General features: G+C 41.5%; 4 protein-coding genes and 1 long non-coding RNA gene across 7 annotated transcripts; 4 read left to right on the forward strand and 1 right to left on the reverse strand.

The window, feature by feature from the left end:
- Positions 1-21,817: 21,817 nt before the first annotated feature.
- On the reverse strand, positions 21,818-76,510 carry orc1 (origin recognition complex, subunit 1). Its single transcript, XM_085775255.1, has 18 exons — positions 76,371-76,510; positions 73,892-74,019; positions 70,205-70,377; positions 67,839-68,322; positions 65,106-65,346; positions 64,077-64,169; positions 62,926-62,988; positions 61,285-61,398; positions 60,276-60,543; positions 52,384-52,490; positions 51,828-51,929; positions 42,909-43,080; positions 37,172-37,279; positions 34,800-34,949; positions 32,819-32,938; positions 30,162-30,337; positions 29,632-29,719; positions 21,818-22,066 (listed from the first exon to the last, which is right to left on the reverse strand). The coding sequence occupies exons 1-18, from the start codon at positions 76,463-76,465 to the stop codon at positions 21,872-21,874; spliced, it is 2,877 nt and encodes a 958-aa protein (XP_085631381.1). The 5' UTR covers positions 76,466-76,510; the 3' UTR covers positions 21,818-21,871.
- A 1,494-nt stretch (positions 76,511-78,004) lies between these two features.
- On the forward strand, positions 78,005-90,247 carry prpf38a (pre-mRNA processing factor 38A). 2 transcript variants are annotated; one of them, XM_085775257.1, is made up of 10 exons: positions 78,005-78,225; positions 80,657-80,816; positions 82,195-82,316; positions 84,128-84,213; positions 86,397-86,507; positions 87,314-87,420; positions 87,523-87,549; positions 87,636-87,727; positions 89,719-89,767; positions 89,926-90,247. In XM_085775257.1, the coding sequence occupies exons 1-10, from the start codon at positions 78,096-78,098 to the stop codon at positions 89,969-89,971; spliced, it is 930 nt and encodes a 309-aa protein (XP_085631383.1). In that variant the 5' UTR covers positions 78,005-78,095; the 3' UTR covers positions 89,972-90,247. The 2 variants fall into 2 exon arrangements, with proteins under 2 accessions (XP_085631383.1, XP_085631384.1); XM_085775258.1 differs by lacking the exon at positions 87,523-87,549 and having other exon boundaries at positions 87,314-87,447; positions 89,926-90,069.
- A 1,476-nt stretch (positions 90,248-91,723) lies between these two features.
- Positions 91,724-95,999, forward strand: pdzk1ip1 (PDZK1 interacting protein 1). 2 transcript variants are annotated; one of them, XM_085775491.1, is made up of 4 exons: positions 91,724-91,932; positions 94,296-94,426; positions 95,093-95,175; positions 95,394-95,999. In XM_085775491.1, the coding sequence occupies exons 1-4, from the start codon at positions 91,854-91,856 to the stop codon at positions 95,470-95,472; spliced, it is 372 nt and encodes a 123-aa protein (XP_085631617.1). In that variant the 5' UTR covers positions 91,724-91,853; the 3' UTR covers positions 95,473-95,999. The 2 variants fall into 2 exon arrangements, with proteins under 2 accessions (XP_085631617.1, XP_085631616.1); XM_085775490.1 differs by having other exon boundaries at positions 91,734-91,932; positions 94,296-94,422; positions 95,089-95,175.
- Positions 96,000-97,696: 1,697 nt separating this feature from the next.
- LOC146989336 (uncharacterized) lies at positions 97,697-125,893 on the forward strand. The gene is made up of 3 exons (XR_015035750.1): positions 97,697-97,807; positions 125,030-125,175; positions 125,651-125,893. It is a non-coding gene; the product is annotated as an uncharacterized LOC146989336 (long non-coding RNA).
- On the forward strand, positions 99,226-109,277 carry LOC146989337 (NACHT, LRR and PYD domains-containing protein 12-like). The gene is made up of 15 exons (XM_085775260.1): positions 99,226-99,324; positions 99,867-100,150; positions 100,708-102,502; positions 102,599-102,772; positions 103,584-103,757; positions 103,974-104,147; positions 104,289-104,332; positions 104,963-105,040; positions 105,199-105,278; positions 105,433-105,488; positions 105,750-105,964; positions 106,383-106,654; positions 107,044-107,157; positions 107,566-107,707; positions 108,060-109,277. The coding sequence occupies exons 2-15, from the start codon at positions 99,874-99,876 to the stop codon at positions 108,707-108,709; spliced, it is 4,245 nt and encodes a 1,414-aa protein (XP_085631386.1). The 5' UTR covers positions 99,226-99,324; positions 99,867-99,873; the 3' UTR covers positions 108,710-109,277.
- Positions 125,894-144,179: the final 18,286 nt, after the last annotated feature.

Genomic DNA, 144,179 nt, shown 5'->3' on the forward strand with positions numbered 1-144,179 from the left:
ACCAATTGGAAAAATGCTGACCATCTGGTAATGGGTAGATGGTTGCAAACATTCCTCGAGACAATTTCTTTGGAGGGAGCTGCTTCTAATCTTCTGGAAAAGTGTAATGAGGAACAGCTCTTATGGAGAGAGATAATTAATATGATACGCAGGATACCCTCTTTCAAGAGAACTTAAGTGTTTTAAGGGTGAGTCTGAGCTCATACGGACTGTATACGCCTGGTCCTCAACTGCCTACAAACTGTTTCCCCCCTTCCCGCCCTCTGGACTACTGAGATTTACGACATCTGTACACCACCACTTTGTTTTTGTTTTTTTGTTTTTTTTTCTTCCTTTTTTCTCCCTTCTAAATTAATTTATGTGATTTAGTATCTATATTTTTTGTGTTAGTTTTATGCTTGTTTAGTCTGATGTTTTTCATTGTGTGGTGTTTTGTTTCTGTTTGTTTTTGTTTGTTTGTTTTTCTTTTTCTCACACTTTTTAATCTATATAAATTGAAAAAATGTATTGGTAAATTATGATTAATTTGATTGTGATTCATTATTTTTGACTTCCTGGTTGCCAATAAAAAAATTTAAAGCAAAAAAAAAATAATTTGTGGCCGTGCTGACAGTTTAGCCAGAAAAACTCTAGAATGTTTTTTTGCCTCTCTACACTCTAGCTCTGCTCGTTAGACGCAATACACACACATTATAAAGCTGAAAAAAATCAGAAAAAGTTAAATATTTGAAAAAGTATAAATAGTTAAAAAGAGAAAAGTAATGCCGATAAAGTTCAAAAGAAGCTGCACGTTTTGATATATGAATTGTTGAAATAGCACAAAGTATGAAGGACTAGAAGAAGACCGTAAAAAGGCGGAAGAAAATGGCCAAACAGAAGAACAATAGTGTGACTGCTTCAGCAGTCACACTAACTAGAAAAAGCATTTCCAAGAATGGAAATGGTGTGACTGCTGACAGCAACTGAACGCTGTTGCAGAATTAGCAAATGCAAGCAGTGATCACCATACAAATGTTTGACCAAGGTCGGAATCGAACCCACAACCTCATGGTCATTAGACTTCCACTCTGCCTCTAGGCCACGGTGCACACACAGTTGCAGAGACTGTTGTCTGTTAATGATCTGCACACTGTCAACATCAAGAAAGCTTGAGAGTCAAGCTTGAATGACTTAGAATGAAAATTTCTGTGAATTTCAGGCTGAGAGCAGCAGTTTCAACATGAAGCAAGTTATCAGAAGTCAACAGAGGACAACTGGGAAAATAATTCACTATAATTGTTGTTGAGGCAAGATTTAAACCATCAACCTTCAGGTCTCCAGACCAGCAAGCTAACCACTAGGCTACAGACAGAGACAGTATGTGAGGGGTAAAGAAAACCTTTGATAAGAGGATCACTGGCTTCTGCTTAAAAAAAAAAGTAAGGAATCGAACTCATGACCTCATGATCAATAAACCTTTACTCTGCCACTTCGCCACAGAGAGCACAGACATAAGCATGTTGCCATTGTAATGTGATGATGTGCTGCAAACGGTGGCAGAAGCAATTAATGCGTCTCTTAACAAACACCTGTAACCAACTGGACTACAGACAGAGTTGTGGAGAACTCTCAGCATTGGGCTGAATGAGAGCAGAGAGCTCCCTGGCTGCATTTAAAAAATATTTTAAATTATTATCTAAGTCTCTTTGCATTTTTGACCAGAATTTTAGCCAGAAGACAAGTGTGGCTACAAAACTGGAGAAAATAATTTGTCTAGAGTTTAATTTGCAGAAAAAGTTAAATATTTTAAAAAGTATAAATAGTTAAAAAGAGAAAAGTAATGCCGATAAAGTTCAAAAAAAGCTGCACGTTTTGATATATGAATTGTTGAAATAGCACAACACCTAACACACTAACCATATGGCCACAGAGAACCTGAGTTACAATGAGCTTTATACTATGAGGAATCAAAGACTGTCCAATGACAGCTGAATAATTGGAATCAAAAGTCAAGCAATGATGTGAAATGACTGAGGCAGGAATCGAACCCATGACCATATGATCACTAAACCTTTACTCTGCCACTCGGCTACAGAGAGCACACTGCTTTCAAGACTGTTGTCATTCATTGTAATGTGATGATGTGCTGCAAACTGGTATGAGTAATCAAGGAGATAACAAACACCTGTAACCAATTGAAGGCGGGGGAGGAGAGCAGAATTCAACATAACATAACAAGAGTTCTTCCCCTGGATTCAAACCAGTGACCTTAGGGTTGGCAAGCAGTTACCCTACCCCCTACACTACAGTGGAGTTGTGAAGAAGAGAGGTTGAGACTTTGATGAATGTGAGATTTTTCAATGATGTTTAAAATAAAGAGTAATTGGTATAAATTAGCCACACCAAGTAAGAAGAGGACTTTTTTGTGACCTGTGACTATTTTTTGGTGAATTAAAATGAATTAAAAAGCACTTAACGGCAAGTTACAAAGTTGAGCTCCTTCTCCTGCTGATGTGAAAAAAATGCATTGAGCTGAATGGGAGCAGAGAGCTCCCTGGCTGCATTTAAAAAATATTTTAAATTATTATCTAAGTCTCTTTGCATTTTTGACCAGAATTTTAGCCAGAAGACAAGTGTGGCTACAAAACTGGAGAAAATAATTTGTCTAGAGTTTAATTTGTGGCCGTGCTGACAGTTTAGCCAGAAAAACTCTAGAATGTTTTTTTGCCTCTATCCACTCTGACACCACTCTGGCTCTGCTCGTTAGACGCAACACACACACATTATAAAGCTGAAAAAAATCAGAAAAAGTTAAATATTTGAAAAAGTATAAATAGTTAAAAAGAGAAAAGTAATGCCGATAAAGTTCAAAAAAAGCTGCACGTTTTGATATATGAATTGTTGAAATAGCACAAAGTATGAAGGACTAGAAGAAGACCGTAAAAAGGCGGAAGAAAATGGCCAAACAGAAGAACAATAGTGTGACTGCTTCAGCAGTCACACTAATAACTAGAAAAAACATTTCCAAGAATGGAAATGGTGTGAATGCTGGAAGCAATGCTGAATGAGCTGAAGAAATTGTTGAAAGAAAGAAAGAAAGAAAGAAAGAAAGAAAGATTGAAACAAGAGAGAAAAAAGAAAAGGACAGAAAGAAAGAAAGAAAGAAAGAAAGAAAGAAAGAAAGAAAGAATCAAACAAACAAAGAAGTAAAAAGACAGAAATGGAGTGAAAGAAAGAAAGAAAGAAAGAAAGAAATGGAGTAAAAACAAAGGAAGAGAAAAGGAGTAGAAAGAAAGAAAGAATCAAACAAACAAAGAAGTAAACAAACAGAAATGGAGTAAAAACAAAGGAAGAGAAAAGGAATAGAAAGAAAGAAAGAAACAATCAAACAAACAAAGAAGTAAAAAGACAGAAATGGAGTGAGTGAAAGAAAGAAAGAAAGAAAGAAAGAAAGAAAGAAAGAAAGAAAGAAAGAAAGAAAAAGAGAGAGGGGGATGATAGATAGAAAGAGGTAGATGGATGGATGGATGGATGGATAGAGAGGGAAGGATAGAAAAAGTTACGTAAAATACAAATGAAGGAGTAGAAGAAAGAAAGAAAGAAAAAAAGGAGACAGAGGGGTTAAAAATAGGGAGGGGGATAGATAGATAGATAGATAGATAGATAGATAGATAGATAGATAGATAGATAGATAGATAGATAGATAGATAGATAGATAGATAGATAGATAGATAGATAGATAGATAGATAGATAGGACACATGTTAAAAGCTGCATCCTATGTCCCAGGCTCCACCTGTAATTGTACTACTATTAATAGAGTTGGAAAGACTAAACGTCTGAACTTCAATTCATGAGAAAAAAATTAATTGTTGGAGATGTTTACATCAAAAGTATAAAATAATTGAGAGCCTGATGAATTTGAGCTGAAAACCTGTGTGTGTGTCTGGGTGTGTGAGTCTGACGGTCTCTCTGTCTGTGTGTACATGTGCAGAAAGTAAAACTGTTGATAAGCGCCACAGAACTCCTCTCTCCCTAATGATCTGATTGATTGGCAGCCTGCCCTCAGAAGTTACCATGGCGACTACCATGCTTACATTTTACTGTGTGGAACAGTGTTGTGTTTGTGTGTTTGTCTGTTTGTGTATGTGTGTGTGTGTGACTGTGTGTGAGTGTCTGTGTGTGTCTGTCTGTGTGAGTGTGATGCCTGTGTTTGTGCGTGGACATCCTCTGTCAGTCTGGTTGATCATGTGTGTGTGTGGGGCTGTGTTTAAAAACATCTTAACGAGCGGCCAGGCTGCACCTGCACTGTTCTAGACTTTGATAACGAGCTGGCCCCTACAGCTGGACCAACTGCACACAGAGCAGAGCAGAGCAGAGAGATTTGTGCTCTGAGCAGCTTCCCAAAACAGCCCAGAAAAAGAGAACCGTAACTCTTATCAGAATGTGGCCATCTGACCATCTGGGCAAGCAGACCTTCCTGAGCGAGGCAATGTGCATTAAATGTTTGTAGGGCAAAAACTTTTCTCAGGGTCGCAAGGTAGAAAAGGGGGGCATTTCTGCTTTTCTAAAAAAATCAGCTCCTACTTTTCTATTGAAGTGGATGAGCCACTGGAGCGGGTCTAGCTGGACAATTAGGCTCACAGAGACAATTCTGTAAGTCTGTCTGCTGTTTTGAACACATTAAATGAGACACAACAAGTGTGGCTACAAACCGGTGAGGAAATCATGTGTCTAGAGTTTAATTTGTGGCCGTGCTGGCAATTTATCCAGAAAAAATCCTGAATGTTTTTTCGATCCCTCTCACTCTAACGATGATGTCACTCACTCTGACCCAACCCCATACACACTCATTTAAAAGTGTGAAATTTGTCAGAAATCCTCATGTGCTTTTAAAGGATTTATCTCAAAAACGGTACAAGCTATGAAAAAGTTGTACATACAGGATGAATACATTAGAAGTTTGTCTACAGCTCAGGATTTGAATGAAGTCTCTAGCTGAAAGTATGTGGACGCTTTAAAGGCTGAAAGAAGTAAGAAGATTTGAAGAGTTTCAAGACTGTTCCAATGCATTCTCTATGGGGAAAAAAAAATCAGAAATAGTTGAATATTGCAAAAAGTATGAATAGTTGAAAAGAGAAAAGACATAGCACACCTGTCCCGAAAAGGCTGAACATTTGGATATTTGAATTGTTGAAATAGCACAAAGTATGAAGGACTAGTTACATGACGAAGAAAGGCAGAAAATGGCCGAACCGAATAACAATAGTGTGAATGCTTCCAGCATTCACACTAACTAGGAAAAAATCCACACAATAACAGTAGTGCCCGGGCTTTGCCCGGGCACTGGTCCCTGCAGCTATTTCATAGCTGTTGGGACCAGTGCCCGGTGCGATTGCCCGCGGCCCTAATAATGTCGGCACAAATCAAAGCAAATGAGAAAACATGATCGATATTTTTTGTGTAAATAATATTTATTGTATTTAACAAAAATGGGTGCTGCCCAACATCATTTTAGGAAAAGTCACAGACTGGTGGACTTTTTTTTTTTTTTAAATATATAGCTACGCACAAATGAAAATCAAAGTCTTCCAGTGAACGGAAGTTGGGGGTTAGTGGAAAGGGGTGCAAAGTAGTAGGCTACTGACTGGCAGTGGAAACCCTGCTTTAAATTATTATGACATAATCTAAAATAAGGGGCAGAATAAATATGATTCTTCTTCTTTCTGTTCTGTTTCATTTAGATTTGGGAGTTTTTTGTTTTTATTGTAGCCTATTTCAATGCAAGATGATGTTTCTGACTGATATTGCCGTGTTACCGTGTATCTCGCTTTCAGAGAAATTCCGCTTCTTTCTCCGCTCTCCGTCCGTCTGTTGTCTTCACCGTCTTCCACTGACGTCATTCCACATGTTTCCAGAGTGCACATGGCTACTTAATATGCACGTAACTGATTTGCATTGACCACATATGGTTGCGTGGGGCCGTTTAGGGGGCTGGGTATGAGGCGTGTTCTCATCCACGCTTTTCTCAGGTCCGGTGTGATCTATCAAGGGAAATACCGTGCAGCCGTGTGTACGCGGAGTTTGATAGATCTGAAAAGAGCGTATATTTTTTGGTCGTACGCACATTTTGCCTTTCCGTCGTACTGAAAATTTAAGAGGACTTTTACACGCTCTTTGTGGATACACCTTTTTTTACGCCATCCCTTTTGTTGAGATTTGGGAGGTTTTTGTTTTTATTGTAGCTTATTAAAATGCAAGATCATTTTTCTGACTGATTTATTGCCTGTGTATCTGCTTTCGGAGAAGCGGAGAAGTTCCGCTTCTTTCCCCCGTCCTCCGCCCGTTGTCTCCGTTGTCACTTTGTTGTCACTTGTTGCTGCACCACAGAGAGCACATGGCTAATTAAATATGCACGTGCTGACCATATATAGTACCAGGGGCCTCAGGGTGTAGCTGCAGTCATAAACCTTCCAACAGAGCTGCATCCCTGGTTTCAGGTTTCATGTTCCTTGCCTCACGCGGCACTGTGGGTGAGAGGGGAGTTTCAGTCATATCAATTAGGAGAAATGGTAAAAGCTGCATCACAAATTACTGATTGGGAGTCAACGGGAAAGGAAAATGTATATATTTCCCCTGACAAAACATATCAGAAAATAATAATAGATGTTAATGACAATGGGATCACACAGAGAGTAATAGTGCATGAGGGTGCATGTAAACAATTAACACTCTCTTTAGAACATGAGCACATGTTGAGTCAAGTTCCACAAACATTATGGTCAAAACACAAGACTGATGTGGGATTAGTAAAGTCAGCTGAACCAGTACGAGTACCACTTAGGAAAAATGTTATGTTGCCATATAAAAGACAATATCCACTCAAGCAACAGGCAATTGAAGGCATCAGGCCCATTATAGCAGGTCTGGTGGAAGCAGGAGTGTTGATTAAAACTAAAAGTCCCTGCAACACGCCGATCTTCCCCATAAAGAAACCACATTCAAACGATTATCGATTAGTACATGATCTTAGAGCTATTAATGCCATAGTGGAGGCTGAGGCGCCTGTCGTTCCTGATCCACACACCCTGCTCTCCAACGTGCCTGCGGACTCCAAGTACTACACAGTCATTGATTTATGTTCTGCTTTTTTCAGTGTGCCTGTGCATCCAGACTCTCAGTATCTTTTTGCCTTTACATTTGAGAATAATCAGTACACATATCAAAGGTTACCACAGGGCTATAAACATAGCCCAACAAAATTTAATTTAGTCTTAAGGGATGATTTGAATCATCTTGATATCACCAGTACTTTGATACAATATGTGGATGACATTCTGATATGCAGCCCAACGAAGGAGCAGTGTGAGAGGGATTCCCTGGCTGTTCTGACTGCGCTTGCAAAACAGGGTCATAAGGTCAGCAAAGAGAAACTCCAGTTCTGCTGTCAGGAGGTGGAGTATCTTAGCAGGAGATTGTATGGAGATAAGAGGCTCATAGCCCCCTCACAACTCCAAGTGATAATTAAATCACCAAAACCATGGACAGTTTCACAGATGTTAACGTTTTTGGGAATGTGTGGTTACAGCAGACCATGGATCTGTGAATATGCTCTTAAAGCAGCTCCACTGCGTGCAATTATTCATACTGCAGGACAAAAAGACAGTGGTGCTCAGTTACAATGGACTGATGAGGCCGAAGCGGCATTTGAAGCTTTAAAGAGAGATTTACAGACTGCTCCAGCACTGGGACATCCAGATTATTCTAAACCTTTTCATTTGTATGTTGCTGAGAGAAATGGATACGCTTGTGCAGTATTGATGCAGGATGCAGGTTCGGTGAAACAACCCTTGGCTTATTATAGTACAAAGATGGATACTGTTGAAGCAGGACTGCCCCCATGTTATCAGGGATTGGCAGCAGCTGCATTTGCTTTTCAAAAAGCTTCAACTTTGACTATGGGACACCCGGTGATATTATATACAACGCATCAGTTGCATGCCCTGCTCACGAGTCCCAGATTTGTCTTAACGCAGGCCAGGAAGACTGGTTATGAAGTTATCTTGTCAGCACCAGAATTAACGATCCAGCGCTGCAAGACAGCCAACCCTGCAGCTCGCATAACTTTACCTGAGGAGGGCTCTCCTCATGATTGTGTAGAGATAACTGACACATTTTTGAAACCTAGGAATGATCTGTATAATGAACCAATTGAGGCTGAACTAACTTTATTTGTGGATGGATCATGTTTCAGAGATGTCAGGGGTAACCACGCAGGTTATGCTGTTGTGGAACTCAAACATGATGGTACGTTCGAAAAACAACAAGCAATTAAAGTACCACAACCTTGTTCAGCACAGTTGGCAGAACTTAAAGCGCTGACTGCTGCGTGTAAGTTCAGTAAAAACAAACGTGTCAACATATATACAGACTCACAATATGCTTATGGAGTGTGTCATGTGCATGGTAGTATTTGGAAGCAAAGAGGTTTTGTCCGAGCAGATGGATCACCTGTTATGCATGCTGAGGCTATTGCTGATCTTCTGATGGCGATGCAGCTCCCTTTAGCGGTTGCTATTATAAAATGTGCTGCCCACCAGAAGGCAAACTCATTGATTGCTAAGGGTAACAACTTAGCAGATGAAATGGCTAAACAAGCAGCAGCTAGTGAAACTATAGGTCCCATGCTGATGGTTGAAGATGATCCACCTCTAGCTGATGTGGCGTCTTTAATACTTGCTCAAGACAGGGCTGGTCCATATGAGCAGTCTGTCTGGAAGAATCGAGGTGCAGTTAAAACCGCCTCTGGTCCTGAAGAGGGACTATGGAGAAGTATTCATGGACATTTTGTAATACCAAGTGCATTGTTAAAGGTAGCTATTCGTGATGCGCATGGCCCTGACCATTGCGCAAGGGGGGAGGTGATAAAAAGAATACAAAATGTCTGGTGGTCACCTTTCTTAGCGAGTACTGTGGAAAGAGTGTTGCATGAATGTGATGTGTGTGCGCGTCATAATATTAGAAAAAGTTTTTCAGCGCCAATTTCACACATGCCACCGCCGGATGGTCCTTTTCGGCATTTAGTAATGGACCATATTGATATGACAGAACGGATAAGAGGATATAGATACATCCTAGTGGTGATAGACAGATTCAGCCGATGGGTAGAAGCTGTCCCCACTAAAGGACCAGATCAAAAATCGACTGCGAAATTTTTATGTCGCGACATCTTCCCGCGGTTCGGCGTGCCAGATTTTCTTTCATCGGATAACGGTCCAGCGTTTGTGGCTAATACCATTAGAACAGCGTGTAAAATGTTGGGAATAAATCAAAAGTTTGGCTGTGTCTATCATCCCCAATCACAGGGAATTGTGGAAAAAGCTAACGGAGTGTTAAAATCTAAGTTAGCAAAGATCATTGCTAACAGCCAGTATAGGTTGAACTGGGTAGATGCTTTACCTTTGGCACTAATGGGAATGCGAATGCAAACTAACCGAATGACACATCTAACACCGCATGAAATGCTTACTGGAAGACCAATGCTGGTCCCCTTCTTCAGGGGCCCGTATAAAGGTCCACCACTTGAACAATGTGAAAGAGAATTGACATGTTATTTACAGCAGCTGACTCAAATATACAAGGTTATATCTCAACAGGTCAAAGGAGCAGTGGAGAACAGAGAAGCTGTCATTCCAGAACCGCTCAAGAGTATTGAACCAGGAGACTGGGTCTACCTGAGGGTGTTTAAACGCAAGTGGAATCAACCAAGAAGGGAAGGCCCTTACAAAGTCATTATAGTAACACCTACTGCTTTGAAAGTAGAAGGTAAGACTCTCTGGTATCATTTGAACCACTGCTGCAAAGCAGAGAGACCACCTGGAGCCACAAGTGATCCACAGGAACCAGAAGGGGACGGCCACGCCTCCCCGCAGGGACAGATCCAATCGCAGGGGAATCTAAGGGACGGCCACGCCTCCCTGCAGGACCAGACGCAGCCCGAAGAAATAGTGAAAGAAAGACGTTCTAAGAGACTGGCACTGAAGCAAAATGCAGGAGGAACAAAGACCCTCTGACAATAATGTTAAACTAGAACAAATTAAAGCAGAAAGCCGAGAAAGACCAAAACAGGCTACTATAACTACATTAAAACAGACACAAAGCGTGATTATATGGAGGAAAAGAACAGCTGGAAGAAAGCCAAAACATAAATACATTTTATGTAGAGGAGGTGCAGTAGTAGCACTTCTCATATTGATTTACTATATAATAATCTCTAGTCATGTTGAAATTAAAACTGGACAACTAACAGCTGATTGTGCACTGGCAGCAGGATTGTTGGCTATTAAACATGAACAAATACCAGCAAATGAAGAAGTTAACCTTACTTATGTGAGAAGCTGTATGTATAATTTAACAGTGGTAAGGATATTTGGACGCTCGATTGTTGAAACCCTGCCAGTTGCAAAAAGATGCCAAATTGACGCAGTAATAAACATGAGGATGAGCTGTGACAATGATCAATGCACTGATCAATTAATGCAAAAATCAATAATGAAACAAGAAACAGCCAAATTAATGACGCTTAAATATGGCCTACGTGACGTGTTGATGGGCTCGCTTTAACATACAGATATGATGTGATTAATCTGGAGAAGAAATATTGTATGCCATTGTTCACTAAAGGTAGAATAGAAATTGTGTCAGTGCATTATCAGAACTCACTGTTATTCAGCACTCATGAAATCGTGTCAAGATATGGAACAGAAGCTTTTGAGATGTTAATAAAGCCATATAAGATTAGATCTACACTTTATGAGGGATCTTTTATAGTAGCAATAGGAATGAAGGCATTAGAAGAACAGAAGAACTATCAGAATGATTCTGAAAGCTGGAAAGATGAACTAATCAATCTTTATTTGTTGTCCATATAGATTAACATGGCTGACCAAAGTGGAAGTGCCAGGCAGGGAAGTAACGAGGGTGGACAGAACCAGCCCTCCCTGCCTAGCCACTGGCCAAATACTTCACCTTATTTCAATCCAAACCAGAGAATTCAGAGCCAACCAACTAACCAACCAGGTGGCCAAGATCGACACCTCCCACCAAATGCGATGATCACGAGTCCATTCCCGGTGTCAGGATATGCAGAGAATTGGAGTCAACTAGGATACCCGTTTTACAACATCAATGGAGGAGGACCTACGCTGATGCAACGAGTGAAATGGGGTTTAGGGAAAGAAGAGGTTGAGGGTAGACATCGTGTCGACAAGATTCTTGAATGCTACTACTGTGGCATACTTCATTTTGTCTGAATCATGTAGACAGTTCAAGGTTTGAAGGATGAATAAGTGAAGGAAACATTGCATGCTTTTATATATCTATCTTTTACACGAGAGCACAATTTCATTTTCTTGTCACTTGAGCACTCTTTTTATTATATTTTGTGTTAAAGGGATTATAATCTTGTAACTAAGTTTTGAGAGCCTTGAGGAGAAACATGTAATTGTCATCATTTATCATGTTTTGAAGATTCTCGTATTGTGTGTATTTTATTTTTGGTTTGGTTTTGATGTCTGATGTATTACTTTTATGGACTCTGTCATTATTTTGATTTATGTTGGACTTCCTTCTGTCCCGATTTAGTTAAGGGTGGAATCCATGACTACATGTAGGTTGACATGTTGAATTCATCAATTGGGATTGTTTGTGACTTGGCCAGTCACACAGGGGGGAATGTTGTGGTATTTTTCATCATAAATGACATGAAAGTTTGTAATAGGTTAATGCTGAAAGACAATATTATGCTACTATTAAAAAAGACATATACTCATTATGTATCTATTAGTTTAAGATTTAATGTTGATCATCTTAAATGATCACAAATGATTATATAATGTTTTGTTCTGTATATCTAATTGAAAGGAGTATGTTTTGTGACTTAAAGATCAGCCAACTGTTTATGTGCAGCCAGAGAGAGAGAGGGGTAGATCAGAGGTCAACTAGCAAGCAGGTTCACATTATTATGCAGGGTCTGTGAAGGCGGTTGCCATCGCCTTTTCCACGTCTCCCATCTGATAGAGTTATGGCAGTGGGGATGGGGACGAGGGGAATTGGGACCCTCAGAGAACAGTCTGGTGAATCGACTTGGGAATAGACCTAGGCCTATATAAGCCTTCAACTTTTGGTAAGGAGTCAGTCACTTAACTACTCCTAGATGTATGTCTTGGGGTGTGCTTTGCATGCAGCCTGATACTTTGTTACTTTTCTTTTCAAACTTTGTATCTGTAAGTGGCTCGGGTTGAACTTTGTTTGCTTTCTGGTTAAAGGAAATAAAAGACAACTCTATGTCGGATCCATCCTTTCCAGCGAGTTATTTTGAGTCCAGAATTTATTTTTGGGGTGAGATGTAAGATTAGTTATTTAGCCCATTTTTCTGATCTTCGTCAACTCCAAAATTCCTCACTTTTAATGCTAACCAACTACAACTACCACTAAACAATACTTAGGCCGATTTACCATGGCAATAAATAAAAAGTAGAAGAAAGCAACATTTTAATGTACATGTACCCAATAGTGAGAAGTGTGTGTGTAGGCTATGTGTATGTTTCCGTTTTTACTGGTATGTGACATCTGGTGTGCACCTGATGTTTTTCCTTCTCTCTCGCTCCCGATCCGCATAAAACTTAATGTTGTATGAAAACAATAACTAGTAATAAAAACACATGCAAAAAAAAGTAATGGAAACACTGTGGTCACAGCTGACCACAGCTAGCCACAGTGGTCTATGATAGCGAATTTGCAGAAAAGTTGCAGTGGCAAGGCCAAATAATTCATGATTGAATTTGCATTAATAGTTGCAATCGTGACACCACAAAATCCTGGAGGGTGTGTATGTCCTATAGAAAAAAGGCTATAGAATATAAGTTATATTATATTGAGTATTTAGTAGTGACACAACCTCTGCAATGCTAAGGAATGGCTTCTCTGCAATACATTCTATTGGTGGTGGTGATGGGGGTTCCGATGAACAAGAAAAGTGGGTGTGGTTGTTTTTTTCTCCACCAAGGAGTGTTTTGGGTGTAAAACTAATGTTTGCGATCAACTCAGAATCATGAAAAACCCCTAGTTTGACCCCTCACAAGTTACTTAAGGCCAAATTTAACATTTCGGAATGTTCAAAAATCCAGTTACGGGTACCCCAACTTTGAGTAGTTTTTTAGGGGGTTTCCCACGGGAGTTGAATTTCAACATTTTAAGACATGATATTACGCACGTTCCTAAAGACAATTGTGAAGAAATTTCTTGGTAAGGATTTAGTTCCCAGATTTTCATATGTTGCCCTTACTACATGCTGGAAATAAGCAGACACATACTCGCCCTCGTTAATATTGATTATTGAATTACGTAACGTCATAAATCTCTCGCCGCTCCGGTTCATCACCTGTCTCTGTGGGTGTGTAGGCTACGTCATCTCCAGGTGAAACAACTGTAACAACTGTAAAACACCTGGAATTGATAATAACTAAAGGCATATCACCAAAGCTGAACTAGGCTATTAACACATCCTAATCAGGTTAATTCATTTTTTCCTCGCATTTTTTCAAAGTAAACTTCCCTTGCTCACCGGCAGAGCAGAAGTTGCACTTTCTGAGATGGTGCACTAGGTCCACAGTGTATGTGGATGCAGGATGAGAAGGTGACGAAGGTGAAGGTGACACTGCTCGGACAATAATAAGCGGAGGGAGGACGACGGAAGCTGGAGAAGCTCCGCTCAGCTGTGCATTCACGTGGGCACCATATGGCCGGAGAGACTTGAATTGGGACTATTTACTGAGCGGTATTACAGGCAGAGTAGGATTTGATTTAAAATGAAAGATTCTTCTACGTTTTACTGGTTTATTTCATTTGATGTGGGTCCGGGACCGGGGGAATTATTGAAACCGGGATAGCGGCCTATGGTGATCAGCGACCGGTAGAGCAGGGCAGGGGCGGAAAGTGGGGGGGCCAATGGCCCCTTGGCCCCCCCCATTCCGGCACCATTGCTGCAGGTGCGTTGTTGCCACCTATTGGTCTGGACATGGAACAACAGTAGATGATAAGCAAGAGAAAAAAAACAAAACTGTGAGGGCTGCGCAGCGGCCAGCGGCCGTCCTGCAGCACCGGCCGTTCTGGTATTCTCCAGAACGTCCAGATGGCCAGTCCGCCCCTGTCCAGAGGATGTGTACTTTACTTGAGTATTAGATTTCTTTGGTACTTATTACTCTTACTTGAATACATTTCCAAGACAAATATTTTTACTTTTACTCGACTTTTCTAGGAAGGCTGAAAGTACTCGTTACTTAAATTTTTTTTTATTTTTAAACAGCCTCAAATATTCTTTGACATTTCACTCACAAATTTGATTCTTTTTTCTTGCAAATTTACAAGAAAATATTTCACAAAGTCACAAATTTGTGAGAAATAAACCCCAAAATTTGAGGAATAAAAAACAACCCCTCTTTGTTTTACTTTTTGAATTGTGCATCTCAGTTTTACACAGGTCTGATAATTATTCCCCATTTGACGTCAAGAAAAAGAGAAACTGTTGTTCCATGTTTATCGGTACACAGCTTCTGTCACTTAAACCATGAAACATAAAGCAATGGAGGCTACTGTACAGGGCAAACGTGACAAATGTTCTCCTGTTATGGCCAAAAAAAATCCCCCTAGACTTGTGTTACTCCCACTGCAGCAGACAATTAGCATTTAAATGATGACAGTCCAGGGAAGAATAATAAAATAAAGTTTAACAGTTTTATAACAGCGGCTCAGCTTGACGGCTTATCGGCCCACTTTCCTTCCTTCCTCGGTATTTCCACATCGGCCTGAAGTCTCCAAATGTGTGTTAATGTTTACTGGATGTGTCCAAGTTCGATCCGTCATAAAGAGACAGGATTGTGCGTATAGTCTATTATTTTATCAGAGGGGCACATTCAACCCGGGGCAAGAAAGACAAAGATTCAAAATCTTATTTATATAATTTTGGACTGAGAAACTGAACCAAGGCTGCAACTAACAGTTATTTCCATTATTTATATGTCTATAAAATGTTATCTTTTTTTTTTATACTTCAGTCTCAAATGTGATATTTTGAACCACTCACTTTGGTTAAAATGATTAATCACTAGTTTTCTTTTCTAAATAAAAATAAATAAATCAAATAAGATCAACCCTTAAAAAGCTGAAGGTGCAGCTGAACTCATCGCTGACGCTTTGGATTCGTCACGGACAAAAGTCAAATGGCAAATGTCGACCTAATGAATCAATAGTTCTCTCATTCTCATGCATCTCAGATGTTAAAAGTGAGTGGATGAGTCATTTTGGACTCAAATTCATTCTGTAACATGATGGCGGTGGAGGTGTGAAATTTAATAAAACCAAAAGGAGCAGCATCATATTGAAGATGGAGTTTTTATTGAATAATTCAAGTACTGAAACATAAAAATAAGAAGCGCTAGACAACATTAAAAATGATACAAAAGAGCAAAACCTCACATTTTAAATAAAGTTTAAAGCGGGGACGTCACAAACTCTCCCATCTAAAAAAAGAACTCGAGGCAAAAAGCCAGATTCACACACATCCACATCTCTGCTTCTGGTAATTCAGTGTCATAATATTAGTGTGATTCCTCACCACAGCAGTGATTTAAAGTTAAAAAAAACACAAAAACAATCATTTCACACTGCAAAAACTCAAATATCTTACCAAGAATATTTGTCTTATTTCCAGTCAAAACAAATCTAATTCTACTTAAAATAAGACTCATCACATTAAAAAGCAGCTTGTTTTTAGACACTTTTTACTTCTTTCAAGCAGATTTTCACTTGAAATAAGTAGAAAAATCTGATAGTGGAGCAAGTTTTTCTTCCTTATTACAAGCACAAAAAACTTCCTTTCACTGGCAGATTTTTCTACTTATTTCAAGTGAAAATTGTGGAATTGATCTAAAAACAAGTTCATTTTTTAGGTGATGAGTCTTATTTTAAGTGGAAAGAGATTAGTTTTGACTAGAAATGAGACTCCTCACCTAAAACTTTACTTGTTTTTAGATCATTTTCACTTGTTTCAAACTAATTTTCACTTGAAATAAGTAGAAAAATCTGCCAGTGAAAGCAAGTTTTTTGTGCTTGTAAAAAGGAAGAAAAACTTGCTCCACTATCAGATGATTTTAAGTGAAAATCTGCTTGAAAGAAGTAAAAAGTGTCTATAAAAACTAGCTGCTTTTTAATGTGATGAGTCTTATTTTTAAGTAGAATTAGATTTGTTTTGACTAGAAATGACATTTTGACTAAAAATAAAACAAATATTCTTGGTAAGATATTTGGTGTAGAGGCCCAGCCTTCGGTCGGCCTTCCATCGGGCCTTCCTTCGGGCCTTCAGTCGGCCTTCAGTCGGGCCTTCCATCGGGCCTTCAGTCGGCCTTCCATCGGCCTTCAGTCGGGCCTTCCTTTGGGCCTTCCGTCGGCCTTTAGTCGGCCTTCCATCGGGCCTTCCGTCGGCCTTCAGTCGGGCCTTCCTTCGGGCCTTCAGTCGGGCCTTCCTTCGGGCCTTCAGTCGGGCCTTCCTTCGGGCCTTCAGTCGGCCTTGAGCGCGTACAGCACGTCGTCCTGGCTGACGTTGAGGCGGACGCGCTGCAGAACCCCGAGGCGACTGGGCTCCAGCAGCAGCAGCCGGACCGAGCCGAGGCGCTGGCACACGGCCAGACCCTCGGACACGCTGCAGGCCTTCCACCCGGCACAGGGCCTGGTGCTGCACAAACACCTGGGGGGGGGGGGGGGGGGCAGCAGCTCAGTTACACATGTCATTCTACATATTTAATATGATCCGGTTCCCACAGGACGCAATTCTTTGTATTATGCCTGCATTTTTAACTGTACAGCACTTTGGTCAGCTTGGGTTGTTTTTAAATGTGCTTTAGAAATAAACTTTTTTTATTATTATTATTATTCAGGGATGCTTTCCCGGGGGGGGGGGGGGTTCACCATTAACAAATAAGTACATTACAATATCACGGAAAAGTCAATTTCCAGTAGTTCAACCCCAACCAAGTATTGAGTGCATATAGATGGACAGACCGGGAGCGTTGGAGAAACCCGGGAACAACTACATAACATAACAGTTATTGTTGTTGCAGAAGCTTCAACACTTTAAATCATTCAGACAAGTTTAAAATGACTTTGCATCGTAAACCGGAGATTTATAGCTACAACAATCTCCGGCTGAGACACTTCTTCCTTCCTTTTCTACGTTACCACTTGTTAATGGCTCCATTTTAGATAAATCTATGGTTTTGTCTCTATGGTTATTTTGTTATTATTAGTGGTGGTGGAAATGCTGGGCGAGCCGACCAGCGTTTCTTTACTTTCGGTTTTGTGGCGAGTCATGGTGGGAACTACGACGGTATGTGATCGTCTTCCGACCCCCCCCCCAACTCCCCTCGTGTGCCTGTTCGCATTGTCCTCATCTCTTTCTGCTATTATATTACAGTCTGACTAATTCAATAATTTTCTCCCCCCTTTGTCATCCTTCAGCTCCCCCCTTCTCTCCTCTGTCTGCCCTTCAAATCTTCTGGGTCTGGCTGAGTCTCTGTTGTCTTCCTCATTACTGACTGCTCAGCCATTTGTATGATGTATGATGCATGCTGCGTCAGCGAGTATGTGGAATTTCTGTGTTAAAGTGAGTGTTTGAGTCATTTTGGACTCAAAGTCGATCTAACCCTAACCCTAAAAAAAAGCAAAAGGAGTAGCATTATATTGAAGATGGAGTTTTTATTGAATAATTCAAGTACTGAAACGTAAAAATAAGAGGCGCTAGACAACATTAAAAATGATACAAAAGAGCAAAACCTCACATTTTAAATAAAGTTTAAAGCGGGGACGTCACAAACTCTCCCATCTAAAAAAAAAAAAAAAAAAAAACTCGAGGCAAAAAGCCAGATTCACACACATCCACATCTCTGCTTCTGGTGATTCAGTGTCATAATATTAGTGTGATTCCTCACCACAGCAGTGATTTAAAGTAAAAAAAACACAAAAACAATCATTTCACACTGCAAAAACTCAAATATCTTACCAAGAATATTTGTCTTATTTCTAGTCAAAACAAATCTCATTCTACTTAAAATAAGACTCATCACATTAAAAGCAGCTTGTTTTTAGACACTTTTTACTTCTTTCAAGCAGATTTTCACTTGAAATAAGTAGAAAAATCTGATAGTGGAGCAAGTTTTTCTTCCTTATTACAAGCACAAAAAAAACTTGCTTTCACTGGCAGATTTTTCTACTTATTTCAAGTGAAAATTGTGGAATTGATCTAAAAACAAGTTAATTTTTAGGTGATGAGTCTTATTTTAAGTGGAAAGAGATTAGTTTTGACTAGAAATGAGACTCATCACCTAAAAATTAACTTGTTTTTAGATCATTTTCACTTGTTTCAAACTAATTTTCACTTGAAATAAGTAGAAAAATCTGCCAGTGAAAGGAAGTTTTTTGTGCTTGTAAAAAGGAAGAAAAACTTGCTCCACTATCAGATGATTTTAAGTGAAAATCTGCTTGAAAGAAGTAAAAAGTGTCTATAAAAACTAGCTGCTTTTTAATGTGATGAGTCTTATTTTTAAGTAGAATTAGATTTGTTTTGACTAGAAATGACATTTTGACTAAAAATAAGACAAATATTCTTGGTAAGATATTTGGTGTAGAGACCCAGCCTTCGGTCGGCCTTCAGTCGGCCTTCCATCGGGCCTTCCATCGGCCTTCAGTCGGGCCTTCCATCGGGCCTTCAGTCGGCCTTCCATCGGCCTTCAGTCGGCCTTCCGTCGGCCTTCAGTCGGCCTTTAGTCGGCCTTCCATCGGGCCTTCCGTCGGCCTTCAGTCGGGCCTTCCTTCGGGCCTTCAGTCGGCCTTCAGTCGGGCCTTCCTTCGGGCCTTCAGTCGGCCTTCCGTCGGCCTTCAGTCGGGCCTTCCTTCGGGCCTTCAGTCGGGCCTTCCATCGGGCCTTCAGTCGGCCTTCCATCGGCCTTCAGTCGGGCCTTCCTTTGGGCCTTCCGTCGGCCTTTAGTCGGCCTTCCATCGGGCCTTCAGTCGGGCCTTCCTTCGGGCCTTCAGTCGGCCTTCAGTCGGGCCTTCCTTTGGGCCTTCCGTCGGCCTTTAGTCGGCCTTCCATCGGGCCTTCCGTCGGGCCTTTAGTCGGCCTTCCATCGGGCCTTCCGTCGGGCCTTCCGTCGGCCTTCAGTCGGGCCTTCCATCGGGCCTTCAGTCGGCCTTCCATCGGCCTTCAGTCGGGCCTTCCTTTGGGCCTTCCGTCGGCCTTTAGTCGGCCTTCCATCGGGCCTTCCGTCGGCCTTCAGTCGGGCCTTCCTTCGGGCCTTCAGTCGGCCTTCAGTCGGGCCTTCCTTCGGGCCTTCAGTCGGCCTTCAGTCGGGCCTTCCTTCGGGCCTTCAGTCGGCCTTCCGTCGGCCTTCAGTCGGGCCTTCCTTCGGGCCTTCAGTCGGCCTTCCGTCGGGCCTTCAGTCGGCCTTCAGTCGGGCCTTCCTTCGGGCCTTCAGTCGGGCCTTCCATCGGGCCTTCAGTCGGCCTTGAGCGCGTACAGCACGTCGTCCTGGCTGACGTTGAGGCGGACGCGCTGCAGAACCCCGAGGCGACTGGGCTCCAGCAGCAGCAGCCGGACCGAGCCGAGGCGCTGGCACACGGCCAGACCCTCGGACGCGCTGATGGGCTGCAGGCCTTCCACCCGGCACAGGGCCTGGTGCTGCACAAACACCTGGGGGGGGGGGGGCAGCAGCTCAGTTACACATGTCATTCTACATATTTAATATGATCCGGTTCCCACAGGACGCAATTCTTTGTATTATGCCTGCATTTTTAACTGTACAGCACTTTGGTCAGCTTGGGTTGTTTTTAAATGTGCTTTAGAAATAAACTTTTTTTTTTAATTATTATCATTCAGGGATGCTTTCCCGGGGGGGGGGGGTGGGGAGGGGGGTTCACCATTAACAAATAAGTACATTACAATATCACGGAAAAGTCAATTTCCAGTAGTTCAACCCCAACCAAGTATTGAGTGCATATAGATGGACAGACCGGGAGCGTTGGAGAAACCCGGGAACAACTACATAACATAACAGTTATTGTTGTTGCAGAAGCTTCAACACTTTAAGTCATTCAGACAAGTTTAAAATGACTTTGCATCGTAAACCGGAGATTTATAGCTACAACAATCTCCGGCTGAGACACTTCTTCCTTCCTTTTCTACGTTACCACTTGTTAATGGCTCCATTTTAGATAAATATATGGTTTTGTCTCTATGGTTATTTTGTTATTATTAGTGGTGGTGGAAATGCTGGGCGAGCCGACCAGCGTTTCTTTACTTTCGGTTTTGTGGCGAGTCATGGTGGGAACTACGACGGTATGTGATCGTCTTCCGACCCCCCCCCCCCCAACTCCCCTCGTGTGTGTGTTCGCATTGTCCTCATCTCTTTCTGCTATTATATTACAGTCTGACTAATTCAATAATTTTCTCCCCCCTTTGTCATCCTTCAGCTCCCCCCTTCTCTCCTCTGTCTGCCCTTCAAATCTTCTGGGTCTGGCTGAGTCTCTGTTGTCTTCCTCATTACTGACTGCTCAGCCATTTGTATGATGTATGATGCATGCTGCGTCAGCGAGTATGTGGAATTTCTGTGTTAAAGTGAGTGTTTGAGTCATTTTGGACTCAAAGTCGATCTAACCCTAACCCTAAAAAAAGGCAAAAGGAGTAGCATCATATTGAAGATGGAGTTTTTATTGAATAATTCAAGTACTGAAACGTAAAAATAAGAAGCGCTAGACAACATTAAAAATGATACAAAAGAGCAAAACCTCACATTTTAAATAAAGTTTAAAGCGGGGACGTCACAAACTCTCCCATCTAAAAAAAAAAAAAAAAAAAAAACTCGAGGCAAAAAGCCAGATTCACACACATCCACATCTCTGCTTCTGGTAATTCAGTGTCATAATATTATTGTGATTCCTCACCACAGCAGTGATTTAAAGTTAAAAAAACACAAAAACAATCATTTCACACTGCAAAAACTCAAATATCTTACCAAGAATATTTGTCTTATTTCTAGTCAAAACAAATCTCATTCTACTTAAAATAAGACTCATCACATTAAAAAGCAGCTTGTTTTTAGACACTTTTTACTTCTTTCAAGCAGATTTTCACTTGAAATAAGTAGAAAAATCTGATAGTGGAGCAAGTTTTTCTTCCTTATTACAAGCACAAAAAAAACTTGCTTTCACTGGCAGATTTTTCTACTTATTTCAAGTGAAAATTGTGGAATTGATCTAAAAACAAGTTTTTTTAGGTGATGAGTCGTATTTTAAGTGGAAAGAGATTAGTTTTGACTAGAAATGAGACTCCTCACCTAAAACTTTACTTGTTTTTAGATCATTTTCACTTGTTTCAAACTAATTTTTACTTGAAATAAGTAGAAAAATCTGCCAGTGAAAGGAAGTTTTTTGTGCTTGTAATAAGGAAGAAAAACTTGATCCACTATCAGATTATTTCAAGTGAAAATCTGCTTGAAAGAAGTAAAAAGTGTCTATAAAAACAAGCTGCTTTTTATTGCGATGAGTCTTATTTTAAGTAGAATGAGATTTGTTTTGAGTAGAAATGACATTTTGACTAAAAATAAGACAAATATTCTTGGTAAGATATTTGGTGTAGAGGCCCGGCCTTCCGTCGGCCTTCAGTCGGCCTTCAGTCGGGCCTTCAGTCGGGCCTTCCTTCGGGCCTTCAGTCGGCCTTCAGTCGGGCCTTCCTTCAGGCCTTCAGTCGGGCCTTCAGTCGGGCCTTCAGTCGGGCCTTCAGTCGGCCTTCAGTCGGCCTTGAGCGCATACAGCACGTCGTCCTGGCTGACGTTGAGGCGGACGCGCTGCAGAACCCCGAGGCGACTGGGCTCCAGCAGCAGCAGCCGGACCGAGCCGAGGCGCTGGCACACGGCCAGACCCTCGGACACGCTGACGGGCTGCAGGCCTTCCACCCGGCACAGGGCCTGGTGCTGCACAAACACCTGGGGAGGGAGGAACAGCAGCTGAAATAAACATGTCATGTTCATTTTACATATTTAAAGGGATAGTTCACCCAAAATTGAAAATCCTCTTTTATTGGCAGTTCCAGAACCAGAGTGAAAACCAACGGGGGAATACTGCAGACTGGGATGCACATTTTTTTGGAGGGGCACTACCCATGCGTTTATCCCTGTTGATCATTCCATGAATGCTCGATCCTTACAAGCTGTGCCTCGTTGTAAATGTGACTCATCGGGCTTTCCAACAATATACAATACGCCAGCTGCTTTTGTGGTGGCCCATTATCCAGATTTGTTTGAAACATATTCACCAACACATCTACCAAATTTCATGCTTTTATCACAGAATGAACGATTACTGTGATATATCGAGCTAAGCCGCACTATTAAAGGGATAGCTCACCCAAAATTTAAATTTCCCTCATTATCTACTCCCCCTCATGTGGACTAAGGGCTGGGAGAAGTTTCAGAGTCCTCCGTGGCTTCTCTGAGTTACAGGGGGTCTCGGCGTAGCAGTGCATGTCCATATGACGGTTCAAGCTTGTTTGTAGCGGAAGCTTCTCTTCCTGGTCCGTTGGACCGTTGGACCAGGAAGAGAAGCTTCCGCTACAAACACAGTTTTCTTACCGTAGTGCCTTTTTTGAATGAGAAAAACTTTGATTTTGGATTACTCCTGTAATAAGATACCTTTGGAAGACAAGGAATAAATACATTCTTTCTAATCTTTTTACACCAGAGTCCTATGGACATTTTTTCCATGCAGTAAAGGTGCACGAGTCAAGTTAACCTGGGCTAAAAGCTTCAACTCCCACAACAACCACTCTCCTATATTTTGGTCATGTACCAATATATGGACATGTTGGGATGGGGTTCGGGGAGAGAGAGCCACGGGGGAAATGTTGGGATATAAATCTAGGACTGACACCAGAGAGTGTAATGGGTAAGGAAGGCGTTTAAGATTCCATCGGGGAAAGCTGTCGGAACAAGTTGGCTGAAAATGGAGACGTTGATGGAGGACGAGGTTCAGAACAGAGTGTACTAATATCACCTGGGGCACGGGATAGGGACATAATGACATCCTGCTGAGAGCTGGATATGAGGACCATTATTATAACAAAGAGAAAGTTGAGATTAACGTATTAAAAGAAATTATTTTTCAACAAAGTAAAGATAAGATGGGCATTAGATACTTGGGGTAAACCAAAACTGCGTACTTAATGTGAAATAAAACAGGTATTTATTTGGCCCAGAAAACTATGTTTTGTATAATTTGTCTAAAAAGAAAAGATCCCTGTGTGCTTCATATTGAGAGCTGGTATTCTTGGTCTTCATATGGAGACAGGCTGATATGTCGGCACAGCAGAAGACGATAGAGTTTGTAATTTATGTGACGTCCAAGAGGTGGAGAATGAAATGCATTTTGTGTTCTACTGTCCTTTTTATGACTCTATAAGACTAAAACTGTTTAGTAAAGTAGATCCAAATAACGAATTTGTGTGGTTGGACGATGCTGAGAAGATAAAACTTCTTTTTCATTTGAATATTTTTTTTCTTTATTTCTTGAAAAGGCTTGGGCAACGAGACGAAGAGCGATGTATAGTTGAGTACTGAAAGTAATCTGAAATAGTTTATTTATGTCACACTGGCAGGTAACACCAACAGGAAGGACTGTCTAGTCTTTGTTTTTTGTATTTGTTATTGTGTCTTGTAATCTCGTATGGGATGGGCCACAGTGGTGGCATGACACCAAAATAAAACATTCATTCATTCATCACCATAGTCAATGGTTCTCCTGCTGCTGCTGGTGATTAATGGGAGGTTTGATTTGTTTGGCTGCAGGAAGCAAAGTGATGCATAGGCCCTGTCCCAATTATCCCCCTTAAATCTTCCACTTGGTTTTGAGTGCCCTCAACCGTAAACGTAGCGAACGTGATAACATACGTCACATGTTTACAATTATACCGGTGGAGCGTGCTACTAGTTTCATTCAGGAGAACTGCCAGTGGTTCCAGCTGTTGTGTTGCCTGTTGCGTTGGCTGTGTTTGTTTATCTCAGTCTAAACAATTTTTGTAATTAGTCATGGTTATCATAGATTAGCCGGGCTAACGGTTAGCTACCTGTTTAACTTTAATAACTCAGTGACTCAATAAACGCTCCATGAAAAAATATTTTCTCCAGCGGATATCTGAGTTCCAACATGACTGAGCTAACTGGAGTAGTTTCATGTGGTGTCCCACAACGGGAGGGTTTTAACAGCTGACGTCCTGCTGTTAGCTTAGCTACCGCCGTTAGCTTAGCTACCGTTAGCTTAGCTACCGCTGTTAGCTTAGCTACCGCCGTTAGCTTTGCTGCTGCCGTTAGCTTAGCTACCGTTAGCTGTCCCTGTCAGCTGCAGCCACTGATGCGACACCGTGATTCCCCCAATAAATACCACACATAGCGACACAAAACACACTAGGGCTGCCACAAACGATTATTTTGATAGTCGACTAGTCACCGACTATTTTTTTCGATTAGTCGACTAATCGGATCATACGTAAATTGAATGTAAAACATACAGATTATCGCACCAGCATGCAGCTGCTCTTATATACCATCATTAGCTTTCAGCTTGAAGTGTTTAAGGTATATGCTAACTAAAAATAAAGACAATTAAGATGATGGTTCATTAAACTTTTAATGAAATATGCAGCTTTAACTGTAGCATTAAGTGCAAACAGCTGAGTAAAATAAGGATAAGGCACTGGCCTAAACAACACCAAAATAAATACTTAAAGGTTTTTTAGGTTTTTCTTTCCTTCATTTGTCTCTGGCATTAAACATAGCTACATTTAAATAAAATGAGGTGGACACCTGAAACTAAGGAATTATTGACAATAATAAAGTTTTGGTAGGCTTATCATTCAAATATAACTTGCTCAGTGTAAATAATAGTCGTTCTGTTAAAAAAAATCGAATAGTTTATAAGACAATCGTCTTGTCTGAAAAAATGTAAATGTTCCCTTTTTACTGTCACAGAGGGAGAAACATAGAAAGACTCCACCAGAAAGTTCTGTGTGAAACTGTCAAATGAAAACAAGTGAAACTGAGGTGCAGCTCAAACTCTGCAAGGTGTGGACTGTGATGAGAAGCTACCGGAAAATATTGACGTAGTTTTACGCCGGGAGAGAAGACTTCCTCGTTACAGTAAGACGAGCGCTCATTACGTGACGAGGACGCTGTGACCAGACGCGGTAACGTTCCAATATAAGTCCGCGGTTTTATTTTTAAATGACGAACGGCTGTTTTTCAGTCCGTGACCTAAAACGATGGAGCGGCGGTACCGCTCCTAGTAGCGCTTCTCATTTAAAACGACAGACGAGAGAGAGAGAGGAGAGAGAGAGAGAGAGAGAGAGAGAGAGGGTGAGGAGCGGCGGTGGCGGCGGCGGCGGGGGGGGGGGGGGCGGGGGGTTACACCGGTGCCGCTTGATGAGGGACAAGACAGGTAGAGAGAGAAAAGAGAGAGAACACCTATGTGTAGGAGTGAGTGAGTGCACGTGTGTGTGTGGTGGGCGGCTGCGGCGGCGGGTGCGTGTGTGGAAGGTGCGGCAGCAGTTTTGAGAGAAAAACAAAATAAAAATAAAAAACAACAACGACGCATTGACTATTAAATTAGTTGTCGACGATTTTAATAGTCGACGTAGTCGTGACTAGTCGACTAATCGTGGCAGCCCTAAAACACACACAGAAATAGTAATGTTTCTTCAGGCATTTCAGATTTGTCTAAACGGCGATCGAGCGTGACAACGGGTAATTTCATCTTCCACCCGTTTTAAGCATCGGGCCTCACTACATTTTGAGGGCTGATTTTAAGGGCAAAATCGCACTTCCCCTTGCTCCCTAGAGTAATGGGACACCCTACCCCTACACGTGAACGCGCAAAATATAGGATTAGGGCAAATATTTAGGGCTAGGGGGAGAAGTGGGACAGGCCCATAATCTTATCCTCCAATCAAAGTGGTTGAGAAAGAAAAACTAAACAAGAGGAACAACGTCGTCATCCCGTATGTGGCTGAGGTGTCAGAGAAACTAACACCATCATTATTCACTAACAACGATACTGCCAAAAAACAAGAAAAATAGTGCAGAGAGAAAAAAATGGATAGTCCTCGCAATAACAACAACTTGGGATGAAGATTCAATATAGTTAATGTAGTTTTGTATGTTTTTTGTTTTGGGGATTGTTGCTGTTTCTTTTTTATGGTGGCTGTAGAGTGAATTATTCAATCTTTTATTTATTGAGTTATGATATGAATTTATGATGCGTGTAAAAATATGTAGTATGCACTTACTGATTATATGTTTTGATTATTTTATGCTGTTAATATGCTGTTGTTCTCCCTTATGTTTTATGGTGTTGATGGGTTTTTATGTTACTGCCACCTGATTATTGTGTCTTTCTTTTGTCTTTTCTTAGAATGGAAAAAAAAGAGAAAAAAAAAAGAAATTAATGAGAAAGAAAGAAAGAAAGACAGAAAGAAAGACAGAAAGAAAGAAAGAAAGAAAGAAAGAAAGAAAGAAAGAAAGAAAGAAAGAAAGAAAGAAAGAAAGAAAAAAAACACTCAGGTAGGAAGGGGAAAAAGAAAGGAAGAAAAGTGAGAGAGAGAAAGAAGGAAAGGAAGGAAGGGGAGAAAGAAAGGAAGAAAAGTGAGAGAAAAGAAAGAAAGAAAGAAAGGAAGGAAGAAAAGTGAGAGAAAAGAAAGGAAGGAAGAAAAGTGAGAGAAAAGAAAGGAAGGAAGGAAGAAAAGTGAGAGAAAAGAAAGGAAGGAAGGAAGAAAAGTGAGAGAAAGAAAGGAAAGAAAGAAAAGTGAGAGAAAAGAAAGGAAGGAAGGAAGAAAAGTGAGAGAAAGAAAGGAAAGAAAGAAAAGTGAGAGAAAAGAAAGGAAGGAAGGAAGAAAAGTGAGAGAAAAGAAAGGAAGGAAGAAAAGTGAGAGAAAGAAAGGAAAGAAAGAAAAGTGAGAGAAAAGAAAGGAAGGAAGGAAGAAAAGTGAGAGAAAAAATGGGAAGGAAAGAAAGAAAAGTGAGAGAAAAGAAAGAAAGCGAAAGAAAGGAAGGAGGGAAGAAAAGTGAGAGAAAAGAAAGAAAGAAAAGTGAGAGAAAAGAAAGAAAGAAAGAAAAATGAGACAAAAGAAAGAAAGAAAGAAAGAAAGAAAGAAAGAAAGAAAGAAAGAAAGAAAAGTGAGAGAAAAGAAAGAAAGGAAGGAGGCCGGTGTGTGTCTCAGCCCAAGGACAGAACACCACACACCCACAAAGCAACCTGCTGTAGCAGTCCAGTGCAACGAGGAATGCAAAGACCTCGACATCGGAGAAACAAAACAACCACTGCACAACTTCCTTCGTCCATCTTTACTCTACGGCGCTCCTTTGAGAGCGGTTCTGGTTTTTTTTGCCACACAGTTTAGTTGCTTCCCAAATATTTTCATAGAAAAAGGAGTTTAGTGTCTCTGCCTTCGCCCAGAGGTTCTCAACTTTTTGCATTAAAGGGACAACGAGGAGTTTCTCCATATTAACATATCCAAAAGTCTCACGTTAATGTGGATGAGTCTACGTTACCACTTGTTAATGGTCCATTTTAGATAAATCTATGGTTTTGTCTCTATGGTTATTTTGTTATTATTAGTGGTGGTGGAAATGCTGGGCGAGCCGACCAGCGTTTCTTTACTTTCGGTTTCGTGGCGAGTCATGAGAATAACGCCGCCGAATCTCCGTTTATGGTGGGAACTACGACGGTATGTGATCGTCTTCCAACCCCCCCCAACTCCCCTCGTGTGTATGTTCGCATTATCCTCATCTCTTTCTGCTATTATATTACAGTCTGACTAATTCAATAATTTTCTCCCCCCTTTGTCATCCTTCAGCTCCCCCCTTCTCTCCTCCGTCTGCCCTTCAAATCTTCTGGGTCTGGCTGAGTCTCTGTTGTCTTCCTCATTACTGACTGCTCAGCCATTTGTATGATGCATGCTGCGTCAGCGAGTATGTGGAATTTCTGTGAATTTCTGAGTGCATATAACATGCGAGACTGACGCAGAATGTCCTCGTCATCAGTCAGTGTGTCTGTGATCACATGACCAAGATATTTCACCTGACTACAGGTTTTTAAAACTTGACCTGACAGCTTAAAGTCAGGGAAAATCATATGTTTATCCTCATTTGTCCTCATTTGACAGGCAGTCGCTCTAAGATACACTTCTTTATGGAGGCACTTTTTTACATTCTGGGACAGCTAAGATTGAGCTGTTAATTTTCCAGGGCTACTCGGCAGAATGTAAAAAAGTGCCTCCATAAAGAAGTGTATCTTAGAGCGACTGCCTGTCAAATGAGGACAAATGAGTCTCGCATGTTATATGTGCAAGCAAATGTGCTAAGACGGAAATTTGGCTGTTGCTCTGATGATGTGAAGCTGACTCTGTTTAAAGCTTATTGCACACCGCTGTACACTGCACATCTGTGGTCAAATTACAAAAAAAACGAGTTTTCGGAGACTACAAGTGGCATATAATGACTCTTTGAGAATCTTGTTAAAACAGCCCAGATGGACCAGCGCCACTGAAATGTTTGTGAATGCTCGAGTCAACACTCTCCAGTCTGTCTTAAGAAATATCATGTATAAGTTCATTTGTCGTCTGGACAACTCAGAAAATCAGATTGTGATGGAACTGACAAATGCTGCATTTAGTGCCACACGTTACACGTCACTGTTCTGGAAACACTGGTATAAGTGTCTTTTAATAAGGGGCTGCTAGGCTACCCCGTATGTTGTGGTTGTCTGTTGTTGTGTTGTTGTATTTTTAACTGGACCCAGAGTCTGTAATAAAATTATCTATTTATCTATCTATCATTCCACACCACAGTTGTTGTTGTTGTTTTTTTTCAGCAATGGATACAGAAGATGTGCGTGTGTAGTTGCAGTGCAGTGCAGTGCAGTGTGGTGATGGTAATAGTGCAAAGATAAGGAAAGAAATTAAAGAATCACGACGGTGACAGAGGTCGCAGGGACGACAGCTCTGACTTTAATTCTTGATGAATGAAAACATGAGTCTGTCTTGTACCGGTCAAAGAATTTCACGGTGCGGAGGCTCATAAATGTAGTGTGGAAACACTTCGCTATTACAAAACTCCTGGTTGTCCCTTTAACCCATAAATGAAGCATTCTGGTGAACTCTGAGAAGAACGTGAAGGGAACATTTGTTTCAGATAAAAAGCACATTGAGCAGCTACTGACTGAAGGCAACAAGGCCAGAACGGCTGGAGTGAATGAAACTTAAACTTGAACTCAGAACTGGTCTAGCGGAGCAAAAACAAGTCTCATATTTTAAATCTGGGGGTCTGGACCAGCCATTCAAGGGCCCAGGGTTGCCAGATAATGCGGAAAATATCCCCCACAATCTTACTTTTTTTCCTTCACCGTGGTATTTAAGACCTGATTCTGTACCAATGCATTATCTATTATCTATCTATCAGCTGAAGTGTGTGTGACGCTGTGACTCGAAGCATCTGGGGAGTTTTACCTGTTGGAACGTGGCCTCCTCCAATCCCAGCCGGCGAAACTCAGCGATGACGGCGCGGAGGAAGAGCTGCTCCTGCACCGACGCACACCTAGAGAAAAAAAAACGACAAAAACACACACACACACACACACACAACGGTCACTTACTGTTGCTAAAGGTGCAACCTGAGTGGCAATGGTTTCTGCAGGTTTCACCAGCTCAAATTTAAGACTTTTTAAGACTTTTTAAGACCTTTTATGGATTAAATTTAAGACTTTTATCATGACAAATAAAAACGTACAAAAGAATTGCAAAGTAAATTGGCTGCTATATATAAGTTGGGCTCGTCTGTAAATACATTCAATAAAACACAATGAAGCGTCGCGGGAGCATTTTATTAAGCATTTGAGGTTAGAAAATGAAGACCTTTCTAAAATTATTTAAGACTTAAACACAATACTTCAACGAATTGAAGACTTTTTAAGGCCTAAACTTTAGATTTTAGACTTTTTAAGACCCAGCGGTAAAAACGTGTTGAGTGAGGCTCGTACTTGATGGCGGTGACGTAGGCGGAGGAAAACATCTCGTTCAGCGCCTCCATCACGTGACTCATCCCCACCAACCCAGCGGGGCCGGTGGCGGCAGCAGCAGCAGAGAGCTCACAGATCTCCGTGGAGCGGCGGCAGATGTCCAGACAGCGGCGAGCGTCGCCCGACAGAGCGGCCACCTGCAGCACGGAGGAGAGGAGAGGAGAGACGCTCTGATTGGTGGAGAGGAAACCAACACCGAGGCTCTGATTGGTCCACATCAACCACATCGACCAACACCGAGGCTTCTAGAGGCTTCTAGCTCGGTTCATTAACAACAGCTGCATTAAACACGTCAGTTTCATTTCACATGTTTAATATGATCTACTACTCTACTTCTACTGGGTCAAGGAAGGAAGGAAGGAAGGAAGGATAAAGGGATAGAAGGAAGGACAAAGGGATGGAAGGAAGGAAGGAAGGAAGGATAAAGGGAAAGAAGGAAGGAAGGCAGGAAGGACGAAGGAAGGAAGGATAAAGGGATAGAAGGAAGGAAGGACAAAGGGATGGAAGGAAAGAAGGAATGAAGGATAAAGGGAAAGAAGGAAGGAAGGATAAAGGGAAAGAAGGAAGGATAAAGGGATGGAAGGAAGGAAGGATAAAGGGATAGAAGGAAGGACAAAGGGATGGAAGGAAGGAAGGAAGGATAAAGGGAAAGAAGGAAGGAAGGCAGGAAGGACGAAGGAAGGAAGGATAAAGGGATAGAAGGAAGGAAGGATAAAGGGATAGAAGGAACGACAAAGGGATGGAAGGAAGGAAGGAAGGAAGGATAAAGGGAAAGAAGGAAGGAAGGATAAAGGGATAGAAGGAAGGATAAAGGGGTAGAAGGAAGGAAGGATAAAGGGATAGAAGGAAGGACAAAGGGATGGAAGGAAGGAAGGAAGGAAGGATAAAGGGAAAGAAGGAAGGAAGGATAAAGGGATAGAAGGAAGGAAGGCAGGAAGGACGAAGGAAGGAAGGATAAAGGGAAAGAAGGAAGGAAGGCAGGAAGGACGAAGGAAGGAAGGATAAAGGGATAGAAGGAAGGACAAAGGGATGGAAGGAAGGAAGGAAGGAAGGAAGGATAAAGGGAAAGAAGGAAGGAAGGATAAAGGGAAAGAAGGAAGGAAGGCAGGAAGGATGAAGGAAGGAAGGAAGGATAAAGGGAAAGAAGGAAGGAAGGATAAAGGGAAAGAAGGAAGGAAGGCAGGAAGGACGAAGGAAGGAAGGAAGGGAAAGAAGGACAAAGGGAAGGAAGGAAGGAAGGACAAAGGGAAAGAAGGAAGGAAGGCAGGAAGGACGAAGGAAGGAAGGATAAAGGGATAGAAGGAAGGAAGGATAAAGGGATAGAAGGAACGACAAAGGGATGGAAGGAAGGAAGGAAGGAAGGATAAAGGGAAAGAAGGAAGGAAGGATAAAGGGATAGAAGGAAGGATAAAGGGGTAGAAGGAAGGAAGGATAAAGGGATAGAAGGAAGGACAAAGGGATGGAAGGAAGGAAGGAAGGAAGGATAAAGGGAAAGAAGGAAGGAAGGATAAAGGGATAGAAGGAAGGAAGGCAGGAAGGACGAAGGAAGGAAGGATAAAGGGAAAGAAGGAAGGAAGGCAGGAAGGACGAAGGAAGGAAGGATAAAGGGATAGAAGGAAGGACAAAGGGATGGAAGGAAGGAAGGAAGGAAGGAAGGATAAAGGGAAAGAAGGAAGGAAGGATAAAGGGAAAGAAGGAAGGAAGGCAGGAAGGATGAAGGAAGGAAGGAAGGATAAAGGGAAAGAAGGAAGGAAGGATAAAGGGAAAGAAGGAAGGAAGGCAGGAAGGATGAAGGAAGGAAGGAAGGATAAAGGGAAAGAAGGAAGGAAGGATAAAGGGAAAGAAGGAAGGAAGGCAGGAAGGACGAAGGAAGGAAGGAAGGGAAAGAAGGACAAAGGGAAGGAAGGAAGGAAGGACAAAGGGAAAGAAGGAAGGAAGGACATAGGAAAAGAAAGAAGGAAGGAAGGAAGGACGATTGGGAAAGAAGGAAGGAAGGAAGGACGAAGGTAAGGAAGGAAGGACAAAGGGAAAGAAAGAAGGAATGAAGGAAGGACAAAGGGAACAATGGGAGGAAAGAAGGAAGGGAAAAAGGAAGGAAAGATAGATAAAAAGAAGGAAGGAGGAAGGAAGGAAAAAGTTTATGACTTTTTTTAAAAAAAAGCCTCAAATATTCTTTGACATGACACTTGCAAATTAGATTGTTTTTTCTTCCCCTCACAAATTAGTGAGAAATTAAAAAAAAAAAAAAATGAACTGAATTCAATCATTTGACAGTAAAATAAAGTGTTTTGTTTTATTTATTAATCTGCATGTCCGTATGTTGAACTAAATACGGCCAAAATGTCGTTGACAATCAGCTCATTTATGTGTTTTCTTGTTTTTTTGAGGGAATATTCAAACATCATCTTTATGGAAAGCCGTTTTAGTCATAATGAAATAAATTAATAAATGCATAAACAAATAAATATATATAGCCATGAAATGAGTCCCGAATTAAATAAATAGGATGATAAATAGATATAAATGAAATATAAATACATCTATTTTTATATTAAAAACAACATTTTTATTTATTCCCAGATACTTTTATTTCCTAATGTCACATTTACTGTTTTTACCTTCCGGGACACGAGCTGCAGAGCGTCCTCCTCGAAGGCCTTGACCTTGTTGAGACGCGACGTGATGATCTGCTGCAGCTGCTTGAAGCTGTACGGCTGGAACGACATCCTGGTCAGACCCTGAGGACAACACACACACACACACACACACACACACACACACACACAACAACAACGTCCGTCAGGTTGGTGATTAGCATCGTCCTGTGATACTAGGTGTGAGCGCCCCAAGACCGCTCTCAAATGGAAACTATAGACCGAATCTCCTTGTTGTTTACATTCTACTTCCGGGTAGAAAACCAGCTGTAATGTGAATGAGATCAGTAGTAACGAACCAGAGTTTAGCTATATATCATATTTTTCACGCCCTGTCACCGTTTAGACAAATCTGAAATGATTGAAGAAACATTACTATTTCTGTGTGTGTGTTTTGTGTTGCTATGTGTTGTATTTATTCAGTTTGGGGGAATCACAGTGTCTAGAAAGCATCAGTGGCTCAGCTGACAGGGACAGCTAACGGTAGCTAAGCTAACGGTAGCTAAGCTAACGGTAGCTAAGCTAACAGCGGTAGCTAGGCTAACAGCAGGACGTCAGCTGTTAAAACCCTCCCGTTGTGGGACACCACATGAAACTACTCCAGTTAGCTCAGTCATGTTGGAACTCAGATATCCGCTGGAGAAAATATTTTTTCATGGAGCGTTTATTGAGTCACTGAGTTATTAAAGTTAAACAGGTAGCTAACCGTTAGCCCGGCTAATCTCTGATAACCATGACTAATTACAAAAATGTGCACACGTAAATAGTAATGTTTGTCCAATCATTGGTTTTATAAACTTTACAAACATCAGATTAGTCTAAACGGTGATATAGTGACGTGAAAAAGTAGATAAATATAGTGAAACTCTCGTCCGTCACTATTGTTCTCATGCTGGTTTTCTACCAGGAAGTAGTTGTAAACAACAAGGAGATTCGTCCTATAGATGTGGGAATTGCGCACAATGCAACAACACCGTTAAATCTGTCTGCTTCTGTCATCCTCTCACTGGAAAAAAGTTTCCTATCAAGACCATCATCACTTCCTGAATGAACCTTGAATACATTGAATAAACCTTGAATATATTGAATGAACCTTGAATATATTGAATGAACCTTGAATATATTGAATGAACCTTGAATATATTGAATGAACTCTGAATATATTGAATGAACCTTGAATATATTGAATGAACCTTGAATATATTGAATGAACTCTGAATATATTGAATGAACCTTGATATTGAATGAACTGTGAATATATTGAATGAACCTTGAATATATTGAATGAACCTTGAATATATTGAATGAACCTTGAATATATTGAATGAACTCTGAATATATTGGATGAACCTTGAATGTATTGAATGAACCTTGAATGAATAATTGATGCTAACTGTCACATCATACCTGAGCAGATACGAGTCTGCTGCCTGACACACAAACAGCCCACGTTGAAACCTTCGCTTTAGCAATTTCACAAATAAAATAAAAGTTTAAATTCAATAGTGGTGTAGTAGTTTATGTAGCCCCATAACGCCTCGATGCCGTCAGTCAAGTTTCATTCATAAACGCTGAAGCAGCAGCCGACACTCATATTCAGAGTTTCGTTCCATATATTCAAAGGTTCACTCAACACGGTGTTTCCCCTAGAAATGTTTTTAGGGTTTTGGGTGAAGCCTAATTTAGAAGGCTCTCTGTCTGACTCATTAGGCTGTTTCTCTTTGTCGTTAGCACTTCTTGTCTCTGTTTCCATCTGATATGCACAGATACACCTGTCACATCACCATTATTACATAGCTTTTTCCTTTAAATGATTAATGTAATTGCACACTGTCCCTTATTAAACTAATAAACTAAACTAAGAGCATGTGTTGGTTTGTTTTAATTGAATAAGCATCATGTCCATGTGCTGGTATCTGTAGTGGACAGCTGTGACGGTACTGACCAGTCTGCTGGCCACCCTGTTGATCATGATCCTCTCTGGAAGGTCCATGGTGTTGGCGATGGTCAGCACCACCAGGCGGGCGTGGCGCCGCGTCGGCCAGTCGAACAGGTTGTACATCACGTTCTGCTTCCTGGTCCACAGCAGGTCCAGCTGCAGGGGGGGGGGGACAAACACACACAACTAACCTTTTAAAAACTTAGCCCATAATGCTGCTGCTGCTGCAAAAAAAACCAACAAATCTATAGAATTACTCTAAGAGCTTTTGTAATAGGAACTTGGGCATTAGGGCCTGAAATAGGGCTGTTCGATTTTGCCCAAAAGTAAAATCTCGATTTTCTTCTCTCAAAAATCGATTTCCGATTACGATTTTTTTTGTTAAATGACAAACTATTTTGTGTGCTGGTTGTGTCTTTTTAAATGGACCTAGAGTCTAATTTAAAAAAAAATCTATCTATCTATCTATCTATCTATCTATCTATCTATCTATCTATCTATCTATCTATCTATCTATCTATCTATCTATCTATCTATTTTTTTTATTCAAAACTTTGTTTCACAATACAAAACAGTTTTTCAAAATAATATGCAATATATAAAGCACATCTGTCTGTCTGTCTGTCTGTCTAAAAACGTGACGTCAACTGACTGCCTTCCACTGATTGGCCAGAGCGTTGTCACCGGAAGAGTCGCAAGCGCGACGTCCGACCATAGGTCCGTCACGAGAATCAATACCGCTCATTTTACAGTAAAAACACACCGACAAACTGTTGTTATTCTGTCACCTGAGTTAAATGTCTGCTGTGTGGAAAACCACGCGGTCCGTAGTCGAGACGACACGGCTGTAGCCGCTGTTGTATGACGACCCCGCCCCCGCTGAAGAACTCAGCTGTAACTTAGAAAATCCTTGTCATATCACAGTACCGCTGTGATATGACGGGCAAGCCGAGCCGAACCGAGCAGACCTGTAACTGTGTAGTGGAAAAGGGCTGTTGGTCTTTTCGGCAATGAAATCCACGCTGGTCATAGCAGAATGCCGACATGCTTGTTTCCAGTGTGTGGGGAGAGCAGTGGGAGAGCGTGATGGGAGGAAGGAGGCAGCAGTCATTATGGATATTCAGCGCAGCGCAGATTCATGAACGGGGGCAATACCGTAATTACCCTAGTTAGAGTAAAAAATACATTTTTAGGATTTCACGTTTTTAACATCGTCCTAGGCAAATATTCGCGATTACGATTTGAAATCGATTAATCGAACAGCCCTAGCCTGAAATTCGCTGCGGGACTGCGAGTATCGTGCATAATTTAACCGATTCCCGCAAATCTAACACTCATAATGCAGGAAATTCTCGCGCACATTTCAAACCAGCCAAATACTGGTACACACCACAGGAGCACTGCGTCAGGCGGTCAGACTTATAAATGCAACACACACATCTTTGTTTACGTAGTATAGGGAGCCTACTGAATAATGTTAGATGTTTTTTTTCTTCTTGCCGATGTTATAAAACATCTGGCTTGACAGGGAAAACCCTGTTAACACTGAGTTTGCTAACTGAGTATTATACCTCAGCATGTGATAAATAAAACTTTGAACTGCTGTGTAGTTGCAGCATCATTTATATCTGAAGCTTAACATATAATATAGGGTTAGAGAAGAGGGAGCCACTAAAACAAAGACTGTAGATGCAGCTCCAGAAGCCCTGTAACATATTTTGTATCATGATGACTCAGCTTTTATAGATTAGTGTACATCTTTGTCAAATGCACTTGACTTGGTCTTTTTAACTGTGGGGACTGTGTCTGTGTCTATGTGGGTCAGTTTATGTGTCAGGTTTTCTCTTGTACTTTAGTTTGTGTCTGTGTCTTCTGTGTTTTCCATGTTGGGAGACGCAGATGGAAATCAGCTGTCCCTTAAAGGGATAGTTCAACATTTAGTCAACATTTAGTTGACAGACAGAGTTGTTTTAGAGGGAAATTCATGCAAAACCACTGATGCACGTTGCCTTCAGGGACAGTTTTTCATCAAGCAGTCTCTGTATTTACCTCTAAAACAACTCTGTGTGGTAACGTTGTGTTATTATCTCATAGTGTGGTGAATGTGCAGCTCACAACTTGTCCACCAGAGCGTTGTGGAGTTGTTGGATTGTGTATTTGATGAGTTTGATGAGGGAAACCAAGAAATCCCATAATGAGCCTCCTCTGTAGCGTAGCTCTGAGCAGCTCACGGCTCTGCTCCGCCGTTCTAAAAACATCTTACACCGACAATTAAAGGTAACAAACCTACTGCTATGACTATAGGGGTTATGGCAATGGGACAATCTGACTAAATGTTGAACTATCCCTTTAATAAAGCAGCTTAGTGCCTCTCTGACCTCGTCCACCAGCAGCACCGTGGTCTCCTTCCTCGGCGCCGCGTTGCTGAAGCGTTTCTCCAGCAGAGCGGCGGCGTGGTCCGGCGTCGCCTTCTGACCCGTCAGCTTCTGCACACGGAAAAAAAACACGTCCAGTTAAAACATTTAACATTTAACTAGAGCTGTCAGTCGACTCAGATGTTTAATCGCCATTAATCTCATCAATGTCACTGTAACTGGGTTTCCATCCAAATGTATCGTATTTAAAGCCAGGAACACACCGCCACGACGCTTCCCGACGCGTCCCGACGCCGACGGCTTTGGCCGACGAGTCTGTCGCCTCTCGTCGGGAGAAAGGAAACAGTGAAACACACTGTGACCGCCCCGACTGCCGACCAGAGAGACTGAGTGGAGAGGACTCCCCCATAGAAATACAGACCAGTACAGACCAGGGGCAGCCCTGCTCACTGTTCATTCAAACTAACTAATGCCACTGCCACAGTTAATTTCATCAATGAGACCAACATTAATCTCCCAAAAACAATGTAACCAGCCACGTGTTAACAGCGCTAAAGCCGAAATTAAAACAGTTTTTAGCAGCTTACTGCTGTGGCTCGGTTGCCGCGAATTGGCGATAGCCGATGCTAATTTCTGTTAGCCCGTCTATTAGGGCTGAACGATTTTAGGAAAAGATCTAATTGCGATTTTTCTGGCAGATTTTTCGATTTCGATTTGTTTCACGATTTTCTTCAAATCATGTTTCAGTGCAATATACATAATGTACAGTAACATTTAGGGATGTCCCGATACCACTTTTTCACTTCCGATACGATACCGATATTGCAGCCTTCAATATCGGCCCGATACCGATATTGATCCGATATTAGGGGTGGTGGAAAAAAAACGATTTATATTTTTCAAATTCTAATACAAAGGAGATCCTCCTGTTGCTGACTGACAGGCTGCTGCTGTCATGTTCTTCTATGGGACAGACAGTAGTGAGCTTACTTTTGAACTGTAAAATATTAAAAATTAAACCTTATTTACAACTGTTATTGAATTACTGTATGTACATCAATGTCAAACAAAAGGCAAAAATCTTCTTGCTTCAAGGTTTTATTTGTCACTCCAAATTGAAGATTATAGCCTGCCTTACAGTAAAAATGGCACATAAAATAAAAAGAGGAGTAAAGCAATATATTAAGCAGCAATATTTAAGCATCAAAGATGTTTAATCAAACCCACATAGTTTGAAACAACGTTCAAAACACACACAGCCAGTGTCACAACTAAGCATAAAGCCCGCTAGCTTAATGCTAACGTATAATGTAAAACGCCATAGACAGGCTAACATAAATTAGCATCGTTAATTTAATGCTGGCTTTAGCACTGTTACTCGAGCCCGGTGTGAACGCACCGTAACCTGACCGTAACACGGCACAACATGTGGACCACCTGGTCTTCCTCCAGAAGAATCTGACCACCGACCTTTAGAGCAATATAGCGTATTAGCGGGCAAGCGCGACCTGTCCATGCACCCGTGTCTGTGTTGTTGTTGTGATCATGTGATCTCTGCATGCTGCAGCCGGCCGCTCTTCTTCTCTGGCGGCCGGCGCACCAACATTAAGGTGCAGTACCGCCACCTACTGTGTTGGAGTGTGAACGACAGTCACCATCATATGGGACAGAAGTGGCAGGATGGCACGGAGACGGCATGCATGTGTGAAATAGTCGAAAACAGATCCTAGGTCAGTCAGGAGCACTAAAAAAAATCGCAGCTTTGACGATCACGTGATCGCGCTGTTTGAAATCGCGATTTCGATCAGAAAACGATAAATCGTTCAGCCCTACCGTCTATGGTGTTTTACATTACACGTTAGCATTAAGCTAGCGGGCTTTATATGCTTAGTTGTGAGCTGTGTGTGTTTTGAACGTTGTTTCAAACTATGTGGGTTTGATTGAACATCTTTGAAGTTTAAATATATATATATATATATATTGCCGCTTAAAGCAGAAGTAAGTGATATATTTGTGTTAATCTAAGTCTTAAATAGTTGTATCTTCCGACAGCAATCACTTCTATAGAGTGTTTGGTCTGAAACACGGGTCTGTCAGTCCCTCTGCTCTGCTCTGAGCCCAGGAGAAAACTTTCCTTGTATCCTACAACCTTTATCCAATGAGGAGAGAGAACGGCATAAAGGGGCAGTCCTCTCTGTGTGTGCAGCCAAGGGATGCGCCTGAATGTGGTGACGTAGGGACGAGGACTGTTATGGTGCGTTCAAGGCAACTCGTAACTCGTGTTTTTCCGACCTGTGAAGTCGTACCAGTTCGATCTGGTACGAGTTCACGGGTCAGAAGTTACGAGTGGCCGTTATAGTGACTTTCACCGGTAAAACAGGTCGGAGAAACACGAGTGTGTTGCCTGGAACGCTACAAAGTCGTAAGTTGTGACTTGAAGCTGTAATTTACGATTTCAAAAGCCTGCCTGGAACGCAGCATTAGCCAAAACCACCGGATCACTTACTTCTGCTTTAATATATTGCTTTACTCCTCTTTTTATTTTGTATACCATTCTTACTGTAGGACAGGCTAGGACACCGTTTGTTTACTGTGGTCACTTCCGTCCCTCCCACACACCGCGCTGATTCGCTTAGGGCACCGCCAATCAGAATCTCCATAGCTAGCACACAGCCAATCAGAATCACCATAGCTAGCACACAGCCAATCAGAGTCCCAGACGAGTCTACTCTCCCGACGGCCGACGAGTCCCGACTGAGCATGTTCAATCGGCCCCGACAAGAGCCGAGGCTCCCCGACGGAGAGGAACACACCAAACAGACGAGCTGCCGACGCCGTCCGACGAGGCCCGACGCCCGACGGTCGGCTCGGTGTGTCCCTGGCATAAGAGCGGATTTTGTGAAAATGTGCAAAAAGCAAATGCGAATTTATGCCCGTTTCCATTCGTTATTGTTTTGCGATTATTGGGAGAGGAGGAGGAGTGGCGCGCCGTGATTACGTCATAACATCATGGACAATTTACTACTTTCCGGACTAGACGCACCTGTATATAATCTGCACCAGCTAAATTTAAAAGAAAATACTGTACATATAGGCCGCACTTTAATATAAGCTGCAGGTTTTCATGTTGTAACATGAGATATTTACACAGAAAGAAAGAAACATTGGATAAAAGCACAACATACAATAAAATTAAGACCGCAAAAGCTCGATCGCCTCTTGTTTTTAGTCTTGACTTGGGTATGCTGAGGAGGAATTGGTCAGCTGACAAATCCACCCGCCCCCCCCCCCAAGCATAAAAACGTTTATGCGCATTTACTGCCTTTTTTCAAATTTCCGGCGTTTCCATCCAAGTATTTATTCGCAATTTTTGAAAATGCGAATAAAAAAAAGGTGGATGGAAACGCAACTATAGTTAACTCACACATTTTTATCTATTCTAAATGTCCCATGAATTATCTTTTAATACTCTTATCCACGTGGAGAAGTGGAGAGGCTTCAGTTTAGTTTAGTTTCAGTTTATTCTGGACATGTTAGAAGAAATAAGAAACAATACAGTAATGGACAGATATAACAAATAAATACTTTACAAAGACAACACATGAAAAATGAAAAATAACTGAAGATGGACCTTTTTTTTCATATCTGAAAAGGAGCAGCGGAAACAAGACTAACTCATTTACTCCCACCCCCCCCGTTATGCAAATGACAAAAAATACTGAGTCACTAAAACAGCCCCTGCACCGTTAGAGAGCGTGAGAAGAGGAGGATGACGGTGCAGAGTTCAAAAGGTTGAAAATTAAGTCAAACTGTAGGATGTGTAATCTGGCATATTTACTATTGTACATTAATATGCACTGTCCCTATTCAAATAAAGGTATTATTATTATAATTAATAATAGTTTAGTTCAAAAGGTTGAAAAGTTTAGGAGAGAGCGTGAGAAGAGGAGGATGACGGTGCGTCGTTCAATAGGTTGAAAGTTTTGACTCATCTATGAAAAAAAAACCCTGAGCTGCTTCTATACTGAACTCTGACGAGTCAAACTGCACGATGCGTTTCATTTCCTTTCATTTAATTTATTTATTGAGTTGGGACAATGCACATTCATTTACACTGATGCGCCAAGCATGAGTGTAAATGTGCCGGATTTAGCACAATTTAGTCATTTTTTGTTATTCGGATGTAAATTAACTACACTGTTATAATCTGGCATATTTACTATTGTACATTAATATGCACTGTGCCTATTCAAATAAAGGTATTATTATTATAAATATAATTATTATTAGGTAAGAAATGGTCTAATATGATAAAAACTTGACAGGTTAAATTGAATGATATTTGTGTTTTTTTTAACATGTGCGTTAAATGATAGTGTTGACGTATCTTTAAACCCAGACTGGGTTGAGATTAAGTTTGATCTTTTGCCTCTTTAACAGTATTTTAATACACAATATAAAATAAACTGGAGTTTTTCAATCAAGCACAGTTTTATTCACTTAACAGTAGGACTGGGTCTCGCTTAAAAATGTTCCATACCAGTACCGATACCAACTGAGTACTTCATTCGATACTTTTTTTCAACTTCATTAGATACTAATCATGTGAAAAGAAAGCAATCGGTTACATGAATGTCACCACTCCTCCCCATTCAAAAGATTTTTTACTAGGGATGGGACATGAATAGTCCTTCAATAAAAAATAGTTTATGAGACAACCGTCTTGTATGAAAAAATGTAAATGTTTCCTTTTCACTGGTGCAGAAAGAGCAACACGGAAAGACTCCACCAGAAAGTTCTGTGTGAAACTCTGTCAAATAAAAAACAAATGAAACTGAGGTGCAGCACAAACTCTGCAAGGTGCCGATTCTGATTCAGACATTTTCAAATTTGGGAAAGGGGCCAAATTGTCGTGTCGTAAGAATAATAAACAGCGCAATTTCAATAGAGGGCTTCCCCGCTGCTCGGGCCCTAATAATTAACAATAATTACAGCTGAGGTTTAGTCTGTGGAGGAAATCTCCACGCCTGCAGGAAACCGCTGCTGTTCGTCTGAAATATGACTCATATTAAAACATGTTGAATTAAGTGGCAGGTTAACATGTCAGCCCTGCCAAGAACAGGAAGATTTATGACTCACAAAGGGTTAACTCGCTCCCATCTACGTGCAGCACTCTGTCTTTACCTCTCTCTCTGTCTCTCTCTGTGTCTTTAATTCAACTGGCTTCATTGACAGGACATACTGTACATTGTACATATTGCCAAAGCAGGCGTCTGGAATAAAAATAAATAATAATAATCATAACAATTGAGGAAAACGGCGCCTGTAGTGTTGTTAAAACCGTCTGTTTGTCTCAGTCTGCTGCTGATTCATTACTCTGACTCTTCCTCTAGCAGGACGGGCTGCTTCTCCTCCTTTCGTTATTGATTCAAATGTTGTGAAATATGTTTCTCCAATATGTTCAGGGTTTCCTCTAGGATTTTTTTTAAGGAGTGGCGGTGAGCGTTTTTACTGAGGAGGAACTATAAAGAACTCAGCTGTGATTGAAAAAGAAATCTAAACCGAGTCGAGAGTTGCAACTGTGTAGTGGAAAGGTGCAAAGTCATGGAAACTGGTAGTGGAAAGGTGCAAAGTCATGGAAACTGGTAGTGGAAAGGTGCAAAGTCATGGAAACTGGTAGTGGAGAGGGGCAAAGTTATGGTAACTGGTTGCTGCTCTCCTCTGATTGGCCGCGGCTCACCTGCAGTATCTGCACGTAGGCCTGGTGAGGGTCGGTCATCTTCATCCCGTTGATCTCGATGAAGTGGAACGGCGGGACCTCGTCCGCGTCGGCCGCGTGCTGCAGGCAGCGCATCACCTCGTGCACCGTGGCCGTCTTCCCCGTGCCGGGAACGCCCGAGATGTACATGCACCTGAGGGGAAGACGACACCACAACACGACAACAACAACAACAACACAGCAGCTGGTCAGTGTCGGTGTGTGAGGCCAGGGCTCGACACTGCGAGCTCCTCGTCGCAAATGCGAGTAAAAAACAGATCAGTGCAAATTGTGAAATGCAATTAGTAGCACGTGTGTGACTGTAACAGGGTTGTAAATACGATATGAAGTTCGTCAAAATTTGTTTGTTTGTTTGGTCAAGCAAGTTATTGCGCTGCTGGCTTTTATTTTATTTCCATGCGAGGCTTTTTATGTTATTTATTTTGACAGCTGGTGGTTGCTTAGCAACGCTAAAGCGTTCGCTCATCCCCTTCTGTGTTTGTCCGCTGTGTGACCGGTACGTACTGTAAACAGCTCCGTGTGTTTTTATTGATTATCATTTTTTAAATCAAAATTGGAGGAAAAACTTCACATAATACGTTTTGGGTTTGATTTTGTCACATTTTGTAATGGTTTTTAAGTGTTGTCATCTTTTATTTTGTGTGTTATATCAATGTTTATCATTTCAGCCGTTACAGTCAGTCCTACTGTAACGGTCAGCTGTTCACCGTTCATTTCATATGGTTTCAGTTTATTTATTGTATTTTATGTAATGTTTAGGGGGCAGGAGCTGTGTGTTGGCGAAGGATCAAAGTAACCATCAGCTTTTCTGTTTGTCAGGTATGTTTACATTTTGTGTACACTACAAAGTATCGTTTTGTTTGGCCTCGGCATGTTAACGCATGTAAACGTGTATGTGTGTGTATTTTCTTTTCTCTGTTTAGAATAGGTTCATGGTTGTTGTTGTTGTCGTTGTTAGAAAATAATTAATGGATTATTGTTTTTAAATATATTTATTGTAGAAAACCCACTATACGATCAAATGTGTCCGCTCGCGCCCCTTCTGTGTTTGTCCGCTGTGTGACCGGGGGCAGGAGCTGTGTGTTGGCGAAGGATCAAAGTAACCATCAGCTTTTCTGTTTGTCAGTAAACGCCATGAACCTGACTGGACCGGGGGGCGACCCCCATTCCGAAGGACCGCCATTCCGACGGTCTGCCAGTCCGAAAATTCCTTCCGAGGGGCCGCTGTTCCGAATGTGTTTTATTTTGAAAATTGACCGGATTCTCTCGTGGTCTGACTTCCTGCCCGGCTTGACACGGTCGCGCCTCGGGGACAGCCCCCCCCCCCCTCCAAAGTTTCATCCAGGTGTGAGTCTGATGCAGCCGTGGCGCTCCTGCTGAAAGATACATGTCCTTGCTCTGTGCTTTGGTTGGGTTTAGGCAATGTAGAAAGGAGTTGGTTAAGTTTAGTAAAAAGATAAGGTAGAGGCCAAGAAAGTCTCTGCTATTATGCAGCTACTCCGGGAGTCGAACCCTGGTCTCCCGCGTCGGAGGTGGATTCCCTAACCACTGTGCTACGAAAGCATTCGCTGCAATGCGTGTACCCAGTGCCTTAAACCTTTTAATGGCGTACTTTTTTCAGGTTCGGAAAGGCACCCCTTTTCCATAAATAATTAAGGGCCGGCATTCCGACAAATTAAAGTAAACGTTCGGAAAGGCGGCCCTTCAGAATGGCACCCTGGAACCGACTGTACCTGTGTGGTGTCGATTCTTCTACCCATGATACCGAACAAGAGGGGTTACACGACTACCGAATTTTACCGTTCAATAAATGTTTTATGATGTGTTGCGAACGTTTGGAGGTTGTGGCCGGTTGTGCACTTGAATGCTGCCTCAGCTGAAAAAAAAGAGACTGCACGCGGAACCAAACCGAAGTGCAGCGCCCTGAGCGGAGACAGTTTCAGATCGGCCACATGTCAACCGGTCTGCCCGGCTGCACATCTGGCGCTGTCCGCTCCCTGTGTGACCAGCCAAGCCCCCGCGAGCTCGGCCCCGTTTGAAAGGAAGCCCGTACTGTAGGTGAAAAGACGGCACGTCCGCGATGTAGAATGTGTAGAAGAGAAACACACATTTCAGGGCCACTGACTTGAATAATCGGGTCAGAGAAATGTAAACACACAAGGCTGAACATCACTGGACATGTCTGTTGGGATTATACAAAAAAGTAAAGTAAGGTAGAGCTGTCAAGATGTAGGCTATGCAGTATACTGTAGGCTATCACTCATTTCCAATGTACAGGTGCATTAGAATATCATGGAAGAGTTTATTAAGGCCTATGTCACTAATTCAATTCAAAAAGTGAAACTAACTAACACATTATATACTGTAAAATGTAAATACTAAAGGACCTTTTTTTTCTCTTTTCTTTAAAGCATTTTTAATATAGAAATGTTGTCCATCTATATGCACTCAATACTTGGTTGGGGCTGTTTGATTTGAACTACTGGAAGTTGCGGTAAAAAAAAAAAAAAAAGAAGGATCGTTGATTCGGTGGAAACCCGGCTTCACAGGCGGGGTTAGGGCACAGAGTAACTTGTGGTGCAACAGATCACAGCTGATCCGTGATCAGCACACAAGTGGTCCACGGATCGATCAATTAAAAAAAAAAAAAAGGTGTGTGTGTAGAGTGGGGACGCATACGCGCACCGTGGCGGCCGAATGAACGGGCAATTTAAAAAAAACTCTGCTTGTATATTTGAAGCTGCAGCTTTACTTTGTACACAACAATAACTGCATGTTGTTTTATCAACGTGTACTACTCTGAACGTCGCGACGCACCACGTTAATTTGCCTCATTAAAAACATTGGAACGTCAGTTTCCACCATCGAATGTTCTCATTTTGACTAACATTCGAATTGTATTCGAATAGCGAAGTTCGTTCTGACAGCCCTAATAGTGAGTGCTGAAAGATCTACAAGTACATTCCAAAAAAACCCAAGTGTCTTTTAAAATAGTGGTTCCTAACCTTTGTTGGTCAGTTTTTTTTTTTTTAATTTTTCAATTAGACATTTCAGGTGTATTTAATTTTTATTTTTTTTATATTCGGCCTTGCTTTTCACTCATTCCACCAAATACCGTATGTTGCTTTTTTTTTTTGCAGTATCAGACCTGCTGATGGTTATTAGATAGTTATTAATTATGTGTAGTCGTCATGCTGGTCCCATCATACACAACGATGTGTGTTGTCAATGAACAAGCAGCTCTACAGAACCAGGATGTAAGAAGCTGCTGCATGTTTAAACATCAAACAGCATCTCCTTCATTCTCCTGGTAGTAATAGATTACATTTATATAGTGCTTTTCACCCAACACCCAAAGTGCTTTACAGCAACCATTATTCATTCATACCACATTCACACCAGTGATGGTAAACTAGGTGTAGCCACAGCTGCCAATGTGCACCAAACCACCACCATCATTCATACACATCCACATGAGGAAAGGTGGGTAAGGTGTCTTGCCCAAGGACACTACGACAGAGACTGGGACAGAGCGGGATTCGAACCGCCAACCCTCTGGTTACTGGACGACCCGCTCTACCGCCTAGCAGGCTGTTTAAAGCTGTACAGAAACGGCCGTTTGTCCTGTTTGTCGCGCCGAGTTGTCACGAGCTGCAACACGAGTTTACCTGAGTAAGGAAAACGAATTTGATTGGTCGTTATCGAGCGGGCGGGATATTCAAAGCTTGGGGCGAGACCGAGCTCCGTGTGTGTATCTCAGATGTTTGAATGACGGATTATGGATCCAATATCAGTGGCTGGTGAATCGTGTACAGGATGACGTATAATCTGTGCGCATTATCCAATGCGAAAAAAAACCCACCACATTTTCATCCATCCATCCATCCATTTTCATCCGCTTATCCGGAGTCGGGTCGCGGGGGCAGCAGTCGGAGCAGGGATCCCCAGACTTCCCTCTCCCCGGACACTTCCTCCAGCTCTTCCGGGGGGACCCCAAGGCGTTCCCAGGCCAGCCGAGTGACGTAGTCACTCTAGCGTGTCCTGGGTCTTCCTCGGGGTCTCCTCCCGGTGGGACATGCCTGGAACACCTCACGAGGGAGGCGTCCAGGGGGCATCCTATACAGGTGCCCGAGCCACCTCAGCTGGCTCCTCTCGATGTGGAGGAGCAGCGGCTCTACTCCGAGCTCCTCCCGGGTGACAGAGCTCCTCACCCTATCTCTAAGGGAGCGCCCCGCCACGGAGGAAACTCATTTCGGCCGCTTGTATCCGGGATCCCGTTCTTTCGGTCATGACCCAGAGTTCATGACCATAGGTGAGGGTGGGAACGTAGATCGACCAGTAAATCGAGAGCTTTGCCTTTCGGCTCAGCTCCTTCTTCACCACGACGGACCGATACAATGACCGCATTACAGCGGCCGCCGCACCGACCCGCCTGTCGATCTCGCGCTCCGTTCTCCCCTCACTCGTGAACAAGACCCCGAGATACTTAAACTCCTCCACCTGAGGCAGGAACTCTCCCCCGACCTGGAGGGTGCAAGCCACCTTTTTCCGGTCGAGAACAGGGCAGCCCTGCCGGAGTCCAACACGCACCGGGAACAGGTCTGACTTACCGCCGGCAATGCGAACCAGGCTCCTGCTCCGGTCATACAGGGACCGTACAGCCCTCAGCAGAGGGCCTCCGACCCCATACTCTCGGAGCACCTCCCACAGGATGCCACGTGGGACACGGTCGAAAGCCTTCTCCAAGTCCACAAAACACATGTGGACTGGTTGGGCAAACTCCCATGCACCCTCGAGCACCCTGCGGAGGGTATAGAGCTGGTCCAGTGTTCCACGGCCAGGACGAAAACCGCATTGTTCCTCCTGAATCCGAGGTTCGACTATCGGCCGAATTCTCCTCTCCAGCACCCTGGAATAGACTTTCCCCGGGAGGCTGAGGAGTGTGATCCCCCGGTTGTTGGGGCACACCCTCCGGTCCCCCTTTTTGAAGAGAGGGACCACCACCCCGGTCTGCCAGTCCAGAGGCACTGTCCCCGACTGCCACGCGATGCTGCAGAGGCGTGTCAGCCACGACAGCCCTGCAACATCCAGAGACTTGAGGTACTCAGGGCGGATCTCATCCACCCCCGGTGCCTTGCCACTGAGGAGCTTCCGGACTACCTCAGTGACTTCAGCTTGGGTGATGAATGAATCAACCTCTGAATCCTCAGCCTCTGCTTCCTCGACGGAAGGCGTGTCAGTGGGATTGAGGAGATCCTCGAAGTATTCCTTCCACCGTCCGACGATATCCCCAGTCGAGGTCAACAGCTCCCCTCCTCCACTGTAAACAGTGTTGGCGGAGCACTGCTTCCCCCTCCTGAGGCGTCGGATGGTTTGCCAGAATTTCCTCGAGGCCGACCGGTAGTCCTCCTCCATGGCCTCCCCGAACTTTTCCCAGACCCGAGTTTTTGCTTCGGTGACCGCCCGGGCTGCCGGTACCCGTCAGCTGCCTCGGGAGTCCCCCGAGCTAGCCAGGCTCGGTAGGACTCCTTCTTCAGCTTGACAGCATCCCTTACTTCCGGGGTCCACCACCGGGTTCGGGGATTACCGCCGCGACAAGCGCCGGAGACCTTACGGCCACAGCTCCGGACGGCCGCGTCAACAATGGAAGTGGAGAACATGGTCCATTCAGACTCAATGTCTCAGGCTTCCCTCGGAATCTGGTCAAAGCTCTCCCGGAGGTGGGAGTTGAAGACCTCCCTGACAGGGGATTCTGCCAGACGTTCCCAGCAGACCCTCACGATACGCTTGGGTTTTCCAAGTCTGACCAGCTTCCTCCCCTGCCAGCGGATCCAACTCACCACCAGGTGGTGATCAGTTGACAGCTCAGCCCCTCTCTTCACCCGAGTGTCCAAGACATACGGCCGGAGATCAGATGACACGACTACAAAGTCGATCATTGACCTCCGGCCAAGGGTGTCCTGGTGCCATGTGCACTGATGGACACCCTTATGCCTGAACATGGTGTTCGTTATGGACAAACTGTGGCTAGCACAGAAGTCCAATAACAAAACACCGCTCGGGTTCAGATCGGGGAGGCCGTTCCTCCCAGTCACACCTCTCCAGGTAACACTGTCGCTGCCCACGTGGGCATTGAAGTCCCCCAGCAGAACGATGGAGTCCCCAGTTGGGGCACTTTCCAGCACCCCTCCCAGGGCCTCCAGGAAGGCCGGGTACTCTGCACTGCCGTTCGGCCCGTAGGCCGAGACAACAGTGAGAGACCTGTCCCCGACCCAAAGGCGCAGGGAAACGACCCTCTCGTTCAGTGGGGAGAACTCCAACACATGGCGGCTGAGCTGGGGGGCTATGAGCAAGCCCACACCAACTCGCCGCCTCTCACCGTGAGCAACTCCAGAGTGGAAGAGAGTCCAGCCTCTCTCAAGGAGTTGGGTTCCAGAGCCCAGGCTGTGCGTGGAGGTGAGCCCGACTATCTCTAGCCGGTACCTCTCAACCTCCCGCACGAGCTCAGGCTCTTTCCCCCCCAGCGAGGTGACATTCCATGTCCCTAAAGCCAGAGTCGTTGTCCGGGGATTGGGTCGCCGGGGCCCCCGCCCACGGCTGCCACCCAAAACACACGGCACCGACCCCTCATGGTCCTTCCTGCGGGTGGTGGGCCTACTGGAAGGCGGGCCCACGTCGCTCCTTTCATCCCGGATTTACTCAAAAATAGAATTTTGCACAGAGCCAGACCCAGAGTGGGCTCAAATTCAATTTTCTTTTCTGTACAGCTTTAACAGGTGGAGGTCGACCATGAACATCCTCCTCCAGAGTCTAGTAGGGCTGACCCGATTACCATATTTTGATAATCATAGCGTAAATAATGAATTATGGCAAACAAACACATGTCTCCAAAGTCAGGCAGGTTTCCAGGATGCCAAGTAGCCGACTCAATTTAATGTAACAGTTGCCGATGAGAACCGGTGTCAACAAAAACAATCAATCACGGACTTCATGATCGATTACCATGGCAACGAACGAAGCTTCGATTTTTGGGGGTTCAGCCCTACAGTCTAGTTAAACCTCTGTCATCCAGAGTCTGGAGGATGTTTCTCTTATTTAACCTTTATTTTAACAGGGTAGATCCATTGAGAGCGAGCTCTCTTTTTCAAGGATGCCCTGTAGCACACAGAGATCACAGAAGATCAAACATCAAAACAGCACAATCAAATACAGTTCTGAAAACAAGAGTAGTAAAATCACTAACTGAAGCGAGTGCACGTCTGAGTCTGAGCCCCCAATGCTGTGGTGAGAAGTAGGTTTTTGAAAGCCTCAAGTGAGATAAGTCTATCGATTTTCAGTGAGTTTTGTAATTTATTCCATCGGTGTGGGGCGTAGAAGGAGAAGGCAGTGTGTCCTCGTTCTGAGTCTGTGTGAGGGAGGTGGAGTCTGATGAGGGGCTGTCTGTCTGTGGTTTCCTCCTCTGGAACTCTGACCAGCTGGGCAGTCTGTCTCAGATCGTCTGTCACTAACTTTTATCTTCACAGCGCCACTAGTGTCGTCACTCTGAGGAGAAACTCTCAGAGTGACGACACTAGTGGCGCTTTTCCACTACACTTTAGCGGCACTGCTCAGCTCTCTACATGGCGCGGCTCGGCACTGCATGGCGCGGCATGGTGCGGCACAGCTTGGCACTACATGGCACTACATGGCGCGGCTCGGCATGGCGCGGCACTGCTCGGCACTACATGGCACAAAGGCTCTGCATGGCGCGGCGTGGCTCGGCACTGCTCGGCACTGTATGGCGCGGCTCGGCATGGCGCGGCACTGCTCGGCACTACATGGCACAAAGGCTCTGCATGGCGCGGCGTGGCTCGGCACTGCTCGGCTCTGCATGGCGCGGCACGGCTCGGCACAGCTCGGCTCTGCATGGCGCGGTACGGCTCGGCACAGCTCGGCTCTGCATGACGCGGCACGGCTCGGCACAGCTCGGCTCTGCATGGTGCGGCACGGCTCGGCACTGCTCGGCACTGCTCGGCACTAGATGGCGCGGCATGGCTCGTCACTGCTCCGCATGGCGCGGCACTGCTCGGCTCTGCATGGCGTGGCACGGCGCGGCACTGCTAGGCTCCGCATGGCGCGGCGCAGCGCGGCTCAGTACTAAAAATGGTACCTGGTACTATTTCAGTACCTGGTACCAGGTACTAGGGCTAGTGGAAAAGCAGTTTCCGGGCTCGTGGCTGTGAGCACCAACTCAATAGGGTTTGAATGGAAAGTAGACGCCCAGAGCGCTGAAAGCGCGCCTGGTGGACACGGCCCCTAAGACTGTAGACCACTTACAACAGAATTCAAAATAGGCTGGGATAATAAATCAAAGGAAAAGTTTATCAAAAAAGAAATATTGCTCAACTCTCCAAAAACAAAAACTACAGTCTGTACAGACAGTCATGACATGTGCCTCAGCTCATTTGATTTTGTTTTTAAGACTTTATAAAGTCGTGAAAAGACTTTTTAATACTTTTTAAGGGTCTTAATTTTCCCAAAATTGATTTATCACCTTTTAATACTTTTCAAGACCCCGCGGATACCCTGGAAATGGACTTTTCCATGATATTATAATGTATTTAAATGCACATGTATTATGTTAATGGTGAGTGTCACCGCTCTAAGATCTTTTCTGGTCCTGACCCGTTTGCATCCCTGTTAAAAAGCTATGAATTGAACTGTTTTGCTTATAAATGCCTCCTCATTGACCTCATATCACGTTATTATGTAAAATTATTTGTGTGCTACTAGATTTTTCAACTTAGTAGCACACGTGCTACTTGGGAAAATGCTAAGCGTCAAGCCCTGTGTGAGGCTCTGATTGGCTGTTTTAGGTCTTTGGCGGCGCTCTGGTCTCACCCTCCGGTGCCGTCGATGATCTTACTCTCCACGAAGCTGTAGATGTCCTGGAACTCCTGCTCCCGGCACGGCAGCGACTCGGGCACCGACGACACGTGCAGCCTGATGACACACACACATATTTTTTTTATTTCGTGCCACAGTTTTATGACTGCACAACTTGTTCAGAGTGATAGAAAAAAACATAAAAATAGCTTGAAGAATACTCCATTTTGTGAAAAAAAAGTAAAATTTGAGAAAAAAAAAACATATAAAAGAAAATAACAAAAACTAAATCTAAAAGAAAAGGTAAAAAGTGAAAATTTGAGAAGAAAGACAGAAAATCTGAGATGAAAAATTCCAATAAATGAAAAAAAAGAAGAGAAAGACTCAAATACGTGAGTAAGAAAAGGAAAAAACATCAAAAAAATTCAACAAATTTGCAAAAAAATCAAAATAAACTAATAATCCGTCTTCCATGTTAAAATGTTTTTTATGTTGTGACATCACGGGGGCGTGGCCTGTGTGAGTGACATCACAGGGGGCGTGGCCTGTGTGATGACATCACGTATCTCACCTGGCTCGGGCCTCCTCCAGGACGTTGGCCGGCTGTCGGGCCGGCAGGGAGCGGCTGGGAATGCTGGGAGTGGCGTGCCGGGGCGTCCGCGGCGTTCCGGGCGCAGTCTGGTAGAAAAAAATTAATCGCGATTAATTACAGAAAATTGTGAGATTAATTAGTTAATTTTTTTTTTTTTTTAATCTATTGACAGCCCTGATCACTTCCTCTTGTAGTGGCTTGGGTGATTTACAGACACATAGAAGTTTTTACTGCCCTGCTAAGCCAGACCGCAGTAACTACGCGAACAGTGAAACTGAGAAAAATGGCTTTAAAGTTTTTTGATTTGCCTTCCAAATGTGTTGTAGGTAGATTAGTGAAAATACACAGATTTGACAGGTTTTCATTAAGTAATATTCATGCAATTAAATATATGACCACATATTTTACATTTGACCCCTAAAAAGCAGATACTGCGCTCTGCTGCCAGGTTTCCTTAAACAGATAGACAGGTAATGCTCAACTCAACTCAACTTTATTTATAGAGCCCTTTAAAACAACCACAGCTGAAACAAAGTGCTGTACATAGTGCAACATATGGAAAAAAATAAAAAATAAAAAAATAATGCTGAGGCAAAGTGCAGTAACTACAATGTTGTTGTTTTTTTCCAGCTTTCATTACTTCATTACTAACTTTGGCCACCTCAAAAATGATGAATAATTTGACAGTACAAACTTTAGTGAGCTAACATTTAACCCTCTGGAATTCACTCCCCCAACCCATCAGAGACTGTACAGACCCCCACACCTTCAAATCACTTTTAAAAACCCACCTTTTTAAACTGGCTTTTAATCTATAAATTAAATTTGTGTATCTTGTTCTTGTATTTTAACTGTGATAATTTACTGCATTGTATTTTAAATTGTGTTTTTATGTAAGCGTCTTTGAGCACTTGGAAAAGTGCGTTACAAATAAAATGTATTATTATTATTATTATTAATGTCCAGTGTTTAGCTAAAGTGTTAGGTGCTTGTGCTAACCTCCTGGAGCTAATGTTAGCTAGCTACCGTAACTGGCTAGCGGTGTGTGATAGAGCAGTAACTGCAGCTGAAGTACAGGGAAAAAGAGTATCTGTATCTGTTTCCAGAGTGATTTTATAGTTACTGCAGTTTTTCATACCTCATATCTCTAAAACTGAGCAACATTGACCGCTGAAAATGTTACACAAGATAAAACATTTATTGACAAGTTCAATTTCACAAAAAAACTCAATTTGGAATTTTCACGTAGTTACTGCGGTCTGGCTTAGCAGGGCTGTAAGAGCTTTCAATACCGGTGGGGGAAATTTGGGGGGATTTATTTATTCATATGCACAAAGACTTTTCAAACCAGAAGCCACCACAGCCTCACATCTTCCTCGCTGTGTCACGGCGCTCAATGCAATAACACGTACAAAACCCACCACATCCTCACACTGACAGAAAACTCCCCATCATTGTGTATATGCTGCTCTGTCCTTGTGGTCTGGTATAAGTGAGCAAAACTACGACTGTGACTATAACCCTATGAATTTAAAATTTAAGATGTAAAAAAAATGTAGAAACATTTAGTTAAAAAGGGACAACGAGGAGTTTCTCCGTCGGCAGAACGAAAAAGTGAGAGAAAAGAAAGAAAGAAAGAAAAGTGAGAGAAAAGAAAGGAAGGAAAGAAAGAAAAGTGAGAGAAAAGAAAGAAAGAAAGCGAAAGAAAGGAAGGAGGGAAGAAAAGTGAGAGAAAAGAAAGAAAGAAAAGTGAGTAAAAAAAGAAAGAAAGAAAGAAAAGTGAGAGAAAAGAAAGAAAGAAAAGTGAGAGAAAAGAAAGGAAGGAAGGAAGGAAGGAAGGAAGAAAAGCGAAAGAAAGGAAGGAGGGAAGAAAAGTGAGAGAAAAGAAAGAAAGAAAAAAAAGTGAGAGAAAAGAAAGAAAGAAAGAAAAGTGAGAGAAAAGAAAGAAAGAAAGCGAAAGAAAGGAAGGAGGGAAGAAAAGTGAGAGAAAAGAAAGAAAGAAAGAAAGAAAGAAAGAAAGAAAGAAAGAAAAGTGAGAGAAAAGAAAGAAAGCGAAAGAAAGGAAGGAGGGAAGAAAAGTGAGAGAAAAGAAAGAAAGAAAAGTGAGAAAAAGAAAGAAAGAAAGAAAGAAAGAAAGAAAGAAAGAAAGAAAGAAAGAAAAGTGAGAGAAAAGAAAGAAAGAAAGGATGTGTGTGTCTCAGCCCAAGGACAGAACACCACACACACATTTTCACTTGTTTCAAACTAATTTTCACTTGAAATAAGTAGAAAAAGTTTTTTGTGCTTGTAATAAGAAGGAAAAACTTGATTCACTATCAGATTTTTCTACTTATTTCAAGTGAAAATCTGCTTGAAAGAAGTAAAAAGCTACTTTTTAATGTGATGAGTCTTATTTTAAAGGGACAACGAGGAGTTTCTCCAGCGGCAGAATGAAAAATTCCGTGACAATAAAAAAGTCTGATATGAATGTGGATGAATCTCCGTTACCACTTGTTAATGGTCCATTTTAGATAAATCTATGGTTTTGTCTCTATGGTTATTTTGTTATTATTAGTGGTGGTGGAAATGCTGGGCGAGCCGACCAGCGTTTCTTTACTTTCGGTTTCGTGGCGAGTCCTGAGAATAACGCCGCCGTATGAATCTCCGTTTATGGTGGGAACTACGACGGTATGTGATCGTCTTCCAACCTCTGACTTTAATTCTTGATGAGTCAGTGTTTCCCCTACCAACGAGAGCCCGGTGCCCGGCCCTGTAGTGGAGGATTTTATCCAGTGGTGTAAATCGTCTTTCCTCACCATCAATGTCTCAAAAACGAAGGAAATGACCATTGATTTCAGGAAGTCCCGCCCAGCCACTGACCCCCTGTCGATCAACGACCAAGCTGTAGAATCTGTCCAGCAGTATAAATATTTGGGGACAGTAATTGATGACAGGCTGTCCTTTGAGCATCAGGTTGACGCAGTGTGTAAAAAGGCCAACCAGCGCATGTACTTTCTCCGTAAGCTCAGGAACATAAACATGGACTCTAAATTCATGGAAATGTTTTATTCTTGTTTTATCGAATCTGTCCTGACTTTTGCTTTTATTTGCTGGTTTGGGTCAATTAACCTGAAGAACCGCAACAGACTTCAGGGCATAGTCAGAGTGTGCAGTAAAATTGTTGGTGCCCCACTGAAAGACATTTCCTTGCTGTACAAAACTAGGGCCCTGAATAAAGCCAGACTCGTCCTGACTGACCCTAGCCATCCCTTGGCACCTGAATTTAAACTGCTCCCATCCAGACACAGATTTCATGTGCCAAGATGCAGGACCAACAGATTTAAAAATACCTGGGTTCCAGTGGCCATTGGCCTTCTTAACAATTGACAGCACTGTGGTCACTTTAAATCCTGTTTCTTCCAGGATGGCATGGTTGCACTTTATTGGTTGTTTTATCTATTTTATTAACTATTGTTAATTGTTGTCCTGTGTATGTATTTTATTGCTATTTCTATTATTAGCGTGCGTTGTGTCACTGTTGTACTTGGTTTTTACTGTTGTCTTATGCTGCTGGCTACACTACAAATTGCCCTCCGGGGACAATAAAGATCTCTTGACTTGACTTGACTTGAAACTGCCTCAAGTCATGCTCAATGTTGAGCTGAGAAGTGTGTGTGTGCCTGCGTGTGTGTTTTCATCTCTCTCGAGTCCAGGGGTGAAAGTAGTTTTAAATTCTTGCCGGTACTATTACCAAAAGTTATTTTTCTCTGCATTATTATTATTATTACTGATTTTAATTGGGACATTTTGCAACAAACATTAAACGTGTGGTACACGTTTCGAAGGCTGGGTCAGGGGTAGACAATAAAGGAAATTTTGAAGATCACTGGCCCCACCATTCTAACCACTGGCCCAGGACAATGTCAGGTATTGATCCCCATAATAAATAAAAAAGAACATATCCTAGCCTGCAAACAGCCTGCGGTCTCGCCATCGAGGCTGGAGCTTTCTTATAGCTATATCGACACCAATACTAGTAAATTTCCACGATTCTCGATACTTATACAATACCACGATTTAATTAGAAGAAAAAAAACATGTGCTTCTAAATTGGCTACTTTATTTAATAAATAAATAACTGTTTCTCATCAAACATGTATTTAAGCTCCTCTGTGGTTTAACAATGAAGTAAAAACAGAGTTAAAATGGTAAATATGCCCCAACACAAACGGAAAGTCATGTAGTCATTACTTTTATCTGCAGTAGTTCAATGATACAACTGTTGCTGTCATTCATTCACTTTAGGCTGTTTCCACAGACTGGGGCAAAACTGACTTATTGTTTCATTTTTCAGCTCCGTTTTGTTTTGACACACGTTTGTTTTTTCTCTGCTTCAAACCATCATGGATGTAGCCTACTATGGTCTAAACGCGCACCACCGCTGTGGCGACACCGAGCAGCTGGAGCCGCGTTCACATTAACAGACCGCGAGCTCGACTGTCGCCGCACCGAGACCCAGCGCCGCAGCGCGTGCTCTGGCCCGCGTGTAACGTCCGCGTCGGTCCCGACAGGACTCGCCACGACGCGCTGAGGGCAAAGTTTCACGGTACCGGAAAAAAAGGTTCAGTCTTCAATCAGCAGCAGTGAGCGTTCCGCGGTGCACAGCTGGACACTGCAGCTGCTTGCAGGTGGTGCTGACGTCCCAGGGCAAAGCACTGCTGCGCACAGAAAGTAGACCATGTCTCTGTCTTTGATCGGGTCGGGATCTCGTAACACAATGTGTTATAATAATTACCGAGACAATTTCACAGAAATCATTTCAAACCACAGGGAATTCATGTGAAATTAGATTTATTAAATGTTTTACGTTTTATTTTATTTAATTTGTTTAATCTCTCTCATGATCTTCCTGGTACTGCGTACCGCCTCTGAATCTTTTAGTGGTACGCAGTACCGGACCGTACCGGCTTACTTTCACCCCTGCTCGAGTCTGACATAAGCTATAAAACGCACACAAATATGATCGCATTTGTCAATCGCTGTATTTTATTTTGAAAAGTGCTTTATTTTGACAATTGACCGGATTCTCTCGTTGTTTCATGTGTGACTTCCTGCCAAGATTGACATGATCGCTCGCGGCTCGCGCACAAAACTGACCAGATGCCGAACCCATCGCTGCAGGGCGCGACTTCCACCACTGGTCTGAACTACACAACCGGTACGTGAGCACCGAAGGGAAGCGGTCTCGGTCTCCTGGTCTCCTAATGCTTTTTAATAATTTTAGCTATCCATTATTACTTTGTTTGTGTGTGGCTGTTTTGTTTAGAGTGAATTATCTTTGTTGTCAATAGCATTTACAGTGGGCGCGCCCCACACTTTGAGAAGCACTGAGTTAGACGTGCTGTGTTTTCAGAGCAGAGTGTCACAAACTTTTTCAGAGGGGGGGCATAAGCATTATGAATAATTTTGTGAAGTAGACAAACATTTGAGTGTATAATCAGGTTTTCAAAGCTCAAAATATCATATTTGGCAAGTACATGGCAATGATGGTAATGCGGTGGTTTTTTGGCATGGGTCTTAAGACTACTGTTGTACAATAACTCTAGTGGTTTTGTAACTGTTTTACATGCCTGAGACCAGGATGTGACACAGTACAAAACATGGGGCTTAATCATTGCGTTTAGATAGAGAGAATTTCTTATGTGTCTGGAATTAGCTAAATTATATTTCAATGTGTTACTCAGCTTTTTGACATGCCCTTTAAAACTAAGTGTTGGATCTAACGTTACGTTACATCTCTGTGTGTGGGAATCGTTTAAATTATGGGCAATACCCGCAACTGTATCACCACTCACCACTTCAGTTATCCTCCCACCAAAAAGAAACTCCCCATCACAACCATCATCACGTGTGCTTCCACGCATGTTGTGTAGACCAGGGGTTCTCAACTAGTCTCACTCTGGGCTCCACATCTTCTCATGGTCATTAAGTCGCGACCCACTTTTATAGAATTCAAACCAAGATTTTTTTTTTTAAAGCCTTTAAAAACTCATTTAGATCTTTATTGAGCAAAGTGCATTTCAGGGCACATGAATGAAACTGAGGAGTTACCGTGACAACTGCATGTACGGAAGTGAATAAAATAATATCAAACTTCACAAAATGGAGACCAACAAAACGATATATTTGACTTCTAATGCATCTCTGCATTCAGAGCATGTTCACTAAAGGGAATAAATATCAAATTGCAAAATAAAGACCCACAAAACAAAACCAGATTCACTGCATCAGGCCACATTAATAAGAAACTGAGATCTTTGCATTCAGAGCAAATGGAGCAAATAATCAGAAAGTGAGGAGGAGCATTACAACTGTATGTGTTCACGTTATTTTTCAAAATAAAAGACATGTCCAACATCAGATGTGCATTAAATATTATTTACTTTATGACCAGCTGTCCGTGACCCATCCAGAACGGGTCTAGACCCACTTTTGGGTCCCGACCCCCCAGTTGAGAACCACTGCTTTAAATTATGGGCAATACCCGCAACTGTATCACCACTCATCACTTTAGTCATCCTCACACCAAAGAGAAATTCCCCATCACAACCACCATGTTGTGTATCTGCTGCTCGGTCCGTGTGGTTTGGTAAATGTGGGTGAAACCACCAGGAAACTGAAACAGCAGCAGTGAGCGTTTCTGTGGTATTTATTTATTTATTGTGTTTTATACACCGTGTGTTTTTATGCATTTTAGGCATTTGCTTGTGCTGGACGATCTAATGTTGTGTTATGACTCTTTTAACACCGTAACACAACCTGACGAAGGTCCAAGGGACAAAAACGTTGAGCTCGTGCTTTCAGTAAACGACTGTGCAAGTGATTTTGGAGAAGTCAAGTTTGCTCTTTGTGTTAATGTGCTGCCATCTAGTGGATAAAATAAAATAAAAACTCCAGATTTGTCAGATTTTTGAATTCTTTGTGTGAAAAACAACAAAAAAAAAAAATGTTTTTCACCTATGAAAACAAACCTGAGAGGAAGTGAAGAGGTTGTTTTACTAAATGTCTTTATTTCTTTCCAGAAACTAAGGGTGTATTCACACCTGCAGTGTTAGTGCGCACTAAATTTGGTCCAGTTTGGGTCAGTGTGAAAGCACCAAAACTAGTGCGGCCTCAGGAGGTGGTCTTGTCTCGTCTCATCTCATCTCGGTTCGGCTCCAGCTGAACTCTGGTGCACTAGTTGATGTGTGAAAGCAACCGCACTCTGGTGCGACCCAACTACCAGGCCAACTCAACAGGTTTGAGCTAAAAGGGCTCCCGTAGTCGCTGACAACGGGTTAACGCAGCGGGGAGACGCAGCTCTGTCCACAAACGAAGCAGCAGCAGCAGCAGCAGCAGCAGCAGCCGGTCGCTGCGTGTCCGCTGAGTCGCTCTGACACCGGACAGGTCGGCAGGTCTGACCTTCGGGTCCGCGGAGCAGCTGGTTACCGTGGTTACCGAGCAGCAGAGGTCCGCCCGTGTTTAACGTTTAACCGGGAACTAACGGGACCGAGCTGGGTGAACGCAACCGGAAACCAGCCAGAAGTACCAAACAGAGTTATACATGCAAACAATATAGAAATAAATGACCAGAGCTACTGGAGTCTCCATCATGAACGTTTTATCAGTCAGCGCTTCCAGATTCCAACCGGTCGTCATGGAGACATGACGGATGACGCTCTCCAAGTTTGGTTTGGAGTGACAAAAAGCAGGTGTGAAAGCAACCGCACTAACTGAAAAATGAAACAATGTATCATTTTAACGTTTGGTTGCCGCACTAAACAGGTGTGAATACACCTTTAAACCCTCACTTGTCTAAAATAAGTAACCAGAGCAGCTGATTGGCCGTGTACCTTCCTGCTGGGAGTCTTCCTGGGCGTCCGGGTCGAGGAGCGGCGGCTCGGCTTCGAGCGAGGAGTTCTAGAGCCGTGACCTCTGACCCTCTTCGCCGCCGCCGGCTCCTCGTCGCTGTTAAGCCCCGCCTCCTCTTCATCACCATCATCACCCTCCTCTTCCTCCTCGCTGCTGCTCTGAAGCTCCCTCTTCGACGGGACGAACTCGTCCTCGTCCTCGTCCTCGTCCCCGTCAGAGTTCAGCTCCTGGTGGTTGTCAAGGAGATTCCTGACGACAAGAAAACCATTTAAATAATTACTCACAAGGTTTTAATTATCTAATAAAGTTTTTTTTTATGTTTCCTCACGGATCAACACTTCAAAATAAAACACAGGAGAAGAGGAAAAACAGGAAGTTTAAAGGTTGTTACACCTAACGTGATGTATGATCATTTAAAATATGAGACGGTTTCTTTTTAGACCTAAAATATTAGGAAACTGGTTGAATTTAACCAGAATTGTCCTTTAATTGTTGAACTTAGTTTATGGGAAAATTATATCTCTAGTGGGTAATTAATGCAAATAAAGTTGTTCTTCTTGAAAACCAGCAGTCCAATAAATAAATCAATTAACTGAACAATTAACTCTATTAGATAATTAATCTCCAGTGAGGAATTAATGCAAATGATCCTTTTAAATGAGATGGATCAGTTAATAATTGATTTGACTGGAAGAACAAGAACATTATTTGCATTAATTACTCACTAGAGATTAATTTACTGATAAACTAAGTTAATCAATAACTAATGAGCCTCATATTTTAAATGATTATACATCCCATCATGTGTAGAAACTTTTAAACCTCTCGTTTTTCCCTCTTCGTCTGTGTTTTATTTTATTATATTGATCCGTAAGAAAACATAAAAACCAACTCCCTCTAGGTTTTGATTGATTAATTAATCAGTAATGTTAAATATGTGATAATATTTAGTGTTAATGTTCGACAGGTTAATAAAGTTTTATAACTCACAGCTGCTTCCTGATGCGAGACGACACCAGCTGGGCCGACTTCCTCTTGGAGCTGCGTGGCGTGGCCGTGGCGTTGCCCGGCAACGAGGGCGAGTTCTCGTGGTCGACCTCGGCCCTGGAGACGGAGATTATATATTTGATCTTTATGGCCTTAAAGGGATAGTTCAACATTTTGTCAAACTGGCCCATTGCCATATTAATCCCTATAGTCATAGCAGTAGGTTCGTTACCTTTAATTGTCAATTGGTGCAAGCTGTTTTTAGAACGGCGGAGCAGAGCCGTGAGCTGCTCAGAGCTACGCTACGGAGGCTCATTATGGGATTTCTTGGTTTCCCTCATCAAACTCATCAAATATCAATCAATGAAAGTGATTTAAACTAAAGATAAACTGGTTTAAAAAAGAAATGAACAGGTTTGAAACAGGTTTAAACCAAACTTGAACCAGTATGAAAATGGTTTAAACCAGAGATAAACTGGTTTAAAATGTATTAAGATTTGCTGCTTCTGAGTTAAAATGGTTTGAATTGGGTTTAAAGTTGGGTTAAACTGGTTTGAAAGTGATTTAAACTAAAGATAAACTGGTTTAAACAAGAAACAGGTTTGAAACAGGTTTAAACTAAACTTGAACCAGTATGAAAATAGTTTAAACTAAAGATAAACTGGTTTAAACAAGAAACTGCACCTTTAATTGTCGGTGCAAGCTATTTTTAGAACGGCGGAGCAGAGCCGTGAGCTGCTCAGAGCTACACTACGGAGGCTCATTATGGGATTTCTTGGTTTCCCTCATCAAACTCATCAAATACACAATCCAACAACTCCACAACGCTCTGGTGGACAAGTTGTGAGCTGCACATTCACCACGCTATGAGATAATAACACAACGTTACCACACAGAGTTGTTTTAGAGGGAAATACAGAGACTGTTGATGAAAAACTGTCCCTGAAGGCAACACGCATCAGTGGTTTTGCATGATTTTACCAATTAAAGGTAACGAACCTACTGCTATGACTATAGGGATTATGGCAATTTGGCCAATTTGCCAAAATGTTGAACTATCCCTTTAAATAGAAGGAATCTGGATCATGTTATAAATATAAAACTTATTTTTAAATGTTGAACGTTTGGGGCAGCAAAGGATTGTGGGACGGCTTTCTTCATCATCATCGTCCACATGTTGTCAGAATCAGATTGACTAAGACCTATAAAGGTTCAGTCTGAATTTACACCACTAAATATTCTGTTAGGAGTACTGGATGTAAATTTCCCGCAGATTATAAACACAATTATTCTTTTGGGGAAAATATTTATATTTAAATGGGACTTGAATTTGGATTTTTTTTTAACAATAAAGTGCAAAGTCAGTTTCTTTTGGAAAAAATTATGGCAACAAATCAAGACAAGGTAGAAATGCATCACAAAAAATGGGAAAAACTTATAAATTTGAGTAAATGTACATTGAGTAGTAACTGTAAATCTAATTTTCGTATGTTTTACATCCCTTTTTTTTCATTTTTTGTCTGTTTTTGGTCAGTATATTGTCAGTTTATAAATGTTGCATGTCATTGCCTGTTTCCATTAAATAATAAAACAAACAAAAAATACAAATGAACAAATATAAAACTTTGAGGACTTGATACTCACAGAACTCCCAGAGCCGGTTCCCTCTGGGTCTTCAGGTCCTTCCTCCTGGACGGAGTCATCGCCCTGACAACGACATCATCATCATCATCATCATCACACCGTGTCTGTTTCACCACGTTCATTCACGTGAACTCGACCCAGACTAAATTAAAACCAAACCTCCCAACGTGCACACCGCTGTGGTTTCATCTTTTATCTTTGTTGTGCTTCAGAACTCAATCTCCCAGAATCCTCGGTGGTTCATGTAAAGCAGCAGCAGCAGGTTAAAGTCGGTTTGACGCATAGATATACGTACATACTGACTAGATGCTGCGTTCCCAGGCAGCTCTATTGAGTGGAATGCGTCAACGCGGCGGCCATCTTGGTCAGGGGGAAGCCGTGTCTACTTCCTGCACTGGTCAACAGAGGTAGACGTCTATCAACCATTAACATCACCATAACTCACCGAATAACAAACCGATTCTCGAGCCGTTTGGTTTATTATAAATGTCAGACATATATTTAAGATACAACAAAAAAGAAATTTTTTGAAACATTTTTATAATTTTTTTTTTTTTTAATGTATTAAACATTAGGGCTGGGACGATACGCTTTTCTCCTGATTTGATTCTTCAACGATTTTTTGGATGGCGATTTGATTTAAATTGCGATTCTACGATATTGCTGATTCTCCCGATTTTTAGTCTTTAGCATTTTTAACATTTATCTGCACACAAATACTGTAGGAGCCTATAAATTAACATACTCCATTATAAAGTGAACTTAAACCCTTTTCAAAACCTGGACTCTCTGGATGTAAAAAAGGTGAACAAATGCACATTGCACAATATTAAAAAAAAAAAAAAAAAAAATTAAAAATCAATTTAAAAATTGTCAAAAAAGATATCACGATATTTATGTGAATCAATTTTTTCTCCCACCCCTATTAAACATACACTTCCATACTCAGACACACACCCACATGCATAAATACACTGAAATGTGTTCTACAGGGTCTGACTGGTCTGACTGCTGGTCAGACGTATATTATGTTTATGGTCAGAAACCCCTCACCAAGATGGCCGCCGTGTTGACGTACGCTGAGAAGCAGAACGCAGCATCTAGTCAGTATATATACTGTATCTATGTGTCTGACGGAGCAGTTGACTCACAGCTTCCTCCTGGGGGTGGAGCTTCTCCTTCTCTGCATTTTACCGGTGGCCGTCGGTAAGTCGCCGTCCGCCGCGTCGTCGCCCTGCTGAGGACTGACAGAGGCAGCGGCGTGTCGGTGGCGTGTCTTGCATGGTGCATGGAGGCCATGGAAGTTGAGTGCATTACTTATTGTTTTCTTTGAAACAATTGTACCTGCTGATTCCAGGTCTGTCTTTTTAAAAGGCATCAATCAGGACTAAACCAGCAGATATTACTTTGCACTGATAGGGGACAGGATTACATTCTAAATACTGACAAACTCCAGCTGCTTTCTCTTCTTTCCATACCTTTATGTCTCTCCTTTTCTTCATGTGTTCAATACTTATTCCCTGTGTCATTTCACTTTATTACACATAACTTAATTTATGGACATTAATGTTCGGATTTCTTTGTATGTGTGCATTACTTGGGTTGATGCCGACATCTGGTGAAAATTTCATGTCAATAGCTGTATTAGAAATATATTTTCTGAGAAAAATGTTGACGTGTTCAATACTTATTTTCCCCGCTGTATATATACTTTTATATTTCAATGAATCATGTCAATTGCAACTTACGGTATAGATATATATATATATAATAATATATATAATATTATATATATATAATAATATATATATAATATATATATATAATTCAAAGTATAATGTCAAGCACAACTGTATAGATTTATATTTTTATATTTCAATGAATCATGTCAATTCCAGCTATATCGATTATATATAGAATCATTTCTAACCCTGTAACTATGTAAATTTCCTGTTATCTATCGGTCCTCTGTCTTTATGGACTTTTTATGTTAATTGTTGTATAGTTTTGGGGACTACGGATGTAATTTAGCACATGTGTGTTAAATCCGGTGTATTTACTGTGGGTACTCTAGTACTCACTGTCCATTAATATGCATTGTCCCGACTAAATAAACACATAAAGTAAAGTAAAGTTGAAACCAGTTTAAACCAGTTTCTCTCTGCGACCGTGTGACTGACCTGGTGGAGTCGTCGTTGCCGTGGCGTTCAGGTGGAGAGGTTCTGTGTGAGTCGGTGCGGGGCAGCAGCTGGACGGCGTGCGGGGCGGCGGGGGCTCTGGGGGTCTTCCTGAGGGGGGTGAGGGGGATGAGGCGGTGGGGGGGCGAGGACGACAGCCTCTGGGCCAACGACGTCACCTCCGTCTCCAGCTCCTCGTCCAGCAGACGGCCCAGAACCTCCTCTGGCGACATCTTCTGGGGACCTGAGGACGAGTCCAACATTCAGACAGACGGTTGTTTCAGACGATCTGCTGCTTTTAAAGACGTTACACTGGTTTAAATCCAAGAAACCGGTTTAAAATTGGTTTTAAACTTGGTTTGAATTAGTTAAATTGGGTTGAAAGTGGTAAAAACCAAAGCTAAACCAGTGTAAAAATGGTTTAAAACGTGATAAACAAGACTTGCTGCTTCATCGGGTGATGAATGAAGAGTTAAATCAGTTAAATAAACCTGAAACCAGGTTTAAAGTTGTGTAAACTAGAGTTTAAAACCATTTAAACTCTAATTTACATAATCTTAAACCAACAGTAATTCAAATCAAGTTTAAAACCAATTTTAAACAGGTTCATTTCTTGTCCGACTCATTACACTGGTTCAGCTTTGGTTTTTGCCACTTTCAACCCAATTAAACTTGGTTTTCACTGCTTAAAACCTGTTTTAAACTTGTTAATTTCTCATTTAAACCAGCTGATCTTTGGTTTAAACCATTTTCAAACCAGTCAAACCCAAGTTTATATAACTTTAAAACGATTTATAGTTGTATAAACTCGGGTTTGACTGGTTTGAAAGTGGTTTAAACTAAAGATAAACTGGTTTAAATGAGATATTAACGGGTTTGAAAGTGGTAAAACCCAAAGCTGAACCAGTGTAAAAATGGTTTAAAACTTGATAAACAAGACTTGCTGCTTCTGCTCTGAACTGAACTTCACAGTCTGATATCTGAGGAATTGATTGATTTGTTGAAGTTGATTTGAATTAGGTTTAAAGTTGTGTAAATTAGAGTTAAAATGATTTTAAAGTTGTGTAAATTAGAGTTAAAATGGTTTTAAAGTTGTAAACACCTGGGTTTGAATGGTTTTAAAGTGGTTTAAACCAAAGATCAGCTGGTTTAAATGAGAAATTAACAGGTTTGAAACAGGTTTTAAGCAGTGAAAACCAAGTTAAACTGGGTTGAAAGTGGTAAAACCCAAAGCTGAACCAGTGTAAAAATGGTTTAAAACTTGATAAACAAGATTTGCTGCTTCATCAGGTGATGAATGAAGAGTTGAAGTTATGTAAATTAGAGTTTAAATGGTTTTAAAGTTGTATAAACTTGGGTTTGACTGGTTGAAAGTGGTTTAAACTAAAGATAAACTGGTTTAAATGAGATATTAACGGGTTTGAAAGTGGTAAACCAAAGCTGAACCAGTGTAAAAATGGTTTAAAACTTGATAAACAAGAGTTGCTGCTTCTGCTCTGAACTAAACTTCACAGTCTGATATCTGAGGAGTTTCTGGTTTGTTCCAGGTGACGAACAAAGAGTTAAATCAGTTTGAGATAAGTCGGACAAGAAATAAACCTGTTTAAAATTGGTTTTAAACTTGATTTGAATTTGGTTTGAAAGTTGTATAAACCTGGGTTAAACTGGTTTGAACTTAATATCAATTGATTTAAACCAGAACTTAACATGTTTTAAGTCTGAAAGTGTTAAAAAACCAAAGCTGAACCAATGTGAAAATAGTTTAAACCAGAGATAAACTGGTTTAAAATTGGATAAACAAGATTAGCTGCTTCTGGTCTGAACTGGATTTTACAACCGGATTTAAATATCTGAGGAGTTTCTGGTTTGTTCCAATCAGGTGACGAACGAAGAGTTAAATCAATTTGAAATGAGTCGGACCAGAAATGAACCTGTTTAAAATGGTTTATCCTCGTCCTCATCCAGTTTTAAACTGGTTTGCATTTGGTTTAAAGTTGTATAAACTAGAGTTAAAATGGTTTGAATTAATGGTTTTAAAGTTGGGTTAGACTGGTTTGAAAGTGATTTAAACTAAAGATGAACTGGTTTAAACAATAAATGAACAGGTTTGAAACAGGTTTAAACCAAACTTGAACCAGTATGAAAATGGTTTAACCCAGAGATAAACTGGTTTAAAAAGTATTAAGATTTGCTGCTTCTGAGTTAAAATGGTTTGAATTAATGGTTTTAAAGTTGGGTTAGACTGGTTTGAAATAGATATTAAACTAAAGATAAACTGGTTTAAACAAGTAACTGGTTTAATCTTAAACATAATCTAAGACACTTAAACTCAATTCAAACCAATTTTAAATCAGTTTAACTCTACTTTACCACTTTAAACTCAATTTAACCTGCTTCACCTTCAGTTTAAACCGCTTTCAAACCAGTTTAATTCTGGTTTATACATTTTAAAACCAACTTAAGTCAGTTTATGAAAAAAAAAATCTCAATTCAATTAATTTCTGGTTTTAACAGTTTCGGTCTCTCTGGTATAAACCCAATTTAAACCAGTTATAATCTGGTTTAAAACAATTTTAAATGAGTTATAAACTGGTATAAACCCAGTCCAAACCAGTTATAATCTGGTTTAAACCAATTTCAAACCAGTTTACGTTGGTTTGCAAAACTCCAAAGTAGTTTAAACCACTTAAACCACCGACCAATCACAAACCCAGAGAAGACTGACGTCACACTCACTGCTGAGCTGCAGCTTCTTGCGGACCCCCGGCGTGCGGGCCGAGGCGTTCCTCCTCGTGGCGCTCAGACACTTGGAGGCCGACAGTTTGGAGGCCGAGTGCAGCGACTCGGCCTCGGCGCCGCGGGGCGTAGCGGCGGCGGCGTTGAGCTTCCCGGCGCTCGCGGTCGCTCTGCTGCTGCACCGAACCTCGGCCGCCGCCGCCCGGCGCAGGACGGAGGCGTCCGGCGTGGGGAGGGCGCGGCGAGCCGGGCCGCGGGGCGGAGCGGGGGCGGCTGCAGGCGGCGAGGGGGGGAGGGAGGGGAGGGAGGGTCTGGGACGGGAGGAGGAGGAGGAGGGAGCAGCAGCAGCGGTTTCAGAGGTGAACGACGCCATCACAGCGGCGTCCACGGTCCTGAAGGTCTTGGAGTCCCAGGACAGCTTCACGTACAGAACGTCTTTATCCTCGCCGTCTGGGAACGGGGCGGCCGCGTCCAGGTGCTTCACCTGTAAGAAACAACAGAGAAGTAGAAACACATCGTCAGGTCAAACACACACTACGAATAGCTGTGTTTACATGCGCAAAATTTCTTCATCAGATTAAAAATTTGAGGGACCGGAAAATCCGAATCCACTGGGCCCAGTTGTTCAAAAGGTGTAATCTGGATAAAAATTATCCAGATTTTGAAATCCCCTTTTTTGCTATCCAGGATCACGTAATCTGTTTTACTTTTATCCCAGTTGTTCAAAGCAAAGTTGGATTGGATCAGTCTGATCCAAATCCAAATTTTCAAGATTACCAAATCCGGATAATGAGTGCTCTAGATGGGACTGTGCATCACACTGAAGGCTGATTGGTCTGTTAACTGAGTGTTGTTTTCTTTGCTCTTTGTTGTTTCTTCAATGTCTTTTAAACAGCCAGACTCCATCTGGTTGGGCTGTTAAAATAAATTGAAAAAAGCAAATATACAGTTCATTAGTGAAATTGTGAATATTTCCCCATGTGTTTCAAATTCAAACTTCAAATTTCAAAATTCAAACTTCAAATTTTAAAATTCAAACTTAAAATCTTAAAATTCAAACTTCAAATTTCAAAATTCAAACTTCAAATTTTAAAATTCAAACTTCAAATTTCATTAAATTCAGTTTGGGGAAAAGTAGTTGGGGAAAAGTTTTTCAGTTGTCGAATATTCAAAAGTTAACATTATTTACTAATCACTGTTGTGGTTTAAAATTAGGTGCAAAATATAAATCAATAACTGTATATATACTACTTTATGCATATTGTTTATTTGACCAGTTTGAATTTAATTTAAATCACATTTTGTTCCTGTAATCCTACCTGAATCCACCAAACTGCTGGGATCAGAATAATCCTGATTTTTTCGATCAAAGTTATCCCGATCCTACTGAAAAGTTTTGAACAACACAAACTGAGGGTTTTATCCAGATCAAAACCAAGATTGGATTACGTGATCTAATCCGATCTCAGAATCCGTTTTTGGTTTTGAACAACCCATTTTCAAGATTTGATCCAATCCATTATCCAAAATCCGATTGGATTACCTTTGAACAACTGGGCCCTGTTTACATGGGCGCAAAATCAAATAATCCGATCATGACGTGCGTACACATGCACCGAGCTTTATTCAGAATAACAGCATTTTGACATGCAGAGCTGTCTTTTTCCCTAAAACAACAGCAGAAGAGTTGTACTTCCTGTACCTAAACAAACCAATAAACGCGGAAGTGGCTCAATTTATCCCATTCAGTTCTCAAAATGGACCTGCACCAGATTTTAAGAGCTGTTGCTGTACTCCTATTGTACATCGTTATTAAGCAGACTCAGCAACGTGTAGCCTACTACTGTTCCTGCCATTGATAAATCTCACCGGACCCATGAAAAGTGCGGATGTGAACACGCCATATCCCGCCCTCTATACGCCCAAACACAACCATATATGGTCAATGCAAAACCGCACGTGCATATTAATTAGCTATGTGCGCTATGGAAATTTGGGGAGTTACGATCGGCATAAACCACCCCTATCCGAAAGAAATTCTGTTCGGATCGAGCCGAATCCGATCAGAATCTTCCAATTGACGTGTTTACATGACACATTTTTATTCGGATCAGCCCTTTATTCTTTGCTCGGACCCTCTGTGCAGCATGGTCGACTGTGCGTTCCTCTGTTCTCTTCCGCAAAAAAAAAAAAAAGAAAGAAAAAAGCAAGCCGAACATCAATCTGAACTCATTTTTCCGGTATTATCGAGATCGACTGGTCTAAAAACTATTTTAAACCTGTTCAAACCAGTTATACGCAGATTTTAACCAGTTTCTTTCTGGTTTAAACCGGTTTGGCGGGAGGAGAAGTGGCCGTGGTCTCACCTGCACGGGTCTGAGGATGGACTCGGCGTTGACCTCGTCGTCACAGCTGCGGCCCTGGTAGTAGAAGATCTCCTGGGGGTGGGGCTCTCGGCCCAGCAGCTGCAGCTTGGTGGGGGGGATCTCAGACACGCGGACGAACCACTGGACCGTGGCCTTCTTCTGCTTCCCGCTCTCTGAGGAAACACACATTCACACATTCACACCAGAGATTCAGCCCCGCTGGAGATAACCACATACTAGATATTCCTATATCTGTCCCACAGTGTTGCAGCAGCCAAGTGGAAACAGAGCACAAATAACAAGATGCAATGTTGGTACAATTAAAAACATGTAGGTGGTGAGGATGGTATGTAAACTAACTAACTGTGTCATGATGATATCGTTTATGTTAAAGGGATAGTTCAACATTTTTGTCAAAATTGGCCCATTGCCATAATCCCTATGGGAATGGCTAGTGGCTACGTCATCACATTCTAAAACATCACTTGCAGCAGCCAATGAGAGTGTGTATCTTTCTTTTTTTGTTTAAAGCTGCCCTGTGGAGTTTATACATATAAAACAATGTTCGTTACATTGCAGCCACTGCCAAACGACTTAATAGGATGATCATTGAACGCATCTCCACCACACAACAGTCCCTGGTTTACCCAGGAGCGCAATTGCCTCTGAGGAGCGACTTTCCCGCGCTGTCGCACAGGGAATTACGTATGCAACGCAACACGTTCGGATTTGACGTAGAGTTTAGAGCGCTGGTAAACAGAAGAGAAGAAGAACATGTTATCTTATTTTTGTCTAGTCTGATCTGCGCAGCCAGTGGAAGCACTGACACTGCAGCCACCGTGCCGGTGTTACACCGGAGCAGAGGAGACCCGACGGCGGATTCGTCCCGACACGCACCGCACCGTACCGGAACTGGAGAGATCCGCCCGGTGAGCGTTCAGAGTCGACCACCGTACCCCCCCTCTCGCTGACCTCCGCGGTCCTGGACCGCACAGGTACCAGGAGACCAAGACCCCCTGTCATGTCGGTCCTCCACCCTCTCTGATCCGCCGCTAGTTGCCAGAGCCCCGCGGAGCTCAGTCTCTCCCTCCTCTCCCACACTTCAGCACCTGTCCTGGGCTACAGCTTGGCTCGCTCCACCGTCCTTTACTTTTGAAGTAGCTATAACTAATAATAATGCAACGTATCCTAACTATACACGCGTATGAGTGATCAGAACAGTAAATTGTTTACACTACTTTTAAAAGGAGTAAAGTCATTTACGAGGAGCGAGCCCAGTCGAGCCGACACGGTGCAGCCCAGGACAGGTGCTGAAGTGCTGATGAGAGGAGGACAGACCGGGCAGGAGCAATACAGAGGCGTCTTGTCAGTCCTCGGCCGTCTTTAATGTCCCGAGACCCTTTCAATCCGTTTAAGGTTATTTGTTTGTGTTTAGGGAGGCTATATTTGCTTAGAATATTTTTTGGCAACCAGAAAAGCAATGTTTGACCCGGCGTGGCGGCGCCATCACACTCGCTCACAAAAAAAAAAAAAAAGACAAGAAAAAAGGAAAGAAAAAACGCACTTGCACACATTTTGGAAGAGGGAAGCGCGTCACAGCATCATTTTTATTAAATCATAGTTTTCTCTAAATTAAGACAGTGTGCGGGACTATTTTTCACCCAGCCCCCCCAAAATGTAGGCCTATGTATAAAAATATGAAAATAAATTGCGTGTAGGCCTAGATATCGTTTAGGGATTTTTTTTTTTTTTTACTAAACGTTTACAGTTTCATTCCGTGTAAACGTTTACACATGTATAAGGTCACACCCCTAAATAAATGCCAAAGCTGAATGACCACAACTTTTTTTTCTCTTCCTACTTCGCCAGTCACCTGGTTGCCTGGTTACCTGCACTTACCGTTCGGAGAGGGAGGGAGGGAAGGGGGGGTTACAACGTCATCGAACGGCGCAGACTGACTGTTACTCGAAAAAAAACACGGCTGATGGCTCGTAATGAGCAAAACTCCACAGGGCAGCTTTAAATAAGGATCAATAAAGTATCAATCAATCGATATCTAATTAAATATGCGCTAATTTGCATACATTTCCAGAACAGAAATCTGACCAATGGATAAAGCTACTTTAATAATTCTTATTTTATTTTGTTAACATATTAGAGTCTTTAGTTTTCCCAGAGGAGGATTCTGGATATCTCTTTTTATTAGGGGTGGGAGAAAAAATTGATTCACATAAATATCGTGATATCTTTTTTGACGATTTTTAAATCGATTTTCTTTTTCAAAAATCTATTTTTTTTTTTAATATTGTGCAATGTACATTTGTTCGCCTTTTTTACCTACAGAGAGTCCAGGTTTTGAAAAGGGTTTAAGTTCACTTTATAATGGAGTATGTTATGTAATTTATAGGCTCCTACAGTATTTGTGTGCAGATAAATGTTAAAAATGCTAAAGACTAAAAATCATAGAGAGAATCGGCAATATCGTAGAATCACAATTTAAATCGAATCGCCATCCAAAAAATCGTAGAAGAATCGAATCGGGAGAAAAGCATATCGTCCCAGCCCTAGTTTTTATCACTCTGTAAATGAGAAAATACTGTCACCAGCCCTGAAAAAATCTAATGTCTCCATGTTTTTAGTAATAAAATGTTGTATAAATGAGGCTGTGAATGATATATCAACAATCCCCTCTGTAAAAACCTTCAGAATATAGAAAGGGATCAAAGTGGAAGGAGTCTGAGTCTGAAAAACTCTTTAAAGACTTGGACTGTAAAATTACATAGATTGTTAATGTCAATTGTGTCAAATGATTAATGTTACCACAGATTATGACATTATGAGAATATGTGTGTTTTTTTGCATCAAAAGAAAACTTTGGTTGATCTGAAATGTGACTTGTGATGATGTAGCTACTACTTTGCTTTGTTTCTGTGGCGTGGACAGGAACTCATTGTTGTCCTCGTGTTGTCAATAAAGTTAGTTCAAAAGGCATTACAGGGAAAGTTCAACATTTAGTCAAATTGGCCCATCGCCATAACCCCTATAGTCATAGCAGTAGGTTCGTTACCTTTAATTGTCGGTGCAAGCTATTTTTAGAACGGCGGAGCAGAGCCGTGAGCTGCTCAGAGCTACGCTACGGAGGCTCATTATGGGATTTCTTGGTTTCCCTCATCAAACTCATCAAATACACAATCCAACAACTCCACAACGCTCTGGTGGACAAGTTGTGAGCTGCACATTCACCACGCTATGAGATAATAACACAACGTTACCACACAGAGTTGTTTTAGAGGTAAATACAGAGACTGTTGATGAAAAACTGTCCCTGAAGGCAACGTGCATCAGCGGTTTTGCATGAATTTCCCTCTAAAACAACTCTGTGTGGTAACGTTGTGTTATTATCTCATAGCGTGGTGAATGTGCAGCTCACAACTTGTCCACCAGAGCGTTGTGGAGTTGTTGGATTGTGTATTTGATGAGTTTGATGAGGGAAACCAAGAAATCCCATAATGAGCCTCCGTAACGTAGCTCTGAGCAGCTCACGGCTCTGCTCCGCCGTTCTAAAAATAGCTTGCACCAACAATTAAAGGTAACAAACCTACTGCTGCTATGACTGTAGGGGTTATGGCGATGGGACAATTTGACAAAATGTTGAACTATCCCTTTAAAGCAGCAGTAGAAACTCACCGTCCCCGAACAGCCGGACGACTCGGGCCACGTACGGGTTGTCCTCGTCCTCGCCCTCGATGAGGATGTGCTGCCCGGCGCTGATGGCGGTGACGCGGGGGAGACCCTCCACTCTGATCTCCAACGAGCTGAGACACGAGACCAAGAGGAAGTGGTTTCACAATAAAAGCCCCGGCTGGCTGGCATTTGCATACTAGGCATACATTGTCACAGTAGAGTGATAACTTTGGTGAATTTAGGAAAAATCCACAGATTAAAAAAGACAAAATAAAGTAATATAAAAAAAAAACACCTTGATATGGATTTCTACCATTTCTTTCCACTCAGGGTTCATACTTAACGCAAGTATGGAAAGTATGGAAAAGTATAGAATTTGATTTTATACATTTCCAGGTCTGCAAATGTATGGAAAATGGAAAATATTGTATGGAAATATATTTGTTTTACCACTTATCTGGGTTTGGTCTCATCTGAAGTTATTGTATTGCTTGTACCTAGCTATCTCCAGGAAATTATTGGGTTACATAATGGCATACACATGAAAACAAATGATAAATTGCATGCTTTTTTTTATATTATGCACATCTATTTACTTAAATATCACAAATAATTTGAATTTTTTTTACCGAGAAGTCTGGAAATTAGGGTCTGGAAAAAGTATGGGATTTGGACATTTCAAATGTGAAAGAACATGTTGAAGAAGCAAAATAGCCCCAAATAAAAAAGTCTATCATTGCACGAAAAACCAATGTTTTAGCCTGTTAGTGTCTCGTGTTTATTATAGGCTATTAATAAGAAGAAGACGTATTGTGTATAGAAAGACACAGTTGTTCTTCTCATCCATAGTTTATGTTTTAAAGACTTTAGTAAGGTTATAAGAAGCTGTTCTCACCCATAGTTTATAGTAGGGAGGTTAAGCGACTTTTGACTTCAAGTCATGATGCAAAGCTCTCCTTTGGCATGGAAGTACCTTAGGGTCATACAAATAAATCTATCCAAAGACACAAGTGAGATCACACTTTGTATCTGAAATAAACACGTTTTTAAAATGCCTTTTTTTAATTGAGAAAACGCATGTTAAAAGCACATTCCAGTTAGAATGTCCATAGAAACTACAATGTTTTCAGCTCCTGGATGAGATCTACAGCTTCTTTGTGACATGATTGCAATATGTCAGGATTGTTTCTCAATTTGAATGATGAACAGGGATCTAATGCCTTTCAATCTGTAGGGTGGACTGACATAGGAAGCATAAAGTCCAGTCATGACATTCCATTATGGCTAATTTTAAGTAAGAAATAAAGATACTGTAACATCATGAGATTGATAAGATGAGCATTAACAAGCATTCACAAAATAAAAATCTACCAAAATGAAGCTTACCAGTTTCAGCATTACTCTGAGAGAGGATCTCAGCCAGCTATACTGCGCAGGTGAAATAAGTCAGTCCTAATCATATGCTTTATGTGGGAGCTGCAAACCTAAACTTCCCTATATGTATATAAAAGCTGAACATGGCTTATTAAGGGCGCTCTACACTAAAATTTGTTAGTTTAATTTAGGAGCACAATGAAAAATGTTTTCAGTAGCAGGTTATATAAGCCTTAAATAATGTACAGGGTCCAATGTGACCCATTTTTACATTTGAGAACAGTAAAAACATTTTTCCTTTGACTTTAAGTTGACTTCTAATATGACCCAGAATGGGTCATACATGTAAATTCAACTTTTTTTTTAAATCAACACACACAAGCAGTAACTAGTTCTAGGTAGGCCTACAGTATATTTTGACCAACACAATATTTGGCTAATTGGTCTTTCCTGATACTACTGTGATATGAATTACATCTTATTATTTAACTACTTGTAGGCTATATTTGTTGCACTCCGTCTGATATTCAACAAATCAGTATCAGTATAGTTTTATTAATGTTTTTACACTAATAAAACTCAATATCCTGTCACACAAGCAGCTGCATGTCATCAAAGAAGCTGTAGATCTCATCCAGGAGCTGAAGGCATCAGGGGATCTGCCTGAGTTTATATGGACATTCTAAATGTAATGTGCTTTTAACATGCGTTTTCTCAATTAAAAAAAGGCATTTTAAAAACGTGTTTATTTCGGATACAAAGTGTGATCTCACTTGTGTCTTTGGATAGATTTATTTGTATGACCCTAAGGTACTTCCATGCCAAAGGGGACCTTTGCATCATGACTTGAAGTCAAAGGCCTATTTTTTGGGCTTAACCTCCCTACTATTATGTTTAAAAGACTTTAAGAAGTTGTTCTCACCTATAGTTTATGTTTTAAAGACTTTAGTAAGGTTATAAGAAGTTGTTCTCAGACATAGTTTATGTTTAACAGACTTTAGTAAGGTTATAAGAAGTTGTTCTCACCCATAGTTTATGTTTTAAAGACTTTAAGAAGTAGTTCTCACCCATAGTTTATGTTTTAAAGACTTTAAGAAGTAGTTCTCACCCATAGTCGTAGGTCTTTAACTTCCTGTTGAACTGCAGCGGTTTCCCGCGCCACTCGTAAACTCTCCTGATTCTCAGTCTGGTGAAATATTTCATCTCGTTTCCTCCGGTTCCTCCGTAGAGAAGAAGCTCTGAGACCTTTAGTCCTCGTTTATTCACTAACTGGCTCGGAAAACCGCCGCAAAACCTGGACGATTCACTACAAACACACACAGGAACATACAAGCCAGGACACAAGCGACTTTCGCGCGAAAATTGCGTAGTTTCCGGTGCGTACGTCACCGGTGCGTAAAATGACGCAGTACTGCCCCCTCGCGCTTCGGAGGGCGAACCGCAAACTGTGGCAAGATATTTGTAGATTCATTTTAGATCATATCTGCTGTGATTTTGAGTTCCTCTGGCAAAATGTCCTTTTTGGATTTATAAAGAGTGACGCTCCAGCTGAAAAAGAAGAATATTTTTTAATTAATCTCATTTTAATTCTTGCAAAGTTTTATATCCACAAGTGTAAATTTGCCAAAGTAAAACCCATTTTTTGTGTTTTCATGAAAGAACTGGGGGTGTATTTCAAGTCAGTTTCCTCTGCTAATAACAAGAAAGCTATCAAAACTATAAATCTGTGCTCCCACTTTAATATCTTTAATTCAATTTAATTTCCATTGCTCATATCCCCTGGTGTGTCTTACTTTTTTTCTTCTCCTTTTTTATTTTATCTTATTTATTTTTTTACTATTATTTATTTATATTTATGTATGTTTTTATTTTATTGTCACGTCTATTTGTTATCCAAGTGTTATTAATATGATGCTCATATGGTTTTATGCATTGTTTATGTATTTTGTAAAGCAAAATAAAGTTGTTAAAAAAAAATTTAAAAAAAGAGTGAGCCCTATTTGGTTTCTGCTCCTGCAGCAACATTTTACTGGAGCAATTTTGTTAGTAATATTAACTGGAAAAAAGTTTGGTCGTTACCAGAAAAGTTTCTTCTAACTAATAAGGTAAAGGAAGTTTCATACACTGATACATAGATTCTATCCAGTCAAACATTTCTTACAAAAATTGAAGAATGATATTGATGTAAAATGCTCCTTCTGTGAAGCTCTTCCTGAAACATGTTCTCATCTATTTTGGTACTGTAAATTTACTCATGATCTGTGGAATGAGATTAATAGATTTATAGTTGCCTGTATATTCCTTATTTACCTTTCCCAGTCTTATACTATAAAAATGTTTTATTTAGTTGATATGAACACAGCTGTAAAAATGAGGATGCATTTTTTCTTATTAATTTGATTTTACTATTAGCTAAATTTCGCATTCACAAATGTAAATTCACTAGCAAAAAACCAAACTTCACTGTGTTTATGAAAGAAACAATTTCCCCCTCACAGAACAAAAAAGCGATCAAAACTCTGAGTGTATGCTGTTTTTCAAGATTACTTAATATAATTTGGATAAAATTCAATCGCTGATATACATTTTTTGTTTGATTCAACATATAATACAGACTCAAAATCATTTTTTAATTCGACTGAAAATAATGGGAATGATGGGAATGATGCCTAACATGCGGACTTGCAAACGCTTTTATTGCGAAGGGGCGACAACCCGGAAGTGCCGCCCGTCGCGTCATTTCCGGTAGCTGCTGTATCTTCTCGTAGCGGTTGCGTCCATGTTGGAGAAGAGAAGCTAAACGCTAATTCAGCTTCATTTTTCCAACTTTCCGATGGCGAACAGAACCGTAAAAGATGCCAACAGCATCCACGGCACCAACCCGCAGTATCTGGTGGAGAAAATCATCCGCACTCGGATCTACGAGTCTAAATACTGGAAGGAGGAGTGTTTCGGTCTGACGGGTAGGTAACTGTTAGCTAGCGTGTTAGCAGCTAATGTGGCTAACGAGGCTAATGCTAACTACACCAACAAACTGGTTTTTACTCTTATATTTTATTATTCTTTGACTTATTTATCCTGTCCGGTTTTTTCTTTTGCCCTTTTGCTTTTATCTTCATCCTGTAAAGTGCATATCTGGATGTAAAAAAGCCGTAAAGGCACAATAATTGTTTTACTGACTGATCAATGCATTAGATTATAACGTTAAGTTACCACATGATCAAATAAACTTAAACTCAGCAACAACTCAGTAATTTGATTCACTTTGGAATCGTAATATCTCAATAAGATAAAATAGAAAATAAACATTAAACATTACGTGTTGTTGCTTTTTAATAATTTAGTGGAGTAAAGTGTAACTTACACACGCTGTGTTTCTAAGTTGACCCGTGTAGCTAACACACTTTTCCCATTTAAATAGACTAATAACAACTTAATGTCAAGATCTCAATGTGTTAATATTAACCCAGAACTTTAAGAGGAGATCTTAAATCAACCTTTAATTCCAACATGTGAGTAATATAGCTATACAACACATGTAAAGAACTTAAGTCAATACAACTTTGCTTGTTTGAAAAGGAGGAAGAGGAGCATCAGCTTTAGTCCTACCCTTTTATTTTATTTTATTTTGTTTTATTTTATTGCTTTTATTTTTTAATTGTCTTTACTTACCGGTATTCCTTTTTATTTATTATCTATTGTAAAGCACTTTGGTTCACTGAAAGGGTTGTTGTAAAGGGCTGTATAAAGAAAACACCCTCCTCCACTTAGTACTTTAGTATTTGTTTAGACTACTTCCCGTGTGTCCTGATTTATTTAAAATGTTTTAATTACATACAACAACATAGTCACAATCCAAAATAAATAGAAAAATTAGTATATATAATATCTAATTCCTTCTGACAAGACCAGCAGATATTCACATTAGAGAAACTGGAATCATCATCACTGGAAATATCCAGTCTTCATTTTATTCATTTGTTTCTGCAGCTCAGATTCACACATTTAAATCTGTGATCAATACATCTTTTTAGATGTTAGATCAGTGTGGCTGTAGATGTGGTTTATTTTTTTTGCTTTTTCATTTCAGGCAACATATTTTATCCGTATGCTTTGTGCACTTTTATCCTTTCTCAGTGTTATTGGGGATAATTAATCTCCATCTTTGTGAGAACAGTTTGTGTCTTGTCTTCTTTCTTGCAATAACACAACTAGGGGTGTCACGATTCTCCAAATCCTCGATTCGATTTTAGGGTCACGATTCAATTCTCGATTTTTCTTTTTCTTTTTCTTACAGCACAGATGCCTATGCCATTTTCAGACTAGTCTAGTCTACGATCATTGGTTTTATTCATCAAATTTTGTACAGTAAATTACTTTTTTCAAAAGATGGGCTACATATAACAGGGATGCAAACAGCGCGCCGAAAAGCGAAACTCGCTTTTTTCATGACCAATTAGGTGACTTGTGTGAATCGTTCAGATCCGAAGAGTTTTTGTTTTGAGAGGGAGAGGGGGGGGGTCTCAGCGTCTCAGCTGGGGTCAGTAAAATGTTTCTCTAACAGGCTGACAGTGACAATCACGTGAAACTGAGGCGAACTCATTCATGGTTGTCTCTGATTACACTGATAACAGCCGACCTCCAATGTAGACGCGCGACATGCGCGCTCATTAAAGCGGCGCGTATCCGCGTGCAGTCGGTGCGACGGCGACGCCGTTTTCCCCCCGTGCATGTGGAGCTGTGCACTGCGGACATGCACGGTTCCCTACGTTGCTGTGTCAGGCAGGTGTTTAACGGAGCTCTGCCCCGTTTCAGAGGTGAAGGAAGCCCTAAGTGGAAACGTCGCCTCCGCGATGTAGAATGTGTTCAATTAAAGTGAAACTAACACATTGCAAAGGATTTTTTTTTTTTAAAGCATTTTTAATATAGAAATGTTGGCCTTCTGAAAACTATGTCCATCTATATGCACCCAATACTTGGTTGGGGTTGAACTACTGGAAATTGACTTTTCCATGATATTGTAATGTAATTATTTGTTAATGGTGAGCCCCCCCCCCCACGCCAGACAATTCCTCTCTTTTTTGGTCCTGACCCGTTTGCATCCCTGATATAAGTGATGCAATTTCCATAATGTATCACATTAGGCACTAATGGTCACATTTAAATAATTTATTTACAATATAAAGGTAACAATTTGACCAAGAATGCGCCCAAAAATCATGATCCAGGGGCCAAAATTGCGTCGATCCTCTCTTTGACTTCGATGCTCGAGACCATGACGTAATTTCGATCGATTTCGGTAAAAAATCGAAATCGTGACACCCCTAAACACAACGGTGACCATTAATAATAATACTAATAATAATAAAATGTGTGTTTTGTGTGAATGTGCAGCCGAGCTGGTGGTGGACAAAGCCATGGAGCTGAAGTACGTGGGAGGAGTTTACGGCGGGAACATCAAACCCACTCCCTTCCTCTGCCTCACGCTGAAGATGCTGCAGATTCAGCCGGAGAAAGACATCATCGTCGAGTTCATCAAGAACGAGGATTTCAAGTGAGTCGCTCAGTCACTACGCTGCTGCTGCTGCTGCTGCTGCTGCTGCTGCAACTTATCCGCTGGGTCTCATTCATGAAACGTGAGCAGAAGGAAACTGTGTGTAAACCAACCGCGTGCAGCTGGAAATTTACGTGGATTTCTGCGTTCATCAAACTTCTATTAGTGCCGATCTTTTCATAGCTCCTGACTGTGTGTAGTGCAGGGCTATTCAATTACAAATTCAGTGGGGCCAGATTTTAAAACCGAGACCTTAAACTGGGCCGGACATTTTCAGCGGTCAATAAGGAGGAGGTTATTACAAATGAGGGGCATTTTTAAAACCCAGCATTAGCTACTAAACAACTTACTAAACAAAAGAGAATAAGTCAATAAAAGTAGTAGTGATAGTAGTAGTAAAGATCTAGTTGTTAATGCTTTGAGTTGGAGGTTTCTTTAGGAACTAAAAGTTTCCTGAGGCCTAGCTACTGTCTGAGTTTCCACTGAGGTTTACAGCAGGGGGTTATGTAGCCTAAATCACTAAATGAAGCCTTTAGTCTTAAAATTAGGCCTAAAAATGAACACAGATTTTCTTCTCTAACATATTTTGATTGGTGAAAAACAAGGAGCAAAATGCTGTTTTGGGGAAAATTACTCTGGGAAAGTATTTGATTACAAATCATTCCTTTGAAAAGTAGCTATTGATTACTCCAATGCAAGCAGGCTAGTTGAAATTAAATTATTGGTTACTTCATTCCCTCAAAAAGAAAAACGTATTTCCCTCTGTTTTTGTTTTGTTTTATTTTTTTGGGTCAACCGCGAGCCGGGCCACTCGGACATTGGTTCGGGGCCGGATGTGGCCCGCGGGCCGCTAATTGAATAGCCCTGGTGTAGTGTTTATTTGTGTTCATTTAGAAATGCACATAAATACTGCTTGTCACTGTTGCAAAATTACAATTTTAATTCGTACTGCTCTCTGTTATGTTCACAATATGCAGATGCCTTTAACACTAGAGGTGGGAATTGATAAGAATTTACAGATTCTGATATTACTGTTTCCATTTCATGGTTTTCACACATCTGTATTTTTCTCACTAGTTATTGTTTTCATATAATGTTCATTTTTATATGCAGATCGCGAGTGAGCGAAAGAGAGAGAGAGTGACACGTAGCTACGAGCAAAACCTGGAACGAGTTGGTTAGAAATGAAGAGAGAGGAAAAACGCATCCCGCACACGACCACATTGTGTTCGCTTTTATGTGCAAATCTACACACAGATTTACTGTTTCATGAATGAGACCCGGTGTCTTTATGCTGCAACTTCTCCACTGAACGTCGAGGTTTAGTTTTATACCTGACATGAATCTCATCATCGTCATCTTCTCTCTGTTTGATCAGATACGTGCGTTTGCTGGGAGCCATGTACATGAGACTAACGGGAACTGCAGTGGATTGTTACAAATACCTGGAGCCTCTGTACAACGACTACAGGAAGATCAAGGGCCAGAACAGGAACGGAGGTGAGTCTAAACAACAACAAGCTTATTGTTTTGCTCCGAGTTTTCCCTGTTAACAGCAGGGATGCAAACAGCGCGCCGAAAAGCGAAACTCGCTTTTTTCATGACCAATTAGGTGACTTGTATGAATCGTTCAGATCCAAAGAGTTTTTGTTTTGGGGGGGGGGGGGTCTCAGCGTCTCAGCTGGGGTCAGTAAAGTGTTTTTCTAACAGGCTGACAGTGACAATCACGTGAAACTGAGACAAACTCATTCATGGTCTCTGATTATACTGGTAACAGCCGACCTCCAATGTAGACGCGCAACGTGCGCGCTCATTAAACCAGCACTAAGGAACTTTTCAACCTTCATAAAATATTTTCATAACTTTTGTGATGATACATCGACTTACAACAAGTTGAATGACACCTCTGTCATGGCCTGAGGGGGTCTGTATCATTATGGTCTGTATCTCTTTCTCTGGCACTAAGCAGCTTTGAGGAGCATGGTAGGAACCCTGCTCTCACTTAAGTTTCACTTTCACTTTCACGAGTCACAACAAGGAGGGAACAGGCAAAACAGCACTTTAGCAATGGATTATGTTTGTGTTTTCACTGTGAAATGATCCACTGGAAACAGAAACTTAGTTTTGATGTCTTCTGTTCATTTTAATGCAGGATATTTACAGGGCTTCACGCTAGTGCTCATGGGAAATGGAGTCTTCCTTCAGGCAAAACACTACCGCTTTGGTCCACAGGCGCCGCCAAACTCAACCAAAACTGAAAGTTCTTCAGTACTGCATTAAAGCGGCGCGTATCCGCGTGCAGTCGGTGCGACGGCGCCGCTGTTTTTCCCCCCGTGCACGTCCGTGGAGCTGTGCGCCGCGGACGTGCACGGTTCCCTACGTTGCTGTGTCAGGCAGGTGTTTCCACGGAGCTCTGCCCCGTTTCAGAGGTGAAGGAAGCCCTGAAGACGTCGCCTCCGCGATGTAGAATGTGTTCAATTAAAGTGAAACTAACACATTATTTAGGCCTATATGTCCATTACACACTGAATGAAACATCCCATGTCTTTATTTATTCAGTTTATTTTAATAGTAATAATTATGACTAACATTCAGTGAAGACCTAAAAATCAGTATCTCCAAAATGGAAATATTGCAAAGGAAATTTTTTTAAAGCATTTTTAATATAGAAATGTTGGCCTTCTGAAAACTATGTCCATCTATATGCACTCAATCCTTGGTTGGGGTTGAACTACTGGAAATTGACTTTTCCGTGACCCCCCCCCCCCGGGAAATTCCTCTCTTTTTTGGTCCTGACCCGTTTGCATCCCTGTTAAAAGGGTTTTCCATGGAGTTTTTCCTCAGTGGATGTGAGGGTCTAAGGACAGAGGATGTTGTTATGATGGGATGTAAAGCCCTTTGAGACAAACTGGTGGTGGTAAAAATGGGCTATACTAATAAAATTGCCTTGTCTTATTGTCTCAAACTCTTTTCCCTCTAAATATTTCATGACAGAAAGAGTTTAAACTAGTCCTGTCAACATTAACATGAGTATAACGGGTTAAAACAGTAAAGTCTGAGATGAACTCTGCTGTAGCTCTGTTACCTTTATTGTCCCAGCTGGATTATTATTCACCTTTTTAAGGATTGTTTCATGACAATTAACAAAAACATGTATAAAACAAGAATGTTATTTGTCCATTTGCTCAACTTTAAACCTGTGATGCTTCATGTGCTGAGTCAAATATATTGAAGGTAATAAAATGTTTAGTTATAAACAGGTGAGTAAGTTTAATCCAGTTAATGTTTCTCTCGACTGCTCTCTGTTTCAGAGTTTGAGTTGATGCACGTGGACGAGTTCATCGACGAGCTTCTCCACGCAGAGAGAGTGTGTGACGTCATCCTGCCCCGGCTGCAGGTACCTTCATGTCAGAAGTTTGAGAATGTGACACACAAATATTAATTTTCACAAAGTCTGCTGCCTCAGTTTTTATGACGCCCATAAAAAACTTAAGTTATAAGCAGAGAGGTTCGGCTGTTGTGAAGTAGAAAGTCAAGCCAGCACCAGGGGCAGTGCAGAGCTTAAAGTTAGCTATTTAGCTAATAGTTATCTGTTATGTTCAGTTCAGGGGCTTTTCATATGAAGGAATGAATGAATTTTATTTCTAACATGTCTAAAATGAAAAATAAATAATAGATAAAATATATATTAAAAAAAATAACAACAATATGAGTTCTAGAAAGTTCTAAAAAGGAGTAGTGGCCCACTAACTTAACATTTTAGAGGCGCAAACAAAAAATGTAGCTGTGCAAACCGTTAATCGACTTGCCGAGCAGATATTCACATTGGCCTGAAGCCGTAACGACGGATTCCATTTCTGTCGGCCTCCTCGCTTCCTGTTTTTAAATCTCTTTTAAAAACGCGTTTTTACTCCCTTGCTTTTAACTCACCTTCATTTTATTTTTATTTTTATTTTTATCTGTCATTCCATAAAAGCACTTGCAGTGAGCTGGTCTGTTCTTTTACTCTGCCCCTGGCCTTGTTTCCTTGCCTTTTCTTGCTTGTTTTTAAAGTGACTTTGTGTTTATGTCTTTTTCCTTAATCTTTTTTATGTCTCAATGTAAAGCACTTTGACTTCCCCTGTGGTTTTTTTTAAATGTGCTATATAAATAAAGTTGATTGATTGATTGATCGATATCACCAGTGTTAAAAGAAAAAGAAAAAAAGAGGCAAATTTGTTGGTTGCACATGTGCAAGTTAGTAGATGAAACATTTACTTGCAGAGTCTCAAGTAGTGTTAGTGGCAGAACGGCTCCACTAGGGGCAGAATGGAGCCCTGGGTTAGATACTATAACATCAACCTCCGACTAAAAGTCTGTCAATTATTCACCACTATTAAATTATTGGCCAGTGGCCAATTGGGAACTTCCCCTCAACCTCTGACGTGTCACAGTGAGACTTTATGAGACCTACGTGTTCCTACACCACACACACATTTTTTTTGCCGATATTTTTATTGATCGATCCGCTGACTACTGCGGAGAGCGATTGGAACGGATCACAGATCAACTGTGATCCGTTGCACCACTACTTAAAATATTAGGGATGCACCGATTGTGAAATTCTGGGCCGATGCCGATACCGTTGTTTAAAATAACAACTTGGCCGATGCCGATGTTTTTTCTTTTTGTTATTTATTCCGTCTTTGGTGCCACAGAAACATTACTGAACGATTTTAAAAGTCTTTCAGCTCTTCATCATATTATTATTTAATGAGCACAAATTCAATTAGACAAATTAATGAAACAAAAACAACCTTTAATGTCAATTTTTAGTTGACATAACCTTAAAACACTTACAGTGGTCTAGAGTTAGTAATAGAGTTGCTATGGTAAAAGTAGTTACCAGGAAAAGTAACTATAGCATTACTTTTTTTTTTTAATAAAATGCTCAAATATGTCAAATGACTTAGACTTCTCTCCCTAACCCTCTTTATCTGCAGTAACACAGAGACAGAATGATGAATGTTTTTTCTTTTCCAAATGGTTGATGAACTAAAAATAATCTGTATAATGTAGGCTACACTGAAAGAGGAACTAAGCAGGATTTCTCCCGTGGCTATGCTACATTTTAACCTCAATTAAAAAGCCCCAGAGTGATTGTTATCCGCGGATCACATGTGTGCCGAAGATATTGATCCGAACAGATCACAGATCAATGATGATCCGTTGCACCGCTAATATCTTTCTCCCCAAAAAAAAAGGAAAAAAGAAAGGTTCCTCCCGAGCACAGCTGTTCATGCGGCATTTAAACCAACATAAACATCGGCCACTGCCATCGGTGAATGTCATCTATTTTTTGCCGATGGCAGTTAACGAGCCGAACATCGGCCGACGTCGATGTTCGGCCGATGCGTCGGTGCATCCCTATAAAATATTTAGATTTCCTTTCTTTAAGTTTTATATTGAGTTGGTAAAACTTAAGTGTGTTGCAAATGTTACATGAACGCCCTTTAGTGGACACAGGATGTAGTAATAAGCTGGTATATGAGCTAAAAATAAATAAATAAACATTAAAGTGTGTGTGTGTGTGTGTTTTAGAAGAGACAAGTCCTGGAGGAGGCGGAGTTGTTGGACACGCGGATCAGCGCCCTGGAGGAAGACCTGGACGAGGTGGAGAGCAGCGAAGAGGAGGATGAGGAGGAGGAGAAGGTAGAGTGACCGTTGATGAGCGTCGCCTTGTGAAAACACAAACTCTTTATCACCGATACAAACTGACAGGTTTTCTATATCAATGGTTTTATCAAAGTGGGTCTGGGGACAACTGTTTCTGGAAATTTCACCACTTTTTTGTAGAATTTTTACGTCTTTCACTATAATTTTTTCGTTTAGAAATTCAAACCTTTAATAAAAAAATAATAATTTTTTGGGGGGGAGAAATTTACCAGTTTCTTCTTGAATTTTTTAAAACTTTATTTTTTTGAGAAATTGTACCACTTTTTAAATTATTTATTTTTTTAACCACATTTTTTTTCTTTACTTGTTTGAGAAATTTACCAGTTTCTTCTAGAATTTTTTCATTTTTTTGAGAAATTTTACCACTTTTTTTTTTTTTTTTGAGAATTTTAACTTTATTTTATTTTTTTGTTTAGAGATCTTACCACTTTTTTTCTAGAATTTCTTTATTTTATTTTTTTACTTTATTTTTTTGAGAATTTTTACCACTGTTAAAACATTTTTGGAGAAAGTTCACCAGTTTTTTCCAGAAATTTCTCTACAATGTTTCCAAAAATTCACGCCATTGGTCCTAATTTGAACGTACATTGACTAAAAGAGTAATGTACTTCAGTCTCAGAACAAATATCTGTGTATTTCTGATGTCTGTTTGCTTCAGAGTGTCCATGGTCCAGTTTGTATTAATTTAGGGGTCTTTGATGTAAATAAAGTTTGAGAACTGCTGTTCTATATTACACAGATACTTTAAAAAAAAAAAACCCTTTTGTTTTTCCTGCCTGCAGCCGGAGAGACTCCAAACCCCCGAACCTCACAGACGCAGTTACCGCGACAACGACAGACCTCGCCGCTCGCCGTCGCCTCGCTACAGACGCAGCCGCTCGCCCAGACGGTTTGTTACCTTAAGCTTCTTTCACATGTGAAGACAAAGTTATATTATATTATTATATATATTATAAGACACTAAATCAAATCCTTGTGTGTTGTTGTTCAGGAGGAGCAGATCTCCAAAGAGACGAAGGTAAGTTCTGCTTCACCATGGAAACCTGTAACTCCCTCTGATTGGTTGATTGATTGATTGATTGATCTTGTGTCATGCGTCCTCAGCCCGTCGCCACGGAGAGACCGCCACCGCAGCAAGAGCCCCCGACGACACCGCAGCCGGTCCAGAGACAGACGCCACCGCTCCAAATCCCCTGGTGAACAAGAGGGTTTTTGTTTTTATTTTATTTTACCTGTTGAACAGCAGCTGCACGATGCTCGAGGCATTTTAGATTTGGCCCATTGAAGGACCCGTAGGCTACTTGGCATTGGCTCGTCACGGTAGCACTAGAGCACTGTAACAGAGAGTAAGGACAGCATCGGTCCAATGGCAGCGCCTCCTGGTGGAGGAATATGTGACCTGATCCAGCAAAATGAGTCACAGTGACCCAAATTTCAAAATTGAGATTTTGGTATCAATAGAAAGAGGAGGAAATAAGCTTTAAAATGATCATACATTGGATAGTTTTTAAGATATGGCGATTTTAATTATGTTCTTCCACTCACTGCTTTCCATTGAAAACCTGAGAAAATTGCGTTCAAACAATTTAGAACGCAATGTCTAGAGTTGCACGATACCCACGGTAGCCACGGTACCCCGCGGTGCCAAAACGTAACGGTTCCTACTATACTAGAAATCCTACACGACGGTACTACCGTGGATTACTACTACGGCGCCAGTTTCCGCTACATAGCGGCCGCCTCTCCTCTCCTCCCGGCTTCTCACTGCATGCTACTCCCTTGTAAACAAATCCCACATGCACCCACTGCAACCTAACTACACAGCTGCTGAATGATTGGCTGTTTGCCTGTTACTGGTGATGTCCGGGGATATGATAGGCTGTTTCCGCACGCTGGGTCCGCCCGTCTGTTCTCTGATTGGCTGTTCGTGGTTCATGCCGGCAAGAACAGACTCCATGAAGACAGCTGAGACAGCTCCGGCCGCTTCGATAGAAACTCGCTTCAAAACAAACAACGAGCTAAAGTTTTGTCTCGCCCAGACGCGCACACGGCTTCACAAACACGAGACAACACATCACCACGGCTGAAGCACCGGGCGCGAGCGGCGAATCTGCCGCGGTGTCGTCGTCAGTGGCACTTAATTAATTTAGCTCTGTTTATTTTCTCATTGGCTAATATCAGGCTATATGCTCCGTGTACAGGCTGAGGAATAAAGAGTTAAAGGATGTCCAAGTATAAAGCACCTAGAAAATGCATAAAAATATAGTTTTCACAGGGAATCAGTTCCTGTTCATTGTATTCTGTCCTCTATGATTTATTATGTTAGAGAAGAAGCATTATTGTCAAATAGATTTTTTTTAAAAAGACAGTGGATTTGTTTTTATCCTAAGTTGATTATTTATATGTTAAACATAAATTAATGTGCAAGAGACTGAATGGTTATTTATTTTCAACCATATAAATTCTAACTTCATTTATTTGTTTTTATTGCTTATTTAAAAATATTTGTTTCAGTCTAATTCCTACTTCACCAGTATTATGTTTATCATGCATCAAACAACATTATAAGTAATTAATAAGTATTTATAACTTGTGCAAATACATTGCAGTTCATAAAAATAATATTAATAAAAAAAGGTTGCAGTATCGTGATATTACCCGGAACCGTGATACTTTGTCTGGTATAGTACCGTGGTTACTCATTTTGGTATCGTGACAACTCTAGCAATGTCTCTAATATATAATACTATATATTACATTTTGTAATAAACAAATTATAAGTGTAATTTGATATGACCAAGACACCTAAAAACAAAAACATCACACCACAGCCGTTTTCATCAATTTACCAGCAAGTAAATTAATCCAGGTGTGTCTGAGTCGTCACAATGGTCAGACACACCTGGATGAATCAGTTTGTCCAATAATGTAAGACAGGAAATAAAGGAGCTGCCTTAAATCCAGGAAGTGCTGGAGCTGTGCATAGAGCCCATTGATTAGTCATGCAATACAATTTTGTAATGTCCTAGAATTCAAATTCTTTATTTGGGTACCTTTAGCAGATATGAGATTAAAATGCGATTAATTAGATAAATTTTTTTAATTGCCTGATAGCCCTAGTATTTAATGATGATGGTGGTTTGGCTCTTATTTTGAAATCTTCTCCTTGGTTGTCGTTGTGAACCAGGTCACCACAGAAGCCACAGACATCGCAGCCACTCCAAGTCTCCAGAGAGGTGAGCGTCTTCTTCTTTCTGAGTAATAAAGTCTCGTTGCAGAGTCAGTTTTTTTTATGTACGAGTTTATTTTGGTGTTAAAAAATGAGGTTGTTCATTTGTTTTCTGACACTTTTTTTAAACTTCAACATCATTTTGTGTTTTTTTTACTTTCACAGGAGTTCGAAAAAGAGTCACAAGAAGAGTCGGCGAGGAAACGAATGAGCCCCGCCCCCCTTTCTCCTCTTTTATGTCTTTGTCTTTTTTATTATCTCACTCGAGCCCCGTTTTGTTTTCTGTTGTTTTTCAGCAGCAAGATTTTCAACTTTTTTAGATATTGTTTTTGCAAAATGTATAACTTCAACAAACCCAGCCGGAGAGAAATGCCCCCACAAAGTGTGTGTCTGTGTTTGCAGATAACAATCGGATAAAATATGTAAATCTAGAAAAATGAACTCTCCACCTGAGAGATGTCATAAAAATAAAGATCTTGATTCCTTAACGTCCTGTAACGTGTTATGTGATGCTGTTTTTCATAAGGGACTCTTACAAGGTAAAATGTCAAGTTTATAAGTTTAATCTTAGATATACAGTTGTGTTCAAAATAATAGCAGTCCGACATCACTAGCAAGATAAATCACTGATTTTGTTAGAATTTCAACTTCTTTTTTTTTCAACTTTTTCTAGAAAAAAATACTACTGGTCAAAATTTACAAGTAAAAGTAGCTCAGTCGACATGTTACTCCAGTAAGAGTAAAAAAAGTACTTGCTTTTAAAGGTACTTGAGTATCCAAAAGTACATTTACTTTAAGTAAAGTCAGAGTCAGAGTAAATGTCTTATTGTTCACATCAATGAATGACTCTAATAGTTTGTAAATGAATGTAAGGAGCTTTTAACTCTTGTTAGTGAGAATGAACTCTTTGCTGCTCAGCTGCACTGATGTGCTGCTTTTAGGGGTTAGGGTTTCCTTCACAGACAAACACAGCTTGTGTCCAATAGGATTTTAGAAAAAGACCTGAAAGTAACCAGTACTTTTCAGCCTTCCTACTAATTAACTCCAGTAAAAGTAAAAAATATTTGTCTAGGAAATGTATTCAAGTAAGAAGAGTAATAAGTACCAAAGAAATCTAATACTCAAGTAAAGTACAAATCCTCTGGATATGTACTCAAGTAAATTTACTCCGTTACTGTCCACCACTGTGTATTAGTACTGTAAGCAGACGACAAAAATAGGATTTTGAAGAGAGTTACATTTTAAAAACTTACATGGAGACAATTAAACCTCCTGTTTTTGGGGCTCAACATTAAAGGGATAGTATCATTTTTTTAAAGTGGGGTTGTATGATCTACAAATAGCTCCTAAGTACTTTAATTGCAGTAGAAGACTCTCTGCACTCCTCCCGTTAGCAACGCCAGCCCATAATAGCCCTGCCCAGAGATTTACAACATACAGTGTTGTGAACAGACCCAAAGAAACGGCCTATTTTCACGGCCTAAAAGAGGTTTTACCTTACCTATTATAGCGAACAATGGAACTGTGTATTATTTTTCAGGTAAAACCTCTTTTAGGCCGTGAAAATAGGCCGTTTCTTTGGGTCTGTTCACAACACTGTATGTTGTAAATCTCTGGGCAGGGCTATTATGGGCTGGCGTTGCTAACGGGAGGAGTGCAGAGAGTCTTCTACTGCAATTAAAGTACTTAGGGGCTATTTGGAGATCATACAACCTCACTTTAAAAAAAATGATACTATCCCTTTAAGGTTCATTATACGTATGACAAATCAATGCAAAGCTCTTAATGTTAGTTTGATTCATCCCATGTTTGTTGAGTGAACATAGCAGAGCCATAAACTCTGGGAGTGTGTACAGATAAAAGCACTTCCTGTGAAGCCGAGTGGGAATTCTCAGCTTGAGTTAAACATTGACAGAAGCCGTGCTGATCCACCTGACACACCAACAACACCCTCAGCCACAGCTTCACTCTGCTCAGCTACAAGTTGTAAATCCACCGCTCAAGTCTCACTTTTTCTTCAGGTTTTTCTTCAATTCTTTCAGAGTTGCAGGACTTTTATTTTTTTTTCCTCGTTAAGAGTCGGAGGATCTACGATGGGAAAACGGTCTGCTGTGATTTCCTGCTTGCTGCTGCTGCTGCTGCTGGTTGTTGGAGCAGCGGACGCCCAGTCAGGTACTAAGCCGAATGACAACTGTATAAAAAGTAGTATAAAGTATAAAAACATTGTAACTCTGCTGCTCGAATAATATGTATTTAAATGAATCCTCTGAAAACATATTGGTGTATTTCAATTTACTGGCAGTCCAAAATCTAAATACCAGGAAATGTTGGCAACAATTAGGTAATGGTTGTGGTAAAAGTTGAAGGTTTCTGAAGATTGATTGATTGATTGAAATGTTTATTTTGAATATGAAAATAAAGTAATAAAAAAAGAGAATGAGACAAAACATTTAAACATGAAAAATAGAATACATATTCGAAAAGGAGTGAGAAGAAGTAAAACTTATAAACTCCCACCCCCTCTCCTTATATATGACTAGCTAAGATCTTTGTCTAAACATATCTTATGTTACTAAATCATGAATATAATGTATTTATAATTTACTTTACATTTTAATTTAATTTACGTTTACTAATAATTTACTTATACACACTAATTATGCATACATACTAATTATACATACATACATACATACATACACATGTCCACATACAGATACATACACAAACACGCGCACATACATGCAAAAGGAAAAAAAGAAAAAGCAACAAAACAACAACAAACAATCAACCAATCCTTTACATAAGGCTTTTACTTCAACTTAACATTTAATTTATTGAAATAAACAATGTCAACTTCAGTGGAAATCGAATCCCTTTGGGTTTTTGACTGTTGGGGAAAATATATACGGTTTTTCCTGGACTCTATTAATCCTTACTTTACCTGAAATCTGCAATATTAATGAGGAAAAAGAAAGAAAAAAATGTATTTTTTATATTTTTGTGTAAATTCCACAGTGGTTTGGAGGTATAAAACCACTTTAAACAAAGAAAACAATTCCTTTTGTCTTTAGAGAAAAAGCTTCTTATTTAACTTCCATTGCAATTACTATTAATAGTATAAGATGATGCAGTTTAGTTGAGGACAAACTAAGGGTTATTATTATTAGCCTAAGATGTGTTGCTGTTTATTTTATGAGCAAAACAGTTGAATTCCAGGCTACCTACCGTTTATTCTAGTAGTTCAAGAATGATTTTATTACTGCTGGTGTGTTTCAGCAGTCAATAGTTGATCTCAGGTTAGCTAATGGTTTACTACTTCAGCAGCAGTAGAGAAGTTGAGGAGCTGCTGCTGAGGTGCAGAGACCGGATTGGACGGACCATCGTCTCACTTTCATTACTTTATTAGTTTATTTGGTCGGGACAATGCATATTAATGGACAGTGAGTGCTAGAGTATACCCACAGTAAATACACCGGATTTAACACAATGTGTTAAATTTAGGGCCGGGAAAATTACAAATTAATTAATGGAATTAATTAGAGGCTTTGTAATTAATTAATCGCAATTAATCGCATATAAATATTTGACCTGAGAACAGTGAGAAGCATTTTTTTTTTCACATGGATTTTAGTACCATTGAATGACTGAATACATCAGCTTAAGCATTCAAGGTGGTACTTAACCAAGACCAACAGACTAGGGATGCAAATTATCCATTAATTCATTAATGGATATTTGATACATACAGATTAAATGGTCTTTCCTTCCAATACACTATGATGATTACTGTAGTATTTAACTAGGCTACTTAAATCACAGTAGCATAAACTGATTTGTTGAACTCAGCCTGATGTAAACATTAATAAAACTCAGTAACCAATCACACAGCAGCTCCATGTTGTCCCTGTGTGATGTTCAGGGACAGGTCAGGACAGTCTGAAGACAGAGCTCTGAGGGTGAAGTCCTGTCATAATGAGATGAGCTGCACCTGTGACAGTGACAGGTCATAGATATAGCGCCGCAGCTGAGCAATTAGCGCGATATAGCGCATTTAGCGTGCGCCCGTGTCTGTGTGTCTATGTGCAGGCAGAGATCAGAGATGGTGTTTTAAATAACCATGCTAGCGTTTCACCAGCTCTCATCTCTGCCAGTCAGCCTCTCAAACTGCCGCCTCTCTCGCGTGCGGGCGCACCGCACGTAGACACACGTGAGAAAAAAAAAAAGAAAAAAAAATCAAATTTTTTTTAAAAAGTGCGATTAAAATGCGTTAATTTTTTTAACGCGTTAATTTTTGTGTAATTAATTAATCGTAATTAACGCATTAAAGTCCCGGCCCTAATTAAATTACATCCGTCGTCCCCAAAACAATACAACAAATTAACATAAAAAGTCCATAAAAACGGAGGATAACCAGTAGATAACAGAAAAAGTAGGCTACATTTACATAGTTACAGAGGTTACACCGGGTTTGAGTGACCTCTGACCTCTGACCTCTGACCTTTGACCTTTGACCTCTTGTTTCTGTGTTTCAGATCAGAGGAAGGTCGGCGAGCGTCCGCTGCCTCAGTGGCTCACCGGCCTCATCGCTGTCGCCGGCTTCCTCTTCCTCACCTTCGTGGGCTTCCTGGTGCAGAAGGCCTGGTGTGAGGGCTCCAGTCGGTCAGTCACGATCATCCAGAGTCCAATCATTAAAACTATCCAAACTGTTATTTGACTTTAAAGGGAGAGTTCAACATTTTTGGCAAATTGACCCATTGCCATAATCCCTATAGTCATAATAACAGTAGGTTTGTTACCTTTATTTGTCGGTGCAAGCTATTTTTAGGGTTAGGGTTAATTCCAACAACTCCACAACGCTCTGGTGGACAAGTTGTGAGCTGCACATTCACCACGCTATGAGATAATAACACAACGTTACCACACAGAGTTGTTTTAGAGGGAAATTCATGCAAAACCACTGATGCACGTTGCCTTCAGGGACAGTTTTTCATCAACAGTCTCTGTATTTCCCTCTAAAACAACTCTGTGTGGTAACGTTGTGTTATTATCTCATAGCGTTGTGGAGTTATTGGATTGTGTATTTGATGAGTTTGATGAGGTGAAACCAAGAAATCCCATAATGAGCCTCCGTAGCGTAGCTCTGAGCAGCTCACGGCTCTGCTCCGCCGTTCTAAAAACAGCTTGCACCGACAATTAAAGGTAACAAACCTACTGCTATGACTATAGGGATTATATGGCAATGGGCCAATTTGACAAAATGTTGAACTATCCCTTCAAATGTTCTATAATTAAAGTTTTAATGGTGTTTTTCCCCTTCGTGTGCAGGAAGGAAACCTCTGTGGAGTCGGAGAGAGAAAATGACTTTGCCATGAAGAATGGGAACAACTACGAGAACAGACTGGACATGGTCAGGTACGACCGACAACCGAATTTTTATTTATTTTTTTTTTTTTTACAATTTAGCACTAAAATAAACTGGATATACAGTATTCATACCTTGCAAACTGTTTGCTGTTAATACGCAGCATGTAGATCTATCATTATTTTATAATTATTATCATTAATGTAACTAATATTTTAAAGTTTTAACAACAAACCTTTGTGTGTGTGTGTGTGTGTTTGCGGAGCAGGAGCAAAGAGGAGTCGGACACAAATGCTTATGACAACTTGGTGTTTGACAGCACTGACGACAGAGTTACCTCCATGTGATCTGCTACCTGGACCGAACCAATCGGCTGCATCGCCGGTGTCGCCCACGGCAACAGTGGACAGAGAGAGACCAAACACAGAAATAGACCTACACATGTACAAATCATGCTTTTATTGTTGTTACTGATTGAGTCCATTGAAGAACTTCAGATATGAATATAATGTTGAATTTCCTTGTAAATATCTCCTTCGGCTGTTTCTAGTGAGGAACAGCAAATCATTTAATGTGAAATGTGACATATGAATTATTTATCAGAAGATTTCCTGATAGATCTGAGCCTTAAATTACATCAACATAACATAACATGTACTTCAGGTTAATCCTCCTCTTTTTCAGTCTGTCATGTGATCCGAGCACTGATTAATAAGTTATCTTTTCTAACAAAGTGCAGTGTGGGCTCTCATTACTGATCAGTGAAAGAATGACCTGTTATTAATAATTAAACTGCTTTACAGTAAACAACCTTTTTCTTTTTTCTTTTTTTTACTGCACTACATTTGTTTGACAGTTTTAGTTAATGGTTACTCAATCTTTTCTGATCTCTATCGTACATTATCTACAGAAAGCAGCTTTGAAACCCGTCGCTAAAGATTAAATCTAGTGTTTCCAACAACTTCAACACACATTGTTTATAAATCTATATAGTCAGATAAATACATTGATCCGTGATAGTGTTGAATAGTTTTGCCATCAGGTCAAAAGCATTTTTTGTCAGCTTGGTGGGGTCTGTGCAAGGTCATAACTCTGGTTGATTATAGTTTATTTAAGCTGCTCAAAGAGTTTAGTGTAGGTGTAACATGGTTTATTATGCTTCAATAATGTTTAGTCATCCACACAATTATTTTTATTGTTAAAACCTGACACTCCTCATGCGTAACTTTTGATCTGTAGATTGCGTACATTTATTTCTATAGAACTATTTTATCCCACCTATCTCCTCCTTTTGGTGTTGTGCTTTGTGGCAAAGCAGCTTTTTTGTTAGATGCTGTTCAGCAGCATTTTACTGGGAATGAATGAATGAATTTTTATTTTTGTGTCATGCCACCACTGTGGCCCATCCTATATGGGATTACAAGACACATTTAATGACAAAAACAAAGACTAGACATTTTCACATTTTAATAGCCTATGTAAATATGTTCTTGTGTATTATTAATTTACAAATGAATGTACAAATCTGATAAGGATAATTAAAATTTTCTTTTTTTAAATATCATTGTCAGAATAAAGTGGATGTCTCTAATGAACGGTGGTGTGGTTTCCCATTAAGACACAACACGAGTCGAGCTAATGATTTAATGCTAAAAAATGTTCATTAGATAAACTAGTTGGTTAACCGTTTAGCAGGTAAAATCACTTAGATTGGGTTGGCTAATGGTTTAGCTTAGCAGTTAAAACGTTTTGATCAGGTTAATTAGTGGTTTAGTTTAACTGCTAAAAGATTTCGTTCCTCTTAGGGGTTATGCATAGGCTACTATACAATTACACACAAAAAAAATATATTTATTTCTACCTGACGGTGACAGACTGCCCTCCTCAGGCGGAACTTTTATTTTCTTGTGTGTCCCCGATCCTTTTGGGGGGAACTCCATGTTTTCTTATTTGTCTTATCCCGCCTAAACTCTCCCTCTTTGTCTCTGCTGTGGGAGAGGTGAGCGGGTTAGTTTAAATGTTTTATCATTTCATTGCATGTTTTGATCTATATAAATGTATTCATGTGCTGTCTATTTTCGTATGGGTTCGGTAATGTCGAGGAGGATATATTTTTTTATGAATGATTTTATGTCATCTTCGTCAGGTAGCCTAGATGTTAAATGTCCGTGTTGTAGGCTACCTGTACATTGTGTTATGCTAGTTTATGTTTTTATTATTTTAGCCTTTTAGCCTTAGTCGGAATAAAGAAGACTATGATGCTAATTGTTGGACAAGGCTAGTCTTACTAATAAACTAGTGTAGACTAATTAGTGAAATGTAAAGCTTATCAGACTGTGGTTTCAGTCTGATTAACACTGGTTATCATCTCGTACTGTGGACTTGTAGTCATCGTCATTTCAGGTAGGCTTTACCATGGATGTATTATATTAAGGCTATTACAGACCTTTTTTTTTTATTAGCCTACTTGATGTTTTGCATCTTGAACCCTGCTTGAAACCCCCTCCCCCAAGAAGAGGGGACGTTTCCTGGACTTGTTTTTCCGGTGTAACTCGGTGTGATATGATATGCGCATGAGGAGCAGGAGGATCAAGGAACAAGGTAACCTCACTATGGACTAAGCTGCTGCACATGAAGGACCGTCCATGGATCTATTATAAGAACTTATAATAGAAAAAGCAGGTGAGTTATTTCCGTGTTACTTCCCGCACGTTTCACTGTTAAAGTGGCCGAGCTGTGAGCGCGTAGAGGCGGATCAGAGATCCAGGAAGCACCGGGCTCTGGCTGGTGGACAAACACAGCCGAGGGTCATAATGCCGAACAAGTTTAATATTCCCGTGTTTTCTTTTCATTACATGTCCGGTTGGTTTAGCCTGATGTTAGGCGGAGATGGAGGATAACCTGAATAGTAGCTAAGATGTTTTTTTTTTAACACGTTTTATGGTCGTGGGAAACCGAAAAGTTGAAAACTATAAACAACATTGTCAGGAGCTCTGAGCACGGGGGAAAGTTGTTTATAAGTAAGCTGAGACACCAGCAGCTGAAGTCACTCGATAAGTTTATACACTTTAAGTTAATTCTGAAGTTGGATGATGGTGCGCACCACCACATCTGGACCGAGCTGACCATCTGGCTGGTCCTGTCACGCGACTTCTCAGAAACGCTGGACCCTTTGTCTTTGTATATTTCACTTTCTCTTTTCCTGCCTGCAGCCCGCGGACTGATCTCTCCTGTTGCAAATTTTAAGTGTTGTTGTTGTTTTAATGATGTAGGATAATATTTTACATGTTTGGTCAGATGTTTGGTCCTTGGTGGACCTTGTTGGTCTGGGATCATTTGTTTATGATAGGCCTACTAATAAAATAAACCATTAGTAGATTATTATTGTTTCTTATCCACATCCCTACAGAGACCAGATTCACATTAACAGCCTTAAGGTGGTTCTTGTATTTGTTAGGGGGAGGACAGGACTAGAGACATGTCCATACAGGCAGAGTATTGTCATGTTGAGGTATAGCCTACTCCTAACAAATACTTTTTCCATACTGTCAGTTAGGCTACTACAATGTTTTCTCAAAAGCTGTCTTCACAACAGCAGGTAGCCTACACCACCTAATAAGCATCTGTACTATTAACCAAATTTAATACATTTTACCTTAACTGAGACGGATCAATAAAAGTGCATTTTGAAAGTATTTCTGACAGTGTTTGAGGAGCAGAAGTTTCAAAACCAAATACCATCCTGAGGTTGGGTCCATCTTTGTTAAGAACCCACACTGAGAAACAGGGTGAAGGGCCCTGCCAGGGGATCTGAGGATGTAATTAATTTTATAACAAACACAATAGGCTTTATGCACAGCTCTACTACTTCCTGAACTTAAACAATTGCGCATAAAGCCTATACAGCTGCTGTGATCCAGACTGCTGTGTTGAGTTCATGGTTAGCTCATTAGAGGCCGGTTAGCTCCATCTAAAGGACACACGGTGGAGCTACACCACCTGGTATGTTTCTGACAGAGTCTGTGTGTTTGTCACAGATAAGACTGGAGGCTCTGACGTCACTCTGGTGTTTTTCAGACTTGGACTCTGAAGTTTTGAGACACCGGGACTGACGAGAGGCAATGACCAGCTTCTCTCCAGTTTACTCTACACAAGAAAGTGTAAAGTGTCTTTAAGTCGACCTGAAGAGACTTCAGCAGGTGAGAAAGGCCGTAACGTGAACTCCTGTTATCAGTTAAATAAATGTTCCTGAACTGTAAGTGTTTTCTTCAAATTCAATGACTATTTTGCCCAGAGAAGCAACAAGAAATGTTGGGATTAATTAGAGCAACTAGCCTATTATTTCTGTTGAACAGAAACATTACAGCAGTGGTGTAATTGTTGTATTTATGGATCATAAGTGCTGCGGAAATTGACATTATTTTTGTACTGCCTTAAAATTAATAGGTATCTAATTTATCTGTTTTGTGACACACAAGGCTCTGTAGTACTTTAGTTCTAACAGCAGTTCATATGTGTAGATTTTAATCCTGGGTTCAGTCACAGTAATTATCAGGATCAGAAACTCTAAACTGAACTAAAAAGAAATGGCCTTCAATTACAGTATAATGTAAAGGTACCTTCTATTTCCTGGAAGTTTGAAACTGCTCTGCCTCAACAGTGTTCATTGGTTATAATGGTATAATGTTTTGTTTGTTTTCACAATACGTTTTCTTTATTGATACATTTTGAATTTTGGCAGGGACAAGATGGGGACAGTTGGAGAGGTCCTCTTAACGACTTTGGAGGATTTGAGAAATGAAGACTTTCAAAGATTCAAGTGGTTCCTGCAGCATATAGACACGTTTGAAAACCTCCCACGCATCCGAAGGTCTCGACTGGAGAATGCGGACAGGTTGGACACAGTGGAGCTAATGGTCCAGACCTACAGTATAAATACTATCAAAGTCACAAGAACGGTTTTGGAGAAGATTGATCGATCCGATCTGGTAGCAAATCTTGATGCCACATTCTCAAAGCCCAAAGGTAAGTCACTTAAAGCTTTAAAATTAGACGTGACAAAGATATTAAGGAGTTATTAATCAAAGGAAGGATGACTTATTTAAAGTTACCCATTCATATAAAAAGATTCTTTAGTTGTAATAGATGGGTCTCAGTTCCTGCCCCTTAATTTCTTTTGCTTATTTTTCATTGTTAAAATGTGTAGATTGAAAATGAAGAGTTTCACTTGTGATCAATGTCTGCATGCCCCATCATGAACAGAGAAATTGAAAAATAGCAACAACTCCCATGCGTCATTAGATTTTGGTTGATGATTAAACCACAGCAGAAGAAGGGGTGCAACGTGATGATGTTGTTAATCAAGTACCATTAAAACCACAAACGAAGAGGAAATAGTGATGGAAAGCTGTTTATGATCAGATTAATGAAAATGATTTGAATGATTATGCAAAATGTTTGTGGCCAGCTCAAATAATTGCGATTAGGCAATTATGTCATACTTGTGACAGGCCTAGACATTACTCAATATCCATCTTAACCATGTATAATGAATTCTACTAATTCTCTCCTTATTCATTCAGAGATGCTCACTGGCTGCCAACTTAAACTCAAATCTGACCTGAGGGAGAAGTTTCAGTGTGTGTTTGAGGGGATCACTACAGCAGGACACCAAACCCTTCTGAACCAGATCTACACTGAGCTCTACATCCCAGTGGGATGGGTTGGAGAGGTCAATGATGAACATGAGGTCAGACAGATTGAAACAGCGTCCAGGAGACCAGACAGACCAGAAACAACCATCAGACCAGAAGACATCTTTAAAGCCCCACCTGGAAGAGACCGGCCAATCAGAAGAGTGATGACAAAGGGAATTTCTGGCATTGGGAAAACAGTCTTAACTCAGAAGTTCACTCTGGACTGGGCTGAAGGCAAAGCCAACCAGGACATACACTTCACATTTCCCTTTACTTTCAGAGAGCTGAATGTGCTGAAAGACAAAAAGTTCAGCTTGGTGGAACTTGTTCATCACTTCTTCTCTGAAACCAAAGAAGCAGGAATCTGGGCATTTGATCAGTTTGAGGTCATCTTCATCTTTGACGGCCTGGACGAATGTCGACTTCCTCTGGACTTCCACAACTTTGAGATCCTGCGTGATGTGACAGAGTCCACCTCAGTGGACTTGCTGCTGACCAACCTCATCAGAGGGACACTGCTTCCTTCTGCTCGCCTCTGGATAACCACACGACCTGCAGCGGCCAATCAGATCCCTCCTGAGTGTTTTGACATGGTGACAGAGGTCAGAGGGTTCACTGACCCACAGAAGGAGGAGTACTTCAGGAAGAGGTTCAGAGATGAGCAGCAGGCCAGAAGGATCATCTCCCACATCAAGACCTCACAAAGCCTCCACATCATGTGCTACATCCCAGTCTTCTGCTGGATCACTGCTACAGTTCTGGAGAAGCTGTTGAAGACCAGAGAGGGAGGAGAGCTGCCCAAGACCCTGACTGAGATGTACATCCACTTCCTGGTGGTTCAGGCCAAAGTGAAGAAGGTCAAGTATGATGGAGGAGCTGAGACAGATCCACACTGGAGTACAGAGGACAGGAAGATGATCAAGTCTCTGGGAAAACTGGCTTTTGAGCAGCTGCAGAAAGGAAACTTGATCTTCTATGAATCAGACCTGACAGAGTGTGGAATCGATATCACAGCAGCCTCAGTGTACTCAGGAGTGTTTACACAGATTTTTAGAGAGGAGAGAGGCCAGTACCAGGACAAGGTGTTCTGCTTCGTCCATCTGAGTGTTCAGGAGTTTCTGGCTGCTCTTCATGTCCATCTGACCTTCTCCAGCTCTGGAGTCAACCTGCTGTCAGAAAAACAGTCAAAATCCATTTGGACTAAATTGACCAGAAGGACTCCAACACCTTTCTACCACAGAGCTGTAGACATGGCCTTACAGAGTACAAATGGACACCTGGACTTGTTCCTTCGCTTTCTGCTGGGTCTTTCACTGGAGACCAATCAGTCTCTCCTACAAGGTCTGATCACAAAGATGGGCAGCAACTCAGACACCAGCCACAAAACAGTCCAGTACATCAAAAAGAAGATTGAAGAGACTCCCTCTGCAGAGAAAAGCATCAACCTGTTCCACTGTCTGAATGAAATGAATGATTGTTCTCTGGTGGAGGAGATCCACCAGTCCTTGAGATCAGGACGCCTCTCCACAGATAAACTGTCTCCTGCTCAATGGTCGGCTCTGGTCTTCATCTTACTGTCATCAGAAGTAGATCTGGACGTGTTTGACCTGAAGAAATACTCTCCTTCAGAGGAGGCTCTTCTGAGGCTGCTGCCAGTGGTCAAAGCCTCCAGTAACGCTCTGTAAGTGCTTACAGATCCATATATATGATCACTGATTTTTCTCTTTTGGTCCACCCATTTTTATATCTGTTTTTTTTCCTGCTAATTCCTCTTCAGACTGAGCAGCTGTAACCTCTCACAGAGAAGCTGTGAAGCTCTGGCCTCAGTCCTCAGCTCCCAGTCCTCTAGTCTGAGACACCTGGACCTGAGTAACAACAACCTGCAGGACTCAGGAGTGCAGCTGCTGTCTGGTGGACTGGAGAGTCCACACTGTGGACTGGAAGGTCTCAGGTCAGTCTTTAGCTGTTTTGGATTTATGACATTGACCAATAATTTGCATAACATATTCACTGCCACTAGATTTCTCACAGGGCTGCTGGCCCTGTGAGAAATCTACTACTCAACAAATACGGTACATCAGTGGCTGTTGCCAAATCCCCCCTTTCTTGTTGTTCTCAGCCACAATCAGTAGAGAAAGATTTTACATGGCAAAGCTGGCATTACACCAACTAGTGATAGCTACTTTTGCCAAGCAGATTCACAAGATAAGGAAACAGCAAAATAGTTTACATAATCTGCATAATAACCATGCACATCCACATGTAGCAAGTGTTTTTCTGGCTTTACACATGGAGGAGAGGAAATGACCTGCTCAGTCCAGCTTTCGTTAAAGCCTGACCAATACTTGCTCCACAGGTGGACTGGGAAATAAATTAATACTTGGACTGATCCACTGGTACTGTTCACAGCAGACTGAATCAATGAAGTACAAATAAATAAAGAGGTTAGGGGCTGATTGAACATAGACTCACATGCTCTAATCTACACAGTGCATACCAAAACAAAGAACCAGAGAAGATACATTAAGGAGGTGTGGCTGATCAGAGGAGTTTTTAAAATATTTTTTTAACCAGGTAACTCATTAAGAACAAATTGGTAATTACAATGGCGACCTGGGGATGGAGGCAACTTATTCATTGTATCTTTACATGGAAAATATCTGTTTGCAGCTGTATTCTTGTTTAAAACACTGACAATTTGAAATAGCCTATTTGTAAAATGTTGAGTATTTGAATATTTTTCTTTTTTAATTCCTCTTCAGACTGAGTGGCTGTAAACTCTCAGAGAGAAGCTGTGAAGCTCTGGCCTCACTCTTCAGCTCCCAGTTCTCTTTCCTGAGAGAGCTGGACCTGAGCAACAACAACCTGCAGGACTCAGGAGTGAAACTATTGTCTATAGGACTGGGGAGTCCACACTGCAGACTGGAAGGTCTCAGGTCAGAATTCATCTCTTTTTTAACAGTCAAGTTAAATATTAAGGCTTTTCATTTCATTTCATTGTTTAGTGAGGTAATAATGTTGAACTAAGAGGTGATTTTTGACATGAAATGTTTAAATACGTCACTACTGTGATGTAGCATTCACTTAATCAAGTCAACAAGGATGACAAGCATTTACACTGTCAGTGAGGTGGTGTTTATGTGTGTGTTCAGTCTGTCAGGCTGTCAAGTCACAGAGGAATGCTGTGCTTCTCTGGCCTCAGCTCTGAGCTCCAACCCCTCCCACCTGCGAGAGCTGGACCTGAGCTACAATCATATAGGAGACTCAGGAGTGAAGCTGTTGTCCCGTGGACTGGAGGATCCAGACTGGAGACTGGACACTCTCAGGTATATTCAGACAACAAGAACTCAGCCTCTGGAAGTCTATCTCCTTTCTTGTCTTTCATTTTACTCTCTCCATCCGTCATCTAGAAATACGTCTTATTGTTCTTTACACTGACTTTAGAACTTTTGTGTTCATCTCTTCAGGGTTGGGGCACAGAAAGTGATTAAAGCTTCCAGAGACAAAACCTGTGAGTACGGACACATCTGTTCAACAATCTGCTTTCAATACAATCTGTCTGAGCATGTGCTCATTTCCTCACCAAAGTATTTACACATCAGATTTAGTGTGACCTCCTGAAAACATCTTTATAGTTTATTAAAGAACCTTCGGCCGTGTTTGGCATGAGGATATCTGGATCCTTAAAGTCTAGGCAGGTTCTGCATTTGAAGGGCGGAATTTATGCTTGAGCTGCCAGCACAGGGTTACCACATGGTCAAATGGATTTTGAAGAAGATAGACTGTCAAGATGTTTTCAAATACTGAAATGTTGCCCTTCTTATGATGCCACTAAAGATTGAACCATGTAACTCGTGTTTAATGATGAAGAACTTGTGCTGGTTAAAGCTCAAATGCTTGTTGTTAATTCCTAACTCAGACTAGACAGTACTGACACAATTTTAAAATATTGTTGAGGGTGTGATCGCTGAATGAATCAAAAAGTACAATATATTTTATTACATTTTACTTTATTGTTTCACAAAGACAGATTGTTGGTAGATTGGTCTGATATTTACTCATGTTTACAATGAAACTTTATAAATTAAAACAAAATATGAATTTTAACCCAATGACTTTCATGCTTCAAAAACATTCTCAGTGAGTTTGCAGCCTCCTGCTGTGGAAGGTGAGGAGGGCTCAGAGGGTTCATCATCATCACTGAATGAAGCTGCAGCTGGTGAGTTTCACTGAATAAAGACAGATACCATTTTCCTGTACATTACAGTCTGAGTTGACACAGTAGCAGATATTTGTACCAGCTGCTCAGGTTGACTCAGACCTGAGGACGAGTAAACACTGATTTCTGACACCTGTTGTGTCTTGTCCTCCCATCAGGTGGCGCCGATGACAAACAGGAGACAAACACAGTGGAGACAAACCCAGAGTTGTCTGAGGACAACTCAAAGCTGATGAAGGTGAGAGATGAACCAGTGTACCAATATTTCATGGGAATAAATGGGAATTGAGATTTTTTTTAAAACAAAGGGTAGTTTTTGCCATCACCTTTATGTTATGTGTGGCATCATCTCTGACCTTTCATCACTGAATACATGTTCTTTCCAATCACAGACTTCATCATCGTTTATGCCTGTGCTGCGAAATGAATCTACACAAATCTCATACAGGTAATCTTATAATAAAATTATAGAGACTGTTGGTATATTGTTGTCCTGCTCCCTGATTATATGTCTGTCACAACTCTGTGGTCATACAGGATGGTTGAAAACACCTTGATCTATTGAAGAATAGAGAAAAACAAAGTTGCAGACATCCCTCTGCCGGGTTACAGTCTATGACTGGACTGGACAGTACTTCTGCCCTCTGTATTCTCCGATGTAAGAGTGTAACAGGTTTGTGGTGGTAATTCAGTCCCCTATGCTCTACAGCTACAGGTGTCCTGGTCCAGGTGGGTTCCGGTGTACATCGACCGAACTTGTGTTTGTCATGGCGAAGGAGGCGGAGCTCCTCTACAGACCTGTCCAGTGGAACAATTCTCTGCTCGGATCATATAGAATGATACCTGCGGGGCCACTGTTTGAAATCCAGTGTCCACAGGATGCCATCTGCCAGCTCCACATCCCACACCATGAAACAGAGGAAGGTGAGACATGATTGTGGTTTGTCTAAGCAGTGATAAATCTCCATGGTCCTGTTAGTTCCCCCTATAGGCTGCAGTCTCACACCCTGCCACTTGTTGATAGTGATGTAGATGTTTGAACTCAAAGGCCACAGTCTGGACAGATTTTAACTGTCAAACAGGAGAAGCTGTTGGGCTTTAGGAGAATTTGATTTCCTCAGTGCCTCTTGGTCCCTTTGGTATCTCGTTGTGGGATTGGGGGCTAATGATCCTGCTGGAGCTTGAAGGTCCACAAGAGTGATCATATGCACTGTCGTAGATCAAATATTGAGGTTTTATCGCTGCAAAATTTAGATTTTGATTTCCTTACAGATGTGCAGAACTTCTACTAGCTATAGAAAGTCATCATGCTCAGATGTTGAATGTGTGTGTATTTTCACAGCTCTGCTCTCTGAAAACCTGCTGACTGTCGTTCACTTTACTGATGTTGGACAGAACATCCTTATGCCGCTGAAGATCACCAGCAGTCACGTCATCGTTGAAGTCTCTAATCTCTCCCAGTGTGGCGTAGTCCGGCTTGTGGAGGTTTTAAAACGTTTTTTGAAAAATATGAACGCAATTAACAGCCAAATCTTGCTGTTCCTCAGTCCACCAAAGGCAAAAACACAGAACCTCAACATGCTTCTCCTGCCAAGCAACACCCCCCTGGAAGAGGTAAAGACTCATGCAGTGTTGCAGCTCTCCAAAGAGCAGCCAGTCACCTGATGAAATGGTATTTTCTACAGTGTTTTTTGTGGTTTTATTGCTGAAGCTCAATGAAACCCAGGTTACCTCACTAAAGTTGAGGACACAGTCGTTGCCAATTTAGAAAAGACTAGTGCTGACTGGTGAAGACTAGGCCCGACTGTGAATCGTTGGTATAATTGAGGGAAAGAATTGTGTAGTCTGTCCCCAGCTTAAGATGGACACGACATTACAGCTCAGTATATCCCGGACCCTCACACAGCCAACTAACCTGAGGATGCTGGAAGAATTATGTATGAAAGAGAAAGTCTGTGATATTGAAGATAAACCATGTTGACAATGTTTTTTATTCTCTCAAGGTGACCATAAAACAACAGAATTGTACGTACATATCAGTGCCCTCCCAGTGTGAACTCATCGAAGACAGATATTACTCTGTCCGCTGTCCAGAGGCCCTTCAAATACAGCCTAAGGTAAGTATTTCTGAAGTTATAGTTATTTTTTAAATGAAATGTTGCAATGCAATGTGCTGATAGGATGATAGGAAAGCTTATTTTAGTTTACTCTGGATACTGTTGAAACACTGACTACGGGCAGCTGTGGCTCAAGGGGTAGAGTGGGTTGTCCACTAACTGGAAGGTCGGTGGTTGTCGAAGTGTCCTTGGGCAAGACACTGAACCCACACTTGTCCCCAATGTGTCCATTGGGTGTATGAATGTGTGTGAATGGTTAGATTCTCACGCTGTGCCTAGCACTGCATGAATGTGTGTGTGAAAGGGTGAATGTGACCTACAGTGTAAAACGCTATGAGTGGCCTGAGAGACTAGAAAAGGCCTATATAAGTGCAAGTCCATTTACCATTTACTGCTGCTGCTTTTCAGAGAGCAAAGTTTTACCGGGATGCTGGATCAAATTACTACCCGTTGTTTGAGATCCGCCTGCCGACAGGCACAGAACAAGCGACTATCACGGTTCTAGATGAAACGGATTCAGACGTCTGGAGTCACGAAGTCGACCTGACTGGTACAGTCCTCATGTCTACCTGTCCACTATATCATTATACTATAAAGGGTGTACAACAACCCATTGGTGAGGTAATTGATCACTAATGACTGTTGGTCAGTGTCGCTGATCTGACAGATGTGGAAACCAGAGTATATGTGTATATGTGTTTGTACACACAAAGTAGTTTTGCACTACTTTGCACTATAAATGTACATTTCTATATAGTGCTGCCATGTGGAGCTGCTAAAAACTGATCTTCACAGTGAATGTTGGTGACAATGTTGACCGTGACAATATATGATTTTATTCTATTCTACACACTCACCCTCAGACAAATGTGTCAACACCTACTTTTTTGATCAATTTACAGGTCTTCCTCCGGCATGGAATCCAACTTGCCCAACAGGGACTCCAAGCCTCCCAGCTGCCACTCAGAGTGTCCAACCGTGGACTCCATCTGTCCTGGCATGGCCTCCTCATATCCAACCATGGACTCCGAGTCTCCCAGCAGGGACTCAGAGTGTCCAACCGTGGACTCAGAGTGCCCCAGCAGAGACTCAGAGTGTCCAACCGTGGACTCAGAGTGTCCAACCGTGGACTCAGAGTGCCCCAGCAGGGACTCAGAGTGTCCAACCGTGGACTCAGAGTGCCCCAGCAGGGACTCAGAGTGTCCAAACGTGGACTCAGAGTGTCCCAGCAGGGACTCAGAGTGTCCAACCGTGGACTCAGAGTGCCCCAGCAGGAACTCAGAGCGACCAATCAGATCAGAAGCTGAGATCTATTAGGACAGAGTTCATAAAAAGAGTGAGTGATCCTGTTCTAAAATCACTGCTGGACGAACTCCTCCAGTTGAAGGTGTTGGCTCAGAGAGAATACGACTCTCTTCAGAAAGAGAGCGACAAGGAAGACAAAGCTGCAAAGCTGCTGAGAATGGTGCTCGACAAAGAAGAAAGTGCAGCTCTGATCAAAGCTCTCTGTAAGGAGGACGAGTGTCTGGCAACAAAGCTGAAGCTGATGTGAAGCAGAAATGGTGCATACAGTATGTCCAACATTACCATATACAGTATTTAATTCTAAACTTTTAAGAACATATGGTCAGATGTATTTGGACAGTGTCATCAATTTGTAATCAGACCATTGACTGACATGGCTGGACATTGCCTGTGCCTTTTTTTATATTAAGAAGCAGATATAAAACGTCCGGGAATTTTCTGTGTGCGGTCCAGAGATGTGTTGCTGCAACTGAAGGAAGCCTCCATAGTGCTTTCAGTCTGGGATCAATAATCTACCTCATTCTGTGCCATCAGGAAATAAACTCTAACACTTGACTGACAAAGCATTTTCAATTGCTGGGAACCTCAACCACTGAACAAATCTACTGCCACTAAGTATGAAAAACTGTTCTTGTTGTATGGAAGATCAATGACAGAGGAGTGAATCTTCTCCGTATGGAGCTGGACTCTGTACCTGTGTGAGATATGTGGATCTGGAGAGACTGAGATTAATATGATGTGTCCAAAGTGAAGCAACTTGCTTCTTCTATTTTGCACCATTTATATCTATATTTGTATTTTTTTATTAAAAAACATGAACTGAATAAAACTGTCAATTGTTATTTGGATTTTTTTTTAAATTGTATTTCTTGTTCTTTAGTTTGTAAGTAGTGTAAGTAGGCCATAAAGAAAAAATACAGCTAGTTGATAAAGTATAGTGACAGTAATAGTATAAAAACTTCCATAGTGTTGTCAGCCATAAAATGTCAATGGGGTAAATTTCCTCAACATACATCACTGTGTTCTTATATATATACTGTATCTTTTCTATTGATCTTCAGGGCCACCGTAGGAAATGATGAATACATGAGTCCAAATAAAAAGCAGCTGCAGCTGGTTTTAATGTTTCTGTTGTGATCCAGACACTTTAGAAGTGCACAACAAGAGCAACAAAAAACAAACAAAAAAAACATTGTTAAATTCAGGAACAAAAATAAATTACAGTTCATCTGTTCTGACATCTACAAATAAAGAATCAATAAAGATTAAGACAATTATGACACAAAAAGCATAAACATTAAGAATCTTGCACTTGATTGATATGTGTAAAGGAACAAACTGTTCTCCCTTCATGGTTGAGACTGACTGATGCTCAGCAGCTCAGTGTCTCCATGTTGTTAACACGAGATGGAAGCAACAGGCCGACGGCGTGATGCAGAAGAAGCTATTTGGAAAAATATTCTGAATTCTATTTAATAAACTACACATTATGAAGTATTAGCCAATCACACCTAACTCATTTATGAAGCATTAGACAGTCATTTATAAACACAGTAACTACATGCCTCTGGATTAATAAAATAATGTATTTTTCACATTTTCATAAATAATGGATTTACATACCGGTTACTTAGGAGATGTCAGTGGTTCGTAAAATAATTTGTAAAGTGTCAGTAAACGTTGAAAAAACCGTTTAGATCAACGTTGATGCTGCACTTTAACATGAACTAATGGTCAGTGAGTGAGTTCTTAGATGTTTTATTATGGATGAGCTCATTAATCCAGAGTTAAACATTTGGAACTGTTTTTATAAATTAGTAGGCTATCAATGTAGGAAGAATGCTTTATATATGCTATAAGTATCTATTGTGTAGTGATTATAGAGTATTTTTGCCAATAAATTCATCAAAATTGTATTTTATTTTATTTATATTTAAAATAACTTCAGTTTGACTCATTAATTTTGAAGCAATATGACGAATAATGGATTGACTGTCAGGATTTCTGTTCCATGATTTAGCAGGAGGAGTTGGTGGATTTTGTGGGCGAACATGTAGTGGGTCTGAATAGCCACATATAGTTTATTACTTTAACAGACACCCCCTCTTTTTCATTTTAATATTTGAACCTTTATTTGAAACTTTATAAACTCAGTTTTGCAGAAAGCATTACCACTTTGCGCCAGTAGATGGTGCTTTAACACCAGTGGGTCCAGCAAATAGTTTCTGCTCTGCTTTGCTCTGCGCATGTGCAGAGAATAAACCTGCTGAGCAGCAGTAGCATGAGCTAACAGCTCTCGTGTCCTGTGTTTGGATCCACAGGTATGTAAAATGTATTAATTGTACAGTTTTGTTCAGTTAAACTATGTAACAACATAAGGCGAAGCCGTGAAGGGAAGCTAAGCATAGTAGGATGTTGAAATATGTACTTTATCGTCGTTGTTTACTATCGGGCGTTCATGTCCGCAAAAGGTCGGGTAAACCTGAATGAGTGTATATGTGTGTGTGTGAGCAGTTCCGACCATAAACGTTGCCTGCTAGAGTTATTGTTTATTAATATTTTTCTGAGAGTAATTTGTACGGTATTTACAGTGTTGTGTATGTATAAACCTGCTGAGCAGCAGTAGCATGAGCTAACAGCTCTCGTGTCCTGTGTTTGGATCCACAGATAAACTGTTAGCACCGTAACTCAGCCGCACAGTGCCCGCCGCCTGAGTGGCTCATGCTGCCGGTCCAGAGACCCCTAGCTCTGGCGCCGGTAACATTTGGGGGCTCGTCCGGGATGAGTTAGCATTCCTGCCAGTGAAGTGAGTGTCGCGACGACGTGAAACGGTGCCCAAAGCTTCAGGGAAGGCTGCTGCAGTCCAGAGCGTCATCCAGAGAGCGGAAGTCACCAGAGTAACGCCACAATGGCCACTGTCACCCCACGGCGGATGCTGATCTTCAAGATCCAGAAGAGTCTTTCATATTTGAATGCAGAACAGCTTCGTGCAATCGTGAGTTCAATAGACGATGGCAGCATAACTCACCACATTAAAGACTTGAGCGAACCAGAACTGTATGACCTGATTGTGGACTACCTCAGGAGTGAGAAATTAAGTGCTATGGAAGATGAGGGCATGGCTCAACTCCTTATCCTAAATGACTTGCTGAGTGACCTGCTGGCCACAGACCTGGGTGAAAGTGAAGCTAGCCGGACTGCGCAGGAGACAGGACAGCCAGGGGAGGATCCATCACCCCACGAGGAGCAGCTATCCACTTCACCTCATTCTGAGTATCACGACACAGTCACACAATCCACAACAACCACACACAGCCACAACATTCCCACACAGCCATTACAGATGAACACAGACATTCATCCCCTTTTACCTCCACCACTGGACAAAGACACACACACTACCAGCCCCTCACACAACAGAGACATTCATACACGTCCAGCATCTTCAGGAGGAGGTGGTGGACTGCCGGCGAGGAACTGTGGCACTTCCGCTGTCACCGGGGCTTTCGTCGCGGGGGTTGGTGGTTCTCCCCGTGGTGGAGTGGGCCTGTCGTCCAGCATGGGAGACCAGGTATTGAGGGTGAATGACTTTGCAGCTCTGCTCCCACGCAGAGAATTTAAGCTACATGGTGGACAAATCTCAGATGTTGGGTCAGACATGTCTTATGGTAACCTTTGTAAACAAATTGAAGATGGTATACAGGAAGGGTTCACCGAGTCTGAGGTAATACGCACTGTAATGAAAATCTTAAAACCTGGTGCATTCAGAGAAATGTTAACAAACAAAAGTGATTTAACTGTTGATGAGCTAAAGCGGTTTCTCCGTGCACATATCAGGGACAAAAGCAGCACTGAACTTTTTCAAGAGTTAAGTAATGCTAAACAACAAGACAAAGAGGGTCCTCAGCAATTTCTGTACAGAATGATGGGTTTAAAGCAGCGTGTTTTGTTTGAGTCACAACAGCCTGGTACAGAGTTTAGCTATGACAGAAAGCTTGTTCAGGTACCTTTCTCCACACTCTGTATCAAGGTCTGAATGAAAAAAATAACCATGTTCGTTATGATCTCAAACCTCTTCTCACAGACTTGCAGGTTAGTGATGACTTTCTTTTGGACCAAATCACCAAGTCCACCAGTGAGGAGACAGAGAGACTCAGACGCCTTGGCACAGTAGCTAAAAACCGACCAGTGACTGTGAGCCCAGCTCAGCTTGACTGTAGTGACTCAACTAAGCAGACTAGAGTTGACACTGAGTTACAGGCTAACCGTGCCGCTATTAAAGAACTGACTGCACAGGTGTCCTCCCTGACCAAACAACTGGCTCAAGTGGTGAGGCCTGCTGACACTACCACCCCTGTGAACACACACTCAGCCACAGCCCAGCCACTGCCACCAACACCTGAAGCCCGTGGCAGATGCAGCAACTGTGTTCAGCAGGGCAAGATGAGTTGCCCTCACTGCTTCGTATGTGGCCAAGCTGGACATCGGGCGGTCGGCTGTCTTCAAAGGAGGACATCGGGAAACGGGATGAGGTCACTGGAGAGGGGCAGCCAGTGACCGTGACAGCTAAGGAATCAGCCCAACCCAGCCACTCTAAAACAGCCAGTCCTGTAACAATAAAAACACAATGTCAACCACCAACAAAGAAACGCTTAGCACAGCTCATAGGAAAGCGATGTATGGTCTCATGTGCTATTAATGGTGTCCCTCTTCAGATGTTGCTCGACTCAGGGGCTCAAGTGACGATGGTGGGGAAAGGCTGGATGGAAGAAGCACTCCCCCATGTCCAAATCCAGCCACTTGAATCCCTCCCTCTCGATGAGCCGCTGGTGATTTCTGCAGCAAATGGCACAGATGTTCCCTTTGATGGATGGGCAGAGGTTGAACTCCAAATCGGTAACAAACACTGTGGACATGTCACCATTCAAGTGCCAATGCTAATCAGCCAGAACTGTCTCAACTGTCCTCTCTTAGGCAGCAATGTTTTAGTTGAGATAATCAAAGAACAGAGAAGTGAGGTTGATATTTCTGCTTTATTAAAAGAAACACTAAGCATAAATGACAGTGCTGTAGAAGCCCTTGTTTCTGTTTGCCAGATGTTGACCCCAGGTGAGACAGCTGTGGAGTGCAGTGTGAGAACAGGGAAGATGGGTCTCACTATTCCCGCAGGGCAGATTTGTGAGGTGAGATGCAGAGTCAGAGAATGGCCAGGGGTGGGGTTACGCTCTTTCAACCCAACTTTGTGAGTAACTGTCCTGAGGGGTTGGATTTGTTTCAGGCCTTAGTTGACGTTCCAAGTGGGTCCTCAAAAATTGTTAAGATACCTGTTCAAAACCCCACTAAGCACGACATCTACCTCCCTAAGAGAACAGTTTTAGGAACATTAGAGGAGGCTACTGAAATTAAACCAGTTAACTGTTTTCCAGGTGGGTTAGAGCCCATGTCCCCTAGCACAATTAATACATCCTCAGCTCAGGTTAGCACAGACAAACAAAGAGGAACAAGTGAGAAAAATGAGACAGAGGACACAACAAGACAGAGATGGCACCCACCTGTTGATGTGTCGCACCTGGAGAGACATGAACAAAACATTGTCAGAGACATGTTGTATGAGGAGTCAGATGTCTTCGCCAAAGATGATTGTGACATTGGGTGCATCCCAAACCTGCAACTGAAAATCCACCTGAAGGATGACACGCCAGTGCAAACGTCCTACAACTCCGTTCCTAAGCCCTTGTACAAAGAGGTAAAGGACTATGTCCAAAATCTGCTCGACCAGGGCTGGATCAGAAAGTCTGCTTCTTCCTACTCATCTCCAGTCGTCTGTGTTAGGAAGAAGGACAAGAGTTTACGTCTGTGTATTGATTTCAGAGGCTTGAATCGGAAAACCATCCCCGACCGCCACCCTCTTCCACGCATCCAAGACCTGTTAGACAGTCTGGGGGGGTACTCATGGTTCTCCATACTCGACCAGGGTAGTGCGTACCATCAAGGCTTTGTCGAGGAGAGCTCCAGACACCTGACTGCCTTTAGCACACCCTGGGGGCTTTATGAGTGGACCCGCCTTCCATTTGGTCTAACAAACGCCCCCGCGGCCTTTCAAAGATGTATGGAGGGAGTTCTTGACGGGTTAAGGGACGAGTGCTGTTCTCCATATTTGGATGACGTTCTCTGTTTTTCCAAGACTTTTCATGACCATGTTGAAGATCTGAGACAGGTGCTCTGTCGCCTGCGAGAGCATGGTATCAAACTACGTCCAAAAAAATGTGAACTGTTTAAAAGCCAGGTTAGGTATTTAGGACGCCTAGTGACTCGTGAAGGTGTACAGATTGACCCTAAAGACATTGAGGCAGTTCAGCATTTGAAAGAGAAAGAGCCAAAGAATGTGGGAGAGGTCAGAGCTCTCTTAGGTTTTTTAGGCTATTATAGAACATTCATACAGGACTTTTCTAGGATAGCAAGACCCCTGTTTCAGCTAATAGAGAGTCCTAGTGAGCCTAGTCAGAGAGCCACCAAAGTTAAGTCAAAAAATGTTAAGAGTGGTCAGCTCTCATCCAAAACACCTGTGTATTGGACACCAGATCACAGTGTTGTAGTGTCACGCCTGGTGGATATGTTAACCAGTCCACCCATTTTGGCTTATCCAGACTATGACTTACCTTTTGTACTCCACACAGATGCCTCGAACGAAGGTCTGGGTGCTGTGCTCTATCAACAGCAGGGAAACAAGCTCCGGGTTATTGCTTATGGCTCCAGGACACTCACGCCTGCAGAGAAAAACTACCATCTCCATTCTAGCAAGCTTGAGTTCCTGGCGTTAAAGTGGGCAATCTGTGATAAATTTAGAGATTACCTCTATTACGCCCCCACTTTCACAGTATACACAGACAATAACCCCCTTACATATGTTTTGAGCTCAGCCAGGTTGAACGCAGTCGGGCATCGGTGGGTGGGTGAGTTAGCCGACTTTCATTTCACCATCAAATATCGGCCAGGAAAGTCAAACGCTGATGCTGACACCCTGTCACGACACCCAGTGCATCTTGTTGATCACCTAAAAGAGTACACAGAGACAGTGTCCCCTGATGTAGTCTCTGCCATCTGGCAGGGGGACAAAGCGGTAAAAGACAGTGATGTGCCATGGGTGGCTGCATTACAGCTACAGTCTGATGTAGGTGACACACAAACTGGAGGCACCCCAGTTATCACCCCAGAAAGTGTCAGAGCTGCACAGAAAGAAGATGCTCCTATCTGTGAGGTGATAAACTTAAAGAAAACTGGATGGAGTCCTCAGGACAAAGAAAAGAGACAAATGGGACGAGAAACACGCAGACTGGTACACGAATGGAACAGACTCAGACTTGACAAAGGGATTTTGTACAGACAGACAGGACAGAGGAAACAGTTGGTTCTTCCCAGTAAACTGAAGGCGACCGTGTTAAAACACCTGCATGATGACATGGGCCATGTGGGCGCTGACAAAGTCATACATTTAGCACGAGAAAGGTTTTATTGGCCTTTTATGCAACGGGACATAGAAGATTATGTTATTCGCCAGTGTCAGTGTATTAAACAAAAAAAGCCAAACATCCCAGAGAGAGCACCTATGGGTTCTATAACAACCAGTGCCCCATTTGAGCTCATCTCAATTGATTATCTACATCTTGAACAGAGTAAAGGTGGTTATGAGTACATTTTAGTCCTGGTAGATCACTTTACTCGGTTTGGTCAAGCTTATGCCACAAAAAACAAATCTGGCAGAACAGCAGCTGAGAAAATCTTCTATGACTTTATCCCTCGCTTCGGGTACCCTGAAAAGCTACATCATGATCAGGGCCGGGAGTTTGAAAACAGTCTCTTTCAGAGACTCCAGCAGCTCGCAGGCATAGCACACTCCCGAACGACTCCCTACCATCCGCAGGGGAATCCTGTCGAGTGCCTGAACAGGACACTTCTACAGATGCTCCGCACTCTGCAGGAGGAGAAAAAAACAGAGTGGAAGGATCACCTACCTCACATTGTCCACGCATACAACTGTACAAGACATGAGGGAACGGGTTATTCACCATTTTTTCTTCTTTATGGTAGAGCTCCACGTTTACCTGTAGATCTGCTCTTTGACTTGAAACCTGAAGAGGAGCCACGGTCCAGGCAAGAGTATGCACAGAAATGGGCCTCACGCATGCAGGAAGCATACAAAATTGCTTCAGAAAACAGTGGGAAGCGTTCAGCTAAAGGAAAGAAGTATTATGATCAGCATGTTAAAGGTATTACACTGCAGCCCGGAGATCGTGTGCTTATCAGGAATCTGTCAGAGAGGGGCGGTCCGGGCAAACTCAGAGCTTATTGGGAGAAAAAGGTTCATCGAGTGGTTGAAAAGATGGGAGACGGACCTGTTTACAGAGTTCAACCAGAAACAGGAGAACGCACTCTCCGCGTGCTGCATCGCAACCTTCTGCTACCTGTTAATGATTTGCCCTTAGAAGTCCCGCACTTAAAAAGAGACAAAGACAGACAGACTGTTACAGAAACAATAGAGAGACAGTGGAGCAGGAGTCTGAACACTCTGAGGAAGAGGAGGAATACACATATTGCCTTCGAACAATCCCAGTGTATAGCAGGAGGAGAGTCAGACCTGCAAGTCCTCAGTCTAACCCACTGGATGAGCTCAGACCCGTAGCTCCAGAGTTTCAACCACTGAGACAGGTAACAGATATGGCTCAAAAACAACAACAACATGATCCTGTAACCCTCCCAGATCCAGTGCAGACATCAGACCAGCTGGCAGCTGCTCCACCACCAGCTCAGGAAGTGCAAGGAGAACTCAGACCTGATGACACTGCAGAGGAGGTTGATTCAACAGAGCAGGAGGACAATGAGGAGCCTGCAGTGGAACTGTCCGAGGAGGAAGTGCAACCTGTGAGGAGGTCAGCTCGAGCACAGAGACCTCGTGAAATGCTCACATACGACCATCTTGGACAACCATCATACCAGTCTTGGAGACCAGGTGCAAACCTGATGTTTGCTTATGCCCCTTATCCCATGTCTCATCTCCCAATACCCCTCAATCCATGTCCCATACCCTCCTTTTACCCAGCTGTCCCCGAACATTGTTTCTACCCCCCACAAGCAGCGTGGACATGCTAGAGACATAAAGACTTGAAGAACAGACTAGACCAGACTTTACTGTACACATACACACCTACACCGACACACACTTATACATGTGGACATATGACTGTACGTTGACAATTTGACTGTTTTGAGACATTTTCTTTTAATATTTTTGTTGGTTCTAGATGTCCGGAGACATCTCTTGAAGCAGGGGAGAGTGTAGTGGGTCTGAATAGCCACATATAGTTTATTACTTTAACAGACACCCCCTCTTTTTCATTTTAATATTTGAACCTTTATTTGAAACTTTATAAACTCAGTTTTGCAGAAAGCATTACCACTTTGCGCCAGTAGATGGTGCTTTAACACCAGTGGGTCCAGCAAATAGTTTCTGCTCTGCTTTGCTCTGCGCATGTGCAGAGAATAAACCTGCTGAGCAGCAGTAGCATGAGCTAACAGCTCTCGTGTCCTGTGTTTGGATCCACAGGTATGTAAAATGTATTAATTGTACAGTTTTGTTCAGTTAAACTATGTAACAACATAAGGCGAAGCCGTGAAGGGAAGCTAAGCATAGTAGGATGTTGAAATATGTACTTTATCGTCGTTGTTTACTATCGGGCGTTCATGTCCGCAAAAGGTCGGGTAAACCTGAATGAGTGTATATGTGTGTGTGTGAGCAGTGAGCAGTGTATATGTGTGTGTGTGAGCAAACGTTGCCTGCTAGAGTTATTGTTTATTAATATTTTTCTGAGAGTAATTTGTACGGTATTTACAGTGTTGTGTATGTATAAACCTGCTGAGCAGCAGTAGCATGAGCTAACAGCTCTCGTGTCCTGTGTTTGGATCCACAGATAAACTGTTAGCACCGTAACTCAGCCGCTCAGTGCCCGCCGCCTGAGTGGCTCATGCTGCCGGTCCAGAGACCCCTAGCTCTGGCGCCGGTAACAAACACTTCCAACACTTTCCCTCTATCGCACGTTGTTCTGCTGCTTTCATTCACGCCTCTTCTACAAAAAACCTTCTATTATTTCTAATATGTTCTCTCCACTGCAATAATAAATGATTTACTAACAGCAATAAAGCCGTATTGGACAGTGGTCACATAGGATTTCACAGATTGTGTTTAATGGACACAAAGAGAAAGAAAAAATACATTAACAAAAAAAAAAAGAAATATTCAGTGTTTGTTAAACATTTCAGTTCAGGTCCCTCAGTTTAGTGTTTAGATGCAGTTAACACTTGTAATAAATGGTTTAAGTGTTTATCAAAGTTTAAAGTATTTATTCCATTTGTTTTTTATAATTCCACTGCAGCCACCAACCAGTTGTTACATCTTTATTATGCAGATAAATAAACCAGTTATTACATGTTGTTTTACTGATTATAAAGGTAAACGAGGGACTTGTAAAGTGTCACACGCCTCAATCTGATTTTAATTATTTTTGAATATTGAATGTAAATGTACGTAACTTCAAAATAAAAGTGATCAGAGTGGACATAAGTTTGTGGACGGAGCTGCACTTTCTCTCTCTGGGTGAATGTCTGAGTCTGCAGAGTGCGACCGGACAAGATTAGACGCTTCAGACGACAGCAGCTGCACACGTCACATCTGGAGCACGAGGTTCAGCTGTCCACATCTGGAGGACGAGGTTCAGCTGTCCACATCTGGAGGACGAGGTTCAGCTGTCCACATCTGGAACACGAGGTTCAGCTGTCCACATCTGGAGCACGAGTTTCAGCTGTCCACATCTGGAGGACGAGGTTCAGCTGTCCACAAACCTTCGGCCTCGTGCTGCAGACTGTGATCGTGCACCGATGGCGGCAGCACTCTGGTTTGGAAGGACGGCAGGGAACGGCGAACTCATCTGTTACCACGGAGATGATTCTGTCCAGTCACATCTTTTAAAATCAACGCTTCCCTTTCGTTCCTCTGGATTATTAAACCTCCGTCAGTCTGAGTCTCTCCACCTTGAAAAGTGTCACGTTTAAACTCATTAAAGTCTTTAAGTAACAGCTGGATGGATTTGATCATATGGAACTGTGTGTGCACGGACGTGGTGAACGAACGCTGGTGACCTCGGCGACCCCGCTAACACTCAAATATCTCAACAACTCTTTAATCATCTGCCATGAAAGTTAGGAGTTGTGGGTAATTTCCAGAGCTACAACTATTGATGATCTTCACACCAAATCATATTGATTAATTGTCTGGTTGATCAACAAATAAATGATGAAAATACTCAGATCAGAAACCTTGCATTCAGGTTAAACACTGTACATCTCTGTAAATGTGTGTGTGTGTGTGTGTGTGTGTGTGTGGTTGATTTTTATTGTTAAAACCTGACACTCCTCATGCGTAACTTTTGATCTGTAGATTTCGTACACCTACATTTATTTCTATAGAACTATTTTATCCCACCTAAACTCTCCTCCTTTTGGTGTTGTGCTTAGTGGGAGAGAGGTAAAGCAGCTTTTTAGTTTGATGCTGTTCAGCAGCATTTTACTGGGTTTATTTTCACATTTTAATATGTAAATATTTTCTTGTGTCTCATTAATTTGGGTTGTGATACGTGTGCATGTAGGCTACAAAGCTGAGAATGATCATTGAATCTTTTTTTTTTTATCATTGTCAGAATAAAGTGGACGTCTCCAATGAACAGTGGTGTGGTTTCCCATTAAGACACAACACATCTAGAGTCGAGCTAATGATTTAATGCTAAAAGATGTTCATTAGATAAACTAGTTGGTTAACCGTTTAGCAGGTAAAATCACTAAGATTGGGTTGGCTAATGGTTTAGCTTAGCAGTTAAAGACGTTTTGATCAGGTTAATTAGTGGTTTAGTTTAACTGCAAAAAGATTTCGTTCCTCTTAGGGGTTATGCATACTATATAATTAATCACACACAAAATATATATATATGTATATTTATGTCTACCTGACGGTGACAGACTGCCCTCCTCAGGCGGAACTTTTATTTTCTTGTGTGTCCCCACGATCCTTTTGGGGGGAACTCCATGTTTTCTTATAAATGTCTTATCCCGCCTAAACTCTCCCTCTTTGTCTCTGCTGTGGGAGAGGTGAGCGGGTTAGTTTATGTTTTATTAGGCCTTCATTTCATGTTTTGATCTAAATGTATTAGTGTGCTGTCTATTTCCGTATGGGTTCGGTAATGTCAAGGAGGATATTTTTTCATAAATTATTTTATGTCATCTTCGTCAGGTAGGCTATGTTAAATTTCCGTGTTGTACAGATCTACATTTATGCTAGTTTATGTTTATATTTTAGCCTATCTCATCTTCGTCGGAATAAGAGTTTCATTAGGCTATACACTGCTGTGGTGATGCAAGGACAGACAGGAGTGATTAAAAAGAAAACCTGCAGATTAATTCATTTAGACCTATATGGATCTAGGTTGAATTTGCCTGGAATTGTCCTTTGAGATTAAAAACACCGTCACTGGCCACATGAAGCTAATTGTTCTTAGTAATAAACTGGAAATGTAGCCTAATTAGGCCTACAGCACCCCCATGAAATCCAATAAAAAAAAATTAAAATATACTTTTTATGACATTTTATCTCATGCGCTTTGTATTTAATTTCTGTCCGAAAATGTCCTAAATTAAATTAATTATGTTACCAAATGTATTTCTTGATATTAACGCGAGGTCAAAGGTGAGGTGTCAGGTGTCACGTATGTTTACGTTTGTGGACAAGATAGCCAGCGCCGAGGATTTCAAGCCGTCTGAGTTCGCATCTCACTAGTCACTTTAATTCCAACGACATTGGACTTTATATCAAAAATATTAGATAGATTAAATATTACCTAGCCTTAATGCCCCCGGGGTGTTTTTCAAAGTATCTCCGCCGAACAGCTGGACGTCCCAGTCAGACCTGCAGTATCCGGACACAGCTACCTGATCAACTTTCCATCGCCCTGCTCTAAAAGTCTGGCTTTGTGATGAACATCCAGCTGTGGAATCTACCAGCAAAAAACTGCTGTATCCTCACTGGAAGGGTAAGTCGTATCATCATCACAGTGAATGCGCAGTGTAGCATGGCTAACGTTAGCTCGTAGCGGTCCGGGTTGTTTGGGGAGCTCTCCCCGGTGCTGATCTTTCCTGTTTGTGTTGTTTAGTGAAACAGTAGGTAGCCTAGCTCTGCTCTGCTCTGCTAATGCCGCTCTCACAGTCTCTCTCACTCTGCCACCAAGCAAAACTTCACTTCCCTGCCCAAGTTTGTTACACGTTTGTTTTTACCAGTTTCCATCTTATTTGTATCACAATCAATCCTAAGCAAATGTCTATTGTAGAAGAAAAAGGAAATGCGCAATAGTAACCACAGTTAGCTATGCATTAATTCTCAAGTCAGATGCCACTCTGCAGGCGACTGCATGTTTCATAAATGTAAAGACAAAAATGTACACAAACGGAGCAGCTGTGCTCCAGTCAGACTCTTTTTATTTTATCAGATATTTTGCACAAAAAAAACCACACACACACACACACACACACACACACACACACACACACACACACAAATGACGTCAGGATTGGAGCTGAACGTGTTCGCTAAGTAGTGGCCAAACAGTAATAACATAAGGCAGTGGATGTAAAGATATGGGATGATTAGATCCAATGTGGAAACCATCCAAAGCCGAGTAATGATGATAAAAACGTCCGGATCGTGAGTTGTCATGAGTTTTTGATCGTCATCTATTTCAGTTCTGTTCATCGTAGAGTTCCTAAATTCACACATAAGGTGTGTTAGTGATATATAATTAAAAAACAAACAAAAACGTGGCACTTAATATGCCAAGAGACTTTTGGTTAAGTAGCCTAATCATAGACAGCTCCTCCATCCAGAGCCGGTTAGAATCTCCACGGGGCTCTAGGCAAAATCTTTCTAAGGGGCCCTTCTAACTGAACCCCAAAATTTTCAACAGTCGCACCTGACACCCAATGCTTCCACTCATCCCCCCTTTAAACGTATTGCACTGTTGGTCCAACTAAGAATAAATTCAGAACAAATCAGGACAAATCAAATCAAACTAAATGTGTAAACAAACAATAATACAGTCTTAAATGTTGGGCATGTAAACATGTTAATGTTTGAAATAACTAGGCTAATTAAATAAAAGTAAAATGAGGCTACTATTAGTTCAGCTCCATCAAATTGGCTGCACTTGTTTTACTTTCACATACTTAAAATGTAGGTAATGTTGTATATTATTATTTATTTTATAATTACAATTTTTTTTTAGCACCATTGTCATAATATTTCATAAAGTTTCATTTAATTCACTAAGATATCTGCATCTATATTTGCCTGTAGGCTATCCAAGCAAACAAAATTCAATCTTAGTCAATATTTATCCATTTATTACCGGGTAGTCAATGTTTATCAATTACTTTCCATTTTGTATAAGTGCAGTTGTAACTACACTACAACTAATATTATAGAAGCCATAAGACGCACACAGAGACCGGGGTTCACCCAGGGCTCAGCGCTCTGTTAATGCAGGTCCAACACGGATGTTGGAGCACACCCATAGCACCTGCAATCACATTTCTCTGGCGCCGCCCCTGGCTGTTAATCAGGGAAACTTTAAATATCATCAGAGACGTTATCAGACTGTGGTTTCAGTCTGATGTGGTTATCATTCTTGTACTGTGGACTTGTAGTCATTTATCACCATCTCTGGTATTACAGAACTGTTTTATTACTTTATGTTTTGCACCTTGAACTCCCCAACTGAGGAGACATTTCCAGGACTTGTTTTACTGGTATAACTCTGTCTACGACATGCGCGCTTGAGGAGCAGGAAGAGGATCAAGGAACAAGGTAGGTTAACTATGGACTAAGTTACTGAACATGAAGGATCGTCCATGGATCTATTATAAGAACTTATAATAGAAATATCTAGTAAGTTATTTCCGTGTTACTTTTCGCACGTTTCAGTGTTAAAGTGGCCGAGCTGTGAGCGTGTAGAGGCGGATAGAGACGAGGGGAAGGGCAGATCAGAGATCCAGGAAGCACCGGGCTCGGCTGGTGATAGTCGGACTCACAGTATCCGTACAAACACAGCCAAGGATCATAATGTCGAACAAGTTAAATATTCCCGTGTTGGCTTTTCATTACATGTCCGGTTGGTTTAGCCTGATGTTAGACGTGATGATGGATAACCTGAATAAGATGTTTTTTGACACGTTTTATGGTCGCGGGAAACCGAAAAGTTGAAAACTATAAACAACATGATCAGGAGCTCCGAGCACAGGTAAAGTTGTTTATATGAGAGTAAACAGCGACACCAGCAGCCACTTAATAAGTTTATACACTACTTCCCTGCAGCCTCGACTAGATGACCATATATGAAATTATTGAAATTGTTTTAACTGTAAAGCACTTTGGTTCAAGGTGCTATATAAATAAACTTGACCTTGACCTTGACCTTGATATGTCTAGTCTGTATGCACCACCGGTCCTGTCACATGACTTCTCAGAAACGCTGGATCCTTTGTCTTTGTATGTTTCACTTTCTCTTTTCCTGCCTGCAGCTCGTGGACTGATCTCTTCTGGACTTCTGTTGGAAATTTCGTAAGTGCTTTTGTTGTTTTAATGATAATATTTTACATGTCTGGTCAGATGTTTGGTCTTTGGTGGACCTTGTTGTGTTTCCTTGGGTTGGGTTTGTGCATTTGGATCTGGGATCATTTGTTTATGATAGGCCTACTGATAAAATAAACCATTAGTAGATTATTATTGTTTCTTATCCACATTCCAACAGAGACCAGATTCACATTAATATTCTTAGGGTGGTTCTTGTATTTGTTAGGGGGAGGACAGGACTAGAGACATGTCCATACAGGCAGAGTATTGTCATGTTGAGGTATACTCCTAACAAATACTTTTTCCATACTGTCAGTTAGGCTACTACAATGTTTTCTCAAAAGCTGTTTTCACAACAGCAGGTAGCCCACACCACCTAATAAGCATCTGTATTAACCACATTTAAATAAATGTTACCTTAACTGAGACAGATCAATAAAAGTGCATTTTGAAAGTATTTCTGACAGTGTTTGAGGAGGAGAAGTTTCAAAACCAAATACCATCCTGAGGTTTGGTCCATCTTTGTTAAGAACCCACACTGATGAACAGGGTGAAGGGCCCTGCCTGGGGATCTGAGGATGTAATTTATTTTATAACAAACAAACACAATAGGCTTTATGCACAGCTCCACTACTTCCTGAACTTAAACAATTGTGCATAAAGCCTATACAGTGCTACTGTGATCCAGACTGCTGTGTTGAGTTCATGGTTAGCTCATTAGATGGCCGGTTAGCTCCATCTAGAGGACACACGGTGGAGCTACACCACCTGGTATGTTTCTGACAGAGTCTGTGTGTTTGTCACAGATAAGACTGGAGGCTCTGACGTCACTCTGGTGTTTTTCAGACGTGGACTAACGCTGAAGTTTTGAGGGTGTAACTCGTACTGACAGACACCGGGACTGACGAGGGACAATGACCAGCTTCTCTCCAGTTTACTCTACACAAGAAGGTGTAAAGTGTCTTTAAGTCGACCTGAAGAGACTTCAGCAGGTGAGAAAGGCCGTAACGTGAACTCCTGTTATCAGTTAAATAAATGTTTGTGAACTGTAAGTGTTTTCTTCAAATTCAATGACTATTTTGCCCAGAGAAGCAACAAGAAATGTTGGGATTAATTAGAGCAACTATTATTTCTGTTGAACAGAAACATTACAGCAGTGGTGTTATTGTTGTATTATGGATGATAAGTGCTGCGGAAATGGACATTATATTTGTACTGCCTTCATATTAATAGGTATCGAATTTATCTTTTTTTGTATTATTAAAGTATATTTTTGACACACAAGTACTGTAGTACTTTAGTTCTAACAGCAGTTCATATATGTAGATTTTAATCCTGGGTTCAGTCACAGTAATTATCAGGATCAGAAATTCTTTTTGTTTGTGTATCAAACTGTCTGTGGTTAGAGAATTTTGTTTGTTTTGTTTTCCAATATGTTTTCTATTGATACATTTTGAATTTTGGCAGGGACAAGATGGGGACAGTTGGAGAGGTCCTCTTGACGACTTTGGAGAATTTGGCAGATGAAGACTTTGAAAGATTCAAGTGGTTCCTGCAACATATAGACACGTTTGAAAACCTCCCAAACATTCCAAAGTATCGACTGGAGAATGCAGACAGGTTGGACACAGTGGAGCTAATGGTCCAGACCTACAGTATAAATACTATCAATGTCACAAGAACTGTTTTGGTGAAGATTGATCGATCCGATCTGGTAGCAAATCTCCCAAAGACCAAAGGTAAGTCATGTAAAGCTTTAAAATTAGATGTGACAAAGATATTAAGGAGTTATTAATCAAAGGAAGGATGACTTATTTAAAGTTCCCCATTCATATTAAAGATTATTTAGTTGTAATAGATGGGTCTCAGTTCCTGCCCCTTAATTTGCTTTGTTCATTTTTCATTGTTAAAATGTGTAGATTGAAAATGAAGAGTTTCACTTGTTGTGATCAATGTCTGCATGCCCCAACGTGAACAGAGAAATTGAAAAATAGCAACAACTATAGCCATAGGTGCTTTGCTGCAATGCAGTTGTGTAACTCAACACAGCACATAAAGGCATTACTAGGGCTATCAGTTGATGATTAAACCACAGCAGAAGAAGGGGTGCAACGTGATGATGTCATTAATCAAGTACCATTAAAACCACAAATGATGGAAACAATGAGGAAATAGTGATAGAAAGCTGTTTATAATCAGATTAATGGAAATTATTTGAACGATTATGCAAAACGATTGCAGTCAGCTCAAATAGTTGCGATTAGGCAATTATGTCATAACTGTGACAGGCCTAGGCATTACTCACTATCCATCTTAACCATGTATAATGAATTCTACCTATTCTCTCCTTATTCATTCAGATATACTTGTATACTGCCAACGTAAACTCAAATCTGTCCTGAAGAAGAAGTTCCAGTGTGTGTTTGAGGGGATCTCTAAAGCAGGAAACCCAACCCTTCTGAATCAGATCTATACTGAGCTCTACATCATAGAGGGAGGGGCTGGAGGGGTCAATGCTGAACATGAGGTCAGACAGATTGAAACGGCGTCAAGGAGACCAGACAGACCAGAAACAACCATCAGACAAGAAGACATCTTTAAAGCCCCACCTGGAAGAGACCGACCAATCAGAACAGTGATGACAAAGGGAGTGGCTGGCATTGGGAAAACAGTCTTAACACAGAAGTTCACTCTGGACTGGGCTGAAGACAAAGACAACCTGGACATACACTTCACATTTCCCTTCACCTTCAGAGAGCTGAATGTGCTGAAAGAGAAAAAGTTCAGCTTGGTGGAACTTGTTCATCACTTCTTCTCTGAAACCAAAGAAGCAGGAATCTGGGCATTTGATGAGTTCCAGGTGGTTTTCATCTTTGACGGTCTGGACGAGTGTCGACTTCCTCTGGACTTCCACTACACTGAGATCCTGACTGATGTGACAGAGTCCACCTCAGTGGACTTGCTGCTGACAAACCTCATCAGGGGGAACCTGCTTCCTTCTGCTCGCCTCTGGATAACCACACGACCTGCAGCAGCCAATCAGATCCCTCCTTACTGTGTTGACATAGTGACAGAGGTCAGAGGGTTCACTGACCTACAGAAGGAGGAGTACTTCAAGAAGAGGTTCAGAGATCAGCAGCAGGCCAGAGAGATCATCTCCCACATCAAGACCTCACGAAGCCTCCACATCATGTGCCACATCCCAGTCTTCTGCTGGATCACTGCTACAGTTCTGGAGAAGCTGTTGAACACCAGAGAGGGAGGACAGCTGCCCAAGAGTCTGACTCAGATGTACATCCACTTCCTGGTGGTTCAGGCCAAAGTGAAGAAGATCAAGTATGATGGAGGAGCTGAGACAGATCCACTCTGGAGTCCAGAGAGCAGGAAGATGATTGAGACTCTGGGAAAACTGGCTTTTGAGCAGCTGCAGAAAGGAAACCTGATCTTCTATGAATCAGACCTGACAGAGTGTGGCATCGATATCAGAGCAGCCTCAGTGTACTCAGGAGTGTTCACACAGATCTTTAAAGAGGAGAGCGGCCTGTACCAGGGCAAGGTGTTCTGCTTCGTCCATCTGAGTGTTCAGGAGTTTCTGGCTGCTCTTCATGTTCATCTGACCTTCATCAAGTCTGGACTCAACCTGATGTCACAACAACAAACAACCTCCAAGAAGACTGAAACAACAGGAGTCAAATCTGCAGAGACAAACTTCTACCAGAGCGCTGTGGACGAGGCCTTACAGAGTCCAAATGGACACCTGGACTTGTTCCTTCGCTTTCTGCTGGGTCTTTCACTGAAGACCAATCAGTCTCTCCTACAAGGTCTGATCACAAAGATGGGCAGCAGCTCAGACACCAGCCACAAAACAGTCCAGTACATCAAGAAGAAGATTGAAGAGAGTCCCTCATCAACATCATCAAGCATCAACCTGTCCCACTGTCTGAATGAAATGAATGATCGTTCTCTGGTGGAGGAGATCCAACAGTCCCATATAGGAGACTCAGGAGTGAAGCTGTTGTCCCGTGGACTGGAGGATCCAGACTGGAGACTGGACACTCTCAGGTATATTCAGACAACAAGAACTCAGCCTCTGGAAGTCTATCTCCTTTCTTGTCTTTCATTTTTACTCTCTCCATCCGTCATCTAGAAATACGTCTTATTGTTCTTTGCCAGATTACTCTTCTTTAAAATGAGTCAGTGACCCTAAATATGCTAAGATCCTGAATAACCCACCAGGTAGACTTGACTGATATGAACTGCTGTCTTCACTGTTGGGAACACAATTAAATTATTTTACACTGACTTTAGAACTTTTGTGTTCACTCTTCAGGGTTGGGGCACAGGAAGTGAATAAAGCTTCCAGAGACAAAACCTGTGAGTACTGACACCTGACACATCTGTCCAACAATCTGCTTTCAATACAATCTGTCTGAGCATGTGCTTATTTCCTCACCAAAGTATTTACACATCAGATTTAGTGTGTGACCTCCTGAAAACATCATTATCGTTTATTAAAGAACACTCGGCCGTGTTTGGCATATGGATATTTGGATCCAGCAAAGGGTTACCACATGGTCAGCTGGATTTGGGAGAGATCACTGTCAAGACGTTCTCAAATACTGAAACGTTGCCCTTCTTATATAAATATGATGCCACTAATGATTGAACCATGTAACTCGTGTTTAACGATGAAGAACTGGTGCTGGTTAAAGCTCAAGTCCTTGTTGTTCATTCCTGACTCAGACTAGACAGTACTGACACAATTTAAAAATATTGTTGAATGTGTGATCGCTATACCAAAACAGTATTCCATGTGGGACAAAATCATATTAGCTGCTTCAGATGAGATGAGGGGCCTGATTTGTTTAAAGTTTTGCAGGCTGAATCGTATTGTGTTCGACACTTTTTTGATGTGCTTTTTAAATGTAAGATTTGCGTCTAGTGTGATACCAAGGTACTTGAGTTACTAATTCAAGTTCCACTCCTTCAATGAATACTTTGGATCTGCTCTGGTTTACTGGTCGTTTAGTGAATGTCATGCACACAGTTTTTGTTGTGTTGATTAAGAGGCAGTTGTTGTTAAGCCAGTCTTGGACCTTAGTTAGGGCATTTGTAAGTTTGTTGGAAGTAATGTCAGAGTTTGGACCATGAGTAAAAATGACTGCGTCATCTGCATACATCTGGACGTTAAGGTCTGGGCACACATCTGGAAGGTCATTTATGTACAATGAAAACAACAGTCGCGCAAGGATCGAACCTTGGGGGACCCCAACAGTAGAAGAGAGAAAATTGACATTTACAAATTGAGTTCTGTTTGATAGGTATGATTTAAATCATTGCATGGTGTTGTCACAGAAGTTAAAAAATGTGAGCTTGTTTAAAAGTACTTGGTGGTCGACGGTGTCAAATGCCTTTTTAAGGTCGAGAAATCAAAGTCAAGTCAAAGTCAAAATCATTTATTGTAGGGCTGGGTATTGTTGAGAATCTCACGATTCGATTCGATTTTGATTCATTAGGTCACGATTCGATTCGATATCGATTCGATTCGATATTGATTGAAATACTTCGATATCGATTCAGTATCAAGCAGAAATACACAAATAAGAGTACCAGATTTTTTTTTTTTATAATTATTTGTTTAGTTTCATGCCTTATGAACAGCCATAGTATAACTCATAGCATAACAAAATATGACACTGCTTTAACACTGAACTACAGTGCAGCTAAATTTAAATTAGGCTATGTGATACTTTCCTCTTGGAAAATAACTCATAACATTTTGAGTAATAAAACAATACAAAACAATATTATTAATAATAGTTGACTGCACAACTGAAAATATTGTAGCGACCCCGCAGTAATGTTCTTGTTATGATGTTTAAGTTCTGTGATTTCTGACTGACTGTCAATGTGTATGGTACGGGCAGGTGGGATGAGAAACTGAGGGGCTGGGGTGAGTGTGAGGAAGACAGAGTCCTGTCTGTGTGTAGGTGAGTGAGTGAGGAGGAGCAGAGGAAGAAGTGAGAGCAGCTGTCAGATAAGTTTGTGTTATGTTGTTGACTTGTCGTCGGGTCTGACGCTACAATATCAATAACAACGTGTGCTTATCACAAGGGGGCAGTTGTCGGTCTGAGAAGTGAAGTCACTTCCGCGTTCAAAAAACTGCAATCCCCTCGGCTGTCGCTGGGGGCTGGTACCAGAAAGCAGCATTCTTCATAGACCCCCATGTTAAAATCGCCGACTTTACGTCCTCAATAAACATGATAAAAGCCTGGTACCATTACGTTTTTTGGTCTCAACCGATAGTTTCTACCCCCGCACACAATTGCAATTGCAATTGCGTCAGCTTTAGCTTTTTCGCGGCACGGAGAAATGCGCATCTGGTGGCTCAACCTGGTCAGTGGGTGCTTGAGCACCGGAGCACCCACGGAATCGGCGCCTATAAATACAAAATGAATCCACACATCTGCTTTCAGGTTTGAAGGTGCTGGCTTAACGCTGCTGCTGCTACTCACTCCCATATTGTTATGGTTTGGTCTAGTGCGGCCCCCGTCCGTACAGCGCGAATCACACGAGGGTGTTGCTCGCAGCGCCCCCACTGGCCAGGGGCTTGAATCGATTCAGAAGATTGCTGAATCGATATTGAATTGCAGAGAAAATAATTGCAATGCATTGCTGAATCGATATTTTTACCCAGCCCTAATTTATTGGTCTCCCGAAGGAGAAATTTCTCTGGGACAGAGAGCAGTGCTGCGTCACAACAAAGACAAAAACAGTACAGGGGAAAAGCAGCAAAGAAGTACTAAAAACATACAATAAAATCATTAAAGTGCAATATGCCTCAGAAAAGTACTAGTGGCAGATGTGTGGACACGCAAACATTCATACATATCATCACACAAACTGCTCATTCATAAAGTTAATGGACAGAGGGATGAACGAATTTTGAGGCGATTATGCCTGCAAACAACACGCAAACATTCATACATATCATCACACAAGCTGCTCATTCATAAATTTAATGGACAGAGGGATGAATGAACGAGTTTTTGAGGCGATTGTGCCTGCAAACAACACGCAAACATTCATACATAACATCACACTAATTGCTCATTCATAAATTTAATGGACAGAGGGATGAACGAGTTTTTGAGGCGATTGTGCCTGCTCAGAGGGACTCTGTATCTTCTACCTGAATTTAAGAGCTCATATTCAGGGAGAAGTGTGTGCATAGGATCTGCTAGAATAGAGTTTGTCAGCCTAATGGTGGCCTGTTCAAACAGATCTTGAGGTGAACGTGGGACAGGGGAACCCAAGATTTTGCTAGCCGTCTTGACCAGATTGAGTATTTGAAATTTGGCTTTTACTGTGAGATTACCGAACCAGAACGTAATGCCGTATCTCAGGATGGACTCAATGGCAGCGCAATAGAAGATGTTCATGATGTTAGAGCTAACGCCGAACAGGCGGAGTCGCCTGAGAAAGTGAAGGCGCTGATGGATGAATACAGCACATGATGTTTTGTCTCGCAAACACTTAATTTTTTTCAGTGAACATACAGTTGGCTGACTCAGTGGAATGGTGTGCCCTGAAGCCAAACTGCATTGGATGCAGTGGAGTGGGACCTTAGTCTAGATGCCTGATCAGTTGGTTCACAACCCATTTTTCAGCTACCTTAGAGATAATTGGTAGTATACTGATAGGTCTGTAGTTGGCTTCTAGTGATTTGGAGCCAGATTTGAAGATGGGAGTCAGCGTGGCCACCTTCTAGGCTGACGGGACTTTGTTCTGGCTAATAGATAAATTAACCAGATGAGTGATAGGTTTACGGAATGAGTCTTTATGAAGTTTGTGTCAATACCGTATACATCTTTTGTTTTGGAGCATTTCAGAGCTCCAATTATCTTTGTGACTTCTGTCTCCGTTATCTTGGCCAGCTGAAAAATGGGCTGTTCGTTGCTGATCAGGCGAGGTACAATAGATGATGGTGTAAAAAGTCTTGTTATTTCAAGCACACTGTCTAAAAAATACTTATTAAAAGAATCTGCAATTCTTGCAGGATCCTTCACCAAGACATTATCAATATTCAGTTCAGGAGTGTTTGTTTCTTGTTTGCTATCCTTGCCCAACAGCTTATTTAAGGTTTGCCACACCTTTCTCCTGTTGCCCTTGGCACCCTCAATTACAGAAATAAAAAAGTTAGCTTTGGCCTTTCTCAACGACTGGACTACTTTGTTACGTATATGTCAGTCCCTCCAGGATTTCGCGGGCTTTTTTTGTGATTGTTGCGGCCTAAAATGCCTGAATTTGCGGCCACATTTTGAAAAAATTGCGGTGAATGTTGCGATGTTTTAAGCCCTTTTGTTGCGATTAAATTGCGGGAGACAGCGAAAGTAGCAAAAAAAAGTTGCAGTTTTGTTCTGAATAATTAAAAATCAAAGGAAAATTGAAAATTTTGAAATGTCACAAATTAATGTGATGTCATGTTATACCAGCAATTTTCCACTTGTTAAGAAAGGCACAGGAAAATTATATAGAGTTGAAAGTTGTTTTACTTTTAATTAAAATGTCTGTTTAAAAATCGTGGTAAAAGAACTGTTTTATTAAAACAGTCCAGTTTTTGAATAAAAAGGGGAGGGTGGCTACTCAAGTCCAGGGCCAGGGCTTTAGGATGGGGGAAGGGGCACCTGGCCGCCGGCTGCTCCGCTCCGGCCCTGCAGTGGCGCACTCTGGATTCCCCCTCGGCGAGTGCTGCGGGGTTGACACAGCCTCGGGTGGTCAACCAGGACAACTCACACAAATACGTTCAACTCAGCTTGTGTTCCTTTACTTATCACTTTGTGCACATTGTATCAAGTTTCTTGCCGTCAGCCCAGCCACGCTGTTCCGCCGTGGACTCACTTTCAACCACCGCTCCGTCCAGACTCGCACTCTCTGCTGTGTAACTCGCGGAAAGCACCGACAATTGGTCCAATTTGCGGAAAAGTTGCGGTGATTGTACAAAATTGCAAGATCGCAAAAATTTGCGGGGATTGGCTGAATTTGCGTTAATTGTTGCGATCGCAACATCGCGAATTCCTGGAGGGACTGATATGTGTGTGAATTTTAGCCTGTTGGTAGGCAGGCCAGATTTCAAATAATTCTTAAGTAGTGAGTCTCTGGGGGGACGGCTCTCCATTCCGACACACCTCCACTTCGACACCCCGCTGTTCCGACACCCTCCCCCCCAGCAGCTGTCCAATGTCCAAGGTGCTGAACCGCGTGACGTTGTTTACATTCTGCTTTGTGGCTTGTCTGTGAAACGTGCGGTGCTCAGAGACTGGGCAGATCTGTCCCACTTGCTTTCTCCCCGACTCCGTTGTTGGAGATCTCCCACACAGTAATAGAAATACACTTTTTTTCTCCCCCCCCCTGCTCCGTTCGAGCGCGGCTGAAGCCGGCTTGAGCTCACAGGGCGCGAGGCTGCTGCAGCCGCCGCTCGTGCTGACAGCTGACTGAGGGAGATGCTTTGGTTGGGCTTAGGCAATGAAAAAAGGAGTTGGTTAAGTTTAGTAAAAAGACCAGGTAGAGGCTAGACAGGCTAGAAGCATAATGAACATTATATGTCATTAATATTAAGTTATTTGCTTGTTTTGCAGTTAATTATGCACATGATCCATTTGACCACAAAAAAGAAAAAAGGATTAATGCGCACTGGGGGTTTCCCCCAATAGCCTTTTCGGAATAGCGGGGTCTTTAGAAAAAATAGAAAACCCCGCTATTACGATGAATGGAAGTCTATTGTCGGAAAGGCGGGGCTTCGGAAAAGCGGGGTGTAACCGGTCTCTAGACTTTATCAGATCCCTGCAGTTTAGGTCGAGCCATGACAGAGTATTACGTGTCCTGGCTCTACTTCTCCCTCTCCTAGAGAGCGGAGACATCACATTTTTAATTTTATTCAGCTAGTTTCTATGTTGTCTGATGTAAGGATTTCCTCCCAGTCAATATTTTTTATGCCCTCACTGAGGTTTTGTAGTTGATTCCTTGGTATTTCATTAATACTGCAGGATGGCTGGGCTTTAGGTGGTCTGGCAAACCTTCATTTGTTGAGCTTTCTGGACAGAAAGATACAGTTATGGTCAGAGATACCAGTCAAGAAGTTATATGTCTTCATTATTCTCGGGTTTATTTGTAAATAAAAGGTCAGTTCTTTCTGCGATTTATTTGTCAGTCTAGTTGGTTGCTCTATCAGTTGTTTTAGGTTGTAATTTTCAGTGTTTAGTTTCAGTTTTTTTCTACCTTGTTTGTTGTCCCAGTTTACATTAAAATCTCCAAGGATAATTAGCTTTGTATTTGAGCCGACTGAGTTCAACATGATTTTTAGTTGGTCATAAAATTCTATACTGGTGGATGGGTGGCGATATAGACACATAAAAACAAATGACATTTCAGTAGATAGCGACACTTCTATTCCAACACAGTCAAATTTGATAGCTTCTGGTAGTTCAAGGAGTTTACATTTTAGATTGGATTTTACATAAAGTAAAACTTTCTAGGCATCATTACCAGTGCTTCGGCGGATGATGGTTTCAGCCAAGTCTCTGAGAGACCTAGGATGTCAATATTTGAATCACAGAGAAGATGTTCTACTTGTTCAAGTTTATTGCCAAGGCTTCTAATGTTCAAGTGTCCACAGAAAAGTCCCTTCGGTTTGCGCAGAGGATCCCAGACTGATTGAGGGTGGAGAACAGTCTGGAGCTGCGATGCCTTTTTATGACTGGGTTTCTGTTTTTTTTTTACCTTTTTTACCCTGATGTTGCTCCCCACTGTTTTATACTGTTGTGCTTGATGTTTTTATATTGTTTTTATTTATTGTGTTTTTACTGTTTACTGTCTTGCTGCTATGTGGAGCTGCTAAAAACTGATCTTCACAGTGAAAGTTGGTGACAATGTTGACAGTAACAATAATTTTATTCTATTCTATTCTACACACTTGCCCAACAGGGACTCCAAGCCTCCCAGCTGCCACTCAGAGTGTCCAAATGTGGACTCAGAGTGCCGTAGCAGGGACCACATGTTTCCCAACAGGGACTCCAAGCCTCCCAGCAGCAACTCAGAGTGTCCAACCATGGACTCAGAGTGTCCCAGCAGGAACTCAGAGTGTCCCAGCAGGAACTCAGAGCGACCAATCAGATCAGAAGCTGAGGTCTGTTATGACAGAGTTCATAAAAAGAGTGAGTGATCCTGTACTAAAATCACTGCTGAACAAACTCTTCCAGTTGAAGGTGTTGGCTCAGAGCGAATATGAGTCTATTTGGGGAGAGCGCAACAGGGCAGACAAAGCTACAATGCTGCTGACAACGGTGCTCAACAAACAAGCCAGTGCAGCTCTGATCAAAGCTCTCTGTGAGGAGGACGAGTGGCTGGCAAAAGAGCTGAAGCTGATGTGAAGCAGAAATGGTGCGTACAGTAGTCCAACATTACCATATATTTAATTCTAAACTTTTAAAGGAGTCATCACCTGTTTTTTTACGTATCCAGTCCCCCTTAAATTGCTTTGAATCAATTCTTAAAACTTATTGGAAACATAAAAAATAAAATTAAAAAAATCACTTTCTCTCGTGAGAGTAAGCGCAAGGTTTTGACTGGTCCGGATGTTCATTGTATTAATATGTAATGAGGTGCGCATTGATTGGACGCAGGAAGGACAGAGCCCAGTGGGCTACATGCAGGCATTGCTGTATTGGAAACCGCATAATATGCTGCTCTCTGTCGTGTACCGTAACCATGTTATAGGCTATAACTTAAAGCAGATATCAGTGGCACGGCCGTTTCGGCTAATGCTGTGTTCAAGGCAGGCTTTTGAAACCGTAAATTACAGCTTCAAGTCACAACTACGACTTGGTAGCGTTCCAGGTAACCCGTAGCTCGTGTTTTTACCGTCCTGTTGTCTGTGAAAGTTCCCTATAACGGCCACTCGTAACTTCCGACCCGTGAACTCGTACCAGATCGAACTGGTATGACTTCACAGAAAGGAAAAACACAAAGTACGAGTTTCCTTGAACGCACCATGAGTTAGCAGCCCCCGCCCTTGTCAGGCATCAATTGGTCCTCGTGCTACGTCACCACATTCACGCGCATCCCTTGGCTGCACACACAGCCCTTCATGCCGTTCTCTCCCCTCATTGGATAACACTTGTATCCCACAAGGAAAATTTTCTCCTCGGGTTACAGCAGAGCAGAGTGACGGAGAGACTCGTGTTTAGGCTGAAATACTTCATGTAAGTGATTGCTGACGGAAAATAGGACTATTTAGGACTTATATTAACAAAAACATTCCACTGATATCTGCTTTAAGAAAATAAAACCAACTTTGGTAACACTTTATTTTAAGGGGTCCTTGTTCCTGTGTATCTACCTAATTAATTACAGTGTAATTACCTATGTAACCGTATGTAATAACATGTACTTACATTGTAATTACATAGTGTATTTTAGTGTACTTACACTAACAAATGCTAAAGAACTTTGCTCTCTTCTTGACACTTTTGGCCTCTCCCAACATGTGAAAGGGCCCACACACACCCGAGGCCACACTCTGGATCTGGTTATCTCTAGAGGTGTTGACATTACTTCTGTTGATATCAAGGACTTGGCTCTTTCTGATCATTTCTGTGTGTTCTTTGACTTACAGATAACTCCGGACATGCAGTTACCATCTGTTAGGAAAAGGTTCATAAATGAGAATACCAGTGTTAAGTTTATGGAGACTATAGTCATGTCACCAACTGTGAGTGCAGAGACAGTTGATGAACTCCTGGATAATTTCAACTGCAAAATCTCAAATGTCATTGATACCATTGCACCTTTTAAAACTAAGATGACCTTGGCCAGACAGAGAACACCATGGAGGAACACTTTGATGGTAAAGGCTCTGAAAACAGAATGCAGGAAAGCTGAGCGTAAATGGAGAAAAACTAAACTTCAAATCCACAATGACCTCTACAAACAAAGTCTTTGTAATTTTAACCATGGGTTATTCAAGGCTAGACAGCAACACTTTACTGAAATGATTAATAAGAACATCAACAACACTCGTGCTCTGTTTGCTATGGTTGATAAGCTTACAACCCCCCCAAAAGAGATAGCTTCAGAACTCTTTTCCACAGAAAAATGCAATGAATTTGCTTACTTCTTCAATGAAAAAATCAAATCCATAAGGCTAAATATCAACACAAATCAGCAAAATAATACAATGATGCAATCCCTAAAATCACCTAGGAATAAATCAACTGTAATGTCAGAGTTTAATACAGTTGACCAAAAAACCTTAGAAGAAACAGTTCAGCATCTTAAAACATCGACATGTTGTCTTGACACAATACCATCTGACTTTTTTAAAACTATTATAAGCTCTGTCCAAACAGATCTGCAGCAAATAATAAATTGCTCACTTCAATCAGGCATGTTTCCTAAACCCCTGAAAGTAGCTGCCATCAAGCCACTCTTAAAAAAGAGATCATTGGATACTACCATTTTAACCAATTACAGACCCATCTCAAATCTTCCCTTTATAGCCAAGATCGTTGAGAAAGTGTTTTTTAATCAACTCAGCAACTTCTTGAACTCGAGTGGACTCTTTGACAAATTTCAATCAGGCTTCCGACCTCACCACAGTACAGAAACAGCTCTTATTAGAGTGTTAAATGACATAAGGTTGAACACTGACTCAGGCAAGGTGTCAGTTCTGGTCCTGTTGGATCTCAGTGCTGCGTTTGACACTGTGGATCACAGTATACTGCTGGACAGGTTGGAAACCTGGGCAGGACTCAGCGGGACAGTCCTAAAATGGTTCAGGTCCTACTTAGAGGAACGGAGTTATTTTGTGACCATTGGTAGTTATCAATCCGATCGAGTGGTTATGACGTGTGGAGTTCCTCAGGGGTCAGTCCTTGGACCCCTTCTGTTTAACCTGTATATGCTGCCTTTGGGTCAAATTCTACAGAACTCTAATGTCAACTAATATAGTTATGCAGATGACACACAGATATATCTTGCACTGTCTCCAGATGACTGCAGTCCAATAGAGTCATTGTGTCATTGTTTAGAGCAAGTCAAAAATTGGATGAGCCAAAATTTCCTTCAGTTAAATCAAGAAAAAACTGAGGTCATTGGGCCTCATTCACCAATATCTTCTTAAGAACCTTCTTAGATTCTTTCTTAAGTTGTTCTTAAGAGGTTCCTTAAGAAAACCCTACGTCAGATTCATCAACGCGTTCGTAAGCCTCAGAATTGTTCGCAGCTGTGTTCCTACTTGATGAATGCCATCTCCTCGTAAGTTGAGGGCGTGTGCCAGGTGAGTCTAATTAACATATGATTAGCATAGGTAACCGCTCCCTCAATGCCCATAAAAGGGCATGAGACTGCAGGGCCGTGTGCACACAGCACCCACAGGCACTGAGCAGAGAAGGTGAAGTGAGAAAGAAAGTTGAAATGCGCAAATGAAAATCTGGAAGGGAGCACCAGACTTCAAACGTAAAAAGAACTTAAGTAGTGAAGTGGCGCTACTGCAGCAGGAATGAAACAAAGAAACAAACAAAAGGCTTATATTTAGTTTATATTTTATATTTATATTTAGTAGCGTCAGCCGTGGATGCAGCTATTCAGGTTGTTATCAGAGAGACCACACTCTCACGTGTGCCATCATAAATATCATCATATTATCACATATGAAAAAAAAACAGTTGTGTGTGGTGTGAACACTAAGTGCACTGTTGCAGCCTGCAATTAGGAAAAAAAAAATCATATCGGCAGCTGTATGCCCCCCCCCCCCCCCAAAAAAAGAGAAAAAAAAACTGATATGAATTAAGTGTGTATAATGTTTTTTAAGAGACTGAAATTATTTGTCTATTATTATTAATATATATGATTATTAAAAACATCATAAAAGATAAGAAAATAATTCTTATTCAAATCATATAATGTCATACAACTGCAGAACAAAAGAAAACGCTATAATCGGTTATTTTTGCAGAAGTCTCAGCACCTAAAAGTGCGTAAGTATACTCCTGACTGTTCGTAGATTTTGTTCTTAGTTAAGAACAAATTCTGGATAAGAAAACATTCATGAATGCCACAATCTTCGTAAAAACTTCGTAAGTAGGACTTAAGAACAAATTTGTTCTTAAGAACGGTTCGTGAATGAGGCCCATTGTTTTTGGAAATAAAGAGAAGAGGGTTGCTGTCAGTAAACACCTTGAGTCACTGTCTTTAGAAACTAAAGACCAAGTCCGAAACCTTGGCGTGCTGATAGACTCAGATCTGACCTTCAACAGCCATATCAAATCAGTCACCAAATCAGCCTTTTATCAACTGAAGAACATATCCAGAATTAAGGGTTTTATGTCCCAAACTGATCAGGAGAAGCTGATTCATGCTTTTATCTCCAGTAGACTAGACTACTGTAACGGTCTTCTGACTGATCAAACAGCTGCAGCTCATTCAGAACGCTGCAGCTCCAGTTTTAACCAGAACAAAGAGATCAGATCACATCACCCCGGTTCTTAAGACCCTACACTGGCTCCCAGTTAGCTACAGAATAGATTTTAAGGTTCTGCTACTGGTTTACAAATCACTGAATGGTTTAGGTCCAGAATACATGAATGACATGTCAGTAGAGTATAAACCCAGTCGAGCTCTGAGATCTACTGACTCAGGTCAGATAGTGGAGCTCAGAGTTCAGACCAGACATGGTGAAGCAGCATTTAGCTGTTATGCTGCTCACAAGTGGAACAAACTACCAGCAGAACTGAGATCAGCCCCAACTGTAAGCACTTTTAAAATCCAGGTTAAAAACATTTCTCTTTTCACGTGCTTATAGCTGAGAACTTAAAACTGTATCTATTTTCTTTTATTTTACTTTTATTTGCTCTTGCTTTTAACTCTGTTTTCAGTGTTTTGTTTGTTTTTATTCTGTCTTATGCTTCTTTTTTTTAATGTTTTGTCTTTATGTAAAGCACATTGAGTTGCCTTGATATGAAATGCGCTATATAAATAAAGATGCCTTGCCTTGTCTTGCCTTACTTACAGGTCCTTGTTACACTTGTAATAAGAAATGCTTGTTACAATACTTTGTCAAAGTGGCCTCTCTCTTTGGGGAAGGGGTACATCTGCAAGAAAAATGGGTGAAACCACAACCCATGTTGCCTGGGAAAACTTTTCCATCAATCTTCCTCCTGCCTCTTGAGTGTAGCCTATGCTGTTACACAACTTATTCTATGTAACAGTTGTGTTAATACACCTTTGTTACTCTTTGATACAGTGAAATAAGCACATTAAAATAAAGTGTACCTGGGTCAGGATACCTCAACTCTTATAAATTAACTGCGATAACCAGTGTCTTTGTACTACTGTCTTTGAGGGTTAAAAAAGTTAAAATGTTAAGTTAAAGTTCATGAGTTGATAATTAAGCAGGTTTAAAAAGTATAGGGCTTTGGCTCAGAGAAACCGCGTCGAAGTGAGCGCTCGCTCGGCTCGTCAAGTCCAGCTATGTTGTGTTTTTTCTGTTGCATGCTCAGTTCTCATGCTCGGGTGTAAAAGTGAGCACAGACGGCTAAACAGACTGCTAAATAATATTGTTGGATGCTTTTGCCTTGGGGAATGTCTATCTGTGAGTAGAATATGTCAATAGTGTTACATGATTGTGTATTTTTTAGGGCCGGGACTTTAACGCATTAATTACGATTAATTAATTACACAAAAATTAACGTATTTAATCGCACTTATAAAAAAAAATTTTTTTCACTTTTTTTATTTTTTTTATAGACTATGTTGTGTAACAGCACACGTGGTACACTATCGAAGACACTGATTATTGCAGTTAATGTTTAAGGACTGAGGTATCCCAGCAGGTACACTTTATTTTAATGTGCTCATTCCACTGTATCAAAGAGTAACAACGGTGTACTAACACAACTGTTACATAGAATAAGTTGTGTAACAGCATAGGCTACATGTTCCAAGACTCAAGAGGCAGGAGGAAGATTGATGGAAAAGTTTGCCCAGGCAACATGGGTTGTGGTTTCACCCATTTTTCTTGCAGATGTACCCCTTCCCCAAAGAGAGAGGCCACTTTGACCAGGTATTGTAACAAGCATTTCTTATTACAAGTGTAACAAGGACCTGTAAGTACACCAAAATACACTATGTAATTACAATGTAAGTACATGTTATTACATACGGTTACATAGGTAATTACACTGTAATTAATTAGGTAGATACACAGGAACAAGGACCCCTTAAAATAAAGTGTTACCCAATTGGTAATCGGTTCATTGTAAAACATGTATTTATTGATGCAAATGTGGTGATTTCTGTACGTAGGCTACAGAGCCCCGGGGCAGAGCTGCTGCTCTGTGTGAAGCTTCACTTTTCATTCAAACAAACTAATACGACTGCCACAATTGTTAGATTTCATCAATGAGACCAACATTTATGTCCAAAAAAAAATGTTACCAGTCGGTGGTACACCTCTACAAACCTGCGGGTAAGTTAATTAACGATTGTTTCCTCCCCCGGCATGACGATGTCGTTCGGCCGGCTAAACGAGCGCTGCAGGCGGGTTGAGGAGTCACTCCTCCGCTCCTCTGGTGCTCGCTGCAGTTCGCTGGAGCTTCACTTCTCCCAACGCAGAGCAAACTTCTAAACAGCCGTCATTTGGATAAACTAACCGCACATTGGGGATCTAAACCCTTACTTTCTTGCATGAAAAAATATTAAAACTTAATAAAGTGACGAAATAACAGCGCTACAGTGGGAAATAAAACAACAAGTTGTAACAATTTCCCTTTTAATAAGGATAAGGGGAACTGGCACAAACGCCTCACTGCTGCAGGCGGACCTAGGTTTGCGCTACTGGTGCGTCAGGGGAAACAATAAGGAAACAATGAACAAAGTCGCTACTTAGTCTTAGTCTCTGTATTTCACTGAACTCAAAACGCACCCAACGTGGGGCGGCCAATAATAAACAATTACACACAGATCAGATCAACAAAACCCGAAAGCCCTCCCCCCTCCCGCTGTCCATTAAGTCCGAGTCCCAGGTGGGATTGAGTGTGTGCGTGTGGCGTGTATGTGTGTGTGAGTGCGCGAGCGCACAGTCACTGTCCGTGCCGGCGTGTATGCGTGTGTGTGGGGGGGTGCGCGAGCGCACAGTCAATGTTCGTGCAGGTGTGTGTGTGTGGGTGGGGGTGTGTTGGCACGTGGTGAGGGTGAGTGAGAGAGAGTTTGTTTGTCCTACTGTCCACACGGGAGAGACGCCGCGGCTCCGCCGAGGTGATCACGCCAATCCTCTCCCTCGTCCCGCTTGGCTGAAAACGGGCCCGGCCGTGCGGTGTCCAAACGGGCCTTTACAATCCACCGGTTAATCCACAAGGAAAAGTAAATCCAATGTGCCGCTTCGGAATTTCCGCCACGCCAGCCGTCCAAACGCCGACTGTGTGTCTCTCTCTCCTCCCCTCATCCCGACGTCACTTCCCCATTTAAACCCTCGGTTCCACTTAATGCACCTGTGCGCATTACGCACGCAACTTACAGCAAAAGAAAACATTCATTCATTCATTACAGGTCCGCACGTCCCCGTGCGCAAACAACAAGGATAATTGATAACCTTCCCAGCCTAATACACAATGAAACAAAACCTGGGGAGCAAATCACCTACCCCAGCTCCAATAGACTATGGCCAGGTAAAATACAGTGGATCACTACACCCCCCCCCCCCCCCCCCCCCCCCCCCCCCCCCCCCCAGCCAGCGGCTTACCAGGGCCATAGTAGGGCTTCATGTCAACAACATTTATGGTGTCCACCTTATCTTTATCAGTTACCTAGTTAAATAACGAATGTATTTAGTGTGTAAGTAGGCCAAAAACTACAGCTGGTCGATGTAGTAGATATATATATAGTCTTTTCTGTTGACCTTCAGGGCCACGTAGGAAATGATGAATACATGAGTCCAAATAAAAAGCAGCTGCAGCTGGTTTTAATGTTTCTGTTGTGATCCAGACACTTTAGAAGAGCACAACAAGAGCAACAAAAAACAAACAAAAAAACATTGTTAAATTCAGGGACAAAAATAAATGACAGTTCATCTGTTCTGACATCTACAAATAAAGAATCAATAAAGATTAAGACAATTATGACACAAAAAGCATAAACATTAAGAATCTTGCACTTGATTGATATGTGTAAAGGAACAAACTGTTCTCCCTTCATGGTTGAGACTGACTGATGCTCAGCAGCTCAGTGTCTCCATGTTGTTAACACGAGATGGAAGCAACAGGCCGACGGCGTGATGCAGAAGAAGCTATTTGGAAAAATATTCTGAATTCTATTTATATATAAACTACACATTATGAAGTATTAGCCAATCATACCTAACTCATTTATGAAGCATTAGACAGTATTTATAAACACAGTAACTACATGCCTCTGGATTAATAAAATAATCTATAATGTATTTTCACTCTGCATAAATAATGGATTTACATACCAGTTACTTAGGAGATGTCAGCGGTTCGTAAAATAATGTATAAAGTGTCAGTAAACGTTGAAAAAACCATTTAGATCAACGTTGATGCTGCACTTTAACATGAACTAATGGTCAGTGAGTGAGTTCTTAGATGTTTTATTATGGATGAGCTCATTAAACATTTTGAACTGTTTTTATAAATTAGTAGGCTATCAATGTAGGAAGAATGCTTTATATATGCTATAAGTATCTATTGTGTAGTGATTATAGAGTATTTTTGCCAATCCATTGATCAAAATTGTATTTTATTATTTTATTTCTATTTAAAATAACTTTGATTTGATTTTGTGGGCGAACACTTTCCCTCTATCCACGTTAGTCTGCTGCTTTCATTCACGCCTCTTCTACAAAAAACCTTCTATTATTTCTAATATGTTCTCTCCACTGAAACGACCACGTGGAAGACACTGTATCTGTTGCGTGAGTGACGGA

Source organism: Trachurus japonicus, chromosome 4 (assembly GCF_045865225.1).
Source record: "Trachurus japonicus isolate A0001 chromosome 4, Traja_1.0".
NCBI classification, from domain to species: Eukaryota; Metazoa; Chordata; class Actinopteri; order Carangiformes; family Carangidae; genus Trachurus; species Trachurus japonicus.

Excerpts from the sequence above, each read along its gene's own strand:
- pdzk1ip1 (XM_085775491.1), top strand. The coding sequence starts at position 91,854 with ATGGGAAAACGGTCTGCTGTGATTTCCTGCTTGCTGCTGCTGCTGCTG. Across the intron at positions 94,427-95,092 it reads GTGAGGGCTCCAGTCGGTCA|GAAACCTCTGTGGAGTCGGA; the intron begins GTCACGATCATC and ends GTGTGCAGGAAG. Across the intron at positions 95,176-95,393 it reads AACAGACTGGACATGGTCAG|GAGCAAAGAGGAGTCGGACA; the intron begins GTACGACCGACA and ends TTTGCGGAGCAG.
- prpf38a (XM_085775257.1), top strand. The coding sequence starts at position 78,096 with ATGGCGAACAGAACCGTAAAAGATGCCAACAGCATCCACGGCACCAAC. Across the intron at positions 82,317-84,127 it reads GGGCCAGAACAGGAACGGAG|AGTTTGAGTTGATGCACGTG; the intron begins GTGAGTCTAAAC and ends TCTCTGTTTCAG. Across the intron at positions 87,550-87,635 it reads AGATCTCCAAAGAGACGAAG|CCCGTCGCCACGGAGAGACC; the intron begins GTAAGTTCTGCT and ends ATGCGTCCTCAG.
- orc1 (XM_085775255.1), bottom strand. The coding sequence starts at position 76,465 with ATGAAATATTTCACCAGACTGAGAATCAGGAGAGTTTACGAGTGGCGC. Across the intron at positions 62,989-64,076 it reads TCCACCCCCAGGAGGAAGCT|GGCGATGACTCCGTCCAGGA; the intron begins GTGAGTCAACTG and ends TGTCGTTGTCAG. Across the intron at positions 30,338-32,818 it reads TGCAGCTCGTGTCCCGGAAG|GTGGCCGCTCTGTCGGGCGA; the intron begins GTAAAAACAGTA and ends TCCGTGCTGCAG.
- LOC146989337 (XM_085775260.1), top strand. The coding sequence starts at position 99,874 with ATGGGGACAGTTGGAGAGGTCCTCTTAACGACTTTGGAGGATTTGAGA. Across the intron at positions 103,758-103,973 it reads TGCAGACTGGAAGGTCTCAG|TCTGTCAGGCTGTCAAGTCA; the intron begins GTCAGAATTCAT and ends GTGTGTGTTCAG. Across the intron at positions 105,041-105,198 it reads ACTGAATGAAGCTGCAGCTG|GTGGCGCCGATGACAAACAG; the intron begins GTGAGTTTCACT and ends TCCTCCCATCAG.